The following is a 144,179-nucleotide window of genomic DNA, read 5'->3' on the forward strand; positions in this document are numbered from 1 at the left end:
GACAGGCTTCGAACACGGGACACTGTGCACTATAATCACAGTACTAAACTACTAAGTCATGAAAGCTTTTCATATGCATGCACTTTCAACACAAACATACATATCAATGGAAGTTTACCCTTTGCTAAGCAGATGTGCTTTCAGCTGAGATTTTTCAAAACCAGCCAATCATAAATATGTGTGGGAAATTAGGCATATTTAAGCTCCATAGGCAGGAATACTTGCCATAACTGATTGTAGCTCCCATCTGCAGTCAGCATAGCTGGTGTTGGAGAGGGCTCTCGATTTCAAGTGCAACGTTGGGGCATTGAGGAGTCAAAAATAATGGTTTGGCTCCTCATCCATAATCATGATGACAGACTCCTGCAGGGCCAGTTCCAGGGCACCAAATACAAAGTGGAAGCTTGGAACCGTCAAGCTCATGATCTCACCAGTGCCACAGGCGTCCCTCGGAATGGTGAGTAGGTCAGACACCACTACTCAGACCTGAAGAGACGCAAGGAGGAGTGACTGAACCAGTGGATACAGGAGGCCCGTGAGATGGAAAATGCCCCACTACTGAGTAGGTAGCCATGGAATGAAGTATGTAAGAACTGCTATCGTAGTCTATATTATGGATAGGTATGTCTCAATATCACTTCACTTACTACACAGCTGCAGGTGTCCGTGCTGCGAATCAGCAAGCCTATGCAGATAGGCTGCTAAGGCTGCGCCACCAGGCAGGTTAGTAATTATTCTGCATGTATTGTTATATAAAATAAGTGAGAGAGCCTGAAAAAAAAAGTGCTGTAGCCCAATAATAAAGGTATAATAAGTCTTGAATAACTTCTCTGCATGTACTGTTATATAAAATAAGTGAGAGAGCCTGAAAAAGAGTGTTGTAACCCATTAATAAAGGTATAATAAGTCTTGAATAATTTCTCTGCATGTATTGTTATATAAAATAAGTGAGAGAGCCTGAATAAGAGTGTTGTAACCCATTAATAAAGGCATAATATGTGTTGAATAAGTCTTCTGCATGCACTGATATATCAAATAAATGAGAGAGCCTCTAGAAAAGTGTGTAATGTAATTAATAAAGGTATAATTCCAGGAGTGTGTCTGTGTCACTTTCTTCTATATGTTGTAATACTCTTGCATTATAGAAATAGTACTGTTGTATTAAGCGCTGTCAACCCACATTTGGTAGGCCCATATAAAGTGGATGAAGGGAGTGCCAGTAGCTGTTAAGCATATATACAGTCCTCAACTGTTGGTTCATGGCCGGCATGTACAGTTTAATTTGACACATGAATTGCTTGTTATTGTGTTCCCCAGAAATGTCAGTGTGCTGCCAGAAATGTAGGGGGCTGTTAAAATATAACTGATAATGTCACCTGAACACATCCAGATATGTAGATATATAAATATAAATAAAATATATAAATACATAGCAGTAACATCTGCATCCTGGACAGTTTGTATGTCAGATACAGGTCAGGTATATAAAGAACTAGCAAAACCCATTTCACAATTTAACGGACATTGCCTAGTGTAATAATACATGTAGGGGATATATACCCACAGTCAATAGGAATATAGTGTAAACTATAAGTATATATAAGTTGTTAATGGAGGTATCTTTTTACACCCTACTGTATGTGCATAAACAATGCAATTCCATACCTCAATGGGTATGTCTAATCTCAAAACATTTGTTGGGACATATGTCCTTCTTCTTCTTTCTTTCAGCTTTTCCCGGTTAGGGGACGCCACAGCAGAACTCCGGTCTGCTAATGATTGGCAGTAGATTTTGACGTGCTGACTTGCCGGGCCTAACGCACAACCTTCAACGAAGGAATGCCCATTCATGCATGTCGCCACACAGAAGATGCTCTAACTGAGAATCGAACGGGCAATGTCTAACTGTGAGGCGACAACGTTGGTTTATAAATATCTGCATTTACTTTGATGCATGTGCCCTGTTCAGATACCACAATCTTGGTGGCCTGTTGCCACCAATCAATCCTGCATGCTGTTGGAATATCCACTGTTGTTCTATATATGCATGTGTTATGCTTGCTGTTCAACTGTTGGAAATCTGGTGTGTTGGGTTAATGGGAATACTACTGCATGCTGTTACAACTAATCTGGAATGCTGTTGGCTGTTACCAACCCATATTGTCATTAAATCCTCTTAAACATAGAACGTATGGGAAGGCCAGTCCCAGTGGCCCACCTGTCCCACCTCAGCTGGCGATGGCACCTGGCACCAGCAAGTCCGGTGACCAGCCCGGGACCTCCTCCTCCATTGGCCCTGTACCACCTTCTGGTGGAAGTGCTACAAGGGATGGGGCTCATCCCCCCCATGCAAGCATGGCCGGAGGAGGGCCACCTATCACCCTCCGAATGGTCCTGGCTGTGGTGCGTAGGAAGATCGAGTGTTCAGTCGCTGATCCTCTATGCCAGCTTGAGGCATGAGTGGCATGACTCACGGGTGAGCCTGTCCCTCCTACGCAGCCCCCAGCACATCCACCCTCTGGCCTCTGGGCTGTGAAGGTGCAGTGGTGACTGCCCATGTGTGGGGATCTCAGTTCCACTGTTGCCATCTGTGGGCTCATGGGCTTGCGATTTCCAAACATCCTTCCCCGTCAATGGTGTTCACTCACCACATGTGTCATATTCCACCCCTGTATGCGTCTTTTTTGTCTTGTCTGTTTACCTTCCCAACCTACCTCCCCAAATATACCTACTTCCCCTACTGCACATTCCACTCTCACTTGAAAAAAAAAAAAAAGGCAATCTGCTCCCAAAAAAAAATCACGCCCCATACATAGCTGCCCATTTTGCACACATTTCCGCTGGACACATAAACTGATATTTAATTGGCAGTACAACATACTTTGTTGTCCTCACCCCTCTCTCAGGGGTGAAAGGTTTCATATTTTCCTCCAAATTTATTGCATATGCACAGCTGTTGCTGTTAAAGAAATGGGCAGCTATGGACCTTCCCTACACCCGTCCTGCACATCCCAAGCTGTTTTCCCTACTGTTTTTCCCTCTTTGTGCACCTTTTTCACCACTTTCCTATCTCCCCATTTTTCTTTTCTTTCAAAGATATGAGTGCAGGGGTTAGCGGAGTAAGCACTTTTAAGCAGTAGTTAGGGAGTCTATGCAAGTGGGCACTTGTGTGCGCTTAGCTAAGTATTGCTAAGCTTTGCACAAACCTGCACAAACCCGCTTACGACTGCTTAAAATTGCCTTAGTCACCCTGCATGTTCTGCTCAGCAACAAAATAAAACACCTCTGTCAGTCTCGAACCTTGGACACACTAGTCTGCATGAAGTACCACTAAGCCACAGTAGATATACAGCAGGTTCTTGCTGAAATAGATATATCATACATCTGAATGAGTGAATGTGAAGGAAAGATAGGAATGCCATAACACTAAACCTGTTCTGTGGAACTTTTTCAGAAGTTGTGGAATTGCATTACATGACTGTGATAAGAGAACACTCCATTCTAGCAGTAAATAATGTTACAACAGCACTTTACAATCCCCACACAGTATCATAGCAGGACAATCCCCACCCAAATGTACAATATACCTGCGTGTTCAGGGTCCACCAAGGATGTAGGTAGGCATACTCAGTACTGGAACTGGCCATTTTTCTTGTGCATCCTGTGCTAATGTCAACAATAAAAAAGCACAAACTGTATAGAAGTGAGTACATTAATATTCACAGTATAGCAGTTCACAAACAGTTCATGTGCAAAATGAATATATCTCAATAACTACTTGGGTCTACTTTAAAACGTCGAACGTACGAATGAGCGAAACCCAGTATGTCGAGACTGAATGTCCGACATTGCAGTTACACGAAATGTGTACTGATCGACAATCAAATCACCGACAATTAAATATGTCCAGAGTTATATGTGCTGCACTGTCATAAACAAACACCCAAACAAGTATAAAGTCTGCCTATTGATGTACTACATGACGTCAAGATGGCGGAGACGTCGGAATATGCACCAGGAATCCTGGGAGATGTGTATTCTTGTATTCAATCGCAAAGAGGTAAACAAATGCTATTAATCGAAGGATACCTCTATTATTTGGAAAAGAATCGCCTAAATAGGCGTTATTTGGGATGTAAGGAGAAGATAGTACAGAAATGCAAGGGTAGAGTGGTCACTGTGTCTGTTACTGAAGGTGAGGAACTGTTATGATCTGTAGGACATCACCACTCTGCCGATCCTACTGAAGTGCAACGGTACAAATTGAATTCTGATATTAAGGTCCGGGCAAAGTACAGTAGGGATAATCCTTGTGGTATAGTTGATTTAGCTATGGCATCTACATCACTAGAGTCTGTGCATGCCGTACCAAGTAGAAAAGCTCTCCTTCAAACAGTTGGCAGAGTTCGCAGAAAAGAAAATGTAATGGAAAATTGTGATGCTGTAACACTTATGAACATTAATTGTAGTGACTATCCATTGAAGTCAGGGCATTTTATTTCCAAACGTTTATGTGATGTGAGCGGTGACAATGTAGTGTATACATTTACTACACTTACTAATTTACAGGATTTGAGTTCCGCTACTATTTGGATGATGGATGGTACGTACTTAAGTAGAGCAGTTACTTGTCGACAATTATATAGCATTCATGGGCTCGTCAAATGTGGTTCACATACCAAAGCTGTTCCGTTACTGTACTGCTTTATGAGCAGGAAGTCGCTGAAATGCTATAATTTCCTCTGGCATTCTCTATTTTATTTGTTTAGTGCAAATCATTTGGAAGTTAACGTGCGGTTTATACTGTGCGATTTCGAAATTGCAGCATTGAAGAGTATAAGGTTAAATGTAGCTGGCTGTAAAAGCAAAGGATGTTTATTTCATTTTAGTCAAAATATTTGGCGTAAGGTGCAGAATCTTGGATTAACAACATTGTACAACAGTAATATGTCGTTCCAGTTATCTGTTAAGTGTCTTGTTGCTTTAGCATTCCTCAGTGAGTCTGAAGTTGTTGGAACATTTGAACAGTTAAAGCGAAGTTTCCCAGTGGAAGGAAGAGAGTTGTTAAGATACTTTTCCGATTGGTACATTTATGGCAGACGTCGTAAATTCACTACTAGAATGTCTTCTGCTATTAGATTTCCTCCGTTATTTCCTATTTCATTCTGGAATATAGCTGAGTTAAATGAGTTACACCTGCCTCGTACACAGAATTCAGTGGAGGCATGGCATAGGCGCCTGAAGTGTGTTATTGGGCATCGCAGCGTAGATTTGAATTCCCTGATGATATGCCTTTGCAGAGAACAGGATAGGGTTGATGAACTATGTGTGCGGATGTCAACCGGTGTCCCACCATCACCTAAGAAAAGGAGGTTACTGGCTAGACATGAACGGTTTCTGACAGTGCTACACAACAGGGCAGAATATACTGCATTAGATTTCGTGAAGGCTGTAGCGAGATTGCTGAAAGTTTAATGTGCTATACTGTTGTTGAAACTAGAGACGCATGAAATAGTATGCTAAGTACAACTGTAAAGGATGTGAGAAGAAGTCTTTGTCTATTATAAAGAGAGTACAAATATATCTGTAGTTAAACGTGCGATGTTACGTTACACTGCTGAGGGGTTTGCGTTTACGGCACAAATTTGTCGGGAGTCTACTGAAGAGAACTATTTCACATGGTTAAGTAGAACACGTGTTTCTTTCATTTCATGATGTTACAGTGGGAACTGTTGCTGCTGTTTATGTTTATTTATCAGCGACGTTGTAAAGATCATACAAGTATTTTGTTTCTGTTCAATGTATGATCATAAATCTGCTGTTACAGTGTTGGGAATCACTGTTATAGTCTTTATGTTGTGGAGTATATGAGTGATGTTCGCGTTACTGCAGATGCGTCGTTGAAGTGGAAGACGATGTTTAGACTGTTCGGCGAACTTCACTTTCGTTCATTTGGGGTCGGTAATTTACATGTCGGTGATTCGTACATTCGACGTTTTAAAGTAGACCCAACTACTTATGCATGGCAGTTAATTGTATAAGTAGAAAAGAAACTACATACTCCGATGTATCTTGTGTTAGCATTTGTAGGGGTGAGTACAATTCCACACTGACAACTGTGTACTGGAAGTGGCAACATTCAGGTCTGAGTACAACATTGAAATCACTGGCTACACCCCTAGCTTCAGATATAAGAAGTATACCAACCTTCTGACTTAAACAACGGTGTCCACAGCAAGCAAGCATTTGCCCCACTTTGGAAAGCTGAAAGGGCTACGCCTAGTTGACTTAGCAATTTATAGCATTGGGTTGCTATGACAGTGAGTACTGCAATTTCCACACAGCAGGCTGCATGGAATTACCAAATGGTGGCCACCAATTGGTGCACAGGTCATCACATGCACATGTGCAGATACCTATAAAAGCAGGCTGTACTTGATGTCCACACATGCAATCATTCCATTGCAGCAAGAGAGAGAGAGAGAGAGAGAGAGAGAGAGAGAGAGAGAGAGAGAGAGAGACACACACCCACCCACATTAACATCATCAGAAAAAAAAAAAAAAGACACACAGAACTGAAAACTACAAACACATACAAAGGAAAGGTATGTAACATATATGTATTTACTGGCATGTAGTAGATGTTTTTGAAGAGTATTCTACATACTTTGAAACATCCATATGTGGCAGCAGTACGTATCTATGCACAGATGCCCTGTATAACTACTGCCATGGACAAATCAGTGTGTAGCTGTGTGCAGTGGGACATAACTGTGACATATGTATCTCAGCATTAAATGTCAAACATCTGATCCATGTTATCTGTGTTCTGTACAGTAGTGTGCACAATGGCTGTTTGGGGGAGTAGCGCATACAGCTATATAAACATGGATGTGACAGAGTAACAAATGCATGATAGTCATATTAACGTGTAGCTTAGCATTGGCAACTGCTGTAGCAGGCTAGTATGCTAATCTAGCATTTGCAGCTATATATACACCCTCTAATATTACTGTGTGCTCACATGTTACACCCGTTCATGTTGCAGCAAGGCCCAACATGTCAGCCGTGAGGTCCACGGACTTAAAACAGTGTGGACCTTGTGTGTGTATGGCACACACATATGGAGAGATATTTCTGTGTCAGATATATTAGCATCTGTACATGTGCATAGAGCAAGGGACATAATGCAACTGTTTGTGAAGGGTGGACATATATATGTTGGTGAAGGTTGTTATGTGCATATTTCTATGTAGGTTGTAGTGTGTGGCAAACAAGACAGCATAGAGTGCTGGTATATGACATGGTGGTTAAACACAGTGGGTAAGATTTGTTAGGTTTTCAGTGTTGCAGTCAGCGAGATCTGCTAAAGCTACATGGGCTGAGAACACCTTCAATGCATTCTGCACAAGACTGTGCAATATTATTACATAACTGTATACCTCACAACCTTCACATAATTGATATTCCCACCATGAAAGGTGGACTGTATATGTGCCTACATGTATATCTATATGTACACCAATGGATGTTTATATGTATGTGTATATATGTGTGTGTGTGTATATATATATATATATATATATATATATATATATATATATATATATATATATATATATATATATATATAATTTTATTTATTTTATTTATTTTATTTTACATTTGTTGACCGGGCTAGTCTAGCTGGATATATGTCCATTTTCAGTAGAGGCCCGGGGAGAAAAGCTCCACACATAACATAAGCAAGACAGATAGACAAATTGTTAATAAAGACTTACACATAAAAATATACATTTAAATCAACTAGTAATCAAAAATCAGCATACATTAAAGGAACTCAAAAATTTAGATTCATACACAATGTTCTGTCGATTTCAAAGCAAGTTTACCTAATACATATGGTTATGCAGTAAGGCAACAGCCATGTAGATTACAGTAAAAGCTCGAAGGGAAGAGAAGTAGAAGGAGTATGAAGGAAAGAAAAGAAATGGCACAAGGCCAGAATCATAAGTAAGAGAGGAGAAGAAAAAAGACAGTCAAGACGAGGTGGGAGAGATGGTAGACATATATATATATATATATATATATATATATATATATATATATATATATATATATATATACAGAGAGAGAGAGAGAGAGAGAAAGGGTCATATTTACTGTGACAGATGCCTGGTGACAAAGCCATGGCCTCAAGCTCAATGTCGAAAATGCATTGGCATCCCTTTTGGTAAAAACTCTGTACCCATGAACTACCACATAGGTGGTAGTCTACTTAACACCGAAAGTGTGATAAGAGACCATGGGACACAGGTGGACAGTAGTCTCCCCTTTGATAATCACAGTGCCAAACTAGTCATGTAATCTATCTACATGGCACACCCCACCACAAAAGGTGTGTCATCCAGGGGAAAAAGAGGTCAGTGTTCCCCTCTACTCATCAATCATAAAACCCATTATAGAGTACAATGCCACTTTTGGTATGTACCTCACAAGATATCTACAGCAACTGGAAAGGCCACAGACATACAACTGTGTTACAGGAATATTAACTGAACTGGAAGTTTTGACTCTGCTCATCAGTTAGTCCCACTCACCCTCCCTGTTTTTGTTTTGGTGTTAATCTTAGTGGCCTTGAAACTGCCCACCCCTCTTGTAAATATGTGTTTGGATACTCCTTCTGTGCTCATCTCATTTGCTCACACAACTGAGTGAAGTGAGATCATATTCTGATTTCAGGCACTCCTACTGTGTACAAAGAGAGCATCTGAGAAGCAGAAAAAAAAAAAGAAAATTTAAGCTTGTTTCCTGCCTTTCCTGTTAAGTGGTATAGACTGTTTGTAGGATTCTGAGCCCCCAAGCCCTTCTGTGTTGGAGGGAAGCCTTCTAGCTTAGTTTTTTTTCCTTATAACTAGCCAGTTGTCTAGTTTCAACACTCAAATCTGTTTCTTTGAACTCAGCACTTGTTCAGAATTCATTGTAAGCACTACATAAGCTGCAAATTACTACAGCACTCAACTTTTCTCACTTGTCTAGTGGAAAGCAGTTTTTAATACTTAATAAATAAGCACTTATCCAGGCATGTCTAAGGGTCAGCTCCCAGTGATTTCTCCTGTCTACCTGATGAATATGGGCATCTTGGGGCAATGCAGCAATTGCCTCATGTACACAGACAACCCTCTCCTCCTACAACCCAACACTACAACCTGTGAGAGATGCACTTATATAGCCAAACTGGAAGCAAAGCTCTCTTCACCCAAGACTGGACTAGACAGTCAAGAGGAGAAGGTAAACACTTGCACCACACCACACTCATCACATAGTTCCTCAAAACCTACACCACCAAAACACACACATAGAAACACAAAACACACACCTACATAAGCGAAGGCTCTCAATAAAAACCTGCCCAAGCATCAGGGACATCCAAAGCATAAACGCAAGCAAACTCCACCCCCCCAACACAACCCAAATGACACATAGCCCACAAACTCAGTGTGCCACTCAACCACAGCCCATAAGGCATAACAACGTACCCAACACTCTAGTCATAGTTGACTCTATAGTCAGGCACACTGATGTTCCACTCACTAGACTAAACAAGGAGAAAGTTACTGTCAGCTGCCTGTCAGGTGCCAGGATCTACCACATAACGCATGCACTCAGGTCACTCCACAATAAGTACAAATATGACACTGTCATTGTCCATGTTGGTGTGAATGATCTGAGACATACCTCCCTGGACTACATGAAAAGAGACATGGAGGAGCTCTCTGATCTTGTATCCCAGGCAGGTATGACCCTAACCCTGAGTAGCATCCTGCCATCACCCAGAATGATACCACAGTACAAGGACAAAATGATTGACTTCAATAATTGGCTAAGCTTCTGGCGTCATTCTAAGGGGATCCAGTATTAGTCTGCCTGGGATGATCGACAGTCCACGATGATTTGCCAGAGATGGCCTGCACCTGTTGCCCTTAGGATTCCAGATACTGGCTAAGAATCTTACCACCCCTATAGTGCCTTTTTTAGGCAAGGTTCAAATGACAAATTCACCACCGTAACAGGTACAAGCAAGCAAAATCTGAGGGTAATGCTACTCAATGCTAGAAGTCTAAAGCTCAAAATGAACTCACTCGAGGCACTCCTTAAAATGGAGACCATTGACATCTGTGCAGTGACAGAGACCTGGTTCAAAGCTCCAGAGAGCACCCCTGCATTACCAGGCTTCAATTCATACCACACCTTTTTGCCACCTAACCCAGAAAGAAGCACTAAAGGCGGAGGCATGTCCATATTCATTAAGGATATCCACACCTCCAGGCTAGTTGCACAGCATAATGCATCCAAGATTATCTAAGTGCAACTAACTCTGGGCAAGACCGCAATCCAAACTGTAGCTTGCTACAGACCCCCCACCATGCCCCAGGATTCACACTCCTCATTTCTTGATACACTGGAAAGTATTAGGGTACAACCCAACACCCTAATAATGGGCGATTTCAACTACCACACCATTAACTGGGAAAACTACTCATGTACCAACTCTTTTGCTCAACATTTTCTAGAATTCATAAATTCCAATGCCTTGGATCAACTTATTCACACCCCCACCAGGGGCAGCAATATCCTAGACCTGGTCATTACCAACATGGGAAACCGGTGTTCAACACCAGAGGTCAAGTCCTCGTTGGTCAGATCTGACCACAAGCTAATCAGCCTAGACATCCACATCCCACCCCCAGCCCCAATTAGGGAAACCATCATAAAAAACTTCTCAAAAGCCAACTTCACACTTCTTAAGACAGAAGTGGCAAACTTCATGACACCCATGCAGACGGACGATAGAAGTATGACTGCCGAATCCTACACAAATGCACTTTATAAGCACTTACACGAGTGCATGGATCATGCTATCCCTAATAAAACCAAGATGTTATCCTCCAAAAAAAGGAAGACAATCTGGTGGTCCTCTGCCATAAACAAACTCTACAACAGAAGAAAGAAACTGTTGCAAAAAAAGAGTAAAATCCCATGACTGGAGGAACTCCCTGGTCAACCTCAGTAAGAAGCTGAGATCCCTCATAAAATCGTCCAAAGCTAGTTATGAAAACAAAATTGCCACTGACTCTAAAGACAACCACAAAGCATTCTATAGCTATGTCAAAAATCTAAATGGGAACACTCAGATATGCTCTGAGTTACAGCATAATGGCACTAAACATACAGAACCAACTGATATTGCCAACATCCTAGCAGATAGGTTCAGTGCTAACTTTACCCCCCTCTTACTCCCTAGAGGGCCCATCTCTATACCGGAAGAATGCAAAGTTCCTATAATCATGGCTGCACAGGTAAAAAACACACTCTCCAAAGCCAAGAACACAGCATCCATGGGACCTGACAATATCCCAGGCTGTGTTCTACACAAACTGCAGAATGAACTGGCACCCTACCTAAGTACCACGTTCAATCATAGCCTCACCTCAGGCTTTGTACCCACTGAATGGCGCACCGCGACAGTTATCCCACTCCACAAAGGGAGAGCCACGACGGACCCCGGGAACTACCGCCCCATTAGCCTGACGAGCCTGGTCTGCAAGGCCATGGAACGTGTCATCGTGGAACTCATAAACAAAGACATTGGTATTCTCCAAACTCTGGACCCTACTCAGTTTAGATTTGTAAAAGGCAGATCATGTCTCCTAAACCAGAATGACTTCTTTGAAGCAGTCACCAAAGCCATAGATGAGGGTAAAATGGTTCACACAGCTTATCTAGAGCTCGCCAAGGCTTTCAACACCATCCCCCACTCTGGAATTATAGATAAGCTCACTAAACTAGGCATAAATCCCTATGTCACAAGATGGGTTGCCAACTGGCTCACGGACAGAACCCACACTGTGAAAGTAGCGGATACCAAATCCGACATCAGACGAGTGACAAGTGGAGTACCACAGGGTTCAGTCCTGAGTCCACTCCTGTTTGGTATCTACTTCTCTGAAGTGCAGGCCAACACAGAAGGTCTTTGGCTAACAAAGTTTGCAGATGACTGCAAACTAGGAGCCATAATTGAAACTCCTAATGATGTGGACAAACTACAAAAGGGCCTCACTGAGACAGATACCTGGTGTCAAAGCCATGTCCTGAGCTCAATGCCAAAAAGTGTATTGTCATCCCCTTTGGTAAAAATTCTGTACCCATGAACTACCACATAGCTGGTAGTCTACTTAATGCCAAAAATGTGGTAAGAGACCTTGGGACACAGGTGGACAGTAGTCTCTCCTTTGATAATCACATTGCCACAGTGGTCAGGAAATCCTTCTACATGGCTCATCTCATCACAAAAGGATTCTCATCCAGAAAAAAAGAAGTCATTGTTCCCCTCTACTCATCACTCATTAGACCCATTATAGAGTACAATGCCCCTTTTGGTATGTACCTCACAAGACATCTACAACAACTGGAAAGACCACAGAAATACCTCACAAAGAGGATTACTGGCCTCAAACAGATGCCCTATGCAGACCGTCTCAAAAAACTACAGCTTTACTCCATCGCATATCGCCTACTCAGGGGTGATCTCTGCCTAACATACAAAGCTATGTCAAACCCAGAGTTGTTGGACATGCTCCACTTAAAGAAATCCCAATCCCTCTGAGCTACACGCTCTAGGGACCTTAACCTTGTCACCACAATAAACAGAACATGTTGGAAAGATAGATTCCTGTCCCAGAGACTTCCCATACTCTGGAACAGACTACCTATCTATGTCAAACAGAGCTCCTGATTAGCACTCTTCAAGAAAAATCTTGATGATTGGATGGGAAATGGGAAATTCACCCTGAGGATCACTTCTGTGGCTCTTCTCGACATGGGCACAGGAAAATAATTTTCTTGGGTGGCAAAAGCCAGGGTACATTTTTCGGCTAGGCTTGTATGGGCCCTAGGGCCGATAGCCTAGTACCTACCTATGAACCTATGAACCTATGAACATACCTCACAATGAGTAGTACCAGCCTCAAACAGATGCCCTATGCAGACCGTGTCACAAAACCACAGCTAGACTATGTCGTATACCGCCTACCCAGAGGTGACCTCTGCCTAACATACAAAGCTATGTCAACCCCAGAGCTGTTGGACATGCTCCACGTAAACAGATCACAATCCCTACAAGCTACACGCTCTAGGGACCTAAACCTTGTCACCTCAATAAACAGAACATGCTGGAGGGATTGATCCCTATCTCAGAGCAAACTGTCATAAGAACTCATTGGGTTTGAAAACAATTTAAAGGCTAAAAAACTGCATACGTTTTCCAGGGATAAGGAAGATTACGATCGGGGTAGACAGTTTGAGTCGCATAGGGGGGGTAAGATTTGCCAATGGTACCAAAAATGCCACTACCATTCGCAAAAAGAGACCAAGATCAATACTTAAAAAAGGTGTTTCTTTAAACACCACCTCCGGTGAGGAGTCCTCCACCACGGACACAGAATCCATATACATTGGGGACTCGCCAGATTCTAAAAGGGGACGTGTTTCTGATCACCCATAAGGAGTAGGAAACACAGGGGAGGACGCAAACATAAGGGTAAAAAGTTTGGAGGACCTATTCCAATCCATAGTGAAATAGCTGTTCAATGCACCAATGTACACAATATTTCACAACATGTTTTAACATCTGATGAACAAGTATTGCTTAATAAAGGTCTTGGATTCATCCCTGGCTTTTTTATTGATGAGAGTATTTTTGTTTCTGATATTACAGCTTTTTGTAGAAAAATTAATCTGAAATTGTTTTTTGGGGAACAGGATCAACCAGATCAAGCTCAAAGATCTTCTGAATTTAGATTTCATCGGTCCAATTTCAATCCACCTATGGACAAATATGTGTCCATTTTTCAGCAAGTTGTCATCAAAGATCTACATTTTCATTTGGACTCAGATACGATTATCAAACATAATCTATAAAAAGCTGAACAGCAGGCTTTCAGAGATCTTAGGAGCAATACTAACATTGTCATTCTTCCTGCTGACAAGGGCGGTGCGGTGGTAGTCATGGATTCCGATTATTATTGGGATGAGGGGAAATAGACAGTTGTCTAACCCCCATCATTACATGAAAATGCCCACTGACCCTACTCCTAACTATAAAAAGGAAATTGATGATTTTTTACAGGATGCAGTTGAGGAAGGCATTATTAGTGCCAATACCAAATCACATCTAACAGTTGTTGACCCTGCAAAACAATATTTATACTTATTACCCAAGATTCACAAATCTTCTCATCAACCACCGGGTAGACCTATAGTTTCAGGGACTGGATAACTTACTGAACCTTTGTCAGTATTCCTTACAGACAAACTTAAACCATTACTTCCCTTCATCAGAGCTAGACTTAAAGATACCACTGAATTTTTGCAAATTGTTTCGGACTCCCAACTTGAACCTCATTGGCTTATGTGCACCCTTGATGTAAAATCATTATACACTAGTATTCCACACTGGGCGGGATTAGCTGCTATGGAGTTTTGGTTGAATAAAGCTAATATATATTGTCCTGGCTTTGATACCCTTCTTATTTGCATGGCTGAACACATTCTTACTAAAAATGTTTTTTACTTCCAGCAGGATTGCTATTGGCAAATACAAGGGACAGCAATGGGTGCTTCTTTTGCCCCAGTTTATGCTGACCTTTACTATCCCTCTGAGCTACATGCTCTAGGGACCTTAACCTTGTCACCACAATAAACAGAACATGCTGGAGGGATAGATTCCTGTCCCAGAGACTTCCCATACTCTGGAACAGACTACCTATCTATGTCAAACAGAGATCCTCATTAGCACTCTTCAAGAAAAATCTTGATGATTGGATGGGAAATGGGAAATTCACCCCGGGGATCACTTCTATGGCTCAGCTCGACAGAGGCACAGGAAAATAATTTTCTTGGGTGGCAAAAGCCAGGGTACATTTTTTGGCTAGGCTTGTATGGGCCCTAGGGCCGATAGCCTAGTACCTACCTATGAACCTATGAACATACCTCACAATGAGTATTACTGGCCTCAAACAGATGCCCTATGCAGACCGTCTCACAAAACCACAGCTAGACTGTGTCGTATACCGCCTACCCAGAGGTTACCTCTGCCTAACATACAAAGCTATGTCAACCCCAGAGCTGTTGGACATGCTCCACGTAAACAGATCACAATCCCTACAAGCTACATGCTCTAGGGACCTCAATAAACAGAACATGCTGGAGGGATAGATCCCTATCTCAGAGACATCCCATACTCTGGATCAAACTACCTATCAATAGCAAACAAAGCTCCTCATTAGCAGGCATCATGAATAATCCTGATGATTGGATGGAAGATAGGAAATACACCCTGGGAATCACCTCTGTGGCTCTGCTTGACAGAGGCACATGAAATTAAATTACATGGGTGTCAAAGGCCAGGGTACCGTATGGCTAGGCTTCTATAGGCCCTAGGGCCAATAGCCTATTACCTACCTATGAACCGATACACACCCACATGTACTTGTTGCAATAACTGCTATGTGAGCTTGACTGAGTGTGATGGTGAATATGTTAGTGAATGTGTCAAAGTTGTGTATATGTGTGATAGCTTACTGGGAAGCTGTTTCTGTCATGGTATTTTGTGTCCTAGCTCTGATCCCAGCAAAATATGTTTATGTTATTGCTAGGCAGAAAAAGCAGTATGGCATATGGTCTGACATAGTCCCTTGGTGTTGACTGGGGTGTACCATTGAAGGCTAAAGCAGTACATGTATGCTTATTGATTGGTACTGCTGGTGAATCCAAATCCCATATGAACTGTAGTACTACCTGAAGCTGTAGGCCTAAACAGCACAGTATGGTGTATGTCCACATTGCTTGGAACCACTGTTTTGTGTGTTCTCTGTAGTCCTCACAGATTACATACCTCATGCATAATGTTTTGTAAGTACTGACACACCGTACTGTATGGTCCACAGGTAAAGCTCATCTGGATTTCCATACCTTTGTGTCTTGTATGTATGTCTGATGTGTGTGTGGGTATGCCTGTAACATGCCCTTGGTCATATGTGTGTTACAGGATATAAGTGCATATCTAGCAACATGTATAGTCTAGTACAGCAGTATGCCACCTATATTCACGAATGTGCACATATGTTAGTAAGGGGTTTGCCATCAACAACTAGTGTGGTATACTGGTAATACTGTAACTGGACTTTACAATCATTGCAATGGATGACATATTTCTTTATGCATTAGCTTGATATATACTTCCTGTGGCTAGGTGATTCATTGTGTTGCATACAGTGTGCCATGTACTGTTGTATTGTCTTACATACTGGTTTCTCTTTGTTGCTGTGCAGAACATGGTTTAATATATAGATCATGCCAGGCACTGTCGGACAGTTGTGGGTTGAGCACTGATATGTGGTATTGAAAGTGTGTATCCCCTGACAGCCAATAGGTTGCTATATATGGCAGTTCAGTGATATTGGTACTTTAGAATGTTAAGTGTGCCACATGACTTGCTTACACATATTGTTTCATTGCCTTCCAGAATCATGGCCCACCATCGCAACCCTACCTATAGTCCAGCTGAGGATGAAATAATAACAACCAGTCTAGTTCAGCACTACACCCTGCTTTTCTCCAGAACCAGTCAGGACCAACATGAGTGGATTGCACTGTGGCAAGATGTTGTCCATAGGGTAAATGACATAGGCATGCATAACTGGACATATGAGCAGGTACGCCATCACTGCAGTGATTTACTTAGACATGTCCGGCAGTGTGCGTCTAATGTCCGTAGACAACAGCTTGCCACAGGCGGTAGGGTAACCATCCACCCCCCCCCCACCAGAGTGGAGGAGCTGCTCCTGAGCCTAGTGGCTCCTGGCCAACAACAATAGCACACATGTATCATCATGGAGGCTGGAGCCACCCAGCAAGTTCACACGGAGTGTGCAGGTAACATGGCATATCTGTAGACTACTGTTACCTTGATTGGTAGATCATGCATATGTGAAATGTGTACTGTGTAGTTAGAAGATGTGGAGCCTGGTGTTGTGCAATACTGATAATTTGGAACATGATCTGTAGGCCTGTGACTGTCAACCATTGTACTACTGTAAGATTGCAAACCCACAGTAGCAATGCCACAATTGTTGCCACTGACAAACTGTCTCATATCCTTGAAGGTCCCTCTGGTGTGACAGCAAGGCAGCAGGCCCATGCTGGTGAGTGTGTTCTACATTTAATGTTGCAAATAGCATGTGCATGTCATAGGTGAGGTGTAGGCCATGTACACATGTAACACACCTACACATAATGCATGCTGTGCATGTTTGCTGTGGGACTATGCACATCTCAGTAATGTGAGTAGCTGTCTCAAACACATGCAATACATAGAGCATCCCAAATGATTGTGGCTACACTATAGTGGACATTGGATAGGCAGAGTCGATACACATGCACACAACATACACAGCTTTGTCATACGCAGTACATGTTAATATGCTACACATGGCTTATTCAGACACCCGCTGTAAGGTCACACTCCAGTATCCCAAATGTCATCCACACAGCACACATAATATACCTGATGGGTAGAGGCCTATCATGTGGCGGTGCGACACTCTTCAACACACAACACATTCATGTTAGGCAATGTTTCCTATTGGGCACCTTACAAACCCATGTAACAACTGTCTGTGAAATGCTGAATGTAGCCACGGTACTGCAGTTCAGGTACAGCATCATAGTTTCCGGTCTGGCACACATTAGTCGCCTTGAGTGATCACATGATGCTGCATGATGATGACTCATGGTACTACACCCCATCCAGTTACAGTAGCCACAGTACTAGACATAGCATTCATTGCTATACACCTCAATGTTGTGTGTGTGCAAACATATGCACCTAAACACAATATGCATAGCAATCACCATTTGCACAAAGTGACACATATATGTCTTGTAATGCTATTGAGTTTATAGGTCACATGACACACATTGGGTATGTGTGATGTTTAATGTTGCAGTTGTGATGTAGCATGCCATGTCATGGCTGGCACTGGCATGTCCACAATATGTTCTGCACTCACCATAACCACTGTACAATGGCTATGGTGAGCAATGGTATTCCATCAGGTATACATGCACCACTCATCCTTTGTGTATACATAGCATGCATGTGCTAAACCTTTGTCCAGAATTATCTGCTAAAGACACAGATGCTCTAATCAGAAATGGATATCTATTTGACACACAGATACACATCCAGCCATGGTATATATACCTGTGAGTGATGGTGCACAGGACATTGAAGAGCTTTTAAGACTTGCACAGCAATGTTATGTGTATGTACACATTGCATTTCAGGGTGAGACCAATCACTGAACAACAACACACATGCATCAAAGCCATGTATACTATTATTAGCAAGGACTGTCAACACTGGCACTGCATGCTGTTGAGCAACACACGTCCTGCATGCTGACACATGTGATATGACTGTTTGGCTTGTGATACTGTAACCCACCATCAACCGCTATTGAGCATGTTCTGGATTGCTGGTGATGGTGTGTGTGTGTGTGTGTGTGTGTGTGTGTGTGTGTGTGTGTGTGTGTGTGTGTCTGCTTTAGTGAGGAGTGTATTTGTGTGCATGTGTGCATGTGTGCATGTGTGCATTTGTGCATGTGTGCATGTGTGCATGTCTGTATGTGTTTATGTGTTCATGTGTGCATGTGTGCATATGTGCATGTGTGCATGTGTTCATGTGTGCATGTGTTCATGTGTGTATGTGTGCATGTGTTCATGTCTTCATGTGTGCATGTGTTCCAACATCATGTACAGGTCGTAAAGAATGTTTCCTGTCTTCCTCTCACAGGTGCTGAGGTTGGGCTGGTTCACTGCAGCAGGGAACCTGATGTCACTGACACAAATAGTGATAATGAGGATAGGTGTGTTGAGGCACAGGCATGTTTGCCAGGGTCTGTCGGGCCACCAATCGACAGTACACAAGTGTCCACCCCATCCATGCACACAGCCATACTGCCAATACATCCATCACCAATGCCCTTAGCTGAGGGGCAGTGTACAGTCGACATTGGCCAGGACAGTGTGGTATCTATGGCACATGCATCCTGACACAGCAGCCATACACAGATGTCTGGAATGGTACCACGTAGGCAGATGTCCAGGGGTTCTCGTCGGAGCACTGCTGGTCATCATGTCCCTGGCAGACATGCCACAGGTCTTACAACCTCACGCATCTTCCAGGCTGTCATGGAGGCACAGGCACGTATAGAACGGTACACCAGACAGTGACTAAAGGCACAGAGGGCACATAACACCACTTTAAATGACAGTATCTGTGACCTAGTAGGTGCCATCCATAATTACACTGAGGTAACTGATAGACGTTGGGGTGAGACATTAGATGTCCTCCGCAATGTCATGTCTATGTGTCAGGACAGTGCGGGACAGTTGAGACGTCGATGTGGACGTATGCCAGCAACATCAGCAGCTGGCAGTCGCCGCGGACGTCCCTCAAGTCACAGCCACTCCCATAGTGCAAGTACCAGCCCCAGCAATGTTGGGAATGGGCTGTCCATAGACCATCCAAGAAGACCACGTGCACATGGCTCTGGCCAGTCCCAGCAGAGACCTGGGTCCAGTGTACATCCATCTACCTCTGAGGATAGTACCCAGTCTGGGTTAGTACCTGATACTGTCAGTAGCACCCCAGCCAGGCACAGGTACCGTATCTGTGGCCAGAGATGGTGATCTGTAAAGCCTGGCAGGTACAGTCTGTGGCTGTTGACACATCCCTGTATATGGCAGCCACATGGTGGAACTGTGTGCATGCAGACACACACACACATAAACCAGACACCTAGGGCTAACACATACCCGCACACATTACATCAACATTGGCCCATAGCAGTACTCTTGGCCCTCACACACACACACACACACACACACACACACACACACACACACACACACACACACACACACACACACACACACACATACATGTTGATTGTATGGCTCAATGTAGGCCTCTGGCAAACCAACAACACACCCTGTGCATATGATGAAACCTGTGTCACCTCCTGTCATCTGTAACATTGATTCAGGAACAGGCTAACATGGTGCTGATGCACAGGGTGATTTTATAGCAGTATAGCAATGTTAGCATGTTGTCAGCAGTAAAGTGTAATGATATCCTTGAAGGTGTAGCTGAGCAGGCATGATGCATTAAAGCTATGAGTGTCAATGTAGTATTGTTTACACCAGTGTTAATTCCAATAGTGTATTTTCTGCCCACGTGCCATTTGGCTGATGTGTGTAGTATTGGCAGCATGTGTTAGAGAGTGGACAGTACATGTGGGATGTGTGCAGCACAGATTTGCAGGTGTACATTTGTGAACATGGTGGAGGCACACTGTCTGTATGTATGTGCATAGTGGACACATGGGCAGGGTGACATGCCCTGTATTACACAGTGTTAACACTCCATAGTTTCTATTGGTGGCCAGTATGCATTGTACTACACACATCTTGGAACTTGGGTACACATGTGTGTATGACATGGTTTGACACTGTGCTGTGGGTGATACTGTTACTATCTGTCATTGGTTTGCATTCTGGTAGTATACATAACCTCAACAGCCTGACCATAAACAATCATTAGATGATGTATTGACAACTGACACACAGATGTAGGACACACAGTAACATTTGGATCCTTCAGGTACTATATTATGTCAGTAACCAGTGGTATTCACCTGCAACCATTCCTGGGACCACTCCTGTTTGGCATATAACTCTCTTAGGTACAAGCAAACACAGTAGGGATATGTCCGTCCACGTCTGGAAATGCATACTGTGGCCTATAATGCATTCTCCAGATGACACACACATCCTCCACAAGGGTATCATACAGACAGATACCTGTTGTCAAACCCATGCTGTAAAGCTATAAGCCAACTAAAGCATAGTCATACACTTTTACAAAACATAGTATCCCCACAGTACCACATAGGTAGTAGTGCCCAACATGTTGAACAGGTACCAATGTGTACATACAGCCAAGTGATATGTCATCTCTCCTTTGGTAATCACATTTCCAAAGGTATTTTGAAATCCCTCGGTGGATCACATAAGCAATAAGGGGTCTGCATGCATATCCACAAAGGTTGTTGTACACCTATAATGAATAGCCATCATTGACAAACTTTCATTGTTTGAACAGGTCTGAAATATAGCTCAGGCATAAACCCTCACTCATACTATTCAATAGAGACCGTAATGAGTGTGTGTAACATGGATGACCTAGGCCAGAGATCACTGCAGTGGCTGGGCTTGTCACAAGCATACAGATGTGACCTAAGGTCTGGAAAGTGGCAGCACACTCTGGCAAAGATAACAGATGTGTTCATGGAGAAAGCAGGGTTCCCACCTATGAAATAATTGAAGTCACATGTACATATATGTATTTGCCACACAGCTACCTGACATGTGCAGTGCACATACTGTTGTCATAGTGATAGGTCATAGAGTAGTAAAAGCAAAATCCATAACACATTGACCAACAGTGTCACACACATAGAGCACACACACTCACCAAGTACAGGCTTCAAATGCCTAACTAACTAGTTTATGATAACAGAGCAACACACATTAACACAATGTGCTATACACATTATTAGGCAATCTTCTTTCCACAGGTATATTTGTAGGATGGTGACATCATCAGACTTGACAAAGATAAGTATACCACTTTTAAGGTGTATTAGTAGTCTCCAAAAAGGCTGATCTTCTCCAAAGAGATCACACATATAGTCATCAAGTGCAGGTTTCAAACCCTACCTAAATACTTTATGATACTAGAGAAGTACACATTAACACAACACGCTATACACATTACTGGAAGATCTTTTTTCCACAGATATATTTGTAGGATGGTGACATCATCAGACTTGACAAAGATAAGTATACCACTTTTAAGGTGTATTAGTAGTCTCCAAAAAGGTTGCGCCTCTTCAAGGGGATCACAAACAAACACACACTTGTCAAGTGGAAGATTCAAACCCCTACTTAACGATACTAGAGGAGTACGCATTAACACAGCACGCTATACACATTAGTGGGAGCTTTCTTTTCCACAGGTATATTTGTAACATGGTGACATCATCAGACTTGACACAGATGAGTATACCACTTTTAAGGTGTTTTAGTAGTCTCCAAAAAGGTTGCTCCTCTCCAAGAAGATCATACACAAACACAGTTGTCAAGTGCAGGATGCAAACTCCTACCTAACTACTTTAAGACACTAGAAGAGTACACATTAACACTACACGCTATACACGTTACTAGGAGCTTCCTTTTCCATAGGTATATTTGTAGCATGGTGACATCATCAGACTTGACAAAGATGAGTATACCACTTTTAAGATGTTTTAGTAGTCTCCAAAAAGGTTACTCCTCTTCAAGAAAATCACCACAGATGTCAAGTGCAGGATTCAAACCCCAACCTAACTATGTTGATACTAGAGGTGTAAGCATTAACATGATGCACTATACATATTACTAGGTGCTCACTTTTCCACAGGTATATTTGTAGGATGGTGACATCATCAGACTAGACAAAGTGGGTTACAATAGGTGAAATTAGCTGGGCTACATAGAAGGAATTTCTAAACACTTTGGCCATGTGATCATCAAAGTAGAGTTTACTATCTACCTGTGTCCACAGGGCCATCATTACTTTGTCCGTACATACTGGATTACCACCTATGTGGTAATTTGTGTGCACTTTGTTTTATCCAAAGGGGATGACTATACATTCTTTGGCATTCTGCTTGAGGGCATTGTTTTGACACCAGGTATCTGTCTCTGTAAGACCCTTCTGGAGGATGTCTGTGTCAGCCGTAGAGTTGATTATGGACCACAGTTAGCAGTCATCTGCAAACTTGTTCAGCCATACTCCTCCCATGCTTGCCTGTACCTCTGAGCAGTATCTACTGAACAGGTGTGGTCCCAGGACCAAGACCTGTGGGATGCCATTTGTGACTGGTTTAGAGTTGGACATGGAACCCGCAACTCTGAAAATGTGTGTTTGATCTGTAAGCCAATTGGCCACCCCACCCTGAGACATAGCTGTCAATGTTCAAGCTGGTAAGCTTGTCCATGATGACAGAGTGGGGAATAGTGTTGAAAGTCCTTAGTGAGGTCCAGGTGGGCTGTGTGGACTACTTTCACCTCCATCTATGTCCTTGGTAACTGTTTCAAATAAATCAACTAGGTTTAGGAGGCAGGATCTGCCTTTAACAAGACCACATTGGGGAGATTCCAGTGTCTGAAGCTCCCCAATGTCTCTGTTTATGGGTTCCATGATAATTTGCTCCATAGATTTGCAGACCAGGCTGAGTAGACCTATAGGGCAATGATTTCCAGGTTCTGTTGTGGCAACCCCTTTGTGGAGTTTGATGACTGTTGGTGTATGCCATTCTTTGGGTACATAGCCTGTGGTAAGGTTGAGTCTGGACAGTGAATGTAGGTGAGGGTGTAGTTCCTTTTGGGGCTGGTGTAAGACGCAGCCTGGGACACCATCCAGTCCCAATGATGCTGTGTTCTTAGCTTTGGAGAGGGCTGTCTTTACCTGCATGTCCATGAAATCTGGGGCTCTGCATTCTTCTGGGATGGACACAGGCCTTTTTGGGAGTGATGGGGGGAGCTTACACTGAACTTGTCCCCCAGGATGTGGGCAATGTCAGTTGGTTCAGTGTATTTATTGCCATTTTTCAGTAGATGACAGCATATTTGGAAGTTGCCACCTAAATGTTTGGTATAGCTAATGAAGGCTTTGTGGTTGTTATTCTTACATTCCTTGTCGATTTGTCTTTAGAAACTGGTCTTGGATTATTTTATGAGTGATCATTGTGTCTTCCTAATAATGATCAGTGATGCCTTTCCTTTTGTGAAGTTTGCTCTATCATGTGTTTGCTTCCTCCTTCTGTTGTATAGCTTATTTATGGGCAACGACCCCCAGATTGGTTTCTTATTTTTGGAGGAGTGCATCTTGGTTTTATTTGGGCTGTCTCAATCCATGCATCCTTGTAGATGCTCATAGAATGCACTTGTAAATGATTTGGCAGATTGTATAGCATTATCCTATAGCAAGGGGGCTTTGGAACTTTCCACTTTGGTCTTGGGAAGTGTGCAGTTTACTTTTGAAAATGTCTTCACAGTGGTTTCCTTGAGTGGGGGGGGGTGGATGTCCAGTGTGATTACTTTATGATCTGATATTACCAGTGAGGGGTTTATCTCTGTTGTGGAACACTGGTACCCCATGTTGGTGATGATCAGGTCCAGTATGTTGTCACCTCTAGTGGACGTGGTGACCAGCTGTTCCAGGGCGTTTGAGTTTTTAAACTCTAGGAAACATTGGGCAAAGGACGTTGTACACAAGTAATTCTCCCACTCAATGTTTGGGTAGTTGTAATCTCCTCATATAATGGTGTTTGATATGACCTTTATATTTTCCACTGTTCTCAGGTATACTGAGTGAGGTTCCTGAGACAAGGTAGGTGATCTGTAGCAGGCTACAATCTGATAAGCAACTTTGCCCAATGTTAGTTGCATTTGCATGGTCTCCAAGGCCTCATGCTGTGCCACTAACCTGAAGGTGTGGGTATCCATAAGGTAAATGGATACACCCCTTCCTTTTGTATTTCACTCATGGTTTTTGGGATGAAGATCAGAGGGATTGTGAGTGTTTTACGTGGAGCATGTCCAACAGCTCTGTGTTTGACATAGCTTTGTATGTTAGGAAGAGATCACTCCTGGGTAGGCTATATGTGAGAGAGTACAGCTGGAGCATTTTGAGATGGTCTGTGTATGGCATGTATTTCAGGCTGCTAATGCTCTTTGTGATGTATTGCTGCAGGCTTTCCAGTTGTTGTAGATGTCTTGTGAGGTACATAGCAAAAGGGGCGTTGTACTCTATTATGGATCTAGTGAGTGATGAGTAGAGGGGAACAATGTCCTCTTCTATTCTGCATGAGACACCTTTTGTGATGGGGTGTGCCACATAGAAGGATTTTCTGACTACTGTGGGGATGTGATTATCACAGATGTGTCCACTGTCCACCTGTGACCCAAGGTCTCTTATCACACTTTCAGTGTTAAGTATACTACCGCCTATGTTGTAGTTCATGGCTACAGAGTTTTTACCAAAGGGGATGACAATGCACTTTTTGGCATTGAGCTTGAGGCCATGGCTTTGACACCAGCCATCTGTCTCAGTGAGGCCCTTTTGTAGGATGCCCATATCTTTAGTATTTACAATTATGGCTCCTAGTTTTCAGTCATCTGGAAACTTCATTAGCCACAGACCTTCCATGTTAAAGTTTACTTCAGGGAAGTAGATACAAAACAGGGCAGGAACCAGGACTGGACCCTGTGGTACTGCACTCATCACTGCTCCAAAGTCATACTTGGAGTCTGCTACTTTCACAGTGTGTGTGTTCTGTCAGGAAGCCAGTTGGCAACCCATCTTGTGACATAGCAATTTATACCTAGTTTAGTGGGTTTATCTATAATTCCATAGTGTGGGATGGTGTTGAAAGCCGTGGCAAGAGCTACATAGGCTGTGCGAACCACCTTACCCTTGTCTATGGTTCTGGTGACTGCTTCAATGTCATCTATCAGGTTTAGGAGACATGATCTGCATTTTACAAACCCAACATGGTTGTGGTCCAGAGTTTGGAGATTACCAATGTCTTTTTTATAAGTTGTATGATGATACATTCCATGGCCTTGAACAGCAGGATCATCAGGCTAACGGGGCACTAGTTCCTGGGGTCCGTGGTGTCTCCACCCTTTAGTAGTGGGATAACTGTAGCTGTGCACCATTCAGCAGGCACAAAGCCTAAGGTGAGGCTATGACTGAACATGGTATGTCGGTGTGGTGCCTGTTCGTTCTGTAGTTTGTGTAGAACACAGCTTGGGAAGTTATCTGGTCCCACGGATGCTCATATGCTGGCTTTGGAGAGTGTTTTTTACCTGTGCATCCGTGATGACAGCAACTTTGCAGTCTTCCATTATAGAGATGTGCTCTTTCATGGGTGAGAGGGGGGTAAAGTTAACACTGATTTGACTGCCAGGATTTTGGCAATATCAGTTGGGTCTGTATATTTAGTGCCATTGAGCTGTAACTCAGAGCAGATCTGAGTGTTGCCATGACATGGACCTGTCTGTTGGGCAGAGATCTCCTGAGTAGACAGTATGCAACAGAGTACAGATTGAGTTAAATTCAGTCTTGTTGCATGGGGCAACTGTTTGAGGCCAGTAATCCTCTTGTTGAGGTAAATCAGTGGCCTCTCCAGCTGTTGAAGGTGCCTAGTCAGATTCATCGCAAGTGTGTTGTGGTACTCTCTGAAGGGTCTGATGACTGATGAGTAGAGGGAACCTCCTTTGACCTACATGCAAAGACCTTGGCAGTTTGTGGGAACACATAGCATGATTTTCTGATCACTTTGTGAATGTGTTTCTGGAAGTAGAGATGACTACCCATATTTGTCCATAGATCCCTTATTATCACCTCCATATTTAGGGTGTTGGCACCTATGTGGTATTTGTATGACTGTAGCTCGAGGCCATAATTTTGACTCCGCATCTGTCTGACTGAGGCCCTTTTTTAAGGATGTCTCTGTTGTCCCAAACATCGATTATGACAACTTTTTGGCAGTCATCCACAAACTTTGCTAAACATAGCCCTCGTGTATTTGACTGTATTTCTGAAAAGTATACACCAGACAGGAGGGGTCCCAGGACTGAGCCATGGGGGACAGCAGTTGTTACCAGCTTGTACAGGAGACCACACTTCTTACCTTGTGTGATCTATCTGTGCCCCAGTTGGCAATCCATCAGATGACGGACATATTTATGCACAAGTTGTTGATTTTGTGGATACAACATGTGTCTGGGATGTTGGCAAAGGGCTTTTCAAGGTCTATGTGGAATGTGTGCAGCTCATTTCATTGATGTATGTCCTGGGTGACTGCCTTGAAAAAAGTCTAGTAGGTTTGGGAACCATGATCTGGCCATGACCAAACCGAAATTGGTAGGGTTGTGTGTTTGTAGGCTCCCAATAGCTCTGTTTATGAGTTCCATCATGATGGACTCCATGGCCTTGCAGATCAGGCTTAATAGGCTTATAAGACAATAGTTCCCATGGTCTGTTGTGCACCAACACTTGTGGAGTGTGACAAACGTTGCTGTAGCACATTCAACAGTTTCCTATCCTGTACAGAGGGTGAGGCTCAACAGACTGTTCAGGTGCAGGGTCTGTTTATTCTGGAGTTCTCTTATGACACAGCTAGGGAAACAAAGTAATTCCATAGACGCCGTGTTTTCAGGTTTGGAAGGAGCTGTTTACCCATTCTATATGTGATATCTGTGCTTTCACAATCTCCAGATATGATGATAGGGCCTTTTGTCAATGAGAGGGGGGTATGTATGTATGAGCCTGTCTGACAGGATGTTGGCAATGTCAGTCATTTACAGTTTGCACTGACTCAGGACATATATGAGTGTACATTGCTATTTATGACATAGCAGAAGGAAGCATCATGGTTCTCTATGGACTCCTTCACAGATTATTTTGCCAGAACATGGATTGGATAATATTTGGAGTGAACATTGTTTATTGATGATACTGATTGCAGGTTTATTGATCTTCTTTGCTTTTTTTCACTTTCTGTTAACAACGTATGTACTTGTGGTGCATAGTGTGATTATGACAGGGTTCCAAGTTATTATTTGTGTCTGTTTTCATATAACTGTGTGCACAAGGCAGGATTGGTGAATAGTGACAGGTTCCTGGGATAAAGCATGCAACTACCAGATATGTGTGGCCCACTGCTGTACTCAGACATGGCCTAAGTATGTGAGCATGCCCAGTATGACCTTTCAGTATGTTGTTGCCTGCCATTTGCTTCATTTATTTGCGTGTGTGAGCATGTCCAGTATGACCTTTCAGTCTGATGCTGAATGAAATCCACTACATTTGTTGAAGTGTGTGAGCATGCCAGGTATAGACATTTATACTATATGTGTGTGGAAAATCAAGTTGTATTTTTACAGCAGGGCTCACCTTTGTGTCAAAAATCAACAGGGGATTATGCTGTGCCTGCAGGGCTTCCATGAGACACTTTGCATAGACTTATCAACATTTCTACATACAGGGGGGGCAGCTATTCTTTGTACATTTCTACCCGGGGACACACCTGATTGTTACTGTGGGTGTACATAGGATGAGGGGTTCACCTGACACTTATACACATTTGCTAGGCCTGCACTGCTATGTAAGGTACACCATTGCAGTCTATACTGTTGCCTATCGAACTGGCTTGAGGCATACTACTGTACTACAGATCTTAGCATCTAATGTCACGTATATTAGATTGTGACTTCATTGCCTACCCAACCCACATCACACTGCCTGGCCTGCTGTTCTCTGTCTGCATAGGCCTGTGGGGGAGGTTACCCATATGCCTCTTTAGGGTCTTGATACAGCATTTCTTTGTGTTTGCATTAGTGTACAATTGTCCTGCTGTGTCTGTGCCAGTGAAATGCTGTCATGGCTTAGTGGTTCAGTACTGTGACTATAGTGCTCAGTATCCTGGGTTTGAGCCCTGTCACTGCTTTTTATTTTGATGCTGGGCAGACCAGACTGCTTAAGGAGCAGTAAAGCAAATATAAGCATGTCTACCTGACTTTGCACAACTTTGCCCGACTTTGCCCGACCTTGCCCAACATTGCTCAACGTTGCCCGCCATTGTGCTAGTTAGCATGACCAATTTTGTTTACATATACTAAATAGTGGTAAAAGCTGCTTAGCACTGCTTTATATTGCTTAATCATGCCTCAGATGGTGCTACAGGGCTGCCTATATTGGATGCACATAGTACACTCCCTATACATGTTTGAAAACAGATAGTGTCAAGTTAGGCATCCCTTTTATTTTATGTGCGAGTCAGAGAGAGGTATCATTTCCAGGGTTCCTACTAAGCCAGTGTATGTGCTATGCGTTGCCTCTTTGCCAAGGCCAAGGCATACTGGGCATGCCTCCTTCTGCCTACTGGGGCAGGCTCAGGTTGTTCCTCCTCCGAGTCACGCTTTACCTGTGATGGCCTTGGCAATGGTGGCGGGCTGTTTGGCCCTTCCCCATGCTGTTCCTGCTGCAGCTGTTTTTGCAGGATCATATTGTGTAGCATGGCACATACCATGACAATTTGGGTACACGTAGTTGGTGAGTACTGCAAAGCTCCACCAGATGTGTCCAGGCACGGGAACCATGACTTGAGCATCCCAAACACACGCTCGATTATATTTTGTGTTTGTGTGTGTGCCTCATTATGGAGTTCTTGTTCAGGTGTGTGTGCATTTCTGATGGGTGTCATCAGCCACGGCTCAAGTGCGTATCGAGCATCCCCCACTAGGTGACCATCAGGGATGTCCCCATTGGCAAATGTCTGGTACAGCTGCATCAGATGCCAGATATGGGAATTGTGGTAGCTTCCAGGGCAGCCAGCACACACATTCAGTATTATGCCCTGGGCATCACACACGACCTGGCAGTTGATGGAGGGGAAGCCCTTCTGGTTGACGCAGACCCTACCTCACTCTCTGGCTGGTGCTTTGATGTGTATGTGCGTGCAGTCAATTGCACCCACTATCTCAGGGTATTCCGCTATTTGCTGGAAGAGACGCATATTGCTGGCCAATGCCACACGGGAATTGGGGAAATATACTTGATCACCGACGTGCTGACATGGCATTCAGGAACTGGTGCAGTACCCTGGATGCTGATGCCTGTGAAATCCCCATCATATCACCAGTTGGTCTCTGGAACGTACCTGTTGCTAGTATTCTTAGGCCAACATGTACCTTGGTTTCCACTGGGATGAGTTCCCCTCTGTTTGTTCTGTGTGTGAGGCATGGCCTACACAGCTCAAAAGTTTGCTGCAGGAGGTCTCTGTCCACTCTATAGCGCTCCACTATCTCCAGCTCATGTAGCCCCTGCTAGGTTACCCTGGGTCTGTACACTCTTCTCTGTCTCCTCACTGTGGGTTGCTCAGCAGCATTTGCAATGGCACCACCCTCAGCATCTTGCACATGTTGGCTTATAATAGCAATGGCAGCCCCTAACATTTTTTGTCTGAGTTAAGCTTTTTAAGTTTTCACTCTCTTTGTATACTGCAGTGTTGCAGTGTTTTTGAGAAAAACATGGGGGAATGTTGTTTGCAGAGTTTTAAGTGCTGGGCTGGGCTAGTGTACTGCCTGTGTAATTGGCTGATTCTGATTTATTTCATCTGGCAGCTCTGCTAGTTCTCCTTGGTTAATTTCCTACTACTTTTCCTTCCTTTTCCCTTTCTGTTTCCACAAATGGCAGCACAGCGCAAACAAGCACAAACACGCGCACACAAGTGCACACGCATGCACACAGGCTAAGACAGGTTTAGGCGGGTGCATATCCATGCACACAGGCTTAGACAGGTTTACAGGCTCGCACACCTGCGCACACGGTGTAAGCACGTTTGCAAGAAATTTCAGTGATATCCACGGAGTACACCTTCGGTTTCTGGGTTTCAGCTAGGACAACTGTAGACACGCCTCTTCCAATCCTGAGTAACTCACAGCAAACACAAGCCACTCTGCTCCAATAAGCTTACAGTCTTTCATACATACCCCCTCATGATGTCACCTATCTTCTACTCTACTACTCCCCTACTCCTACACTTACACTCTAGAGACATGGCTCACATGCCAAGGAAAATTGGGATTCACTATCCTTAACCTCATTTGCATAGGATTACCTACGAATGCTTGGTTACATCTCTCAAACTGAGCTTTCCCCCTTAGCAACCACTACTCAGTAGTCATCTTGTCTTCAGCCTGCCATTCACCTGCATGGCAGAATAATATTTTTAATAAGAATGTCTATTTTTGCCTATTTTTTATTTATTTTCTGGTTTTTAAAGTGCCGCACGTTTGCGCGGCGCTGCGCTATACTTAAACATCGGAGATGGGGGAAAAAAATTTTGATTTTTATTAATTTTCAAACGATAAAAATGCCAATGGCCTTATATTTGGCCATTGGCATGCTTCTTCAACTAGATGCATCCTTTATTTGGAGCTGTCATAGCTCCGTTTTGCTATTTGCAGAACGGTACTCCGTTACCAATGGAGTACATTTCTGCAAATAACTCTACTCTTCCACGGACTGGTTAGTGTTTCCTGGATCACAAATTTACCTCATTTGCATAGCTTTCAGCAGCAAATGAGGTAATTTGCATAACATAACACTGTCCATGCAAGAGTAGTTTTAGGAGCTCTCATGCACGCCCCTGCTGGCTGTTGCTGGATCGCTCGGCAGACATATTGGCTCTCTGCCATCTTACACTACTCTTAGACTCCATGCAAGCCTTCATGAATCCAGCCCGTAGTCTGTTTATTGTGCTATTACTTTTGGTGTGAACAGTTTTGACAACAATCTCCTGAGCAAAAGTCAGAATAAGGATATAATACAATAATGAAAAAAATCCCTCTTTTTGACATATGTTAACAGTTATGAAAAGCCGTCACATCTTTTTGATTATTTCACCTGTCATATTGTTTTTGTATCTTATGTTTTACCTACCTGTAAAATGCCTAGCTCCACAGACACAGAAATAAAGACTGTGACTGAGTGAAAAATCATAGTAATGCTTTTCTTTGTACTATTTAGTTCTATTCATTGTGCCCTCTACCCATGCCTTGTACTTTTCTGTCTTGTCAGGCTCACAGTGTTGATCATATTGACACAAGTGCCTTGAATGCTTTTCCTAGCAGAATGCCCATCCCTTCTGCTATACTTCCATAGTTAAAATAAACATGTACAAAAGCACCTCCTACACAGTTTAATTGTAAAGTCTGATTTTTTTTTATCATTTGTTTGTTTTGTATCTATACTGCAGCAGTATTGTCATGTCTGGCATAGTGATCACTTCATTGTTCAACTCAGTGGCATCTAGAGCAGTTTTATTGCAAATTGTTTAGACATTAATGTGCTTTTTGCTGAGATAAGTGTAAATCACAACCATTTTATCAGTAACATTTTAGTGAAATTGTATGTTATAGCATTACATCTTAACATTAGTATGTCAATTACAGCTTTCATTCCATGTTCAACATTTAAAACAAAACTGATGGAAGACAGCAATAGCATACAACCTTTGTTTCTCATCATGTTTGCCATGCTGACTACATCACAGGTTACAAACATCACTTCAGACTTAATTCATCGTCCTGAATTATTTCACCCTACCTCCTTCTAAAATACCACTTAGCAAGTATGACAGCAGCTTTTAATATGCCCCCTAGCTTGTTGACTATCTACCATGTTCATGGAAATCCCAAGGGCAAATGTTGATCCATTACTTCTTGATTTCTTTTTTTTTTTAAAACAGTTTTATTGATTTTGATTATAATGAAAACAATCACATAGACATATATAAGATAATTTACAACTTTTTGGTTTCTCGATTACTGATATATTCATGTACTGAACTACCACTGTGTTTTTTGGGGCAGCATACTTCAAATACCTGATTACCTCTTCTGTCTTTCTCTCTGCTTCTGCTCCTATCACCAGCGTTGACTGTTTTCATAATCATTTGTTGTTGTCATCCAGTCCTAAACCCCTCACTATCATAACACCCCCTCATTACTTCCACTTTTGAATATGCCCCTTCCTCTTCTTTCCCCCACAGTATTGCTGCCTTTTTATACACCATATCACCAACTGATTCTTAACCCTGTTTTTCTCTTTGTCCATTTCTTACCTCCTAATTCCACCTCAAGTAAACATAAAGATAAAAAATAATAGATCAACAATACAGGAAATACCTATTTCCTAATTCTTAATGGCACTCCGTGCAACTTGTGTATCTTAAACAGGCACCACCCTACTTTAAGCCTTAGCCATCTCTCACACTTTTTCTCTAAAAATAAAAGTCCCCCCCTACATACTCAAGTCCCCAGAATTTGAGTCTTCTCATAACTCTCCATAGAGGCTTATATATAATTCCAGGACTTGTACTCTCAATCTGAACTCATTTATCCTCATATGCAGTCATTCTCTTATCACAAGCCTGTTCTCTTTCCTTCCATATTGAAGAATTTGTGGTGTCACTACTATTATTTCATAATATAATAATAAGTTCCCTTTTTGCAGCCCAGACATATCTCTAGTTATTCTAAAATCTTCTCCTCCCTCCAGCTACCTTAAAAAATCCATAGTGTATTCCCATAAAGATGCCCTGCCTTCCCATTATTCATATATCTTATAATTTTTTACCCCTTTTTCCACTGCTGTACGTTGGTCAATTTCCAATCAGTCCTTCACTCAACTGCCTTTCCTTCCCACTCCACAAACCTTTTACCAATTCTAGGTACCCCCTCATATAATTGCTCAGGAATAATTAGAATCCCCCTCCCAATTTTCTTGCTTGTGTGCATTACTATTCTTTTCCATGTTTAATTCTCTTATTCCAAGCTTCTCTGGCTTAATCCTTTTGCTTCTACATAATTAATCTATTTTCATACTCTCCCTTAACCCATTACTTAGCAATCTTATGCTTTTTGCCATCTCTGCCACACTACTATATTACTGTCTAATTTGTTCCATTAAACCTATCAAATTCAACTCAGCTATACTTTCCATCCCCTTAGTTATCTTCTCTTGCTTGACAGATATTTGGTTGTATAATATTGCTATAATCAACCATTTTCCTTCCTCATTCCTCCTCCAACATGGTTCACATTTTTTCTACTTCATGTAGCTTTTATACCATCCAGTTTCACAAATTCCTTCAGCTACCTTCTTCAAGTTTCCTTCACTATATTCTGTATCATATTCTGCAATCACCTTATTTCATCCTTCTCTTTCCATATCCCGGGGTCTTATCACCATCCCTTTAATGGCAATGTGATGTATATTCCACCTCATTTTAAGACTGCATGCTCATAAAACACCCTATCATGTGCTTCTACCTCCTGGACTTTGGTTGCTGTCTGTCTAACCACTAAAATTTTGTCCAATAAACAATGGAGGGATATATGTATATCTCTCAGATATGCAACAAATTCTAGACGATTCAGGATATTTGCTTGGAAGTGTTTACATAGGTATTTTTATACCCCAAGTAGACTCCAAAGAATTTCCCCCAGGTAGATAGCAAATATTGGAGATATGATGGGGACGAAATAGGTAACTGGGAACATATTTTTATGGATGGAGTGTAATGTGTTGGCAGACTTTAAATATTCCCTGCAAACTACTCCATCAGAAATACTGGGTGAGCAAATTGGTATAACCAAGGAAATTATTTTTTGAGCTATGAAACTGAATTGGAATTACCTAGGGGGAAAGAAGAGGAAGGGGTATATTCAAAAGTGGAAGTAATGAGGGGGTGTTATGATAGTGTGGGGTTTAGGACTGGATGACAACAACAAATGATTATGAAAACAGTCAACGCTGGTGATAGGAGCAGAAGCAGAGAGAAAGACAGAAGAGGTAATCAGGTATTTGAAGTATACTAGACATAGTAAGGCCTTGCTGAGCCTAATTATGGCGGATGCCAAAAAAGCATTTACTAGTAAATGGAAATCAAAGTGTAAACTAACTGTACTAGAAGTAGTGAATATAGTAACAGAGATAAAAGAACTGAAAATGGAATCTTTAGAAAAGGGTAGGAACAACTGGCATAGAAAAAAATGGGAACTGTAGGAAGAATACATGCAGAGGAGGAATGAGGATTAAAACAAGGCAGGATTTGAATAAGCTATATAATGTTTGACTGACAGTGACTGGATAGATTATAAGTGATGGAATGATTGCAACTAAAATTATGTCAGCATGGTTTGTTTTCATTTAAATAAATATATGAAGCCTATGTCACAAGTCATAATTTAATAAAGATGTTTCTTCTTTTAAAAAATACATTTGTCCAATGAACTCACCTCCTTCTTGTCTTCTCTAGGAAATGTGCACCATTAAATCCCGCTTCTCCATAATATGCCCTTATGCCCATTGACACTTCCTACAGCACTCAAAAGCTCTATGCATTTGACCTTCCCCTGTATTCCAAGTCCATTCCATTCTATTACTTTCTTCACCATACTCACCATACTCATCACTGCTATGCACTCCCTTCCCACACTGCCTCAGTTTTATCATTTTGCATATGAGGAACTACTATTATGCACCTTTCATTTTCTCCTATTTACTGCTATCCATTAATCCTCCCACCATTGCCTGGCTACCCTACAATCCTCTCACCCTCACTAGAACCAGACCCCACTCTTATCCACACATATCCCCGCTTCATTAATCTCTGCACCTTCACAGCTCTCAGTTCCAACTCCTACTACAAAGAATATCTGACTCACTCCCTCACCAGTGACAGCAACAGTCTTTCTCTATTAACTGGTTTACTAGTTCCTACCGTGTTCTGAGCCCTTGTCCTGATTACTTCCATGAAGTCATTATTTCCATCTCTAGTTTTCTGGAGTTAGACTATAATGACCATTTAGTAAAAATCTATGGAACACCAATGCTATCCATTAGCAGTGAAGCACATTGGCCTCTATCAGCCATCATGCAGGGATAGCCGGCCTCTTAACCTACACAGCTTTATAAACCCTCTCCAAATTGTTCTGCACTCTTCCATCTACTTTTTCTCAGAGGATGTCCAGATTTCATCTCCTTTTCCTCCTTTCCTTACACCCCACTTCCCATTTTCTTCCCTTCCTCTCTTGCCTCTTACCCCACATTATTTCCCCTCAGCCACTCTTAAAACTGATGTTCAATCAAGCACCTGTCACATCTAAATCTTCTGCATTTTTCTAAAGTTCCTATTAGATCTATCACAATAGAAGACCAAATGTCAGTTTTCTGCAGTTTACCCCTTTTCATTAGACCAAATGTCATTGTTTTCTGCAGTTTACCACTTTTCATTACAAATACCAACTTAATCAATCAGTTCCTCACTCCCCTCACATATTACATTTCTTATACATAAATGCATCAATGATCCCACTAAACACTCCACACTTCCCCATTTGAATTGCCCATAAATTGTTCTAAAATCTTGTTATCATCTCCTACATCCTATACAACCTGGGAATATTTGTTATGTCATTCAGTCTTTTCCTAATCTGGTTCAGAATTGTAAACTGTACTGGATATGTAAAGTCATTAATAATCACATAGATGCATGTGCATGTACTCAATACCCCCTTTCCTCATAATACAATAATACAAATGCAATTACATAATTAGTGTTACCTACAAATTTTCATTTTCTTCTCTCCAATATTGCCCCCATCCCCAAGCTCAGGAAAACAAAAACCTCTCCCGATCCATGCTCATACTTGAGATTAAGATCCCTTCCCTATGCTGTGTTATCACCTAGTTACCTTCAACTCCAAAGCTGTAGAACATCAGTCATGCTATTGTACAGTAAACATCCCTTCCAAGCTGTAAAATCACCTTTTCCCCAAATTCTCACTTTAGCATATTTATAGCATTAATAAAAAAATCCATTTAATGCATTTCTAACCACCAATACACAATACAATGTGTTTAATAACAGGAGCAGTAATTTAACATAAGAAATAGCCCACATTTGAACAATTTTTTTGTCAGTGTAATCAAGCTAGAAGGAAACACTATGAAACAGACATTATTTTACAGTCTTACATGCTCTGTACAAGGAATTCATGAATGTCCAATCTGTTTCACATAAACTCCTCTACTGATTATGTACTTGTAGAATCAGTTTTCAGCTTCCACTTCTGAATTATCAACAAACGCTGCCTCCTCCTCCCCAAATCCTTCTGCTCTGTTGCTTTTGCTCACTTTCATTGCTTCATTAGCACACAACAGAGCAAACAGCCTTACAAAGAAAGAGAGAAAGATGTTATAAATTAATAATACACTGGACTCAGCTCTGAGCACCATTCATGGTTTCGCCTACTGGAAGGTTGTATCTTCTCTGTGCCTTTGGTCATTGAAGTTAGGTCCTAGTCAATTCCATTGGGGACCAGAAGCCTTGTCTGTCGCCTGTTCATCATCACTTGTTTCATTTCTTCAGCCATATCCAATTTCATTCAGGGCATCTCATAGGCACCACTCCTTTCTCTGGTGCTCAAAATCTTCTAACCAGGAGTGATCAAGGATATAACCCTTTGCTGACTGTACCAGAGTCACTGCCATCCTTATCTAAAGCATACCGGTACCTATTCAACATTACGTATAGACCTCTCTCTGCTGCATCTGCCTGCATTCTTCCTGTCATACATCACTCTAAATAATGTTCAACTTCCTTCAGGGTCATATCTCTCAGCTTCTTCGTGCAAAAAATCTGGACAACATCTGAGAATGGAGAGACAAAGGGACAAAAATAAGGACAGATTCTAAATATTGCTCTTATAAACTTAGAAAGCTGCTAGACTAACAGGATTTGACTTAGCATGCATTTTTTGAAGGATATGAAATCGGAAACTCATATGAATATCATTATTTAGTGACTTCAACCCTCAGATCATCCCAGTGATTTGCCAGAAAAATCACAAATTTTATGAGGAACAAACAAAAACTATGATGCAGAAATCTGGATATTCTGCAAAAATCTGGACAGTTGAGAGATATGTTCTGTGTCTCCTTTACCTGGATCCTCCTTGTGTATGTTGAATTTGTTGCAATAAATACTTTACCATGGCATTTTATCCTTTATGATGCCTTTTATACTGCAAAATTAACTTCCACTTTCAGATTCCTGTCCATGAAATGGCCTCTTACCATACAATATATATTTTTTAATTTCTCCAAGTCTTTTGGGTTTCTAATACCATGACAGGAATGCAACCAATTCCTAAATCAAAGTACAATTAAAGTTCATGAAATTTGTATTGTTTTAGACTTTGATGTTAGCTGGTAGTGTTCTTTGCAGCACTCGCAATATGCCCAGTAATGACTCCTTCTGCAATACGTATGGAGTTACATGTATTAGTAACATATCAAAGTAAGATTGTATATTATTTTTTATAAGAACCATAGTTCCTACTACTATAGTAACTGTCTGGGTATCCTTTTTCCACATTGCCCTCATTTCTGCTTGCAAATCCTGATATATTTTATGACTTTGTGTCTCTCTGCACGTAAGACACTGCAGTCACTGGGTGTAGCAATTTCAATGATCAATGCTACTTTTCTCTTATTTTCTTGGATTACTATATCTGGTTTTCTTGCATCTATTTTTTGAACTGTTGGTAATGGATGATCCCATGTAATATAAACTTCATCATTTTCTATGATGCTCTGTGGCTCATTTTTTGAGTGTTTTTCAGCTACCTCAATATTATAATGTTTAAACAATTTCCAATACAACAGTCTTGCCACATTATTATGCCATTCAGTATACAGTTCTTCTGCCATTAATATATCACAACCACAACAATGTGTGCAACTGTTTCCAATTCTGTTTTACAAAACCTACATTTGTCTGTTTCTCCCATATGTTAAATCGACTTTTAAACCAACATGTGCATAGTCCACTATCTTGAGTCGCCAATATTAACCTTTCATCTTTTGGTTAAAATTCAACTCTCCTTAACCATTTCTGTGTTTGATCCTGATCAACATGAGGTTATTCCAAGTGTTTTCTTTATTTGCAACTATATTATGCATTTTCCACATTTCTTGCTTTCTCATCTGGTCTTTCATCTTATATTCTTTATTTTCTTTGGCACATACAGTTGTTGCCTGATTTTTATCTACTTCTGGTTTGATTTCCATTCCTGCTTGAAGCCAATATGCTTCTGCTAAACTAAGCAGGGTAGTTATCTTAGACTTATTCTCCTCAGGTTTCAAAACATTCACTATGTGCTGAATGGAGGAGGGGTCCTGACCACAACTCTGATCTGTGATATATAACTATAAGTATTCTGTTTTCTTGCTTATTTTTACTAGTTATTGCTCATTCTAACCATTTATTGCACTTTTTATTGTCTGCTGTGTACTTTGTATTGTATTTTATTGCTATAAACTAACCTGCACTGTTGTACTGCAATTGTATGACTTAGTGGGCCTGTTAAATCACTTTTGTTACTGTCACACTGTTTGTAAAGCTTTTTTAGCTAGTTTCACTGTGAGAAAGATATTAACTGGAAATGTTCTCCATTTGTTAATCATTTGTTTGTTTGTTCTTATTTCTTGCTAAGGAGTGTATCATATAACTGATTTGTTTGCAGCTAAAAGCATTCTCTAGAGTCTCCATGCTCCTTCTTCTGTTTAAAATGTTCATTTAGTGTCTCACTGCTGTTTTTTCTGTTGTGATAAACATTTCTGTAGTGTTTTCCTGCCTAGAATATTGTAGCTAGTAGCTGTAGCATAGCCCAGTTCAAGTGTGTTGTCTCTGGGTCTGGTTGTTTGCTAGTTTGCAGTGGCTATTTGTTCTGAGCACATTTTAAGGCCATCTTGGGTTAGCAAAAGCCATTCTTCACTTTTGTGAGAGGATCATGTAGATTGGCCACTGGCTAGTAAAGGTTGGCTGGCCTAGGGCTTGAAGCAAGCACTCATTTGTTCTTTTGAACTTTTTAAAAGTTATTTCAGGTTTGTAGCTTGTGGTATTTAAGCCCAACCTTTGAGGGAATTTCTGCTTATTCACACTGAGCTCAATGGAGGAGGAACACTGACCACAACTCTGATCTGTGATATATAACAATAAGTATCCTGTATTCTTTCTTATTTTTTACTAGTTATTGCTTATTCTAACCATTTATTGCACTTGTTATTGTCTGCTACCTAGTTTTACTGTATTTTATTGCTATAAACTAATCTGCACTGCTGCACTGCAATTGTCTGCCTTACTGAACATGTTAAATCACTTTTGTCACTGTCACACTGTTTGTAAAGCTTTTTTAGCTAGTATCCCTGTGTGAAAGATATTAACTGGAGCTGTTCTCTATTTACGCATCTGTTTGTTTGTTCTGATTTCCTGCCAAGGAGTTTATCTTATAACTGATTTGTTTGCAGTGAAAAGCATTCTCTAGAGTCTCCTTGCTCCTTTTTCTGTTTAAAACTTTCATTTAGTGTCTCACGGCTTTTTTCTGTTGTGGCAAAAATGTATTTCTTCCTAAAATAATGCAGCTAGTAGCTGTAGCATAGTCTCTCACCCTCTCTCTTTATTGTTATTTTGTTCTTAAACTTGGTGGCTTTGCAGTTGCCCAGCCCTACTGTAAATTTGATCTGGGACACTCCTGCTAATCCAGTCTCATTAGCTCATTCTACCTAATACAGAGATCATTTGGGAAGGCCAATCCCTTAGTTTCTTAACCTTGAACTATCTTCTGCTCCTCCTTTCTCCCTTTCCACTTTACTAAAACAAAACAAAACAAAAAAAAAACACTTTATTCAGCTGTTTTTACAGTATTTGTGCTTCCTCCTCCTACTCTACTACGTTATCTTGATTTTTCTGCTACTTACTCTCTAAAGTGTTCAACTGCATCTTTTTTGCTGCATTTATTACTGCTTGCCTTGTCTAATCTCTTATAGGTAGTTCTAATCTACTAACACTTTCCTATCGCTCAACTCTTATTTCTCTCTAAGGCACCTCTTCCTTTCTCTTCTACTCTAGTCACACTTCCTTGTCTCACAACACTCTGCTTTTCCCACTAAGGGTCCTCTTCTTTTCTCTATCCTAACTGATTTGCCTATGCATCCCACCTTCCTATACTAACATTTATTACACCCATAGCCTAAAATCCATCGTCTGCATACTAGCACTTTTTTCCTGAATACTCTGTTTTATGCTTGTACCACCTACTGCTCACTATCAACATATTATTTGTCCTTGATATACCTTTTCCTTCTCTCATTTACTCACAGCTGCCCCTCATCCATGTGTTCATTAACTCATATTTCATCCTTACCTTAGAAATTAAAAAAATGTATATATAATCCAATTAGTCTACAATTAAATTCTGTTTATGAATGTAATCTATTTATCAATGTTATAATCAATAGATGTAGGAATGTATGTATACTATGTATGATACCATGTATACCAACTGTCATATGTAAAATGTAATTTCTGTATTTGGAGGTTTTCTTCCCGGGCCTGTGCTGAAAAAGGACCTGTGTCCAGTTAGACTTTCCTGGTAAACAAATGTAAAATAAATAAAAATAAATGAATAGTTTTTAGCCTATTTAAATTTTAAGTGTTATTCTAAGCCTCTTACTTTTGGTTTAAGCCATTGGGCTTTAAGCCTACCCCATAGCTCTCCCTAGCCTCTCTCCCTCAGATTCTGACAAATATGGATGGACAATTTCCTACGGTTTCTCCTGCCGGCCTGGTTGACATGGGCATCCTGAGACAGTGTAGCAACTGCGTCATATACATGGACAACCATCTACTACTACCACCTAGGAACATAATTTGTGAGAGATGCAATTACATACAGAAGTTAGAGTCTATTCTCTCTGCCTTTCAAGCCAGCATATCTGGAACTAAGAAGGTTGTCAACACAATCACTGCATCTCAAACATCACCCACAAATTCACAACACACACCCACATATGTGAAGGTTTTCAACAAAAACAAACACAAACAAAGGAGACCTCAGAGGCAAAGACACATGTAAACATCACAAACCACCACACCACATACCATGCATAGTCCACACCCCAGTGTCTCGCAACCATTAAGGCCTAACCATAAACCCAACATATTAGTCATGGGATAGTCCATTGTGAGACACACAGATGTGTCTCTCATCAGGCTGGATAAGGAGAAAGTCACGTTTAGTTATTTGTCAGATGCCAGAATCTGCCATATCATAGATGTCATGTCTCTCAATAACAGGTACTGTTATGACTCTCTCATAGTCCATGTTAGTGTGAACAACTTGCAACGTACTTCCCTGCGCTATATGAAGAGACATGATTAAACTTACTGAGTATGTGCCCCAGATAGTATGTCCCTAGCCTTAAGCAGCATTCTACTGTCATCCAGAATGATGCCGCAATGCAAACAGAAAATGATTAACTTTAACAATTGGTTTAGTTTCTGGTGTCATTTAAGGCGGATCCAGTAACTGACAACCTGGGAAGATATGATTGACAGACCACAATGCTTTGCTAGAGATGGCCTGCTTCTGTCTTACTTGGGCTTCAGGCTTCAGGCAAAGGGTCTTGCCAACCCCATAGTGCCTTTTTTAGGAAAAGTCATGATGTTGATACTACCAACATAAAAATTTCAACAAAATGCAAATTAAAGGTCATACTGCTAAACACTAAGAGTCTAAACATGAGACTGCACTCATTGCAGGCATTCTTAACCCTGGAAGATGCTGACATTTGTGCAGTCACATAAACCCGGTTCAAAACTGCAGAAAGCATCCCAGCCTTACCGTGTTACTCATCCTATCATACCTTCAGACCCCAAACTGTGGGCAACAAAGCCAAAGAAGGTAGAGTTTCAATATATATATTAAAGACACACACACCTCCAGGTTGGTCAACCAATATGACACAGAGGAGACACTCCAGGTGCAGTTAACCATTGACAAGACTCCTATTCAAATCATAAGTAGCTACAGGCCCCCAAATTTCACTCAAGATGCCCACTACACCTATCTGGACCTCTTTGAATCTATCAAGGACTCACCCCTTTACCCTGACCCTGTGCGACCTTAATTACCCAACCATAGATTGGAAAAAAACGACTCATCCCAGAACACAAATGCCTAGAGATTCCTCAGTTTTATCAATGCAAATGCCTTGGAACAGCTAGTCAATACCCCCACAAGAGGTGATAATATCTTGGATTTGGTATTAACCAACATGAGAAACCACTGCAGCACCCCTGCAGTATCATCCTCCCTGGTAAGATAAGACCATAAAGTAGTCACTTTCAAAGTCGCCATCTCCCCTGACCCCCCTCAAGCTAGATTCAAACAGAAAAAAACTTTTCCAAAGCTGATTACAGCCCCCTGAGGAATGGTATAAACAGCTTCAAATCCTCCTTTCCCTCTGTAGGAACTGGCACCAATGTCCAAATGTACACCAAAGTATTATATGAGCATTTATATAGATGCATTGAATCAGGAATAACTGACAGGACAAAATCATCCGCCACAAGGAAGAGAAAGCTTATCTGGTGGACATCTGCAATAAATAAACTATATAATAAAAAGGAAAAAAAAATTGCTGTCCAGGACAAAGAAGGAGCAGGTGCCCAATTGGAAGTAATTTCTCCTTTGCCTGAACAAGCAAATAAGAGCACTAGTGAAATCCTCTAAAGCCAACTTTGAGTCCAAATTGGCCACATCTACTAGAGATAATCATAAGGCCATCTTCACATATGTCGGTAATCTCAAAGGAAGCACCCACATCTGTTAAGAACTGGTGGTCAAGGACACCACATACACAAATGTGGTAGATATAGCCAATCTACTGGCTGACAGATTCAGTGAAAATGTCACCCCTCTGTCCCCCCATCAGTAAATCAGGACATCCCCAGTACCTGTTCCCCACCCCTTATCTCTAGGAAAATGGTCATCACTGCCCTCATAAATGCAAAATTTACAGCCTCCATGGGATCCGATAAGATCCCTGGCTGCATCCTACATGAACTCAGGCATGAACTTGTAGCACCATTAGGCACCCTATTCAACCAAAGCCTGAGTAACAGCTTTGTCCCAGCCAAGTGGAGGACAGCCACTGTCATCCCTTTACACAAAGGTGGAGCATCCACTGATCCATGAAATTATAGACCCATCAGCCTAACTAACCTGATCTGCAAGGCCATGGAATGGATTCTCATGGACCTCATTAACAGGGACATTGACAACCTCTAAACACACAACACCACACAGTTTGGCTTTGTCAGGGGAAGGTCATGTCTGTTAAATCTGGTTGACGTCTTTGAGACTGTCACCAAAGCCATGGATGAGGGGAAGATGGTGCACACCACCTAACTTGACCTGGCCAAAGCCTTTGACACTATTCCCCACTGGAGCATAATGGAAAAACTCTCTCAACTTAGCATCAATCCATATGTTATCAGATGGGTAGCAAACTGGCTCACTGACAGTACCACCTATTCAAAATAGGAGAAGCCGTCTCAAGCAGTAGACCCATAACAAGTGGTGTACCCCAGGGATCGGTCTTGGGGCCTCTGTTATTTGGGATATACTTCTCTGAGGTGCAGGTCAAAACCAGTGGGCTATGGCTGACCAAGCTTGCAAATGACTGCAAGCTGGACATGGTCATCAATTCCCTAGGTGATGTGGACGTCCTCCAAGGGGGTCTCACCCAAACAAATGACTGGTGCCAGAAACATGGCCTCAAGGTGCATGCCAAAAAATGCATCATCATCATCATCATCATCATCATCATCATCATCACCATCATCATTATCATCCCCTTTGGGGAGAGTGACATCCCCATATATCACATTAAAAACAACATCCTAAGCATGAAATCAGTAGTGAGGGATTTAGGCACCCCAGGTTGATAGCAACCTGACTTTTGATCTCCGTATTGTTTCCATTGTATGGAAAGCTTTCTACATGGCCCACATCATAAGTAAGGGTATCTCGTCCAGGGACAAAGAGGTCATAACATCCCTGTATTCTTCCCTTATAAGGCCAATTATTGAGTATGATGCCTCCTTCAGCATGTACTTCACAAAGCACATGCAGCAGCTGGAGAGACCACAGAGGTTCTTCACCAGGAGAATCTAAGGTCTCAAACATCTACCCTACACAGATAGGCTTAAAGCCCTATCCCTCTACTCAGTTTCATGCAGACTCCTCAGAGGTGACCTCTGTCTGGCATACAAAGCAATTTCAGACCTCTGCCTTGATGGGACAGCTGCATATCCGCAAGTCAAGCTCCACTCGAGTAACCTGTATGCATGACCTCAGCCTGGTCTATGATATCAATAGGACTTGGCGGGACAGACTTTTGTCCCAGAGACTCCCCCATCTTTGGAATAGACTCGCTCTCCACATTAAGCAGAGTACTTCATTATCCCTTTTTAAGCGCAACCTGGATAACTGGATGGGAAACAGAAAATACACCCCTGGGATTCGACCTGTGTCCCTGCTGGACAGGGGCTTTTGGTGCTGACTTGTCTAAACATGGGCTAAGCTCTTGGCTAGGCTTATAAGGGCCTCATGGCCAGTAGCCTAGTAACTTCCTATGATCCTATGATTCTATGTTTGGGTCTTATGTGGTCAGCAGTTATGTATACAGTCCCACGGCTGCAGATCTATACATGTAATCAATTTGAGGAGGCCCATACGTCCTTTAGAACGGAGAATATATGATCTTGGCATGCAATGATTTTTATAAATCATTTAAAGAGCATGAAGCATCCTTCTTCTTTTCCTGTTTAACCTATCCAACACCTTTTGGGGCCAGTCAATCACTCCAAAACTGTACGTTAGGACAGAAAGACCAAATAGGTTTATACCTTGGACTTTGTTCCTAGATGTCAACCCTGCTTTCAGTATTAATTTAAGACTTCTAAAATATTCCTTACTGAGTTTTATTCACATCTGTTTGTATTTTATTGCTGATCCTTCATCAATTCCCAAATATTTATATACTCCCTCTTGCTCAAGTTCTTTTATAAAATGTTCCTGGCCCAAACTGATGTTTCCTTGGTGCTGCAGCTTTCCTGCTTTAAAGATTGCTTTTCCACAATTATCAAGGCCAAACGACATTCTTATACATGTGAAAAAGTTTTGACCACTAGCAGTTGTGCTTTTAATTCCTCATCTGATGAACTACACAATTTTAAATCATCTATAAAAAGAAGATGAGATGTCTTTACACTTTTTTGTTTTCTGGGAGCCAGATTGTAGCCATGACCTAATCCGTTAAGTAGGAAACTTAGTCGGTTAAGGTCAAGACAAAAGAGTAGCAGTGACCTAGAGTCAATCTGTCATATCTCGCTTTGAATTTTTATCCCTGGAATAATAATTTGTCCTTTATCATGGCGTAACTGCAAAGTGGTTTGCCAATGTTTCATGGTCGCTGTAATGTAATTGAATGTGGGATACTGTCAAATGCTTTTTTTTGTCATTTATCCATACCATACTTAGATTATTCCCCTTTTTAAAGTCCTCCATTATGATTTTATTTAACAACAAATGATGCTTTATTCCATATGACTTTCTTTTATTACCCTTTTGTTATACTGCTATTATCAAGTTTTCTTCAGAATGACTATAAACTCTGTCGGCATCAATTCCAGTGTATAGTTTATACATCATTGGAAGGCAAGTTATTGGTCTATAGTTTTCACAATAGCTTGCAGGTTCATTCTTAAGTAGATGTATTGTTTTTCCTGTTGTTAACCAGGCTAGTGTCTGTTCGGGGTGCTCATATAAATTGTTCTTACTCATGGCTAAATCTTCATGTAAAGAGATTAATACTTTTAGCCAAAAGTTAGTTATTGCATCTGGATCTGGGTTTTTTCCAATTAGGAGCTTTTCTTAACTTTCTTTCAAACTCTCTAGCCATTACTTCATCCTCTTCCATATCCTGTACATTTGAACTTCTTGTTCTTTCTTTTACTTCATCTATTCATTTAGCATCTTTGTTTTGTACGACAGTATCTTCATGGATATTTATCCAAAATGTATCTATTTCTTTTTTTTTAGTAGTGTTTTAATTTTGTTTGCTTTTTTTCCCAATTCTCTATAAAACTGTTTTAGGCCATTAATAAATTGCTTATTTTGTACTTTTCCCATATTCCAAAGACATGCATCTGGAGCATTTCTCCACTAGCCTCTCCTAAAAATGGGCTCTGTCCCAATCAGATGTTCCTGGTAAACAGATGTTAAATAAATAAAATAAATAAATTTACTTTCTAAGTTTTTCTGCCTGTGCTGATATTTTTAGTTTACTATTTGCAATAGTGCAGAATAGATCCTGATCTGTTCTGATACTGCGCATTGCTTTTATCATGTCTATCTTCCTGGGTATTTTTGTTGATTTGTTCTCCTCTTTTATTCTCTTCTAAAAGTGATGCTTACTGTCTTAATTGCTTTATAGTTTTCTTTATTTGATACTTCCCTGATGGCATTCGATTTCTCCCTTTCCTTTCCCTTACTACCCTGTATTTTTGTGGCAAGACTTTATCTGTTATTAATTCAACTGCACAGTAGTATATCCTATTTACGTCTGTCGTGTCGCATGAATCTCTATAGACAGTCCAAATTACTGTGTTCATTTGTTTTAGCAAACTTCTAACTTCTGGGGTTTTATTGACTTTCTGTAATCTATTTCTTTCATTGATCTTAATATGTCTGCCCAATCTATTAAATCAAGCAACTCTTCTCTTAGATCTTTCTCTTCTAAACTGAGGGCACATTCTCTGTTCTCAATTTCCTGTGGGCATTCTATAGAAAGTTCCAGAGCATCTTCCTGTGCACACATTCTCTTCAGTTTCATCCTGTGTCATCCACTGTTCTTTCATATGGGAACTCACTGCCGTGTCACTCCACAACATTGACTGTCAGAGTTGCCACAGGTTCCTGTTGCTCTCCTTGCTGTGCAACTCCAACTGAATGTTTGTACTGGTTTTCTGTGGAAAGCTCCAAAGTATCTTCATATGACAACTGATCAGATGATTTTACTCCACTTGTTTCTTCTTAGTTTGTGAATCCATTGCTCTATTGTGAGAGTTAGATATTCTACACTAAATCCTCCAGTCCACAGGTAATACATAACCTCAATTTCTATTTCTTGAGCTTCGCCTTTACCAATCCTCTTTTCTACTTTTCCTCTTTGTTTTCTTATTTTTTTTTTTTTTTTGTATTGTAAAATTTTCCATGTCCAGATGCCTTTGCCTGTATTTCTCTGAATATATCATTGGTACTGTTCTTTTTGTATTGATCAGTTTTGCTTTCTCCTTTGCATAAACATTGCACCATATTAAATGTCTTTTTCTTTTCCATGTCCATATTTCTTCTTCAGATGTCTCCTGATCCTCCTGTTTATTGTTACTTTTGGGACTCTTTCCATCATGGGGTCTATATTATGAATGCGAAAAACTGTACGAGCAAATACGAAGACGTCGACCCATATTGCATGAAGTACAGAAATCCTGTACGTACAAAACCACGAATTCCAAAATGTGTATTTGTTTTGGTTGTCCCATCTGCGGTATAGCTCCGTAAGGTAAGTGTGCGATAGATTGGACTTTAGTGTTAGGATCTGGGTTAAGGTAAGTGATAGATAGGTAGGTAATATATGTAAGGTTTAGTGTAGTGTTCGAACTAGGGTTCTTTTAAGTGTATGTATGTGTATTGTTTATTTTGTTTAGGTGTATGTCTGTAGGGGAAGTGTGCGGTAGTTACGGACCTTAGGGTTATGGAGGGGTTAAGGATAGTGCATAGAGAGTTGTGTATGTTGGGTTTAGTGCAGTGTTAGAAGTAGGGTTTTGTTAAATGTATGCATGTGCATTATTTATTTTGTTTGGGTGTATGTGTGTAGGGGACGTGCGTGGTAGTTACGGACCTTAGGGTTAGGGAAGGGTTAAGGATAGTGCATAGTTAGTTGTGTATGTGGGGTTTAGTATAGTGTAGGGTTAGAGGTAGGGTTTTGGTGCTTTACCTTAGGTTAGAAGTAGGGTTTGGTTAGTGTATGTGTGTGGTTTATTTATTTTCTTTGGGTAGGTAGTATGTAGCCGGTGGTGGGGCTTGGCCGACTATGACAGTTCGATATTTGTTTTTTCACGGTTTAGTGAGTTCGGGATTTTCACAGTTCGCGGTATAGGTGTCAACGTTTAGGTATTCGGTAATAGGGTTTTTCGCTTTGGTAATATAGACTCCCATCATGCTATGATGTAATCTGTGTTAGACTTTCTACACTAAATCCTTCACTTCACAAGTATTCTATAAGTTCAACTTCTATTTTTTTTACCTTCTACTTTACTAATCTTCTATTCTGCATTCCCTCTTCATGATCTTATGTTTTCTTATTGTGAAATTCCCTTATCTGGATACCTTTGCCTGTACTTCTCTTTGAATATCTTTGGAGTTGCCTATTTTTGTGTTGATTAAATTGGCTTTCTCCTTTGCATAAATATTGCACCATATCAGATCTCTATTTCTTTCCCATGTACATATTTCTTTTTTTTATAACTTTCAAAAGTCTTTACATTTTGTTATTTATATTTTTGTGCTTCCTGAGATGCTTCTTTTCCCAATTGGATCAAGGTTTCTTGGTCTCTATAATGTGTTTTTTTTTCATAAATTTGTTGTATTAATAAACACAATTTTTTATTTGAAATTTCTGATAGTTTTTCTTGTGGAAGTATTTTTCTTTCCTCTAATTTCTCTCTTAATCTTTTTGTATATCTTCTGTCTGGAAATAATTCTGGGTTTCTTGCATAATAGTAACAATACATAATTTATTTCTTATCCTCAATAGCCCACTCTATCGTCTTTAGGGGTCTTTTTGGCCTATCAGTTTTTGTGATTTTTGTGGACTGCTAATTCCTTCTACAACAGAAGAGCCATTCTCCTCCTCGGCCTGGCCTTGCCCCATAGTAGGAATATTTCCATATCTTGAGTATTCTACCCTGTCATCTCTTCTAGTCCTGGCACCAATGCACCTACCAGGATTGGGCACTTTTTTTAACCTGGAACTTGTACACCAAGATATCTTTTTTCATTTTTTAACCTATTTTTGTCGATGATATATGCTATATAAAATATAGTCTATATATCACTGTGGTCTTGGTGAGATTTTGTGAAAAATAGAGTCCACCTCATGAAGGTACTCACCAAGACTTGAGGTTGAATTCAATTCCAGCAATACTACTGTTCTTTGCTTGCTGACTTATCATTTCACCATTCAGACCACTATAAATCCTTAGTGTACTGTAGCAGTTAAGCCTTAAAATCACTATCTCCTCTCTTAATATTCCAAACTGTGGATTATATCTGTGCTTTTAGGACATAGACAGCAGATGAAAACTCTCACATTCTGAGCAGTTAGCATACATTATTTTTTGTTAGTGCTGTTTGGAGTTGGAGGACCGCCCATTCTTTAAGCTGATAGCGATAGCATTTGCCAGTCAGGTATTAGCTCTTGATTCCATATATTGCCATATTTCTGACATGGTGTGGCCTGTAAATTTATCCATTTAGGTATGGCACATCTTGAATAACCCTGGCTATCAGGTCCTTAGTAAATTTTACAATTTCTGGTTCTGCTAGCCTAGGTTGTAAGCTAAGGCTCTAAAGTTTTCTCTTTCCTCACTCTGCTTTCTTTATCACCCTGTCTTTGCAACAGTGTCTTTTGTCAGATTTTTCAGCATACACATTTTTTGTGTCTCCTATGTCAATGTCACTTCTTTTTTTAACTGCAACCCTCTCTGATCTGTGTCTTTCTCCAGCAAGGTCTCACTCTCTGGCTCCACTGTTTCTAGTTCATACTGTTTGTTACTCATGTGCATGGTCATTTTATTCAGCTTACTCAATATCCACTTTATTTTTCATCTCCTACACTCCTCCCATTTTTATTTCAGAACTGAAACTGCCCACAGTAATAACACATTTTTCTTATTATATTTTGCACACATCTCACCTTCTTTTACAATAAATACAATTATTTATACTGGTATGGAGCTTTAAAAAACAGTCATCATTATACTCAATCCTCAGTGGTCTAATTCTTATGCATTTCTGAATCATAGTCTTTTGAGTCTATACTTGACTGAGGTGCACACTGTTCACCATGTATATGAAGTAATGTAATTCTGAGTCTAGGAATTTACATCTGTCTATAAATGATCACATAACCTAAAATTCTTTGAGGTTTTATTACTCCCCCATGATATCCTGGCATAAAATACTTCAGAGGTTTAATTATGGGTCTCCTGAATCCTTGAAAGTCAGCAAAGTGTGGAGTAAATTGAAAACATAAGCTCAATGACCAGTTTTCAATTATTCTGTGAACCCCCACCCACCCCTCTACACACACACAAAATCAGCTTAACATGACATAGCCTTGTAGCAATGTATCATCATCATTCCTCATTTCTTAGGCAGTGAAAATTATGTGTAGGACATTCTATGATTGTTCAAAGCCTTCTTCTCAAGAGCCACAGATCCCCGCGGCTTTGCATTTGTAATTATAAGGTGTGATGTGTTCCAAGCAGGAAAACAAAAGGGAATGAACTATATAGCTCCTATTTGCATTGTTTTTCAAACAAGGGATTACTTACAAGTGGAGGAAAACTTGTCAAGATGAAACTTGCAAGGTCAACCAAGAATAAGTCCATTCAGAACAATCAAGTCCAGCTGTGCGGAAAGGAATTTCCAGTCCCTGACTTCAAGCCTCTAGACTGCCTAGATTTGTTTGTACATCCCCAAGCCTCACAATAAAATGAAAATAACATTTCTTGCAGTCAGTTTTTCCTCTAATACTTGTCATATAATATATACAGAAAGATAAAGCACTGGTATCTCCCTCCCATTTTAGCATTATTCAAAGAAGATTAGAGTAATCTAGTTTTTAAACAGTGGAGATGCCTTAGCATAATACTTAAAAATGGTGGGGAGATGAAAGAGTCAGTGAGTACCAAAATGTCTGAAAACATGAAATACTTTCCAGTTAACCCTTGCTTATAAAGGTCTGTTTGTCATATATTATAGCAATAACTGGTGATTGGGTGTGGTATACTGAAGATTTAATTATTGCATTTCTTATAAAATGATCTCACTGCTTTCTGAAATATGACATTTTCCAGCAACCCTGAGCTGTTATGTACTTCCTGCTTCAATGAACACATAAACTGAAACTTAAAACTGGCAGAGAATAATTTCCTGATAAAACAAAAAACATGCTTTCCGCTAACGTATCTGTAGTTCCTGGGATCTGCTATTAGTTTATATGAATTATATCACTGACAAATAAAACATCCACATAATGAGTGTTTTGTTTCTCATTTCCTTATAATGTGATCCATGTACAGGAAGTTTACAAATAAAAATGGTTCTATGACTATTCACTCTTTATCTTTCAAAATGCATGCTCTACAAAAGGAATTTGCTGTAATACATGCTCCCTGAAATCTTAACTAGTGACTGTCTTAGGACTCCATGTCTCTATATCTCTATATAGCAATACCTTTTGGACCTCCCGATCAGCCAGCTATAATAGTTATTTATTGCCAGGGTGACCACCTGAAAGAAGTCCATCAGGTTTAATAGGCATGATCTGCCTTTAAAAAAAACTAAAATGGGTCGGGTCCAGTGTCTGAAGGTTTCTTATATCATTATTAATCATTTCCATGATAACTATATCCATGGCTTTGCATTTAAGACTAGTCAGACTAATGGATCTGTAGTTCCTGGTATCTGTTGATGGTAAACACTTGTGCAGATAGATGACCAATGCTGTCATCCATTCATGTAGCACAAAGCCTGTTTGGAGGTAATCGTAGAACAGTGTCTCTAATGGCCCTTATAGATTATATTTCAGGCTATTTATGAGGCATCCCAAGACATTATCAGAGCCCATCAAAGCTGTGTCATTGGTCTTAGAGAGGGCAGCTAGGACCTGTTTCCTAATGATATTGGGATTATGTTACATGGTACTTCCTGAAATGTGTCTGGGGGTAAGAGGGGGGTGAAAGTTGGAGCTGAAATTTTCAGTGGATTTACTATATCTCCCACTTCTGTGGACATGGTTCCATTTATAACCAGGTCTGCACACTGTTGTGTGCTGCTATTGGGGTTTCCAAAATAACTAATTAAGGCCTTATGGTTGTCCTTGACCTGCAAGCTATCTTTACCTCAAAACTGGTGTTGTTGGACATAATTAGCCCTCTTAGTTGTCTAGTTTGATAAGAGAGTTTTTATCTTTTTGGGTGTTACTATTCCTAATTTTATCTATGTCTTTTTGTTGTTGTTGTTGTACAACCTGTTTAATTTTGGGTTCTATCAGGGTGATTTGTTTTTTGAGTTTGTTCTGGGCCTACTTCTGGTTGGTGCAGCAGCCTCTACACTACCACTGACATGGTTATACAGAGTTTTTGTGAACAATTCTGCATAGGCTGCTGTGTTTCTTGGGTTTGTAGAGACTTGGAATTTTGAGAAGCTATTGGCTTTACTGAGGTTGCAGAATTGATTTTTATTTCAAAGGAGATCACTTTGTGATCTGACCCTACTAGAGAGAACATGACAGTGGGTAGGGTGTAGCATTCTCCCACAGCTGTGAATACCAGGTCCAATATATTTGTAAAACAAGTGGGCATAAACTCTATCTGATCTAGAGTGTTTGGTTTACAAAGTCCAAGAATCTTTGTGCCTGCAAATTTGGGGTCTTATAGAATTCCTAGTATTTAAAGCCCCCCCCCCGTGTGTGTAAGGTATTTGGTTGAATGATGAGTGTCTGTGGTAGGTTTAAGTTTGAGCTATGGGTTTCCTGGGACATACAGGATGACCTGTAGCTTGCTAGGAATTGGTATGGGACTTTGTGGCAATCTGTACATGGAGAAACCTTTGCACATCATTCTGTTTAACTAACCTAGAGGTCTGTTTGTTATTGATGTAGTTCAAGACATCTCTGCCTTTAGTCCCTGTCTGTGCAATTGCTGGTCTAAATGTGTGGAAAGCAGTGAAGCCTTTTACTGCTGCTGTACTCTTTGTGGCTTTAAACCATGTCTCAGTAATTGCTCAGATCAGATGTTCCATTCTCCAGAGTGAGAGCTTGAAGGAAGTGGAGTTTTTTGTTTAAACTTCTTGCTAGTTTATCTTGTGATGTTGGAAAGTTTTGTCAATTTGGCTTTGCCTACAAAAAGGCTCTGTAGGGTAGGACAATGTTATAGCCAATATTCAAAAGCCTATAGGGGACAGATCCAGACCATCCTTGGCAAGGTAATATGATCAGTTGACCATATACTTCCATGTAGAAAAATATTGTATCCCCTTATAATGACACCAGAACCTAAGCTAATTACTAAAGTCAATCATCTTTAGTTCATATTGCAGCATCATTCTTGGTAAAAGTAGAATGTTACTCAATACAAGGCATATACCCTTATGTCTGTCTTCATATAGTCAATGGAAGTAAGTCTCAGGTCTCAGGTCATTCACACCTATATGGACAATGAATGCGTCTTACTTGTACCTGTGGTGCAATGATTTGAGTGTGTGCTTAACTTGGTGGATCCTGGCTCCTGGCACCTGACTTTTATTTTCTCTTTGCCCAGCCTGGTGAGTGAAGAATTGGTATGCTGCACAATAGAGTCCCCTATGACTAGAGTCCTGGCTGGGTAGTGTGTTGACTTGCATTTTGGGATTTTTAGTTGGATGTGGCTGTATTTATTGTGTCAAATGTTGCTTTTGTTCAGTGTTTTTTGGTTTGCTGAGGATAATTTTTGCAGGTGGAGTATGCGGGAGGTCTTTGGGGATTTATAAGATTGCATTTAAGTGACTTAGCATAAACTGGTCTATGTGCGAGTTGCATACTATGTGTAGCATGTGTGTTTCTGACAACCTGATTTTTATTCTGTAGCGTTGTCGCCTCACAGTTAGACGTTGCACGTTCGATTCTCAGTTAGAGTGTCTTCTATGTGTCGACATGCATGAATGGGCGTTCCTTCGTTGAAGGTTGTGCATTAGGCCCGGCAAGCCAGCATGTAAAAATCTACTGCCAATCATTAGCGGGCCGGAGTTCCGCTGTGGCGACCCCTAACCGGGAAAAGCCAAAAGACAGACAGTTATACTTGTATATGACAGCTTTGCCTCCTATGACATTGTGTAGATAGGTACCTCACATACTGTATCTGATTATTTTATAGGATGAACTGGTCATCAGTGAACATGGGACAATTGCTACATTGTCTCAAGATACCCATATCCAACAAACTGTCTGTGGAGAAATCGGGAAAGTGCATACCCATGATGCCAAGCCCTTTATTAGGTGAGCTAATAGGATGTGGCACACAAAGGGGTTAAAAGAGGGCAATAAAGGGTGCTTTTGGACTGTGGGTTATGCCAGATAATATAATGCTAAATTTAAGGGGCAAAGCTCCTCAACTAGCAAATTAGTTGTTCTACTTCTCTAAATGCGCAAAGTAGTTTCTCTACAATAACTGAGGTAGTTTTATAGGAAAACTTTACATTCTAGGTGTCTGTTACTATACAGGGCACTACTAATGCACCAGTTTTATACAGGCACTGACAACACTTAAAGACTTATTGTGTGATTCCAGCTCAGGTAGACTAAAGCCACTTTCTTCTCCCATTAGAAAAACATTCCCAAGCCTTCCTAATGTAAATCCACATTGCAGTTAGCCCAAAGTAAATTCAAACAGGACAATCAAACAAATCAGCTAGAAACACATACTTTTATAATGACTACAATGCAGAGAAAGCAGTGGTAAGGTCAGTGAAAAGCAAGGCCTTTACACTGATAAAGGACAGAAAAATACAATAAATAATTCAAAAATAAATTGCAAGTACTTTTAAATATTGTATAAAAGTGCAAAAAATCAACGGAAGTACTAATTTTTGCTAGGATTGCACTAGATGCAAGCTAAGTGTTTGTGAGCTCTGTAGAAATGAGCCAAGAGCTGTGCAAATACACAGATTTTATAGAGGCAGAGAAAACTGCCTAAACAAGGCAAAGTGCTCTCTGGCCAATCAAGCAGTTTCACTTAAATCCTTCCTGTGTGATCCCTAGCTAAGGCAAACCGGGCCACCTTCTGCTTCCATTATACAACCAGTCCCAGGCCTTCTTAATGTAAAGCCACATCACTGTTAGCACAAAGTGAATTCAAGTAGAACAACTAAACAAATTAGCTAGACGCATACACTTTCAAAATTACTACAATTCAGAATAAACAGCAGCAAGGTCAGTGAAAAGCAAGATCCTTTACAGTGATAATAATACAATAAATAATTGGGAAATATAGCAGCAGTAATCTTAAATATCTTATAAAAATGCAAACAATCAACTTAAAAGTACTTACCCTTGATAGGACTGCACTAGATATAAGACAGGTATGTGTGAGCTCTGTGGAAATGATCAGAAAGAGAAATAGAAAGGTGAAACAGGTGTAATATGAGAAAAGAGACATTTGTAGAATATTTATTTATTTTATTTATAGCATTTGTTTACCACGAAAGTTCACTGGGCCTAAAAGAGCCCATTTTCAGTGGAGGCCCAGGGAGAAAAGCTCCGATAAGAACATAGATGCAGAAAAAGATGAAACATTAATTGGTACAGAAGTAGAAACAGTGTTACACATAGTGTTTACAGTAATATATATACAGAATATATACATAAGTCAGGAATTTAGTTGGTTTGATTGCAGTAACATATACAGAATATATACATAAAAGAAGAATTTAGTTAGTTGCCAGATGAATTCAGAGTGGTAAAAACAGAGATAAATTAATCAGCATTATTGTGCCAGTATCAACAAGTGATGAAAGAAAAAAAAATAATAAATATGGAGAAAGTATCATCAGTCACTACTAGTAAAAAGCATACAAATTTAGTAATAAGGAGAAGGAAGAGGTTAGGTTATAGAGCAGGTACATAGCCAGGAAGAGTTGAGGTGATTTTTCAGTGTTTGTTTGAAGGTGGTGGTGCTGCCCGTGTTTCTAATAGAAGGAGGAAGTGAGTTTCATAGTCTGGCGACGGTGAAGGAGTAGAGCAGTTGCCCAGCCGGTAAGGTGGGCTTTTCTACTTTTAGAAATAGATGATTTCTACATCTTAGTTGCCTGCTGGGTTGGTATTTGGCAAGTAGAGTTGAGAGAGCAGCACAGTATGTGTGTTTGTAGATTATTTTGTGTGCTGTAGTTAGCTGGGTAAATGAGAGATGGTGGGGGAGTTCCAACCAGCCTAATTGTTTCAGTGAGTTACAGTGGTGGGATGAAAATTTGGCCTTTGTGGCAAATTTGGTTATTCTGTTGTAACACATATCAAGTTTGGATTTTGTAGAATTTTGGATATTAGTGAGGAAAGGGGCACCATAAAGGAGAGAGGGTAATAAAAATGTAGTTGCAAGGGTTTGTCCAGTAGAGAGGCTAAGAAAGTGTTGGTGCCTGTGCAGCATACCGAGCCTTTGGTCTGTTTTTTGATGTTACTGTTTATGTGTAGGTCAAAGATATATAAGAGAACAGTATTACATAGAAGAGGGTAAGAAGTATTTGTACAATAAGTTGTATTAGAGTTTTTTTTTACCTTGGACTGGTGCAATTGCAGAGGCAATATATGAGTAAGTGAGATTTTAGATGTTGTTATGCTTTTAAGGTGGGCTGTTGCTTAATTGAGTGGGAAATTGAGTTACATATTTTAGATACATGATGAGAAAACAAGGGGTGTCCTGCAGTATTGTTTGGTTTTGATACACTTAGTGACAGTTTATCAGCTGGTTGCAATGATCTTGAAGGCTTGCATAGTTTTATAAAGTTTCTTAGGGAAGGACAGACATCTGGATTATAGATAAAAGTGTGTATGAAGGGAAATTGGAAATAAGTTCAGTAGTGGGGTAATTTGAGCCACTGAAGTTCTCTAAGGGCTATGCAGTGATGGGTTCTATGAGGCAGGTTTGCATTAAATTTTACTACTTTGTTGTAGCACTGTTCTAATTTATTTTGCTGAGTTGTTTGTACGTTGACAAGAACAAACACCAAGTATAGGAGAAAGAGAAGAAGGATGGTGACAATATGTTTTCTTGCATTGTCAGACATATATGCCTTGGCTCTGTGAAGAGAGACAAGTTTTGGTGTGTTTTCTTTACTAAGTGTTGGATATGATAGTCAAATGTATGTCTTTGTTATTATAGCATGAACTTATTTTGGTTCAGGAATAACTGAGAGGTAGATAGTTAATTTTTGCTGTATGTCTAGGTTGTTTGCTGAGCAGATGATAGAATAATTATCAGCTTATTGGATTAAGGAGGCATTTTACATGCTTTGTTGAGGTTGTCAATAAAGATGTTGAACAGGATGACTCCTAGAATGAAACCTTGTGGAACACATACTGTAACAGGGAGCAAAGGCAATATGTCATCAAGCCATTTCACTGCTTGGGATCTGAGATGTCATTTTAAAACCACTGTAGAGATCTAGCACAAGACCTACATTGCTGAGTTTATGCAGGAGGATGGAGTGTAAAACTGTGTTGAAAGCTTTTGAGAGGTCAAGAAAAGAGAGCTGATATTAATTCATTTTTATTTCTAATAGTGACACTGTTGTTGATACAAAAGGACAATGGTGGAGGTACTGTGATGGGGGTAGAAACCATGCTGTAACGGGGTGAATAGTGTGTTTTGTATGATAAAATGTAGGAGATGTGGCTATATGCATTCATAGAGAGGGGAGAGGATGACAATAGGCCAATAATTTGTGATTTCTAGAGAGTGCCCACTTTTATTTAGGGGAAAGATATACCAGGATTCACTAATGAAACTGTGAGGATTAGTATTGGATAGGCAATAACTTAAGTAGCTATTTTAAAGTATTAACTTGGTAGGCTACTGGGGCCAGAAAGGTAGTTTTTAGTTTTAATAATATTTTTTACAGTAGCAGTAGGGACGGATTTAAATGTTAGTTTATTGGAAGAATTACTGGGTTTGTCTGTAGAATGAGTTTTATTTTGATGCGAGTTTTGAAATAAATTAGAGACTATCTTAATAAAATGGGAGTTGAAGGCATTGACGATTTTGGTATGGCTATTGGATGTAACTGTGGGGGAAGATTAGCAGGTGCACCCAGGATTAAGGGAGCTGATTTATGGAGGATCAGAATGATGTGGGATTACTATGAGTTTTGTTTTGTAGGTTAATAAAAATATTTTTTAATCTATTTTGATTTGGGCCTTAGTATTAGTTTCTAAGTTGCTTGAAAGCATATACATTTAAATATTTTTTTGTTTTTCTGTCAGGTTTCCTAACCTCTGTTTTTGTCTCATGAGTTGCTTAGTTTCTTATGATAGCCAAGGGAGAAGGTTTGCTTTAACATGTTTTTTCTAAATAGGGTAGTTCATTCAGGATGTTTAGAAAAGTATTAGTAAAATGTGCTTCAGCATTGCCTAAGGGTAGACATTTTAAGTTATTCCAATTAAAAAGTTTAAGGTAAGAGATGAAGGTGTCTTTGTTAGATCCTGAGAGGTTGCATAGTATGTTATCATAATTTATTTTTTGGTATCAGTGTGCTTTCTTTTGAGAAAAATTAGAACATGGTCAGTTAAAGAATCAGAAAGGGTGCCTGCTTAGGGGATCTTGTTTAGGTTGGAAGTAAGGATCCAGTCCAATAGCGACAAGATGATAGCCGATTGATATTAAAATCACCTAATAGCATTTTTTAATGGGGGTTGCTGGTTGATAAGCAACAGAAGAAATCTGCTTTATGGATTTTTTTTTCTGACGGTATGTGCATTCCTACCCTACATGGGCTACTAAAATCATATGCATGTTGTGGTGCATCATGCATACGATAGTGCACTGTTTTATATTCATTAAGTGGCTGTACACTCCATGTACAGCTGCGAAAACATGGTAAACATAGTGGCATGCTAATTACAACATAAACAGCTAAATTGTATGCTAATCAACCAATCCAAGGTGGAAGAGTTCTTCAACAAGCTATAAAGCAATTCTGTAGACTCATTGCTAGGTTTCACTGCAAATTCCAAAACCTACTGGAATACAGCCATGAAAACTATGCTACACGGAAATAATGTTAGGGGCTGCTGTTGCTCTTATTCGCATGCATGTGCAGCAGGCCCATGTCTATGCTGTTGCTACTGCTAATAGACCACGACCAAGATGAAGAAGGCTTTTTGGACCACATTTAATCTTTCACAATCTGCATGAGGTGGAAATTATAGAGCTCTACAGGGTGGATAGAGACACATTACAAGAATTTTGCAACCTTTGTCACCCTCAGCTGAGAGCAAGGGCAAAACAAGGTGAACCAATACCAGTGGAGACAAAGGTACTTGTAGCACTTAGAATTGTAGCTTCCAGAGACCAACATGGGACATGTTGGGGCTGTCACAGGCATCATCATCCAGGATCCTCCATCAGTTCCTGAATGCTATGCTGCAACATGCCAGTGAGTACATATATTTTCCACATACAGCTGAGGACAGAGACAGGACTATGACACTACCCTGAAGTCTTGGATACCATAGACTGTACACATGTAGAAATCAAAGCACCACCCAGGGAACAGAGAAGGGAGTGCATAAATAGATAGGGCTACCACTCTATTAACTGCCAGGTCATGTATAATGCTAAGGGCATCATCCTGGATGTGTGTGCTGGCAACCAGGCAGTTAGCAAGACTCACGTATCTGGCGCAACTCTCAACTGTATGAGATGTGTACTAGGGGGGATATCCCACAGAGTCACTTACTATGGGATGCAGTTTATGCATTGGAACTGTAGCTGATGACACCCATCAGAAATGTACATGCACCAGCTGAAGAATGGTATAATGAGGCACATGCTCAAACAAGAAATATCATAGACTGTGTGGTTAGCCTGCTGAAGTTGTGGTTCTGGTTCCTAGATACATCTGGGGGAGCTCTGCAGTAGAATCCATGCACATGTGCTGAAATATGGATTGTGCAGAGGTGTAGCAGTAGCGGTGTTTCCTCACAACAAGAGGTTCTCCAGTTCAATTCTCGGTTTGAGTGCCTTCTGTGCAGAGTCTGCATGTTCTCCTTGCATTTGTGTGGGTTTCCTCCAGGTGCTTCAGTTTCCTCCCATGTCACAATGACATGCATCTGGAGTGTTTCTCCCCGGGCCTCTGATGAAAATTGGCTTTGTTCTAAGTTGGACTTTCCCAGTAAACAAATGTTAAATTAAATAAAATAAATATTCATCATCTCTGCCATGTTACCCAACATTATCCTGAGAAATCAGCTTCAGCAGGAACTGCAAGGGGAAGGACCACACATCCCTCCACCACTGACAAGGTCACCACAGCCACACACAGGTGAAGAGTCAGAGGGCATCCAGCAGCTGTTGTGGATGTATGCAGACACAAACATGCACAATATGGCCCTAGACTGTCCAAGAGGCAATGGACAGCACAAAGACACTTGCCACCTAATAGGCTAAAACCTTCATCCTATGTATATGCCTACAGTAACATTGATGCCAGGCAATGCTCACAACCTTTACTTACCCATGTAATAACTGTGTACTGCTAACATCAGACAGAGTCAGCCATGAACTAAAATTCTTGCAACTGCTGGATTTACAAGGTGAGTACTGGACCTGGAATAGAAAAGTAAATGTCTAAGAATACAAATGAATGGCATATCCTTGCATACCATTACTTGTAATGTAAGCAAGTATAAGGTGGGTGATTTTTACAGCAATTATATCAAGATATGACAGCAATGACTTATGTGAATACGTGTCATCTGTCAACTAATAGGTCTTACATCTAAAATGTACAGATTTTCATAGAATGTCCAGATTTTGGCCACATATGTTTGTAATGGCAAATCATTAAAGAGTGAAGTTAGAAAATAATGACATATTTCAGTTTTAGACTTCATACCCCTCTGTACAACATAAAACTTGTAATACAAAACCTGCTATTCCATCAACTGTCTAAGTTTGTAAGACCACACTGTTTAAAAACTATTCCCATTGTTAGGCCTTTATCACACTTTTATTTATGGTTTAGTCGAACTTTTGTTGGTCTAAACATTTGGCAGGGATGTACACAATACAAAAACCTGTAAGAAAACAGTACAATTTGCCAAACAGCATCACAAAAACAGATATACTAAGCATTAAGTTATTTATTCACCCTGAGCATTAGACTAAAGACTTATATATCCCTGTATCCAACATTTAGAAAACAAGGATATGGCACAGTTACCAGCATTTGCACAGGGTTTTTTGAGTGTATGTGTGTGTGTGTGTTGGGGGGGGGTATAAGAGGCCTAGTCTGACACAAACGCTAGTGAGTGCATGTGTGTAAGTAAGAGAATCAGGTGGACATATAGATAAAGTATCAAATAACCACTGAGACAGAATGAGGTTTAAGTCTCACAAATGACCCATGTAACTGTTATGTGTGTGTGTGTGTGTGTGTGTGTGTGTGTGTGTGTGTGTGTGTGTGTGTGTGTGTGTGTGTGTGTGTGTGTGTGTGTGTGTTTGTGTGTATGGTTGGGAAACTGTGTGTAAGTGTCTGCAAAAACACAGCCAAGCACAGTGCTTGCTCTATGCCCTGGTATGTCAGACAGATGTGAGCCATGCATGGTAATGGTTACAGTTCATCACCATCCTTCCTGTCCCTGAGAAATGGCTCTGCCAGGAGTTGCACTTGTGCATCCATGCCCATAGTCAGATGCACTGCTGCTGCCTGAATTTGTCTGTTGTCTGCTGGATGAGCTCTCCTCATGCATACACATAAAACTACAACCCCATAGCCTGCCATACTTGGGTGTTATCACCTCAACAACTTTCAGAGCAATGGAAGTAGTGCCACTATGAGAGCAATGATGATGTGGTAGACTGACATCCATGTGGATGCCATCCCCCTCCCAGCAGATGTTCCATCACAGACTCTGGCCATTCCAATATGTCATACATCTGATTCATTGAATCAGCAACACAGTGGAGGCAGTCATGAATGTCAGCCTGAGTCTCATCTGCAGCCCTAAGCATTTTCTTGGAGACTCTATTGGAATGTGCCTGCACCTTCATGGTGACCCTGAACACACTGAGTGGCACAGAAGACACACATGGATCAGATAGAGGATGGACAGCAGGCCTCCTATAAGCAATGCTAGCAACTCTCTTGCATGGCACCTCACCCACACTTTGGCTACAGCCAGTGTCAACAGGCATGGAAGCTGCAGTAACCACTCTACCTTGATCAAGTGTCTCACCCTCCACCTGTCCAATATCTGAGGACTCAGTGGAATGGATTTTGTAGGCCTACTGGCTGTATCCTATGGAATTAAAGGGGATAGCTATATGTCAACCTCAGTGTCAGATTCAACCTCTGCCCCCACCCCCCCTGACTGTGCCTATGTTTTGCCACCATCATCATCAGAGGCTGCTGATACTCTTGACATCAGGTGGTAAGAGTGCTACACTTCCACTGTCAGGATCACCTGTGATAACAAGCAACAAACACAGGAAAAAAAATAACAACTACACTACTACAGTTCAATATACACTAACAACTAACACTGGTCCAACTATCACAGATGGTACAGCAATACACATATACACACAGTCTTGACACCCACATCACACATACAGATAAATGAATATTTCTGTGAAATGCTCATCAGTACTGAAATAAAAATGTTTGGCTTGCCATGTGCAGATGACTACACTTGTTAGGGAGGATGGTCCTGGTAGAAGTTAAGCAAAATGTAAGGACATCATCATCATCACAATAACAAAGTGGGAAAAATGTCCTTTAAATGTCTATTAACAAAACATTTAACTGAAACTTGGATAACACATCCACCCAAGCCCATATGTAATGAACCAGAATGTGTTGCTAACTGTATCAATCTATAACTAGTCCCCCTACCAAAAAAAAAAAAAATCCTATAACCAAATATTGCTTTCAATCACATACTGTTGTGCACTTTCCATTGAACTTTCTGGATCCCTGACAGTGGACAAAAACTCTTCATTTGGTGTCAGTGATGGCTCTGTAGCAAGCCCCCCACCCCGAGTAGCCAGCTGTCCACAGGCCACTGTTGCTGCTGCTGTCCTCCGGACCAATAATGTCATGTCAGTGGCCCTATGATGCACCTGCTCCTGCTTCATTCCCCACAATGGCATTCACATTGTTCACTATCTGTTTCCAAATTTTCATTCTTCAAGACATACCTTCATGTCCCCTTTCTCAAGCAGAAAGTCACTATGCTGCTGAAATGCTTGGATGATCACATCATGTTTGGAATCATGGATGGGGGGCTTGTGTGGATTGGTACACTTGGGTGCTATAGTCCTAGGTGATATAAAATATAAAAGAAGGATATCACACATAAATATCACATAAATAAAAGTCCTGCTTAGATATAACACATATTATTAGTTTTTCAATATTAGCGAGTGGATAAATAAAAAAAACTTTAAATTTATTCAAAATATAAAAAAGGGTTATGTGGTTGTAACATATCATAGTCACACTCAAACTAAGGTTTGATCCAAAACAAGGAGTAGCAATAGCAAAGCAACCCTCTGTAAAAACATTTTTGTTGTGCCAACACAGAAATCGAACTTGGCTCTCCCACCCCCTCAACAAGAGGCAAATTACATTTTTGTACCATATGATGGAGTAAAACATCACTGAATTGTTATAAGTGCTATCAAACAAACTGTCCCAAAGACATTTGAACACATTTACAACAGAACATTAATTTTATGCAATTGCCATTCATCTCTGTGTTATTGACAATATATAACATTTACATTTCACTGAAATAACAAATAGAAGAGCTTAAAGAGAAATAGTTGTAATGCTAAATAGTTGTAACGTTAATACTTGTGATGAAAGTTATTAAGGCTGTGTATCTGAGAAAGTAAAATTCATTAGTGAACTTCTAAGAAGTGCATACACGCAAAAGTAGCATTTGCTAATGTATGTATATATATATATATATATATATATATATATATATATATATATATATATATGTATATATATATATATATATATATATATATATGCGTGTGTGTGTGTATGTGTGTGTGTGTGTGTGTGTGTGTGTGTGTGTGTGTGTGTGTGTGTGCAAAGAATTTTTTTCCTAGAGATGTGACCAAATCCAGTATATAACTGAAAAATGCAATTGTACCTTATCAAGATCAATAGTCATCTGTGCAGATAAATTCCAAGTAATAGGAATCTTCTGTGTCCTCCATATAAACAAGTCTCCTCACCTTCATGTTCCTTAGATACACAGTCCCCTTTTTATAGTGTAGATTCAGGCCTTTGAGCACTGTGAAGATGTAAATGAGGTGTGAACTCATTAGAGGAAAACACAACAGCGATTTAGACTCCCTTGCCTCCAGTGGGTGTGTCTGCAACGTTATACTTGCAAAGTGTCGAAGTAATTGTATCAGGGGTACAACTGTTAGTCAGCATTTCACAGTTTTTATTCAGTAATATCCAACCTCCCCTGCATTTGTTGAAAACTGTACATTATTTCCATTTAGTATTATCACACATTTTAAGGACAGTGATACAAAATGCCTTACAGACTGCATGTCTCTGATTACTGCTCAGATAAGAGAAGAATGAACACCATACAAAAAATAAGACAGAGCTGCATTTCTGCAAACAATAGTGATAAATGGTTGTGTGATCACTCGTTGCACTATATCTGAAATTAACATATGTTCAAGCAACTTGGAGGAGTACACATGGCATATGTCTTGTTAATTACTGTGGAAGAATTTGGACATGCTTGTCCACACAATGATTTTCATTCCTGCTGCAAAACTGTTTCTGTGCCAAAGATGGATAATATCCCCTTACTATGTTTTATAGGCTCAATGGTGTGAGAGTTCAAATCCAAATTTGTGTAAAAATGTTTCATGTGTACTAACATTTATTTTGTACTGTTTATTTTAATGTTTTTAATATACCAGTATTTGCACAGTGTAACTAAACACGGTAAATGGATAAATACAATAAATGTCATGTAATATACTTCTCTGATAATCAGTACATAAACTATACCTGTAAATCGCGCGTGTGTGTGTGTGTGTGTGTGTGTGTGTGTGTGTGTGTGTGTGTGTGTGTGTAGCACATCTGCTAAACATTGTGATACATACAGTATATACTATCTGTAGATGATGGTTCAAGTCCCTGACTTGTCCTTTAAGGATGAAACTTATGAAACACTGCTCACACAGTTAAAAGAAATCTAGCTTTGCTTCTTGCATTTGCACATTACTTCCCATCATGCAAACCTGTACAAATGGCCCACACATGAAGCAGACAGGATGCAGACATTCTTGATTTCATAAAGGACACATTGTTGCATTTTTTGCTTTCCATTTTACAAACCTGCTAAGAGGCATTACTTGGCAGTTAACATAGAAATTAATAAAGAATATGGAAATAACTGACTGTTTTAGCTATTCCTGTGGCAGCACATGTAATTGTCGATCTACAATACAGATTATCCTAGGTTCTAATACAGGAAATTCTATATATGTTTACTGTTGTTCTATTTTGCCTTATATTAAAATTCACATGAAAAAAATAATTACATACTCCCAATTGTATTAAGGGCTGTACACTCAATTTTAATAATTATTTGTGTTAGTGAGGGTATACTGACTAATATGTTTCTGTAATTATAATTGTGTTCTCTGGCCTTGGATGGTCTTCAGACTTTAATAACAGTCATATATGGGTCTATATTAGAACATCAAAGTTTCACATCTTTGAATGTTCTAATATCGACCCCTATTCAGCAAATGTTGAAAATAGTAAAACTGCGGAACACCAAATTTCTTCCTAGGGAAAGAATTTGGTTGGCCATTTCTGTGGCTTTGCTATGTTCAGCACTGTGGTGGAAAGTTACGGGTCGGGATCAGGTAAGTGTGCGATTGTGTGGACGTGAGGGTTAGGGCATGGGGTAGGTGAGTTAGGGTTAAAGTATGGGTCAGGTAAGTGTGCGATCATGTGGACATGAGTGTTAGGGCGGGGTAGGTGAGTTAGGGTTAGGGCGCGGGTGAGGTGAGTGTGCGATAGTGATGGACCATAGGGTTAGGGTTTAGGTTAAGGTAAGTGGATAGTTAGTGGTGTGTGTACAGTTTAGTGTAGGGTTAGATGCAGGATTTTAGGTGTATGTGTGTGGATTGCTGTTTGTTTGGTGTGTTTGTGTTGTGTGCATGTGTGTCGGAACAGCAAATTTTTCCCTGGGAAAACATTCACTGTTCTGCATGTTCAATATTGTCAGCATTCGCTGAATAGGGGTCGATATTAGAACATTTGATGTTTTAAAAAATCGATGTTCTAATATAGACCCGTCATATACACAGGGATGCATAAACCCAGACCTTATCAGGTCTCACACATACAAGATAACTTTCAGTACGTAATGTGTATCTATATGTAAATATATGTCTGATGAAGCGTTGATGTGCAACGCGAAAGCGCTCATTTTACTGCAGTTCTTCTGTTTGTTTGTTTTTACAATAAATGTGAACTATTGGATTTTCCACGAAGTTTTGGTGATATTTTACTGGAAGTTATGTTGCAGCCCATGGTGCACTCATCGTTTTCTTCTTAAATAATAAGTATGTCACAGAAGCACTTCTTCTGTGACAAGGATGAAAAATCACTACTGTAGAAGAAAATACTTTGTCTCTTTTTCATTGGTTTGAATCCCACATTGTAAAAATTAATTTTATCAGTTTGTAAAGCTAAACAAAAAATGTGTCGTCAGAAAATGTATGCCCCCAGTACATGTCTGCAAAGTTAAAATATCTAACAGTTAGATCAGCGAACAACCCTCAAACGAATCCCAAGTGTCAGATTAACCTTACAATTAAAATGAAAAAAAAACAGCTTTCATCTCTGTTTGGCACTGTTGCTCTTCACATAACATCTCGCAAGCATAGTTGACACCATTGCTCGTAAACGTGATAATAAGCATTGGCAGGAAATCATTCTTAACTATTGCTGTTTTCCCTGGTTGGACATGTCTGGTGGTGGAAGGGAAGGTGCTTAATTTAGGGTGCAGAGGTAGGGTGTTAAAGTGTCCAGAATCTACACTGAATTCCTTGTAAAGTGCCACAGCCAAAGGGTCTTGCAGGGAACTATATTAGCTCCCAGTACAAGTCTGAACATGGAATATTCTGGTCAAGGCTGTCTGCAGTGTAATTGGCATTCCATGCACTGGAGAACAGTGTAGGCATCATTTGAATGACCTAAAAAGGTGCAAGAGGGATACACTCAGCAATGGCTGGATGAGTTCAGGACTGTTGATATCCCACAGTTGTGTAAGTATACTGATAAAGAGAACTTATATTAGCTAGAAAACTGCATATAGGCAAGACTGGTATGCATAATGCTCTTTTCTTTTTCTCTCCTCTCTTCTTTATTCTGTAGCCAATACAGAGAGAATGATGACTAGAGATGTACATGCTGAACATCTAGAGAGACTAAGGGAAGGAAGGGGTATGTATGCAGCAAACAGATCTATTATTTTAGCTAAAGGAGGAGCAATTACAGACTCTGGGAAGTATTGCCTCATTAGCCTGACGAGTCTGATATGAAAAAGCTATGGAATGCATCATCATTGACCTAATAAACATGGATATAGGGAATCTCCAAACTTTGGATCCCACACAGTTTGGTTTTGTGAAGGGTAGATCATGCCTGCTCAACCTGGTCGACTTCTTTGAGTCAGTCACCAGAGCTGTGGATGAAGGCAAGGCGGTTCATACTGCCTACCTTGATCTGGCAAAGGGCTTTGATACCATTCTGCACTCAGGAATCATAGAAAAACTCACTAAGCTAGGCATCAACCCGTATATCATTAGATGGTTTGCAAACTGGCTCACAGAACCCACAGTGTGAAAGTAGCTGACTTCAAGTCAGACTGTCAACCAATCAGCAGGCTCCTGCCTGGTGCCCTGCAGAGTTCTACAGCAGCAGAGATACAAAAGAGAGACTTTGGAGTGATTAAGTATCATTTTCTGCATTTTCTTGCTGCCTTTAGCTAATTCCACCTAAAACGCCGATGTTTCAGAGTTTTTTTATTTAAAAAGCTTGTTTCAGCTACATATTGTACTTATTTTAGTGCCTGCACTTCAACAAAGTAATGTTTGTATTTAAATTATCTGTTTAACTGTTGTAGGCTACACACTCAAGTGTGATAGCCATTTCTGTGCATTTAAAGTGTTTTTTTGATTTTATCTGCTTTATTTTCTGAAAGAAAAAAACAAAAAAAAAATGTTTTCCCGTCTTTCTAAGCTAGTTTAGTCCAGTTTTCAGGTTAGTGCTGAATTCAAGGCTGTGTTACAAGTTTCCATGTTTGCCCATACCTTACTTGAATAGAAGGACGTTTCTCTGGTCACTGTGAGAGAGGGAGCTTTGAGCAGCCTGTGTGTCCCTGGAGGAGTGGTTTCAGCCCAGAAATTAGTAGTTTATTGGCCATTTTGGGCTAATTTCTATCTCTTTCATTCCCATGCTATAAAACCCACATTTGCAAGGTTTTTGGGCTAGTATACAGTTCAGCAAGCTCCTGCCTGGTGTCCTGCAGAGTTCTACAGCAGCAGAAAGGCAAAAGAGAGACTTTGGAGTGATTAAGTATCATTTTTTCTGCATTTTCTTGCTGCCTTTAGCTAATTCCACCTAAAACGCCAATTTTCTAGAGTTTCTGTGATTTAAAAAGCTTGTTTCAGCTACATACTGTATTTATTTTACTGCCTGCACTTTAACAAATTTGTTTTTGTGTTTAAATTACCTGTTTAACTGTTGTAGGCTACACACTCAAGTCTGATAGCCATTTCTGTGCATTTAAAGTGGTTTTTTTATAGTATCTGCTTCATTTTTTGAAAAAAAAAACAGAAAAATACACTTGTTTTCCCACCTTTCTAAACTAGTTTAGTCCAGTTTTCAAGTTAGTGCTGAATTCAGGGCTGTGTTACAAGTTTCTGTGTTTGCCCATACCTTACTTGGATAGAAGAAAGTTTCTCTGTTCACTGTGAGAGAGGGAGCTTTGAGCAGCCTGTGTCCCTGGAGGAGTGGTTTCAGCCCAGTAATTATTAGTTTATTTGCAATTATGGGCTATTTTTTCTCTCTTTCATTTCCCTGCTATAAAACCCACATTTGCATGGTTTTGCATGCTGGGCAGTGCCGGTTAGCTAGGGTATGACTATTCCCGGCTCCACAAAGTCTACTCTTCATTTTTACCCTTGGAACTAGACAAACTTTCAACTTAAACACTCAAATTATTCACTTCTCATCCCTGCACTTGCCCAAAACTCATAGAAAACACTAATAAACCTTAGCACTAGACCCTCCTATACTGTAGAGAAGGACAAGGCTCTATATTCGACCTCACAAGCCAGTCAGTAAAACAGTTCACTGTACCTATCCAGGCATGTCCAAAGGGCAGTTTCAGGTCTATTCTCCAGTCTAACTGGTGAACTTGGGCATTTTGTGGCAATGTTACAATTGCCTCATGTACACAGACAACACTCTCCTCCTTCCACCAAACACTAATGCATGCGAGAGATGCAGTTATATAGCCAAGCTGGAGGCTAAGCTCTCTCAACCCAAGACTGGACCAGGCAGTCAAGAGGAGAAGGGAATTACATGCATCACACCACCAATCTCACATAGACCTATGAAACCAGCACTGGCAAAAAACACACATAAATACACAAAAACATACGCAGAGGCTCTATATAAAAATCTGCAAAAGCAACAGAGACCTTCAAAGCAGACATCCAAGCAACCTCCATGCCCAACACAAACCATGAAACACGTACTTCACAAAACCAGTGTGCAACACAATCACAGCCCTTCAGGCAAAATAACATACCCAACACACTAGTAATAGGTGACTCTATAGTCAGGCATACTGATGTCCCACTCACTAGGCTGAACACGGAGAAGGTTACTGTTAGTTGCCTGTCAGGTGCCAGGATCCGCCACATAACACAAGCACTCAGGTCACTCCAGAACAAGTACAAATATGACTCTGTCATTGTCCATGTTGGTGTGAATGACCTGAGCCGTACCTCTCCTGGACTACGTGAAAAGAGACATGGAGGAGCTCTCTGATCATGTAGACCAGGCTTGTATGACCCTGACCCTGAGTAGCATCCTGCCCTCACCAAGAATGATACCACGGTATAGAGAATAAATTATAAATTTCAACAATTGGCTAAGCTTCTGGTGTCATTCAAAGGGGATCCAGTGTCTGTCAGCCTGGGATGACATGCTCGACAAGCCACGCTGCTTTGCTAGAGATGGCTTGCACCTGTCACCCTTAGGCTTTCGAATACTGGCCAAGGCTCTTGCCACCCCCATAGTGTCTTTTTTTAGGCAAGGCTCAAAAGACAAACCCACCGCCATAAATATCACAAGTAACAAAAAACTGAGGGAAGTGCTGCTCAATGCCAGAAGTCTAAACCTCAAAATGCACGCAATTGAGGCACTCCTCAGTATGGAGAAAATTGATATATATGCAGTAACAGAAACCTGGTTTAAGGCTCCAGAGAGCACCCCAACACTACCTGGCTACAACTCATACCATACATTTCAGCCACAAAACCCGGACCGAAATACAAAAGGCGGAGGAGTATCCATATTCATCAAGGAAACCCACACCTCCAGGTTAGTTGCACAGCACGATGCTTCAGAGATCATCCACATGCAACTAACAATGGGCAAAACTGCTATTCAAATTATAGCTTGCTACAGATCACCCACTATGTCCCAGGACCCCCACTCCGCATTCCTGGAAACACTGGGAAACATAAAGGTCCTACCAAACACCCTGATATTGGGTGATTTCAATTATCCAAACATTAACTGGGATAACTACTCAAGTACGAACTCCCTGGCCCAACATTTCCTAAAATTTATAAACTCAAATGCCCTGGATCAACTGGTTAACACCTACACCAGAGGTTACAACATATTGGACCTGGTCATCACCAACATGGGCGACCAGTGTTTCACATTGGAGATCAACCTCTCACTGGTTAGATCTGACCATAAACTAATCATTATGGATATCAACATTCCGCCATCACCCCCGGTCAAAGAAACCACCATGAAAATCTTTTCAAAAGCAAACTTCACATTACTTAAGACCGAGGTGGGAAGTTTCAAAGCTCCCATGCTAAAGGATAACGCTGTCCAAGCTGCAAAATCCTTTACTAATGCACTCTACAGGCACCTACAAGAATGCATAGATCAAGCTATCCCAAACAAAACCAAGATTCACTCCTCCAAGAAAAGAAACCAGTCTGGTGGACCCCTGCCATAGACAAGCTATACAATAGAAGGAGGAAACTAGTACAGAAAAGAGTCAAATCCCAAGAAGGGAAGACATCCCTGATCAGTATCAGCAAGAAACTACATTCCCTCATAAAAATCATCCATTACTAGCTTCAAAAGAAAAATTGCCATGGACTCCAAAGATAACCACAAGGCATTCTTTATCTATGTCAAGAATCTAAGTGGCAATCCTCAAATCTGCTCATAGTTAGTGCAGAATGGCACAAAATACACTGAACCGACCAATATAGCCAACATCCTGGCAGACAGGTTCAGTGCAAACATCACCCCCTTCTCACCCCCAAAAGGGCCCATAACTGTACCAGAAGAATGTAGTGCCCCTGAAATCACAGACACTCAGGTTAAAACAGCCCTTTCCAAAGCCAAAAACACAGCATCAATGGGACCAGACAGTGTCCCAGGCTGCATCCTACATGAGCTCAAAGATGAACTAACCCCTCACCTAAACACACTGTTTTAACTCAACCTCTCCACAGGCTATGTGCCCACAGAGTGGCGCACAGCAATGATTATGCCACTCCACAAAGGTAAAGCCACAACGGACCCCGGGAACTATTGAAATCTAAGCCTGACTAGCTTGGTCTGCAAATATACGGAGTGTATCATCATGGATCTCATTAACAGAGACATTGGAAACCTCCACACACTGGACCCAGCCCTGTTTGGCTTTGTTAAGGGCAGATCGTGCCTCCTAAACCTGGTGGACTTTTTTGAGATGGTTACCAAGGCTATAGATGAGGGAAAGGTGGTACACACAGCCTACCTAAACCTTGCAAAGGCCTAAGACACTATTCCCCACTCTTATATTATAGACAAGCTCACCAGCCTGAACATAAACCCCTACATCACAAGATGGGTTGCCAACTGGCTCCCGGACAGAACCCACATGGTAAGAGTTGCAGGAGCTAGGTCTGACTCTAAACATGTCACAAGTGGCGTTCCCCAGGGCTCAGTCCTAGGACCCCTCCTGTTCGGCATATACTTCACAGAGGTACAGGCAAGCACAAGAGGACTATGGCTGACCATGTTTGGGGCTATAATTGACTCTACAGCTGACACAGACATCCTCCAAAAGGTTCTCACTGAGACAGATACCTGGTTTCAAAACCATGGTCTCAAGCTAAATGCCAAAAAGTGCATAGTCATCCCCTTTGGAAAAAACAAAAGTACCCACAAACTGCCACATAGGTGGTAGCCCCCTAAATATGGAAGACATAATAAGGGATCTGGGGACCCAAGTAGATAGTAACCTCTTTTTTGATAATCACATTGCCAAAGTGGTTAGAAAATCCTTCTATGTGGCCCACCTAATCACAAAAGGATTTGCATCCAGATCGAAAGGTCACTGGGCCCCTCTATGCATCACTCATCAGACCCATCATAGAGTACAATGTCCCATTTGGGATGTACCTTACAAGACACCTGCAACATCTGGAAAGACCACAGAAGTTCCTCACCAAGAGGATCACTGACCTCATGCAGATGCCCTATGCAGCTTGACTGAAGAAACTCCAGCTGTACTTGGTTGCATACTGCCTACTCAGAGGTGATCTCTGCTGACATACAAGGCCATGTCCAACCCAGAATTGATGGACATGCACCACCTAAACAAAACCATAACCCCTAGAGCCACACGCTCCAGGGATCTAAACCTCACCACAACAATAAATATGATGTGCTGGAGGGATAGATTCCTGTCCCAGAGACTTCCCATGCTCTGGAACAAGATTCCAATCTACATTAGGCAGAGATCCTCGCTAACCCTCTTCAAGAGAAACCTTGACGAGTGGATGGGAAACAGAAAGTTTACCACAGGGATCACTTCAATGGCTCTGCTGGACAGAGGCACAGGGATCTAATGTAAGGGGTGGTGAAAGCCAACACATTCCAGCTAGGCTTATAAATGCCTTTGGGCAGATAGCCTAGTACCTACCTATGAACCTATGAACCTATGAGTCCCACAGGGTTTCGTCCTGGGTCATCTCCTGTTTACTATCTACTTCTCTGAAGTCCAGGCCAACATGAAGGGACTCTGGCTGACAAAGTTTGCAGACAATTGAAAGTTGGGAACTATTATTAACTCCCCAAGTGATGTTGATATCCTACAGAAAGGCCTCACTGAGACCGATGACTGGTGTCAGAACCATGACTTTAAGCTCAATACCAAAAAAAATGTGTCGGCATCCTCTTTGGAAAAAACCTGGTTCCCATGAATTACCACATCAATGGTAGTCCACTGAACACAGAAGGAGTTATAAGAGATCTGGGAACACAGGTTGACAGCAACCTCTCTTTTGTCCACCACAGAAAGTCCTTCTATGTGACACATTTCATTACTAAGGGTTTTGCATCCAGAAATAAATAGGTCATTGTGTCCCTCTAGTCTTCACTCATTAGGACAATCATCGAATACAATGCCTCATTTGGCATGTAAATCACTAGATGCACACCTGCAATAACTGGAGAGGCTGCAAAAGTACCTCACAAAGAGGATCCTAGGCCTTAAACACTTGTCCTATATGGACAGACTCAAAATACTCCAACTATTCTCTGTCTCATATCACCTACTTAGAGGCGATCTATGCTTGACTTACAAAGACATGTCTGACCTAGCTCTGTTAGAAATGCTACATCTAAAGAAATCCAAATCCCTCTGCACCACATGGTCCAGAGACCTCTGCCTCATTACCACAACCAACAGGACATGCTGGAGGGACAGGTTCATAACCCAGAGACTGCCCATGCTATGGAATAGACTTCCCATACATGTAAAACAGAACACCTCACTGGATCTCTTCAAGAGAAATCTTGATGAGTGGATGGAAATAGAAAATTCCTCCCATGGATCACTCTAGTGGCTCTACTCAACAGAGGCACTGGGAACTAAGGTCAGGTGGCATGATGCCAGGGTAATCCTGTGGGCTAGGCTTGTAAAGGCTCCAGGGCCATTAGCCTAGTACACACCTATGAACCCATGAACCTAAGTAATTTCTTTTCTATACAGTTGCAGCAAAGTAAGCATGCACATCCTAACTGTAAAAGCAAGCATGCATGCTTCAGTCTGTAGCACAAGCCAGCTGTAGGAGTCAAGTATAATACTGTAACCAGATATTATGGGTTCAAATGCCACAGGTAACAAATATATAGTAAAAACCTTTAACATATATTTTACATAAAAATTTGATTTCAACACAAGTGGCATAAATTCCCTGCTGTTAACTTACTCTGTATAATTGGACCAAGCATATGTGTAATATATGCACATTTACTTTGAGCAATCTTTACTTAAAGTTTGTAGTTGTTAAATAGTATACTTAAAAGTAAAAGATGAAATAAAATACTTTATTACTGGGATAACGCACTGTATTTCACACATGATGGTACTAATTTTATCTTCTTTTTTTCTCTCACCCAACCCTTATCTCTCTTTCTTTTTTCTATCTTTTTTATCAAAACATTTCAATATCCATCTCTGACAAATCCATCTCTGACAAATCACAAAATGGCTTACAGCCTTGGCTTAGCCTGTCCACACTCTACCAGCTCCTGCACCGATGCCCAGCATGCCTGGGATCCAACCTGGCAGTACTGCCTGTGCTACCCCTGCACTTCCTGAGACCTCCACATCAGGTAGCACTACCCTGGAAGCTGATGCTGTAGTACCATCCAGGAGTAGTGGCATAGATGGGGATTTTATCATCAACCAGAAGATGCCAGGGTTGATGCATAGGGTCATGCAAAGCAAGACTGGTACACGCCTACTCTGGATAGAGAAACTGCTCTCACATATGGTCCATAGGAAAATATATCAAGCACTCCAACAGCCAGTGAAGTAAGGGGACAGTGATGACAGTTCTGTGGGCGAGGAATAGAGTCTCAGTATCCCCATGTTTGACTGGCATGGGCTTCTGTTGTCCCTTCCCTAACCCCAAGCATGGTGTCCCCCAACCTGTTGTATCCCTCACCATCCCTGTGTTTTGCTTTGCTTGGCCTGTTTGTTTGCATCTGCTTCTTCATCTACCCTACTTACTTGACCCAGAAATACCTACATCCCTTACACAACATTCTTCTCTTACTGAAGTAAAAAAAAAAAAAAAATGGGCATCTGTCCCACAAAAAAATATCATCCCATACATAGCTCTTCTCTTTACATGTGTCTTCTTGACACACTTGATTCAGTCCATTTGGCTATACAACATAATTGTGTTTTTGTCACCCATTTTTGTTGAGGTGACTGTCCAAATTAAACTAATATTCTGTACATATTTTCATGTTAAACTGTTGAACAAGGGAATTTCTATGATTCTTTCCTTCTTCCCTCCTACACATTCCTATATTGCGCTCCCTTTGTTAATCCCCATGCTTGTCTCGCATTTCACTACTTTCCTATCTACCCCATTTTAACACCTTTTAAATCTTGTCAGAAAACAGAATCACAAACATCACACAGAATATATAAAAAAAGCAATGGAGCCCTTCACTTTTTATCTCTGTGTTTGTTTGGAGTTTGGCATTTTTCCTCACTGACTAGTGATGATGAACAGCTCTTCAGTTTTGCAATGCTACCTAAACATGCTGCACTATGGTCACATGTAGTGAATGTAGAATAAAGAATTATTTAATTGCATTGTCAATACATATTTAAAACTATTACATACACTTGGATTCTAACCCTATTTCATTTGGGCTCCAAAAGAAATGTGTCAGTACATTTACACCTGCTGCTATTGAGTGAACTAAGCAACAGGTGTGTTTCATACACTCAGTACTCAGAACTTTCACAATGTTAGCAATGCGTCTCATATTTGCTTACTGCTTAACTACATGCAAACAGGAAAAGCAGTAGAAATGGGTATCTAGCATGCGCAAGCACTTTGCCATTGATTTCACAAACCAGCTGCTTGGCAGTGCACTATGGAAAGTACACAATAGTATGCATTATTTATGTTTACTGTCCATTTAGTCTTCATCCCATGAAAGTAGATGTAAAAACACAAAAGAGGGAAAGTTTTAATAAAAGAACACACATTTATACTGCAGCAACCTGTTACCTCCACTCATGCACTTCAAACTTGGTATTTCAGTAGTTGTTCACAAGTATATCAACTATACTACAGAAATAAATCTCAAATGCTTTCTTATATACCATGTACATCTTTATAATGACAATACACTTTCAGATTTTCCAATACTTGTAGCAATGTGGACAGATGTTTGCAAACAGTTTGCAAACTTGTCTTTTTAAGGTATAACACAACAGCAGATGCCACACTTTGCACACTACTCAGTCTGGTAACATGGAGATCTTTATTATCTTGACAGTTGTTCATAGCTAGCTATCCATTTCAGACAGGCATCCCAAGATCTTCTATCAAACATGCAATGATGATATCATCCAGTTTAAATTGTTCTGCAGCCTTGTAAAGTAAGACTTGGGCTGTGACACTTGTGTTAAGTACTGATTTCTCTAGTCTGTGTACTTAGATAGGCATTCCAATCTCACTGCAGTCAACTGTTACATGTGTTTGTCTAATCTAAAGTGTGTAATTGTGTATCCTGCAGTCATCAGTACAATCCCATGTAGTAACAATATTTTGACAGTTGGACATGCTTACACATTCATTGCATTTAGCACTCCCATCATCTTCTCTCAAACATCCTATGATAATGTCATCCACTACAAATTGTCCTGCAGCCTTACAAAAGTCAGACTTGTGCTGTGGCACTTGCATAAAATATTGATTTCTCTCATCTGTCTACTAATCAGCTGGTGTGTGTGTGTATGTGTGTGTGTGTGTGTGTGTGTGTGTGTGTGTGTGTGTGTGTGTGTGTGTGTGTGTGTGTGTTTAGTCTGAAGAGCATAGTCTGTGTACTTGGGTAAGTTTCCAAATCTCACTGCAGTCAACTGGTATATTTGTGTGTGTATGATTGTTCTTTTGGTTGACATTAGAGAGATCATTTCACACCAGCATACTGGACAATGTTATTACCATCTTCTCCTCAACAGACACTGCTGATGTAATCACTGATAATGTGTTGCCTGACACTCTCCAACTCAAACTTGTGCTGTAGTGCTTGCTTTAATTACAGAGGTCTCACTGCTATTACCATCTTCCTCTCAACAGATTCTGCTGATGTCTCTCAAGCATGTTCTGTTAATATCACAAGCTAGGTTAATATCCTTAGAGTGAGTGACTGTTGTGTCTTTAGATTTGTGAATGTTCACCTCTCAACAGTCTATACGATACAGAGCACATTGATAGTGCTTTCATTGTATCCATACACATCACGGCATGGTTTGCAAGCCTTGTTTTTTCTTGCTGAGAAACACCCGTGGTCTTTCCAGCTGTTCCAGGTGTCTGGTGAGGTACATGCAAAATGGAGCATTGTACTCTATTGGTGATTTCAAGAATATTGAGTACAGTGGTGTTATAACATCCACAGACTTGGATGTGATGCCCTGACTTATGAGGTGCACAGTGTAGAAGGCTTTCCTTACCACTGCGGAAACATGTTGGTCAAAATTCAGATTGCTATCTACCGGTGTTCCACTGGGTTTGAGCTTGGGGGGATGTTGTCAATACTCTATTTAGCAGGGAATTCCACTATGCAAAAGGCATTAATAGTGGCACTTTTTTGCATTTAGTTTTAGGCTGCGTGGCTTGGGCACCAATTATTTGTCTGTGTTAGTCCCTCCTGTAATATTTTAACATCACTTGCAGACTTAGTGATTGCACCAAAGTTGCAATTATCAGCAAACTTGTTAAGTCAAAGGCCATGTAATTTAGCCTGGACTTCCAAGAAATGGATTCAGAATAATAAAGGGCTCAGTGCAGATCCTTGTGGTATGCCATGGGTGACAACTCTACTGGTAAAGGTTGATTCACCAACTTTGACAGTATGTCTTCTGTCAGTGAGCCAAATGGCTGACCATATAGTGACATAAGGGTTAATCCCCAGCTGGAATAGTTTAGCAATGATAGCCGGGTGGAGGATTGTGTCAAAATCCTTGGCCAGATCAAGACAGGTGGTATAAACTGTCATACTCTCATCCAGTGCTTTGATGACTTTCGCAAAGAAATCTGCTAGGTTTAATAGGCATGCTGTACCCTTAGCAAAGCCAAATTGGGTTGGGTTTAGAGTTTGTAGGTCACCTATGTTCTTGTTGATAATGTCCATGATGATTCTTTCCATGGCCTTGTAGATGTGTCTGATTAGACTTATAGGTCTATAGTTCCCAGGGTCAGTTGATGCCTCCCTTTGTGCAAGGGGATTACTGCTGCTTTTGTCCACTCTGCTGGAACATAGCCAGTTCTCAAGCTACAGTTAAAGAACATGCTAATTAGGTCCACTAGGTCCTGTTTTAGATTGATTATTAATCAACCTGGGATGTTATCTGGTACCACTGAGGTTACCCTTTTAGCCTTGGGCAGTGCAGCTATGACCTGATGTCTAGAGACACTATGCAAATAACCAGTGTCAGATATGCTTTGGGGTATGGCCAGTGAGGCCAAGGGGTTAAAATTTGCACCAAGTCTGTCAGCTAGCAGGTTGCAAATATCATCCAGTGCAGCTTCATGTTTACATTCCTAGCATTAAGCAACAGAACTTTGTGTTTGCTAACAGTGGATGCTGTCATGTCAGAACTTTTGTTACTTTGACAAAAGGCACTATAGTGGAGGCAAGCACCTTTGCCAGTATCCAACCTCCTAGAGGACACAGGTGCAGACCATCTCTGACTAAGCAGAGTGGCTTGTTGATCATGTCATCCCATGCTGAGAGATACTGGATACCCTTTGATTGACACCAGAAGCTAAGCCAATTGTTGAAGTTCATCATCCATTGTTTATACTGTGGCATCATTCTGGGTGAAGGTAGAATGCTGCTTAGTGCTAGGGTCATACCTGCCTGGGACACATAATGTGAGACTTCAGTCATGTGTTTCTTCATATAGTCCGAAGAGTTACTTCTTAAGTAATTCACCCCATCAAGAACTGTGACAGAGTCATAACAGTACTTGCTGTTCAGTGACATGAGTGACATGGTATGATACACTTGTCTGTATATTGTCGGTGTATTAGGACGTGTGTTGGTGTAGTGGAGCAGATCAACCATTGACACAGTTTACATTCCACCATCTTAGTGACAATTGCAATATGGCAGAGGTGTGCAAGTGTCTACATACTATCATTAAATGCTTTGTTACACATAATATAAATTCATATTAATTACATGATTACACAATCTTGTCTCATATACATGTTTTAAGCAGTGATATACACAGTGATGTATCACATGTTTTGATACAACTACAATCCTGGAGAATTCATTGTATGTGTAGCTGTGTTGCTAGAATCAAGGATTATTGAGTGGGTCAGCAGCACCATCTAGTGACTATTCACATTGCTGTCAGTAAATATTCTGCATGAGCCACAAACAAGTGATCTGTAATATGTCCTGATATAGCATTATGCTGCTCCAGCACAGCTTTCCCATGAAACACATATAGGCATATTTTGTGCAATTGATGTAACTACATGACTTTGTTGCAGTTGTATGACTGTGTGCATGGTACCAGTGTGTAGAATGTGATTAATGACCATGGTTGCATGTGTAAGTCTTTTAACAAATCATGTATTTCAGTACAATCAAAATGTTAAGTGGAATACACAATAAGTACAGATGTGCATGTCGATGCCACCAGGCATACCCAACCAGAGCGAATAGACAATCCACTAGCTGACCATTTGTCTCACATGTCACCTTCCTGTCACCACTGCCATCAGCCAAAGTATACATGCAAACCTTACTCAGTGTCTATGCTAGGGAGGGCAGCACAGCTGTATGATCTGTGCAGCTATTAACACAGAATCAATGGGCGCTGACAACATCACAGACTGCCTACAGTGAAACTCAAAACATGGGCCTACCAGTCATGGTTAGATCCATAATTCATCACAGCCTCCAGACAGAATATGTTCCCATAGAAGGGTATACATCAAATTACATCCATCTGACTGGGGGGGGGGGTGCAGCACCTAATGCATGCATGCATGTATGTACAGTTCTTGACTCTCCTCATCTGTGAGGTAGACTAGCATGTCATCATGGACCTTTTCCAAATGAACACTGGTAATATCCCAGCTGTGTGTGAAAGACGTGTTATTTGTGTATGCTACATCCATGTCTGCTACATCTGTTAGATGTCCTTAAGAAGGTGTACAAGGGCATGCATGATGACAACACTATCATCCTGCAGAACTTGACCAGGCCTAGGGATTTGATACAAATCCACACTGACATATTATTGCAACACTGTCACAAGTGGCCATAAACACCTATATCACCAAGTGGTTAGAACACTGGATTACATACATTACATCTAAATATGTTAAAAAGTGTGAATTGACCTATATCTAGAGTCCGGTGATCAGGTCTGTGTCTCAGGATTGTGTGCTAGGCCCTTTCCTGTCCATTATTTAAGTCACAGGTGTCAAGAATGACATAAACATCCTGTGCCTAAACAGCTGTCTGGAAGAATGCAGATTGTGTGCAATCATTGAACCCAACTGTGATAGTAGTATAATAAAGACAGCATCAACACACACAAAATTTTGCTACCACAGCCATAAAAACACAAGATGAAACAAAATCATGGGGGGGGGGGTTGTTACATTATAAAAACAAATGCAAATCCCAATGATAATATAGACAGCACACCCCTATGAGCAGACCAAGGGTATGTGACCTGTGTACTGAGGTAGATGGTTATATGGAACATCCACCAGTATGAGCCCACAGCAGTGACTACTCTCTTGTATATAACACAACTCCTGAGTATATGCAAGGCCTTCACATCAAAATCCATTATACTTCTATAGTTCTCAGCTTTCATCACACCAATAACCGTGTACAATGCACTTTTTTCATATACCTCCCCACACATCTTAGAGGGATGTGTAACTCAAGTGTACTACATTTGCCACAATGAGCTCCCACACATCTTATTGGCCATACCTAAGTTTTCTTTTTGTGGCATAAACAATACTGTCTGCAGGGGCAGAACCCCCATCAAGGTGTTATACCAGATGCATGTATGATACCTGCTCCTGCGATGCCCTCAGTACATACTTAGCTTATTTACAACTTTGATGGCATGAGTTACATTCGTGACAGTGTGAATTGTGCCATACATATGTCATGCATATCTATCAACTAGCCTGAATTGATCATAATCTCATGTGCAGGTATAGCAGTGTTCCTCCTAACACTTCCAGCAGATGGTACAGTGTCAGGAAGGTGTGCTTGATTTCCCTCATAGACTGCTGACGTAATAGTTGTACAACTGCATTCATGTAGTAGCATCTATGATCACTCACAATCACATATGTTATGTCAGAGACATAGGATTACTTTTGGTATTATTATGATATTGTCCATGATTGTATAGGTTTTTGTTTATTGCTGTCCATGATCCTGTAACTATGTATCCCACTTGGGTGAGACCTCTGCTGACATTACAGTCATATTCAGGTAACTCATTTTACACAGCTTTACAGTACACACCTAATGTACACAACGTCCCTGATAGATGTCCTCTCCATTGCTCATGTCAAGATGCTTATTTCACATAAGAAATCTTCTCCATTGCTATGTCACCTTGTGTGACAGTCACATAATATACATCCCCTGTGCAGTCTGTACTGTATCATGTCAATATGCGATTAGTGTTCCTGCTACAAGTGTCTTCATTGACATGCCCTCATCTGCTGTACATTGACAAGTTTCACCTGTCCTCTTTCCCTGTGTTTATTCCTACAATTCATCTGTGTGGCCCTATTCAATACACACACACTTTCCCTGACTGTTTATTTTTAATGGCAGTCTACATACCATTACAGATCATTTATACAACTTTTGTTCAGTATGCCTGACACAGGTACCCACAATAGTGTGCACTGTACATAATTTCATATAATGCATAGGAACTATATACATTGCTTTATTAATAACCCTAGTAATCTTTGTGACATTCCGCGCAAACATGTAGACCTAGTTTGTCCATAGGTAAAAAGGTTTACATGTCTGTTGCTATCTGTGTTGCTTTACATGGTTTCCTGGTCATCAACACTGTTGCTAGCCATGAAACCATGCTTATTTACATTTAAATGTGGTGTGTAGCATGAACATGTAATTAGCACTGCTGCTCACTGTACAAACATGTTAACTCTATGTAGGCTTCACTCCAAGCCTACACAGAGTTTATTGAATCCCCTGGACAGGGATTTGTGAAGCTTTAAGTATAGCTATGATTTTTTCTGCATTGTTAAACTGAGGAGAGCTTTAAGTAGATTGATTCATTTGTCGATCATTTTTGTACGGAATAGCTATGCTCCCAGCTCATTTATGCTATCTCCAGCTCATTTATGCTATCTGTCTGCTCTGAGTATGTTATAATTTGGGCATAGAATTTTGTTATCTCTGATTCTGTTTTTAAGACACATTTCTGTTATCACCATGATATCAATGATGAAAAATAATATTGATATTTTCTTTGTGACCGTTTCTTACATTTTCTTTCAGAGTCTATCCAGAATATTATAATCTACCTTTCCTTGCCAGCATGCTTCCACATTTGGCAGTTCACATAGCCCTACAGAATTTCAATTTATCTATAACCTAACCATTGTGGAGAAGGCTGATTTTACATCTGACAGCAGTTGTAAATGGTTGATCTGCTTCATTATCATTCATCATCTTTTCTGATCTACAACTTTCTGCATCAAGCCTTTCAATAGCTTTGTTTTATCTTTGCTTTACTGAAATTGTTTTTAAACTTGACAATTATCAGTTATCATGTAATACTTATTAGATATTTTTTCTTGTAGTAATCAGCGATGTTTTCCTGAATACACTGTAAAAATGTTTACTACAAAGGCCCAAAGAATGACACTCATTCGACCACCAAGTTTCCGCGGTGGTAATGAAAGCCTTCTATGTTGCACATCTCATAAGTAAAGCATCACATCCAGGTCTAAGGATGTTATAACTACACTATACTTGACCCTCATCAGACCATTAACAGAGTACAATGCTCCCTTCTGCATGTACCTCACCAGACACCTGCAGCAGATGGACAGACCACAGAGGTTTCTCATCAAGAAAATACAGGACCTCCAAACCATGACTTATATGGATAAAATGAAATTCCTGTCACTGTACTCTGTATTGTATGGGCTGCTGAGAAGTGCTTGTGCCTGGCCTACAGGGCAGACTCTGAACCTGACCTGACGGATATGCTGCACATACACAAGTCAAGTGGCACAAGAGTCAATCACTTTAGGTATCTTAACCTAGCCTGTGACATTAACAGAGACAGATATATCACCCAAAACTGGATGGGAGATTGAAAATTCACCCCAGAGGTGGCACCCATGTCCCCTTTAGACAGGATAGTCAGGGTCTATCATAGATGTGTTCTGAAAATTACATCCATCTGAACAAAGACAACTGAGGCAATTCATGATTAACATGGCTAAGCTTATAAGGGCTCTAGGGCCACTAGTCTAGTAACCTCCTATGAACCTATGAACCTATCCATACCAACTAGTTAAAATTTTCTTACAATATCAAAATAGTATGTCCTCTATTTCTAGATTTCATTTTCTTTATAAAAATGTACTTTTGCATTCTGATGGTAACTTCAGATGCCCGAAATGTTTTTCATGAGAACCATAGCCACATTCCAATACGTTATGTGTATTAACTCATTCCAGGATGCCATTTTATAGCATCTGGTACAGGCACACCATGTGTTCTTCTTTCACTTGTATAACTCTAGAGCACCTTTGCAAGGATGGCACACCATGAGTTCATCTTTCACTTGTATAACTCTATTGCACCAAATAACGAAACCCCTCAGTTGACTGCACTGATGCCAATAAAGGAGGATCACCAAACAATAGGGTAATAACTCACTAGGAAATGAGAATAATAAATCACTAAATTCATAAAAACACCTATTTATTCATTCAAAATAGCACCAGATTAAGCACTTTCATTTCCTTATCTGGAAACTTTGTCAGAATCATGTGTTCTTCTTTCACTTGTATAACTGTGTTGCACCTTTGCAAGGATGGCACAAAATGCGTTCCTCTTTCACTTGTATAACTCTGTTGCACCTAAGGATGGTACACCATGTGTTCTTTTTTCCACTTGTATAACTCTGTTGCACCTTAGCAAGGATGTGGTTTTCCATGTTCTAAGATCAGAACCACTATACGGAAGTGGTACTTTTTTCTGATTTTGTGTGCTTATCTTCAGTTAATGTACAAGGACCAAATGTTTGTTTACACATTGTATGTTGTTGAGTCTTACCCTCCTTTATTGCATTTTTCCTGTTATTTATTTATTTTTTCAGTTGAATTACTAGTTTATATTTACATGTATGGAAATTAATGTATCATGTCTCTGGCAGTTGTTTTCATACTTAGACCATTTTCATTATGTTGCCCACCTTTTTCATGAAATTATCAGTTATTAGTTTGTAAAATGGTATGATTTTTTGATACCTTCTGTAATATCACATTATGAATACATAAAAGGATATATTCCAGTAATATGAATCCTTTAGCTCGCCTTTAAGACGCATCATTTCTTTAACAAGTATGCCATTAAAAATTAAAACTATATGACTTTTCAATCAGACAAGTGAAGTCCGCTTGCAGACACATTTATCTCTAGCCTGTGAGCATCAAAAAGGGAAACTAGTGAGACCTATGCAAGGGTATTTGACCCTTTGCCAGCAGTGTATCAGCTGTCAAACCTAAAAGAATGGTGGTGGTATTTTATTCCATACCGCTCCTCCCCTAGCACCCATGGTTATGACTTGAGTACCACTTGTTTTACTGTTAATTAAGTCCATACATAGAGGTTTTACTGTTTTAGACTGGATTTGGTGGAAGTTGTGGTTGCTCTCATAGACTTAGCCCTTGTCTTGTTGTTTGGAAGTCAGACATGGAAAATTAATTTTGTTCATCTATAGCTGCTAGTACAGGAATACAAAAAAATAATTAAGTATATTGCCAGTCAACAGATATTTTGCCATTAATTACAAAGCATCAGGTGAATTCTAGCTGGACTTGTTCATTCCCTAGGTGGCTCTGTTTGTGATGTAGTGGATTAATTTGTCACTGTTCATCAGATGTGTTGTTGTGGGATAGGAGATCAGTACTCTCTGCTTTTTTGTTTGCCAGTCACTGTATTATTAAAGTTAAAATAATAAATAAACAAATATAAAAGGGGTCTGTAAAATCATGCTGCATTTAATATATTTTAGGGAACTTTCAGCTATGACTAGACTAGGTTAGTATAGGGTTAAGCCAGTGAAAGTTTCATTTAAATTCCAGTGCCGCCCATATTCATTGTGAGGTTTCCAGGCATTTTATTAGAATCAGCCAACAACTAGTTGTTTGTGTGAAGAATTATGCTACAGATGTGGCATGTCCTTGTGTCATTTTTAGGTTAGTCCTTTTAAATGAGGCCAATAGGCTGAATGAATACATTTAAGGGATGGTTTTATATGGGGAATCTCTCAGGTAGAGGATCTTTTCTGTTCACAGGCTTGCTTTTAGATTAGGTTAGGTGGGCTACATGGCCTGCTGGCTCTTGCTCATTACGTTTTCTTCACCGGTGATGTTCATTTTTGCTGTGGGCCTGTGCCTTCATTAAGAAGGTTACTCTTTTACCTTAAGACATTTGGAGCCAAGACTGTGACAGTTTGTTGATCAGACTGAGTTGAAAGAACAACACTTATTTACAACCTAATAACAATTTTTACTGGGAAACGGACATGATGGTTAAAATGAGATTTGTTATATGTATACGATGTTCCCTTGAAGGAATAATATTATTCAGTATTTTTTACCAAGGTTATCATAAAAATATCTTACCTCTGATTATATGGCAGTCTTTTCATTTTAGAATAGTGAGGAACACCCACTTTTTAAAATTCAAAATGACTAATGTTCTGTGAAATAATGTACACTTGAAAGGTATATAAAAAGAAACAAAGTGTAGTAGAAGTCATGGGGAAGTCAATATAGCACCTGGGGAAGAACAGCACAGTTCTCACCCTCTTTTATATCCAGAATTTGGGTCAGGTCTGTAAATGTTAGCATGTTTAATTTGGATGTGCCAATATAGCATACTTCTCAACCGCTCAGATTGTGGCAGAATTTCCAGATTCCATCTCATATTTTGGTTTGGTTTTCATAAAAAATAATTTCTGGGCAAATTGTTTAGTATTAAGTCACTAAATACTGACAGACAGTTGAATGCTCACTTCATATCTTTCAGAAAATGCATGACAACTGAATTTGTTAACAGTATTATAAGTTTATATATCAGTATTTCAAATCTGTTCCTGTTTTGGCCTTTGTCCCCTCACTGTTGTATTTAGGAAGGGAATATATAAGTTTTGGTCTAATTAGTCACTACCCATGTAATCTAGGGACATTTGAGTTTTGGTCAGGACTGGTTGCTAGTTGCCAGTTTCTGCTTTGCAGCTGAACAGCCAGGTGGTTAAGACTTTCATGAATTAAAATACATAAGTAAATAATAATTATAGAAGTTTATATAAGTATGCATTTTATATATATATATATATATATATATATATATATATATATATATATATATATATATATAGGTTTAGCTTTGAATTGTCGTACGCCATGTGTCCGACATGCATAATGCCGAAAGTACAGCTGCAAAAAACGACAATGCCGATTCACCATGTATTTGAATGTCAAATAAGCAAATTTTTTTTGTCATTTAAACACATGGATCAAATGTCAGAAATGGCTTTCCAGCAAACCATTTTCGACATTTGATCCTTCGAAGTTCTCCATATTTCGGTAATACAGGTCACACAACAGTACGATTGCACATATGATGTGCGACAAAACGAAGGTAAACCATATATATATATATATATATATATATATATATATATATATGATTATATATGATTATATATAATTATATGAGTATAGATAAGTATGTATATGTATAAATAGGTATATAAAAGTAAAAATAAAGCACAATAACATAAAATCTAGCAGCTATAATAATAGATGACCAGATTTGCCAAATATACCTTTCATTTTGTAAGCAAATGTGTAATAGCAGGATCATTTATTTTCATCTCACTTTGGACATTTAACCTGTTAAACCTGTTATTTTATATTGACACGTATTTCCTTCCTCACCAGGATACAAAACAAAAATAAATAACTAATTTATCACATCATAATTTAAAGGACATCTGAAGTGATCATCATAATGAATTTGGTTAAGAGGTATTTGATGGCTTTGCTGGAGGCATACTATTCTAGGGGTGTTGCAGCCCTCAATAGCTATAAACATTGGGGGTTCAGTTGCTTTAACCTTCAGTATATGCATACAAAAAAAAAAAAAAAAAAAAAACAATAATAACCTCCTAACTTAAAGGGACAGCATGTATATTCAGTTGTTGCTTGTTTTCATACTTTTGTTTCAGTTGTAACTGTGCAACAGGCTGATGGAAGGAACTAAAGTAATTAACATTTGGGAGTAGTTGTTGTAGTGACTTATGTCCATATGATGTGAATATTATTGATTCCCTTAATTTTCCTTTAGGGTAAAATACTTGGGTAAACAGGGTTAAACACTACTTTTGGCAAGAGCTGTGGGTCTGCCTCAGTTGCTGAATTAAAGCATATAGCAGCTTTGTCTGCATATCCATCTACGTCTATCATTTTTTTCTTCCTGTCTAGACAAGGTTAGGAGATTTATGAGCTCATTTGACTGGAATGGCAATAACAGTCAGAGGCTTCAGAGTCGTTGAAATGTGATGGATAAATCATAGAAGACAAGCCATTAGCAAAGAGCCTGAAACATTATTTCCAGGGAGGCGTCCTAGTAAGCCACATTTTAGGCCAGCATGGAATGATCCATTCAGGTACTTGTTATTTAAAGCATTTTTACAGAGGCAGTGCCTAAGGCAGTCAGTTAGGAGCAATTAGACAGCTAGTATTATATCTTTTGCAGGAATTAAGCTAATCCACTAGATTGCTATGGGTCTATATCACATCCGCAAATGCTAAAAATAGCACTGCTATATCGAACTTCAAAGTCCGAAAGCTGAAAACAGCGAAGGAAAAAATTTGCTGGGCTGTTCTCCAGGCTTTGCTGTTTTCTCCACTGTGGCATGATCTCGGAGTTGGTATATCTAAGTTGAGGGTGTGTGGAGTGCACAGCCCCTTTTGACTGTATACTCTTTTTTTTTTTTTTTTTTTTGGATCAGCAAATTTTTTCCCCTGGGAATAAATTCGCTGATCCGTTCCTTTGTATTTTTCAGCTTTCTGAGTTTGAAGTTCGATATATCAGCATTCACTATTTTTAGTGTTTGTTGATGTGATATAGACCCATTTGCTACAGGTCACTTTGGTGCTATAGAATCTAGCTTACTAAGACTATTTCATTAACTCTCCCAAACTGCTATCCCAGCTTTTCCACAGTCAACTACTGGATGGGTCAGGGGCACTGAGATTTATCAGGAGAACACAAGGTGTGTACACTTGTACAGGTAATTCATCCTACCCATTATTGATCATATTACATCTGTATAATGAAGTTTGACCAACATGCCCCTGTCCTGAATTATATCTCCATTTAGAGGTGCTTCACTGACAAAGTCGCTTCTGTTTCTTTTGGTTTTATAAGTCATAGGCTGCTCACAGAACTGATAGATGTGACAGAAAAAACTTTTGCAGCAGTGAGGTAGCAACAAGGAGATCAACTGGCTTACAGATTTTCGAAGAGTTTACCATGGTCTAGCTTAACATGTGGGGGATACAGACTCATTCTCCTTTTTTTCTAGTTTGCTTGGTATCAGTTTTTCTCAAACTGTGGCTTTTAAGATCTACTTCAGCAGTTGTCATTGGTTAAGTTATAAAGTTCAGTCATTCCTGAACACACACATTCAGACTCAGTTGATTGTGTTTCTGGCCATAAATCTGGTGACAAATCAGTACACCCCTTATTGTTTATGTTACCTTGACCTGTTCTACAAGTGACTGACACTGTTTCCTTTAGCTCCCAGCTATGCATTGTCAGTAATATACCCTAGTATTTGAATGACCATGAGGGTCTTTATAAGCCTAACCATGCAATTCAGCGCAGTTGTGTCCCTATGTATCATGGGCATTTATTAGGAGGGGGTATGTTAGGAAATTTTTAGAGGTAATATGTGTGTGCACGGCGGTCTGCTTCTGTCTATCTACATAATCTGTCTCTACATGGTGGCCAGACCAGGGGTTAATTTCTCATTTCCCATTGGTCAAAGTTATACATAAAAAGAGTTATGGATGGAATCTGCTTTACATGGATGGGAAACCTGTTCCAGAGCATGGGGATCTTCTGAGATACAGATCTCTCACAGCTCTTCTTCTTTTTCTTTCAGCTGCTCCCATTAGGGATTGCCACAGTGGATCATCTATTTCCATTTCTTCCTGTCCTATGCATCTTGCTCTTCACATCAACCACCTGCATGTCCTCTCTCACCACATCCATAGACCTTTTCTTAATCCTTCCTCTTTTCCTCTTACCTGGCAGCTCAATCCCTAGCATCCTTCTTCCAATATACGCAGCATCCCTCCTCAGCACATGTCCAAACCAACACAATCTCACCTCTCTGGTTTTGTCTCCAAACTGTCCAAACTGAACTGACCCAATAATATACTAATTTCTAATCCTGTCCATCCTTATCACACCCAACACAAATCTTAACATCTTTAACTCTGCTACCTCCAGCTCTGACTCCTGTCTTTTCATCAGTGCAACAGTCCCCAACTCATATAACATAGCTTGTCTCGCTACCAGATCTGTCACATCAATGTCTCATTTTTATGTCATAAGCAAACTTTAAATCTCTGGATCTAGTGTTTCTGATCCTGTTCATTTTATGGATGTACAAAAGGTCCATCAGAGCTGGGTCTGAGGAAGCCTTGCATGCCAGGCATAGATCACAACTCAGTAACCTGTAGAAGACTACTATAGAGACAGGGGTTTATGGCAATTTGTACAGAACAATGTGTTTATACGCTATATTCTTTTGGTAAAGAACCTTTGTGGGTTTTCCAGCTCTTGCATTCATTTGGTCAGGTACATACAAAAGGGGTCATTACACTTCTCAAAAGCCGACTTCACACTTCTAAAGACTAGTGTGGTCTCCTTTAAGGCCCCTGAGCCGGCGGAAAACAGTACTCAAGCCGCTGAATCACTTACAAATGCCTTCTACCAGCACCTGCAGGACTGCATGGATAAGGCAATCCCAAGCAAAACAAAGACTTTTTGTACCAAAGGCAAGCGTCCAGTCTGGTGGACCCCAGCCATAAACAAACTCTACATCAAAAGGAGGAAGCTACTACAAGCTAGAGCAAAATCCTTAAAAGGTAAGACACCCTTGATCACTATAAGTAAAAAACTAAGAGCTCTCATAAAATCATCCAAAGCAAATTTCGAGAGAAAAATAGCTAAAGACTCAAAAGACAATCATAAGGCCTTCTTTAGCTATGTTACAAACCTGGGAGGAAACTCCCAGATATGCTCAGAACTAGTTCAAAATGATGTGAAGATTACTGATCCTACAGACATTGCCAACATACTGGCTGACAGGTTCAGTGCAAACTTCTCCCCCCCTCCCCCCCAAAATGAGAGTTATCTATACCAAACGATTGCAGCCCCCCAAACATCTCCAGCGCCCAAGTGAGAACTGCTCTCTCCAAAGCAAAAAACACAGCATCCATGGGACCTGATGGTGTCCCCGGCTGTGTGCTCCATGAACTCAATGAGGAATTAAACCCACAGCTAGGACAGCTGTTTAATCAAAGTCTTACCTCTGGATACGCACTCCAGGAGTGGCGCACTGCAACTGTGGTCCCACTTCACAAAGGCGGTGCCTCCACCGACCCTGGAAATTACCGCCCATTAGCTTGACAAGCCTTATCTGCAAAGCCATGGAGAGGATCATAATGGACCTCATAAATAAAGACATAGGGAATTTGCAGACTTTGGATCCAACCCAGTTTGGCTTTGTCAAAGGCAGATCATGCCTTTTAAACTTGGTTGACTTTTTCGAAACAGTCACCAAAGCCATTGATGAGGGAAAGGCAGTCCATACAGCCTACCTCGATCTGGCTAAGGCCTTCGATACAATACCCCACTCGGGTATCACTGAAAAACTCATCAGCTTAAATGTTAACCCATACATCACAAGATGGGTTGCAAACTGGCTGAGTGACAGAACCCACAGGGTCAGAGTTGCTGGCGCCATGTCAGACTCAAAGCCTGTCACAAGTGGTGTCCCACAGGGCTCAGTCCTGGGCCCACTCTTGTTTGGCATCTACTTTTCCGAAGTACAAGCAAACACAGGAGGGTTATGGCTGACAAAGTTTGCAGATGACTGCAAACTGGGTGCCATAGTAGAAAACACATCTGACACAGATATCCTTCAGAAGGGTCTCACAGAAATGGATAACTGGTGCCAGAGCCACGGCCTAAAGTTAAATGCCAAAAAATGCATAGTCATACCCTTCGGGAAAAACAAGGTTACCCCTAGCTACCAAATAGGTGGCAATCCACTGAGCACAGAAGAAGTTATCAGAGACCTGGGGACCCAGGTTGATAGTAGTCTGTCATTCGACACCCATGTAGCTAAAGTAGTTAGGAAGACCTTCTACATTGCCCACCTTATCATGAAGGGATTCTCATCTAGATCAAGGGAGGTCATAGTCTCCCTTTACTCATCACTCATCAGACCAATGATTGAGTACAATGCCCCATTCGGAATGTATCTGACCCGACACTTGCAGCAGCTGGAGAGGCCACAAAAGTTCCTCACCAAAAGGATAAAGGGTCTCAAAAATCTGTCCTATGCTGCCCGACTGAAAGAACTCCAGCTCTATTCAGTTGCTTACCGCTTGCTCAGAGGTGACCTTTGCCTAACATACAAGGCCATGTCAAACCCAGATTTGATGAATATGCTTCACCTCAAAAAATCTAGATCCATCAGAGCCACAAGGGCGGGAGACTTAAACCTCGACACGGCTATTAATAGGACGTGCTGGAGGGATAGATTCATCACCCAAAGACTCCCTATGCTGTGGAACAAAATCCCGGTACATGTGAGGCAGAGCACCTCGCTGGCCTTGTTCAAGAGAAATCTTGACCAATGGATGGGAGATCGCAGATATACCCCAGGGATTACCTCAGTGTCACTGCTCGACAGAGGCACAGCAAAATAATGGGTATAGTTCCCCATACTAAAGGGGTGGCGTAAGCCACAAAACAATGGGCTAGGCTTGTAAATGCCCTTGGGCAGATAGCCTAGTATGAACCTATGAACCTATGAACTTAATGATGGTTCTGATAAGGGCTGAATAAAATGGCATTATGACTTCCTTGGTCCTGGATGACATATACTTACTTTATAAGCTGGGTGACATAGAATGGTTTTCTCACTACCTTGGCTACATGTTGGTCAAAGGACAGATTGCTGTCTGCATATGTTTATAGATCCCAGACTACTGGGTAAACTCATAGGGGTGTACTATCAATGGAGTAATTAGCCCCAGTGGTAGTTTTCCCAAAAGACACTACAATACATTTCTTGGCATGGAGTTTTGGTCTGGGACTTTGGGACTATTTTTATTCTTGATCTAATATGCCCCTGCTGTGGCTACAAGCTAGTATTGATATGGTAGTATTCAACTCACAAAGCCACGATAGACAAGTTTTCATACCTTGTGGGGCTTATTAATCGATTTGTGCTCTTTGTTAGTCTAGCTCCATACCTTGTCTCCAAAGTGGAGCTTTTCAAACATTACCTCTTAAGACAATCTAAGCAACCATATTTCCAATAGCCATAATGTTTTAACTGTCAACATTTACCACCTGCGTGTCTCTGTTTGCAATGTCTCTGTAGACATCAAAAAATTACTCAAGCCCCCCCCAAAAAAAAAGATTATTGTTTTAGCCTGCTCAGGTTTCTGAATTTCTATTGACAACCCATAGTTTTGCTCCAGATTATATTTATTTATCATTCATCAATTATCTTGTCCACCCACACCCCTGAGTATTGTTTTAACCCTGTTCGTCCAGGTTGATTAGGGCACAGCACACATTTAGCAGATTTGTTATCACCTAAGTCAGTAATAAAAACAGCAAGGTTAGTGCACCCTCCCTTTTTTCATGGATTTTTTAGCTGGTAGAATTATGAACTTCATTTAGTACCACTCAGTGGATTTCTTCATATGGATTTCATCCATGCTGTATTAGGTTTCAAGTTCTAAGCTCTATTGGAAGATTGTAGGAATGTGGTTTCTAGCAAAGAATTTGAGTGTACCAACATCGGTATGATTAGGCACTATGGATACCAGAAAAATACACATTTATGGGTCAGAAGAACTTTCCAGGACCTGATTTTAATTCCATGTAATATAGCTTTGCACTAAGTTTTGTTAATAGGTTTCATATTCATTGGAGTTTGGCCAGGAAAGGGTAGCAGGTAGGCTGTGCAAATATAGTCTTATGAGTGGTTACAGGGCTACATTCCCACCTTGCCTTTTCTGCGCTAGTCTAGCAGTGAGCATGACAGGATTAGAAAGTAGTATGTCATACTGCATTGATGGAATTGTCATGCTTGGAAAAGTGGGCACTATGTGATACCTCTCACCTTGGTAACTAGGCAAACCGACAAGTGGGTCTGGTGGTTAGGCTACCTGGTCAGGGGCTGTCCAGTTCATTGAGGTGCCATATGTTATTAACAATCCTGGATGGAATTATCTGTGGTATGGTGTATTACACTGAGCTGCTGGAATTGTCATACCTTGGAAAAGGGGATTGTCTTGGATGCCATCTGGTTTGCAGTTTGTGCAAAGCAAACGATGGGACTGGTTGTTATGCTAACCACTCAGGGGCTATCCAAGTGATTAAAGATTTGCATCTTAGTAACACACTGTATTTAGTTCTCACTGGTATTGCCTGGATATTACACATGTGGACAATGTATTGGGCCATGCAAATAAACTGGTTGCACTGGCTTTCCTGTTTGTTGTTTTGTTTTCAGAGGGCTCAAGGGACAATACAATTATGCTGCAACCATAGAATTAAGTCTAACACTAATTGCCCATAAATATTTCTAAACTGAGTAAACACCATGTCAGTTCAATGTAGATCATGTACATGGCACCTTCTTGTCTAGCTGTCCAAGATACACTGTTTGAAAACAGAAAAAAAATATATATTCATCTGTTAGCAAATCGTGGTTTAACATTCTCCCAATTACTTGCCTTTGTGAATAAAGAATAATAAGTATTCAGTTAATATGACTACGTTTTTATTCCCATTTTTTCTCCATCTCATCTAGTTTAGTAAACCTATCTGGCTCATCACTTGTTCATTTTGCTGTTACAGCTTTAAAATATTTCACATCTTTTTTTTTTTTTTTTTTGAAAGCTGTGGCTGTCTGACCTCTGTCTGTACCTTTATACTGCAAATTGCCCTCCCAGTTTCCTTTTCTGTCAGTGCTTATTGATTTTTTCAGTATATAGTTTTGAGCACAGTACATTTCTTTAACTATTAAGGTATTTTTTTTAATAATAGGAAGATTTTCTTCTTTCATGGCTGCATAATTATTTCTTAAGCATGGTTGTTGATCCTGTATTGTGATTTTTTTTGTATTTATTTACACACACACACACACACACACACACACACATATATATATATATATAGATATATAGATATATATATATATAGATATATAGATATATATATAGATATATAGATATATATATATATATATATATATATATATATATATATATATATATATATATATATATATATACATATATATATTGTCCTGGATGCAGCATAAGTAATGTGGCCATGTGATAAGATACTTCAGTCTTATTCTATCTATGCCTGTTTTAAAGATGCCCGTATGTAAAGAGAACACTACTAGCTATTTAGGAATCTTCTTATATATTGACGTCACCTTGGTCTCTGTCATGAGAAATTCATTTTTTTTCCTGCTGTGCTTCACTGAGAGACTTTTCCTTGCATTGTCTTCCTATCATCTAGTTTTCCCATGTACATTTCACTAAGCTCTACATACGTTCTAAATTTTTACAGAGTACCCTTTGCACTAAAATGTATGAAATATCATCAATATTAGGGGAAGGGGAACTGATTATCATATTTTGGTAAGAGTGGTGGACTGTGTGTTTCTGTGTGTGTGTGTCAGCAAAGCTAATCAGCCAAACTTTGCAGTTTACATTTCTGTAAAAGTATAAGCTTTAGGATGTATGATGAAACAGCAGGTACTCATGGAAGGGCATGACAAAAGGATTTTATATTGTCTGTAAATATCTCAGATAAATGAGGTGGGGTTCAGGTACCAGTAGGGATTAAACAATGGAGTAATCAAAGATTATTATATATACTCAGAGATTTTATGTACTTTATTGTAAAATGTCACACATTTGTTGTGGAGGGCATAGTCAAACACAAGAACAAGAACAACGACAACATTTAAGAGAGTGTACTTTGGGTTTTCCAGGAGCCTTGTGCGATATGGAAAACATGGCAGTACCTCAAACTGCAGAAGATGCTGGGAAAAAAGAAATGGATGGTGTGAAAGGGGAATGAAGTGGCTATTTTTATACCAGACTTTGTTAGAACCAATTAAATTATATACTTGTTTACATCAAGCCATATTACTAAATCGCCCTGAGCATTCCTCACCCACTGATAGTGGGTGAACACATTATAACAATAATTTTCAGTTAACTTGATTTTTCAGGTGAACAGAATAAGAAAGGTCTCAAAGAAATATTAAAATCTGAGGCAGAAATGCTAGTCTACCATATCAAATGATAACATGCTGTATTCTAATAATTTAAAAACTTAAACTAATTAGTATTCAAACTGATGTTAATGTGGGTCCCATAAGGTCTGGGATGAATAACAAACATCAAGGCAAACAATACACTTCAGAGGCACTCAACATTATTATAGTATAATGAAATGCAAACAAATTCAGCACTCAAGCTGTCTAAGGCACTGAGGAGTAAACAACAGCATTTTGGAGGTGTGAGCTATACAACAGCAACTTTCAATACTGCTGGCACATAACAAGGTAGAATTCGTTAGCATTATATGCCATGACTCACTGATGTTCTTTAAACACAAGATAGCAAAACATTTGAAATTCTACCAATCCACTTGGCAAACCTTAAATTAACAGAGCAGAATGTTAATAATACCGGCCCTCATTAAAATTAACCATTCTAAATGTACTTTCATAAATGCACCAAATAAACAATAAATAAATTATATCAGCTCAATTAAATATGACAGCTGCTACACTTACTAAGTACTTACTGAAATAGTCACACTATAAGATAAAGCCTAAAATGTCTATTGGGGGTTATATTTGTAATCTGTCTATGGATAAATCTTAAGAGACTTACTTTTAAAATTATTCTTTGAAGTATACAGAAGATGAGGTGGAAAGAAACTTGACCCTGTAGCAGGAGGTTGCATCACTTCTATTACATTTTCTAAACTACTGGGTATGCATGAAAACTGTACCTGATCTGATGCATGCAGGGATAGTTATACTAGTGGCGGGCTTAAACAAATCTAAATAATAATAAATAGTAAAGGTAAGTGAGAAAAATAATGAAATAAAGGACTAGTATGTGTTCCTTCTTGTTGCAGCAAGCTCATAATGGAAGCATGTTCCTCCTTCCTGCTCCAGTTTATGCTACTCAAAAGTGGATAAAAGAGACTTTCTCTAATTCATTAATTGGTTTTGTCTAGCTGCCAAACTTGTAACAAGTATAGCTATCATCATTTCAATCAAACAATTTAGTCATATAATATCAAATAGCTGTGGAAACAATATAAACTTGGAGTTAGCTGAAGCATGGCTGCAACATCTAGCCAAGATCTAAGCAGTTGTTGTTTAACAAAATATGACATTGTGGTGATAAAACAGCACAGCCTGAAACAATATACTTGTTTGATTGGTCTTAAATCTGCAGTTTATACTTGCTTGTTTTTTAATCATAAATCCTCCACAGCACTGGTTTATGAATGAGGTGTACTCCTTAGACACTCACACACACACACACACACACACACACACACACACACACACACACAAACACACACACACACACACACACACACACACACACACACACACACGCACGCACTGGTACTGAGGATCTGAAATGCTACTAATCAGCCTTCAAGAACACATCTCCTTTCCATCCATCACAGAATGACCACATACACTTTTTATGTAATATACTTGAGACTGACCATAAAGAGAAGGTAGAGGCATGAGATGCATTTGTGTTTACAGATTCACTAGACAGATATCTCCTTATGATGACAGCCTGCTAAATATGATACTCTGGTCTCCTTATGTCTATGTCTCTTTTCCTTTAGAAATATTTTTTTTATAAATATTGTAGGGTGTATCATCGAGTAAGAATAATATTAAAATCGTACACTACAACTTCATATAATCTCATATGCATTTTTATAAAGAATCAGAGTTTTGCAAGAATCCTTTTTCAAATCAAATACATAATATTCAATTTCTTGCATGATCAATAGCTACTTTACATTATGCACTGTCTGAATAATGACTTTTTAATGTGTTACATATAAAATACTAAAAAAGGCAATCTAAAATACTTGTAATTGACCAAAATGTTATTAAAAGTGCATACTTCAGAGATAAGTTCATCCAGTTTCCATTTTTATCTTCATCAGATCGTAGGTGAATGCAAAGCAATCAGTCTGCAGACTATCACACAAGTCTAGCCAGTAAGTCCATATTCAGAAGTTCCCTTAATCTTCAAGGAGGGCAGAAAAGATAGAGTAAGAGAGACTTTCCCATCAAATTATTGAGGTTTACTTTGATGGCTGCAGTGCTGCTGCCCTTCTGGATGCATATCAGAAGTGTGTATGAGACAAGGGAAATATAATGAGATATGAATCTAACAAAATTGCCTTATTGGTCTACCTGTGAAGATTTGTCATTTAAGCAGACATTTGAAGAACATGTTGTTTTGTGAAGAAATAGGAGTTTTGGTTGATTCATGTCTCAAAAGGCTACACACAGCTTACCACTGAAGAGTCTATTAAAGACTGAATACAGGGAAAGGGCTACCAGTTTGTCCAGATAAGCAGGGTCTTGAGGTTAATGATCTTTTTTTTTTTATTTAGGAATCTCTAAGGTCTCTGAAGTTGAGTGGTACATTTTGACATGTTTTGGGCTAACCATCCAGCAGACTAAACATTGGCTGAAGATGATTGCCATTTTTAATCTGACACCCTTAAAAAGGGCATTGTGGATGGATGGATGGATGGATGGATGGATGGATGGATGAGACATTATATTGAATATCAGGTCTGATGAGAAATGGCTAAAGGGATTATGATTTTTTTGGATCAAGAGGAAATGTTTTCTTGAATATTAGTTGGTCCAAACAAAAGGCTTTAAAAAATTCTACAGAGACATGATTATCAAAACATAAAGAATTGTCAATAAATATGCCAAAATCTTTTCTAACCATTTCTAACAAGAAGAGTGTGTTCCCTATATAGCAGGATGTAGATTTTTTTTATCAGATTGAACTATACCACTTTTTAGTATGACTTGCCAAAAGTCTTGCTTTGTATTTAGTATTAAGCAAACTATAAACAACCTCTTCATCAGTTTGCTGCAGACAGTGTTCCATTTTAATCCATTTATTCAGATCTTTATGGTCAAAGACATATTTTTACTTGTCTTTCTTAATAACTATTACTGCACAATCCATCCAGCCTCTCTACTTCTTTTGCTTATCAATCACAAAATGCTCACCTTTCTTTTTAAATTCTGTTGTCTTCCTTCTCCAAACAGTGATCCTTCTTCTTCAAAATCCATAATGTAATACAAATGCAGCAAACAGCATAATTCCATATATAAATCAATTTATTTCTGCTAAATATTATCAGTATCAGATCTGCCCCGACTTGGTTGTTTTTTGTATAGTTTCATATACATATATGCAACAATAATATTGTTCAGTTTTGTAGCCCCTTCCCTGCTACAAATGAACGACTGTACAGTCTTAATAACAGCACACAGATTTTATTTTCCTGTGCATATTCTGGGGCTGAATTGAATATAAACATATTCACCAGAAAGAATCAAAAGACTCAAGTCATAAAAGAAAAAAAAGTTCTTACTTCAGCTAATGGTACTTTGAAGTCCCTATTATTTCATTGAGAATTCAGTTCAGTGAATGGGATTTTTGGTGCACTTACATCAAACAGTTCATTGAACTGCTCATAATGAGATTGTGATACAGTGACGATCAGAAAATTTGCCCTTTCCCCACTGTAGTGCGATCTTGGAGATGGTATATATAATTAGTGGGGGTTGTGGAGGTTTAGCGATTTAAGTCCATTAATAGACTTAAAAAGAAAAAAAGTCATGGATATTCAGAACTGCCACACAGCTGAAACACCTGATGTCCTTAAGAGTCATTTGCATATATCCAGTGTTACCTCCAATACAAGAGGTTTATGGAATCAAACAGTGGAAAGTCTAGCCTTGTTAGATTTTTATTTTATTTTTTTACTGATCTTTAGGGAAGGGAAGAAAGATTTCTTATACAAATGCATATAACTTGTAGGGAAATGCATGCAGAGTAATATTCAGATGGACCAAGGTTAAAGGGAAGACAGGAAATGAACATTTTATTTAATTTTAGAATTAATGAAAGGTATTATAAGAACAACATATATGTATATTGCAAGACAATAACAATGAAAACTGTTATTATAGACTGTTTTATTTTTGGATAATGTATATAATGGAATGTTACCATTTAAAATATGCTTACTTAAAGGTGTTAAAAATGTTCTTCAGTCCACTCAAAACTTAGAAAATCTTACCCTTCTCTGGAAGCTTTTAAATCTCAAAATAGAAGAGCCAGGAACTAAAAGTCCAAATATTTAATAATGAAGTAAAAGTGGCAGAGTTAAACAGCAATACAAATAGCAAAGCTTTCAAGTTAAAAACTCTTTCTCAATCCTTCATACCAAAGACAATTGCTCAATTACATTTAAAGTACCAGCCAATCAAAATACATTTGCAAATTACGTCAGCATAAAAACTCCACAAATAAATAAACAAATAAATAAGCAAATATAACAGCCCAGTGAAGAAAGAATGTAATAAAACAGCTCATAGATATTCATGTTTAGCCTTTAGTACAGGTTTGATATTGTTTGTGCTATTCAGACCTGGTGGCATATCTGGTCTGAAATAATTAATTCATCTATATTTAGCCAGTTCTGTTTTAATGGCCAAGTCCCCTCTTCATGTGTCAGGTAAAATTCTTTGGAGAACCCTAAATTAAAGCTTATGTTCTTTTCCCATAAACAGAATGTGTTTACTCACTGCATTGGTTTCAACCTTTCTATAAATGTCTGAAAGGTGTACCCAAATTCTCTCCTTTAGTTTTGGATAGTCTACTCTATATAAAAATGTTCACAAAAAACACAGCAAGATAGATAACATTATCTGCATAGCAGGTCACAGAAGTATAAAATCTGAAATCCTCCTTGGTAATGGGGTGTTTAAAAGACAAACCAGTAATAATCTCATTACAGTAAACACAATTATGATAAGTAATGACACCTTTCTTCTTGAAAGTGCTGTTACATGACTGAGCTAGACATAAATCTTTATAGCACAGATACTTTTGAGATTTTTCTCTTTCTTATATACAAATCTTGGTTTGTCACTAATGATATGTTTAACTTCAATATTTGACTGTAATATTTCCCACTTCTTCTGTATTATGTGCCTTGCCATATTTGTAAATCTATTGTACTTACTTGATGTAATCTATACTATAGTCCCTAGTGTCCCCAGTATTTCTATGTTCATTACTATCAGCATAGAAATATGGCATACCTAAATTTCCTCATCCATTTATTACAGTTTCTTTAGTAATTTCAATTAATTCTTACTGCATCCTGTAATGTGGAAATCTTCACCCATATTGTCTACTTCTTATAGAAAGTTCTCATCTCTTGTATTAAGTCTGCTGGCTCTCAGGAAATGGCTTTTCCCTACTCCTCTATAGGTATGCCTAATGTTCATACTGTCAGAGTGTACATGCCTAACAGTCTGAATATCTTTCCTGTGGATCATGGTATCAAACCTCTTATCACTATAAGTCACAATTATATCCAAAAAGTAGAATAATTTTCATCAAACATAAAAAAATCCATTGTTGTTTGTAAAGGGTTTACCAATGGGGTCTATATTATATGTTTGAAGTTTGAAAACTTCGAAAGTTAAATAATCAAATTTAAATGTTCAAAGTTTCAAACACTGAACATATAAAAAAAACAAAAAAAAAAAACAAATGAAACTTACCTGACTAGTGTAGGCAGGGGGCAAGCCCCCCCTGCACCCCACCCCACCCCGCTCTTTAAATATACCAACTCCGAGACCACAATATAGTGCAGTAAAGGAAATATTTCCCTTACTGCACTGTAGTGTGGTCTCGTAGTTGGTATATTTAAAGAATGTGGGGTGTGGGGGGGATGCAGCCCCCTGCCTACAACTGCTAGTTGTGTTTTTTTTTACATATGTTTGAAGTTTTATAACTTTGAACATTTAAATTCGATTTTTTAATGTTCAAAGTTATAAAACTTCGAACATATGATACAGACCTAACAAATGAAGTAATGGTCTCAATAACACCAGTCCATCTCAGGAAGATATCATCTACAAAATGTTTAAAAAAGGTTAAACGCTCATTTGTATATCAAGGACAAAGTGGATAAGGTGGAGGAAGCAGTCACCCTTCAAAAGAAGGGTAAGCTACAAAGAGACATAAATGATTACAGAAACAACTTAATATTTGCTTGGCAATGGAAGGAGATGAGAGGTCACCAGAAGGATCGTAGAATGGGCAATAGGAACCAGGATTTTCGTGACTCCTCAGTGTCATCAGGGGAGTTGGCATTGGTCAGCAGTAAGAAAAGCGTGTCATTCGAGGAACTCTGTGGAGAATCGATGGAGTCAGGGCCAAGGAAGGAGAATCCAGAAGGCAGTAGAGGAGAAGGTCAAAAATGGCAGGGGATTTCCAACACCAGTGATGGCAATCAGAACAGGGGAGATCACTCCGGTCGCAGCAACAGGAGTAGGAGAAAGAGAAATTAACATTCATTGGAGAGAAAGACATGTTGTAAATGAAAACAGGACAAACATTCCAGACTTTAATGGTAATGTGAATGACTATAATGTGGACAATTTGAAAATGATAAATTTATCTGATTTACAGTTGGGCCGAGGTGTATTGTCAGTGCTGGATAAAGGGGTAAAATTTAACCCCAAATATTGTCCCAGTCTTGGTGATGTGATACTGGAAATCATCTGGTTTTGTCGTAAGTTGCATTTAAAAATATTTTTTGATAACAAATGAAAGGGGGTTGAACAAATTGGTGGACATGATGCTGATAACAGTGTAAATGTAAATGTTAATGAGGAACAAGCTAATGGTGATAATGATGATGATGGATTACTGATGTGTCCGTATATGATTATGAAGGGCAGTTTGAATTTGATGAAGACGGGGGGGGAAGAATCCACTGTTAATGATGCGGCCAGCCTTTTTACTGGTTATGGTAAAATGTTAATGCCACAAGTTCCATATAAAAGTTCTTTCATGCCACCTAAGTTGTCCGCTAATGTTTGTGTGTTTGAGAGTGTTTTATGCAAACATGTTGAAATGAAATATGAACATTTCAAGAAGAATTTTAGGACATTTAATTTAACAAAGAACCAGTAGGATGCTTTATAAAATGTAAGGCTTAATAATGAGAGTTGCATCTTTACACAGGCAGATAAGGGAGGCAAGTGGGTGGTCATGAATAAGATACAATACAATAGGATGGCTTTGAATCTGTTGGAAGACAACAAAGTGTACCAAAAGCTGACTCACAATCCAGTTACAGAATTTAATGCGTCACTTCTTGAAATTTTAGAGAGGGGTGAGAGGCTTGTTTTTTTTTTTGAGTTCAGCAGATGCTAACAAGCTACATATAAGCAACCCCAAAGATGCTATTTTTAAGATGATACCCAAAATCCACAGATTCAACTAACACTAGGTAAGACTGCAATCCAAATTGTAGCTTGCTACAGATCCCCCACCATGCCCCAAGATTCTCACTACACCTTTCTAAACATACTGGAAAATATTAAGATGCAACCAAACACCCTAATACTGGGTGATTTCAAGCACCCTGCCATTAATTGGGAAAACTACTCGGGTACCAACTCCTTTTCCCAACGGTTCTTGTCATTCATAAATTCCAGCGCCCTGAGTCAACTAATCCATTGTCCCACCAGGGGAGCCAATATCTTAGACCTGGTCATTACCAACATGGGCGATAGATGCTCCACTCCAGTGGTCACCCCCTCTTTGGTCAGGTCTGACCATAAGCAAATCACCTTTGACATCCACATCCCACCCCCACCTCCCTGTAAGGAAACCTCCTTAAAAAACTTCTCCAAAGCCAACTTCATGCTACTGAAGTCAGAAGTGCCAAACTTCACAACACCCATGCAGATGGCATCTGGAAGTTCGACTGCAGAATCCTACACTAAGGCACTGTACGAGCACATCCACTTGTGCATAAATCGTGCCACCCCAAATAGAACCAAGATGCTCTTCTCCCAAAAAAGGAAGCCAATCTGGTGGTCCCCTGCTATAAACAAACTATACAACAGAAGGAAGAAACTGTTGCAGAAAAGAGGAAAATCCCAGGATGTAAAACACTCCCTCACCAGCCTCAGTAAGAAGCTGAGATCCCTCATAAAATCCTCAAAAGCTAGTTATGAAAATAAAACTGCCAAAGATTCCAAAGACAACCACAAGGCATTCTATAGTTATGTCAAGAATCTAAATGGCAATGCTCAGATCTGTTCTGAGCTACAACAGAATGGCATTAAATATACTGATCCCAAGGATATTGCCAATATCCTGGCAGATCGATTTAGTGCCAACTTCACCCACCTCTCACTCCCTAAAGGGCCCATCTCAATACCAAAAGATTGCCAAATTCTGATAATCACAGCCACACAAGTAGAAACTGCACTCTCCAAAGCTAGGAATACAGCATCCATGGGACCAGATGACATCACAGGCTGTGTACTACATGAACTACAAAATGAACTGGCACCTCACCTAAGTGTCATGTTTAATCATAGCCTCACCTCAGGCTTCATACCCACTGAGTGGCGCACAACTACAGTTATCCTGCTCCACAAGGTAGGATCCACCTTGGATCCCGGGAACTACCATCCCATCAGTCTGACAAGCCTGATCTGCAAGGGCATGGGATGTATTATCATGGAACTTATAAACAAAGACATTGGCAACCTTCAAACACTGGACCCCACCCAGTTTGGGTTTGTGAAGGGCCGATCTTGTCTCCTGAATCTGATTGACTTCTTCAAATTAGTCTCCAAAGCTGTGGACAAGGGTAAGGTAGTCCACACAGCCTATCTGGACCTCACCAAGGCCTTCAACACCACCCCCACTCTGGAATCATAGATAAACTTACTAAGCTGGGCATAAATCCCTATGTCACTCGATGGGTTGCCAGCTGGCTTACTGACAGAACCCAGACTGTAAAAGTAGTTGACTCCAAATCCAGCTCCAGACAAGTGACAAGTAGAGTCCCTCAGGGTTCAGTCTTGGGACCACTGTTGTTTGGCATCTACTTCTCTGAAGTACAGGCCAACACTAAGGGACTCTGGCTAAGAAAGTTTGCAGATGACTGCAAACTGAGAGACATTATTGAATCTTCTAATGATGTGGATATTCTACAAAAAGGTCTTACATAAACAGATGCCTGGTGCCAGAGCCATGGGCTCAAGCTTAATGCCAAGAAATGTAGAGTTATCTGCTTTGGAAAAAAACATGTACCCATGAATTACTGTATAGGGGGCAGGACACTAAACATCGAAAGTGTGATGAGAGACTTAGGGACACAGGTGGACAGTGCTCTCACTTTCGATAACCACATCGCCACAACAGTCAGGAAATCCTTCTATGTGGCACACCTCATCACTAAGGGCTTTACATCCAGAAAAAAGGAGGTCATTGTCCCACTGTATTCATCCTTCATTAGACCCATTATAGAGTATAATGCTCCGTTTGGTATGTACCTCACAAGACATCTGCAACAGCTGGAAAGGCCACAGAAATACCTCACTAAAAGAATCACAGGCCTAAAGCAGATGCCATATGCTGACCATCTAAAAAAAATCCAGCTATGGTCTGTGGCATATCGTCTACTCAGAGGCGATCTCTGCTTAACATACAAGGCCATGTCAAACCCTGAGCAGTTGGACATGCTCCACTTAAAGAAATCCCAATCCCTCAGAGTCACATGCACCATGGATCTAAACCTTGTCATCACAATGAACGAAACATGCTAGAGGGATAGGTTCCTGACCCAGAGACTCCCCATACTCTGGAATAGACTGCCCATACATGTTAAGCAGAGCACCTCATTGACTCTCTTCAAAAGAAACCTTGATGATTGGATGGGAGATAGGAAATTCACCCTGATCATGTCAGTCGCCCTGCTAGACAGTGGCCCAGAGAAGTAAATATTGTGGGATGAAATATCCAGGGAATTGAGAATTGTTATGGCTAGGCTTGCATAGGACCTAGGGCTGATAGCCTAGTACCAACTTATGAACCTATGAACCTATGTATTAACAATCCGCTTGGCAGACCCATAGTATTGGGGAAAAGGGCCTTCTTGCAGAATGTAGGAATAGTTTTGGATTTCCATCTCAAAAGTTATTTGAGTAGAAGTACATCACATATCAAGAATGGCAAGGAAGTAGCAGATTTGTTAGGAAGCATGAACTGGTCCCAAGAATACTATTGGGCCTGCATAGATGTTAATTCATTATATACGAACATCAAGCATATGTGGGGCTTGGAGGCATTGAAAAGCATGATAGGGGAAGGCCCACGCACCGATGTCCTTGTTCGTTTGTTAGAGCTCACTTTATCTCATAATTGTTTTGTATTTGATAGCACATATTTCCTGCAGAAGGAAGGAACAGCGATGGGGGTATCATATGCCCCAGTGTATGCAATGTTGTTTAAGGATTACTTTGAAAAAAATCATATGTATAACACAGAATTCTACAAAAACAAGGTCTTGGTGTTTAAAAGGTACACTGATGATCTTATCTTTATTTGTAGGGGAAAGATAGAGGAATTCAATGATTTCATGCAGACACTGCAGGAAAATTATTTTGTTCTTGGGTTCACTTACAATACCAGCAGGGATGCAGTGCAGTATTTGTATTTGGAATGTTTCGTGGAGGAAAAATGTACAGTGGCATTTAAACCTTATGTTAAAAGTACAGCAGTCAATATTTTTTTATGGCCAATAGTATGCATGCTCCTCATTTGTTGGCATCATTGCCATATGGAAAATACTTATGGACAGTCAATAATACTTCCGAGAAGGACAAGTTAAAATTTTAATTCAGCAAGGTCATGGATAAACTTTTGGAGAGGGGATATAAAGAGGCAGCCTTAATGATGGTGGAAAACGAAGTTAAAATAGGTTAGGGCTCACACACGACAATATGTTGGAAAGAAATGTAAGGTATAGTAATACAGCTCATTCTGGGAAAGAGAATGAGGGACAGGAACCCATGTTTTTTGTGAATAAATACTCGCTGTTTTCGGAGACACTAAGAGGTCTGGTGAAAAGGTTTTAGCCCATCATTCTTAGCAATTAGAGATTTGGAAGAAATTGTCCTCACAGGGTAAGATTTTTATATAGAAGATCAAAACATTTCAAAGAATTATTAACAATGGGAAAGTTAGATGTCAGAAGGGGTAGTTTTCTCTGTGGGAAATGCATTGTATGTAAGAAAATTAAAAACATAGATGGGACCAATATCAATGGAAATACATACAAGGCCAGAGATTACTATAACTGTGAATTGAGGGAGTTATTTATATTATTTGGTGTGACTGCAACAGGGTCAAATGGTATATAGGCCAAACGAAAAGAACAGCGAAGAAAAGAATTATGGAACATTTGGGTGACATCAGGAGAGGTAGGATTGAAAGTTCTGTTGCGGATCACTTCATTAAAGCACATGAAGGCTTGAATACATCCTTCTTTTTTAGTGTGTTGGCTATGCCCAAACAGTCAAAAGGGGTTGAGTTATCCAGCAATTTATCTCTGTTGGGAACTAAATGCACCATTAATTTTAAAAATCTTCATCCTAGGGGGTTAAATACAGACCTAGATTTGAATATTAGGACCTAAAGGAATGAATTAATATTTTTTCACGATTGACATTAAATAATTTTGGGGAGTTTTTATTAATGGTCATATAGTTCTGCTGTGCGCACTATGAGTTGGAAATATGTAGATATATATACATGACATATATTGGTGTTATTTATCTGATGAAATCTGGTTAATGTTGAATCTGACTGTGAATATTTCATATATAATTATATTGTGTGTATATATATATATATATATATATATATATATATATATATATATATATATGTCAAAGGAAAAAACGTCAAAGACAAATTCATGTAAGGTTCAGTTAAGGCACATTTAATAACTTGCAGCAAGGAGACAAACACATGCAAATACAAGATTTTGCCTAACTACTAACAGGAAGTATGCTATTCTTATACTGTTTTACAAGACATGGCCTTCTATAGCTGACATAATCAAATACAACTTTCAGTATTGTTCTACAGCAGATGCTACTCAGATTTTCTGCTGACATGACTAGATTTGTGAGAGACTTTTTTAAGAAAAACAACCTGGCCTTGGTGGGCACTAATCCGTTACAAGCTTCTATTTTATAGTTCTAATGCATGTGTTACATTTCAAGGTACTTTTCAAGCTCAGACACAAGCAAATGCTGACTGCAGTTCATATTTTGAAGCAGTCTTTGTTCTAATTATCTATAGCTTCTGCAACTGTGTATTTTCTCACAGCACAAGCGGAACTCCTTGTCTAAGTTTCATAACATTTATACAAGTGGTATTGTTCTATTCATTATTTTCCTGACACAAGCAGAAATCATCTGCTTCTCAGTAAATTTCCAAGGCATAAGCAAAGATTTTAGCTGCGCATATTTCATGACAATACAAGGTCAGAAAGCTTCTGCAATTTGTACAGATTTATGCAGAGTAAAATAGAATAAATATGTTAACCCTTTTCAAGCTCTAAATGCACTAAGCATATTACTAATACATATATTAATACATATTTTTTCTGACATTTCCCCCCTTTTAATACTTTTATTCTACTTTCAAAATAAGTATAAACATTTTTTCTTCTCCTAACCTCTTCCACTTAGGATTTGCAGTTAAGAAAGTCATTCAGTTTAAACTTATGAAAGCATTTTCAATCTTTTAACAGTTCTTCAAACTCAGTACTTTGATATAAGGTTTCAGAAACTGACATGTCTATAAATTCTTTAATCAGTCTTTTCATGCAGGGGATGCCACAACAAACACATACTCCCAGTAGGAGCATTCCTACACAAATGGCAATCAGGGTGTTCATTAGGATGGTACCCCACCCCCCAAACCATTTCTTGGAAAAAGTCTGTCAGTAGGTTTGGGCCTGGTTTGGTCATGGACAACAGTTGCTGAATTACCTCAAGATGATTGTCTATCTTGTGTTTATGGTCAGGAATATACAAACAGCACTCTTCCTGGATTAAAGCGCAAGTACCACCTCTCGCCGCTAGGGTGAAGTCGAGAGCCATGTGGTTTTGAAGCACTACAGTTCTCATGGCATTCAGTTCATCAGTCACCAATTCAAGAGTGGAAAAAATTGCGTTGCCCATTACTTCGAGAAGTTTAGACAGTTTTCTCAGCTCCCAGATTGATTTCACTGCTCGATATGCTGGTAATATGCCTGCCCACAATATAACACTATCACTCAAGTCCATATGTGTCAGTCCATTGCCTATAGAAAGATGTTTTTTCCAACGTGCATTGATTTGTCCCACGGGATTTACAGGTTTCTTGACGACCTCTCGGACATTTCGAATTGTTCCTTGAGGCAAAACTGCAGTGTTTCGTATGGCCGGAAACAAGTAACACAAAAAACAACTGCCAGACCAATTCTCAGGTAACCATTTGTATGTCTTTCTGCCACACACAAAAGAACAGTCCTCTACTTTAGTAGTAACCTTAATGTGAATATACACTTGCCCTGCATGAAACATTTTTCTATTAATTATAGACAGTTGTTTATAAAGAACAGAATTATGTTTTACTTCATCAAGTGTTTTGTGCATCAATCCAAGAAATGAATCATAGTTTGTATTACAATAAAAATCTGCATTGCTACCTTTAGTGTAACATTTATAAGGAACAGTCACATTGCAATTGCTCCAACCCACCTGAACAGTATCATTTTTATAAAAACACACAGTTCCCTTTTGTGGAACAGACAAGTGCAATGCTATTTTATCTTGTGATGTAATGGTTGAGGTATAATAAATCAAGTTTTCCCAGGTCTCATTGACCCCTAGGGGGACCATAGTCATTAATAACCCGCCGTATGCTGTTGGCAAAGCTGTGCAAATCCAGCAATTTGAAACATTGAAAGTCTCAGCATACACATATTTTATTGCCTGGTAAGTGTTAAAGTTTGGATGCCAGTCTATGAGTAACGCTTCACGTTTATTCAGTTCAGTCTGTGTGGCTGGGAAAAGGAAAGGCCACAGCAAAAAGATTATTGACACTAGTACAGTTAACAGGATGATTATGCAATACTTCTGAGTAAAGGGTTGTTCTGCATTCCTGTTTCTTCTGGACTCTATCATTTTTACTCTTGGCATGTGACAAGATTTTTGTCCAGTTCAAAGTTTTTAACTAATTTGCAGTGCGTCAGGTGGATCCAGGAGGCACGCTCTGCTATCTTGATTGCAGTGGGTGTCAATAGAAGCACTTGATATGGACCTTCCCAATTTGGTGACGCCCAATTCTTTTTCTTTATTGTCTTCACCCAGATCCAGGTACCTGGGACCACTGCCACTTCTGATGGTCTGGTTTGTTCTTTATCTGAAACAGAATTTGACTGCAACAGATGTTTAGAATTTAATAGATTTCTCATGTACTCTGCGAGTGTACAGTCAGCTTCCTGGTCTGTGGGCATGAGAGGTTTCCACTGAGGTATATAATAAGCCCTTCCAAATAGTTTTTCAAAAGGAGTCAATCCTTTTGCATTTGGAACAGTTCTCATGCTCAACAGTGCCAGGGGCAGACAGTACACCCAATTCCTCTGTGTTTCTACTATTAACTTCCTTAGCTTACTCTTTAAAATCCTATTATGCCTCTCTACTAGCCCCGCAGATTGTGGGTGATATGCACTATGATTTTTTAAAGAAATACCAAAATATTTACTTAACTGTTGTATGGTCTGGTTTACGAAGTGTGTGCTGTTGTCACTGTAGATCCTTTCCGGAATGCCGAATCTAGGAATGATTTCTTTAACGAGAATTTTCACCACGGTTGCCGCATCTGGATTTTTGGTCGGAAAGGCTTCCACCCATCTGGAAAACATATCTACAATTACAAGACAATACCTATTATTTTCACATTTGTTCAATTCTATAAAATCCATACAGATAGTATGAAACGGATAAGGTGGTGCAGGGAAACTCCTTTTCTTGGGCTTTAATGCTCCTTGTGCATGATGTTTATTACAAACGTGACACATCGAACAACATTTTTAGAGTAGTTTAAGAATCCTTATGTCGTGAACACTTGGTTCACCAGCTGTACCATCCCCTCTGTTGAGACATGGCACTGCCCATGGCTCAACAAAGCTGCATATCTAAACAAATTAGATGGCAATATCAGTTTCCCTTCTTTAGAGATGTACAGCCCCTTTTCGAGAATTGCTCCTCGTTTTACCCATCTTTGTTTTTCAGCTTGCATAGTAAGTGTCTGCAGTCTTTAACATTTCTACATCTAAAATCTCAGAGGGTTGTAATTCCTCATTCAAAAGAAATACTTCTGAAGCTGCCTGCTTTGCAGCTGTATCAGCTCTCACATTACCTTTTGAAATCCTATCCTGTTGCTTGGTATGAGCTGTGCATTTACAAATAGCTACTTTCTGAGGTAACTGAATAGATTCTAAAAGATCTAAAATAAACTGTGCATGATTGATTGGTTTGCCAATAGATGTTATTATTCCTCGATTTTTCCACTGTTGCACAAAAACATGTACAGTAGAAAAAGCGTACTGACTGTCAGTAAAAACGTTCACACATTTACCCTTTGCTAAGGTACATGCCCGTGTCAAGGCAATCAATTCTGCTGCCTGTGCAGATAAATTGTACGGTAAAGATTTTGCTTCTATAATGTCAGTATCAGAAACTACTGCATATCCTACTAGGTTCTGTCCTGCAGGACCCCTTTTGCACGAGCCATCCACATAGTATGTCACCTCAGCATCATCCAAGGGGACATCCACGAGATCTTTACTAGGCAGTGTCTTTTGCTCAATCACCTGCAGGCAGCTGTGTGGTGTGCCATCTGCAGGGGTTGGGAGCAAGGTAGAAGGGTTCAAAGTCATACATCATTCAACTGTCATATGAGGTTGGCTCAACAATATAGTCATACAGGAAAGATGCCTAGCAAGGGAAAGATATGCTACCTTCTCTTGCAGTAAAATAATTGCGAATGCATGAGACACTCTCAATGTGAGAGGGTGAAACAAAACTACTGAGGCTGAAGCCTGTACTGCCATTGCAGCTGCAACTACTGCTTGTACACAGTGAGGTAAAGACCGTGCCACTGGGTCTAGTTGTGATGAATAGTAAGCAATAGGGCATTGCTTGTCCCCATGCTGCTGTGTTAACACTGATGTCATATAACCTTGCTTACAATCTACAGTTTGGAAAAAACTTTTATGATAGTTTGGTAATGCTAAAACTAATGAGGATGCTATTAACTGTTTCAGTTTGCAAAAAGCAGATTCTGCTTCTGGTGTCCATTGTAACAAATCCTGTGCTGCCATAGGCTTTTTATAAATCAGGTTAGTCAGCGGTGCAGATTCCATGGCATAGTTTGGAATCCAGCTCCGACAAAAATTAGTCGTACCCAGGAACGACATAATTTCCTTCTTGGTAGTGGGTTTTGGTGCTTGTAAAATCGCTATTTTTCTGTCCTCATCTAATGTCCTACCCTCCTTGGATATTACATATCCTAGGTATTAACTTGTTTTTTCCAAAGCTGCAGTTTATTTTTGTTTACTTTATGTCCTTCAGTGGCTAAAAATTGTAACAGCGCTATGGTATCTTCTTTACAATCTTGCTGGGTGGGGGCCGCCAGCAGGATATCATCAACATAAAGTAAAATCTGACTACCTCTCGGTGGGGTAAATCTCACCAAGTTGCTTGCCATTTCTTGTGAGAATATTGTCAGACTTTCACAATATCCCTGTGGTAGTCGCTTATATGTATACCTTTTCCCCTGAAATGTGAATGCAAACCAATACTGGCTGTCAGGGTGTATCGGTATCGAGAAGAACGCATTGCTGATATCTACCACAGAAAAATATTTCTGATGGGGTTTTAAATCATTCAACAGGGTGTGTGGGTTTGGCACCGTAGGTGCCCTTGGTATTACTATGTCATTTACAGCTCGTAAATCTTGGACCATACGCCATTCTCCATTTGCTTTCTTAACAGGAAATAAGGGTGTGTTACATGGCGAATCAGGAGATTCCACCAGCACCCCTTCCTTAAGTAAAGCTGCTATAATAGATTTGATTCCTACCTCTGCATCTTTTCTTAAGGGATACTGTCCTTTCTGTGGTCTAAATGCTGACTTTGGCGTAATAGTAACTGGTCCCGTTGTACGAATAAGTCCTACATCTGACTTTCCTGTTGACCAAAGAGTTTCTGGTATATTCTGTAAGGCATTCTCTTCCTCCTTTAATAGGAGTGCTAATCAGCTGTCCTTGCTAGACTGCAAGTGTACAGCTGGGTGGGTCTGAGTTATCCAATTTAACTTCTGCATTTGTATTCCCTGTTCTGACAGTTCTATCTCTGTCTGTTTTTGCTATCTCGTGACTTTTTCTCCTAAGTCTACCCATTTTACATTCTTGTCCTTAGTTAAGCTAACATGTGGTAGTCGATTAGATTTATAAAGTGCAAAGAATTCCTGGGGCAATGAACAGCTGGCTACACTGTTCCCTTCTGTGTCCCAGTACAGATTACGTAATATCAATCTGTTTGCCCGATTTCTAAACAATTCTTGCTCATACTCCTCTTCGGTTACTGCCCCTGGACCAGTTGTAACCAAGTCCTAGCTGTACCAATAAAACATTTCACCCTCCGATTGCACTGCAAAGGTATCAATTTGTTGCTGTGCTTCCATACCCTGCATAGTCAGAACTACTGCTATGCTAAATAGCTGCATAAGGTATCTGCCCAAGAGATTTACTGGGCATTTCGCAGAAAGAACAATTTTGCTTTTCTTGGCCAATCCTGAAAAAGGATCAGTTATTGCAATATTATGGGAGAGGGGCTCCCGATACAGCTGTCCATTAGCTGCATTCACTAATATGTAATCAGATGACTCTGAAATCTCTGGTAGTTTGGAGGGATGTATCAGGGTCCGTGATGCTCCTGAGTCACACAAGAATCTGACTTCCCTCCCTTCTACCAGGAGTGTAACTTCCAGTTTCATGTTTGCTAAATAGAGCTCTAAGTTTAATAAAGCTAAATCCAATATTTCATTTTCTTCACTATCCGTAACTTCCTGCACTTCCTCTATTTCTTCTGTCACATCCTCTACTTCCTCTTTCACATTTTCATTTGTCATATCTCTGCTATCCCCTTCTAGTGATTCCTGACTATCATATAGTCAGTCCTCACCCTCCTTGTCTTCCGTGGTTGCCTTCTTGTTTTTCTTGCAATCCCTTGCCAAGTGTCCCTTTTTACCGCATTTAAAAACATTCACCCCTTTTCTTTCGCCCTTCAAAGTCCTCTGATCGCTGATCAGATTGTTTGTTTCCCTGGTAATTTCTTTTGCCCTTTTTCCCGGACTGTACTACATAAACTTCTGCTCCATCTTCTACAGAAAATACTTGGGATTTCTTTTTCTTTTTGCTATTAAAATGCCTTTCGGCATGCCTAGCATATTCAAGTAATGACTGTAATCTGCTTGTACGATGATCTATCATGTGCTTTGTAATAAAACTGCTTATGGGTGCAATACTGCCTTTCAAAAATACATTCCTTAACTGCTGCTCATATGGGGAATCTTGTGTCTGATCTTCAGGAACCTGCATTCCACAGTGGTTATTAAAATATTCTAACAGTCTGGCATAATATCTGTCAACAGTTTCTTCTTCTTGTTGGATGCATTGATTAATGCAAGTCCAGTCTGCCCTAGGCTTCCATTTCTCAGAGATACGGTCTGTATGATCTTTCATTCTGTTGTCTAGCTCTGAGCTGCTATGTGGGAGGGGCCTGTGTGCAGCATCATGGGGATTCCAGTAGCCACTAATCATGTGCCAATCTGGTCCCACAATTTGTCTGACTACTTTTTCTATCTCTTCTCTGTTTAAATTATAACTTAGCCTCATTCCTTGCAAATCTTCTAAGAACTTTCTGAAATTAACTTTTGGATGGGGAATTCCCTCAGTGGCTTTCCGGATGTCTTCCGGAGTCCAGGGTCTATACACTAGAATAGTTGGGTCCTGACCTTCTTGCCCTGCCTGAGGATTAGGCACTTCTATAAGCGGGCATATTTCTTCTTCACTCATAGATCGTGAATTCCTACCCATTTGATATAGCTCAATGTCCCCTTTTGAATTACCTGCCCGTGTTCGAGACCTGGTCTAGACGGGATCTCTAATAAACGGTTTCGCTTTTGTAGTATCTCTATTTACAGTGACAGCAGGATATCATGGGGGTGGACTAACTTGTTCACTTGCTTCATATTCTGGTAAGGGAGGCGGAGGGGCTGATGCTATTACTAAGTTATTGTCCTCCTTATCTAAAAACATTGCTTTTGAATTATTATTATTTTGTTCCCTACGGTTTACTTCCTCAATCCACCTGTGTGCATGAGGAATTCCTAATTGACATTGCTTTTTTACCCGACCTTTAGAATCAGTTTTAAGCTGTTTGACAAGTTTGATAAGTGAGGATTTTTCTAATTTACCATCAAATTCATACTTATTAACCCATTTTGAATAGTATTTAATATTATCAGCACGCTGTGACTGCATGTATTTCGCGTTTTCGGTTAATGGTGGATTTTGGGATCTTTTTGTGCAATTATTACCCATTTTGTTCTACCCTTTTAATCGTTACGTAACTCCTTATTTTTAAAGTGGTACCACGGATTTTGTTATAGTCTCTTCAGTATGACAGCCTACCTGATCTGTTTCCCTGATCTATGACAAGACAGTAATCTTTTTTTCCCTGACTTGTAAAAACAAAGTCTCAACAAAACAATACAAATCTAGTCCCTGATTTAAAACAGAAAAAAAGGTAGATTAACCTTACCTGAGCCTTCATGATTGATCACCTGGTTCATGTAAACCCGTCCTTCAGTTGCAGATCAGAAAGTGGCTGGCCTCTTTTGTACGACAATTCAGTCAGAGGGCTTTTCAAATAAGAAGAACCGATGTGGTTTCTTCCCCGTACGGTTTTAAGCCACCTGGCCTGTCTGATCTGAGGCGAAGTGAGGGTTTCTGGTCTGAAGGACCAATCTGTCAAAGGAAAAAACTTCAAAGATCAATACATGTAAGGTTCAGTTAAGGCACATTTAATAACTTGCATCAAGGAGACAAAAACATGCAAATACAAGATTTTGCCTAACTACTAACAGGAATTATGCTATTCTTATACTGTTTTACAAGACATGGACTTCTATAGCTGACGTAATCAAATACAACTTTCAGTATTGTTCTACAGCAGATGTTACTCAGATTTTCTGCTGACATGACTAGATTTGTGAGAAACCTTTTTAGAAAAACAACCTGGCCTTGGTGGGTGTCAAAGGAAAAATAACTTCAAAATGTTCAACACACAGCAGGTTCAGGTTAAGGCACTTTAATCTTGCAGCATGGAGACAAAAATGTGCTAATACAGAGTTTGTCTATCTAGAATTAGGAAGTGAAACTACTTTTATACATTTTTTACAAGGTAATGCCTACTAAGCTGACGTAATAAATCACAAGTTCTTTCAATATTATTTCTCAGCAGCTGTTTGTCCATGATTTTCTGCTGGGATATCAAGTTTACAAAAAAACTTCCTAAGAAAAACAACATGGCCTTGACGACCACCGGTCAGATACAACTTTTACTATGCAATGTTACCATTCAAGGTACTATGGCTAATTCAAGCACAAAGAAAGTACAGATTACAGTTCATTTATTCAAGCAGTCTTTTGTCTGATGTATCCCTTCTTTTCCGCAGCTGTGCATGTTCTCATAACACAAACAGGGCTGATTGTTCATATTCAATCACATTATAGAAAACAGTATTGTTCTATTCATTCACTATTCATTCATTTTCCTGACCTAGCAGATAATCACCTGCTTCCCAGTACATTTCCAAAAGGCATAAACATGAATTTTGCTGTGCTAGCAAATACTAGGTCAGAGAGCAACTTGCAATTTCAGAAAGCATACTGCAGTTTGAAAAGCGTCTTATAATTTCATACAGAATTGAGCTGTACATAAAATATAATGAAATGTGTTAACCCTTTTAGCTTCTAATAAGCACTAAACATATACATTAATATATATTCTTCTAACATTTCCCCCTGTTAATACTTTTTATTCTATTTTCAAAAGCATAAACAATTGCTTCTTCTCCTAACCTCTTTCCACTCAGAATTTGCTGTTAAGAGAGTCATTCAGTTTAAAACTTATGAAAGTGTTTCATTTTTCAGCAGTTCTTCAATTTCAGTACTTTGATATAAAGTCTCATAAACTGACATATCTATAAAATCTTTGATCAATCTTTTCATGCAGGGAATACCACAACAAACACACACTCCTAATAGGAGTAATCACAAACAAATGGCAATCAGGATGTTCATTAGGATGCTACCCCACCCCTCCAAACAAATTCTGGAAAACGTCCATCAGTCAGTTTGGGCCTGGTTTGGTCATGGTCGACACTTGCTGAATCACCTCAAGATGGTTGTTTATCTCATGCTGGTTGTCAGGAATATACGAACAGCACTCATCTTTTATTAAAGTGCACGTACCACCTTTCACCGCTAGGGTGAAGTCAAAAGTCATGTGGTTTTGAAGCACCACAGTTCTCATAGCATTCGGTTCATCAGTCATTAACTCGAGAGCAGAAAAAGTTGCATTACTCATTACTTCAAGAAGTTTGGAAAGTTTTCTCAGCTCCCAAATCAATTTCACTGCGCCATATGCAGGGGCTATACCTGCCCACGATATAATAGTATCACTCAAGTCCATGTGTGTCAATTTGTCTTTGTTTTTTACAGAATTATGGTTTCTTCAGCCTGCTTCGATTCGTTCCACTGGATTTTCAGGCCTTCTGATTGGATTTCCAGTTTTTTTGGTGACCACTCTGACATTTCGAATTTTTCCCTGAGGCAAAACTGCAGTGTGTCGTATGGCCAGAACCAGGAAACCCAAAAAACAACTGCCGGACTGGTTCTCAGGTAACTATTTGTATGCCTTTTTCCCACAAACAAAATAACAATTCTCTACTTTAGTATTAATATACCCTTGCCCTGCATGAAACATTTTCTTATCAATAATAGATAGTTGTTTTTAAAGAACAGGATTACGCTGTATTTCATCAATAGTCTTATGAATTGACTTGAGATATGAGTCATAGTTTGTATCACAGATATAACCTGCATTATTGGCTTTGGTATAACATTTGTAAGGAATAGTCACATTACAGTTACTCCAACCTACCTGAACAGTATAATTTTTGTAAAAACATACAATTCCCTTTTGTGTAACAGGCAGGTACAATGCTATTTTGTCTTGTGATTTTACAGTTGTAGTATCAAAAAGCAAATTTTCCCAGGTCTCATTAACCCCTAGGGGGACAGCAGTCATTAATAATCTCCCGTATGCTGTCAGTATAGCTATGCAGATCCAGCAATTTGAAACATTAAAAGTTTCAGCATACACATATTTAATTGCTTGGTAAGTGTTAAAGTTCAGATGCCAGTCTATGAATGATTCACGTTTATTCAGTTCAGCTCGTGTGGCTGGGAAAAGGAAAGGCCACAACAAAAAGATTAATGTTATCAGTATGGCCAACAGAATGATCATGCAATACTTCTGAGGTTGTTCAGCATTTCTACTTGCTCTGTATCTGGTCATTTTGTTCTTGGTTAACAGTAACAAGTTTTTTGTCCAGTTCAAAGTTTTTAACCAATTTACAGTGTGTCAGATGAATCCAGGATGCTCGCTCTGTGATCTTGACTGCAGTGGGTGTTGACAGTAGCACCTGGTACGGCCCTTCCCACTTCGGTGCGGTCCAGTTTCTTTTCTTGATAACTTTCACCCAGACCCACGTGCCTGGGACTGCTGCTACTTCCGATGGTCTGGTTTGTTCTTTATCTGAAACAGAATTCAACTGCAAAAGTTGTTTATTACTTAGAAGACGTCTCATGTATTCTGCAAGTGAACTGTCAGCCTCCTGGTCTGCAGGCATGAGAGGTTTCCACTGAGGTATATAATATGCCCTTCCAAACAGTATTTCAAAAGGAGTTAACCCCTTTGCATTTGGAACAGTTCTCATGCTCAACAGTGCCAGAGGCAGGCAGTGCACCCAGTTCTTCTGTGTCTCACTAATCAATTTTCTAAGTTTGTTTTTCAAAATCTCATTATGCCTCTCTACTAATCCTGCGGATTGGGGGTGGTATGCACAATGGTTCTTTAAGGAAATTCTGAAATATTGACTCAACTGTTGTATGGTTTGATTTCCAAAGTGTGTGCCATTGTCACTGTAGATCTTTTCCGGTATGCCAAATCTAGGAATAATTTCTTTAACAAGGACTTTTGCAACAGTAGCTGCATCTAGATTTTTGGTCGGAAAAGCTTCCACCCATTTGGAAAACATATCTATAATGACAAGACAATATTTCTTATTTTCACATTTGTTTAATTCTATGAAATCCATACAGATAGTATGGAACGGGTATGGTGGTGTTGGGAAACTCCCTTGCTTAGGCTTTAATGCCCCTTGTGCATGATGCCTGTTACAAACATGGCATGCTGCACAAAAAGTTTTTGTGTAGTTTGTAAATCCATATGCAGTGAACACATGGTTCACTAACTGTACCATCCCCCCTGTTGAGACATGGCACTGCCCATGGCTCAACAAAGCTGCATATCTAAACAAGTTAGACGGCAAAATTGTTTTTCTTTCTTTGGAGATGTACAGCCCTTTCTCAAGGATTGCTCCTCGTTTTATCCATTTCTGTTTTTCTACATTTGTAGTAAGTGTCTGCATTGTTTTTAACATTTCTAAATCTAAAATCTCAGAAGGTTGTAATTCCTCACTCAAAAGAAATACTTCTGAAGCTGAAGCTGCCTGTTTTGCAGCTATATCAGCTCTCGCATTACCTTTTGAAATCCTATCCTGTTGCTTGGTATGAGCCACGCATTTACAAATAGCTACTTTCTGAGGAAACTGAATAGATTCTAACAAATCTAAAATAAATTACGCATGATTAATCGGTTTACCAGTAGATTTTATCATTCCTCTATTTTTCCACTGTTGTGCAAAAACATGTACAGTACAAAAAGCATACTGGCTGTCAATAAAAATGTTCACACATTTATCCTTTGTCAAGGTACATGCCCTTGTCAAAGCAATCAATTCTGCTGCTCGTGCAGATAAGTTGTGTAGTAAGGATTTTGCTTCTAAAATCTCAGTATCAGAAACTACTGCATACGCTACTAGAGTCTGTCCTGTAGGACCCTTTCTGCAGGAGCCATCCACGTAATATGTCACCTTGGCATCATCCAAGGGAACATCCGTTAGATCTTTTCTAGGCAATGTCTTTTGCTCAATTTCCTGCAGGCAGCTGTGTGGTGTGCCATCCGCAGGGGTCGGGAGCAAGGTAGACGGGTTTAAAGTTGTACATCGTTCAATTGTCATATGAGGTTGGCTCAGGAGTATAGTCATACAGGAAAGATATCTAGCAGGAGAAAGATATGCTACTTTTTCTTGCAGTAAAATAATTGCGACTGCATGAGGCACTCTCAATGTGAGAGGGTGGAACAACACTACTGAGGCCGAAGCCTGTACTGCCATTGCAGCTGCAACTACTGCTTGTACACAGTGGGGCAGGGATTGCGCCACTGGGTCCAGCTGTGATAAATAATAAGCTATGGGGCGTTGTTTATCCCCATGCTGCTGTATTAACACTGATGTCATGTAACCTTGTTTACAATCTACAGTTTGGAAAAAACGTTTCTGATAGTTTGGCAATCCTAAAACTAATGAGGATGCTATCAGTTGTTTCAGTTTGCAGAAAGCTGATTCTGCTTCTGGTGTCCATTGTAATAAATCTTGTGCTGCCATAGGCTTCTTGTATATCAAGTTGGTCAACGGAGCAGACTCCCAAGGCATAGTTTGGAATCCAACTCCGACAGAAATTAGTCGTGCCCAGGAAGGACATCATTTCCTTCTTGGTAGTCGGTGTGGGTGCTTGCAAAATTGCTATTTTTCTATCTTCATCTAATGTTCTGCCTATGATGTCCTTGCAAAATTGCTATTTTTCTATCTTCATCTAATGTTCTGCCTTCTTTGGATATTACATATCCCAGGTATTTAACCTGCTTTCTCCAAAGCTGCAATTTGTTTTTGTTTACTTTATGTCCTTGTGTGGCTAAAAATTGCAATAATGCTATGGTATCTTCTTTACATTCTTGTTGGGTGGGGGTTGCTAGCAGGATGTCGTCTACATAAAGTAAAATGTGGCTGCCTCTTGGTGGGCTAAATCCTGCCAAGTTGCTTGCCATCTCCTGTGCAAATATTGTTGGGCTTTCACAATAACCCAGTGGTAGTCGCGTGTATGTATACCTTTTTCCCTGAAATGTGAATGCAAACCAATGTTGGCTGTCAGGGTGTATCGGTATCGAAAAGAATGCATTGCTAATATCTACCACAGAAAAATACTTCTGTTGAGGTTTTAAATCATTCAATAGAGTATGTGGATCTGGCACCGTAGGTGCTGTAGGTATCACTGTGTCATTTACAGCTTGTAGGTCTTGGACCATATGCCATTCTCCGTTTGCTTTCCTAGCAGGAAATAATGGTGTGTTACATGGTGAATCAGGAGATTCTATCAGTACTCCTTCCTTAAGTAAAGCTGCTATTATAGATTTGATTCCTAGTTATGCAGCCTTCCTTAAGGGATACTGTCTCTTTTGAGGTCTGAATGCTGATTTTGGCGTAATAGTAACTGGTCCTGCTGTACAAATTAGTCCTACATCTGATTTCCCTGTTGACCAGAGAGTTTCTGCTATGCTCCATAAAGCTTTTTCTTCCTCTTCTAGTAAGAGTGCTAATCAGCTGTCCTCGCTAGACTGCAAGTGTACAGCTGGGTGAGTCTGTGTTATCCAATTTAACTTCTGTTTCTGTACTCCCTGTTCTGACAATTCTAACTCTGTTTGTTTCTCCCACTTTGTGACTTTTTCTCCATGATCTGCCCATTTCACATTCCTGTCTTTGGTTAAAGTAACATGTGGTAATCGATTAGATTTATAGAGTGCAAATAATTCCTGGGGCAATGAACAGCTGACTACACTGTTCCCTTCTGTGTCCCAGTACAGATTACATAATACTAATCTGTTTGCATGGTTTTTAAACAGTTCTTGCTCATATTACTTATCAGGTCCTGGTGTGCTACAATAATACAGAGTACAGTGCAACAAATGCTGTTTATCAGTGTCAAGGCAGGGGGATTTACTGATGGCTATGTTAATCAGTTCTTCGGTTACTGCCCATGGACCAGTCGTGACTAAGTCCTGGCTGTACCAATAAAATGTTTCACCCTCCGGTCGCACCACAAAAGTATCCATTTGTCGCTGTGCTTCCATACCCTGCATAGTCGGTACTACTGCTATGCCAAATATCTGCAAAAGATCTCTGCCCAAAAGGTTCACTGGGCATTTTGCAGAAACAACAATTTTGCTTTTCTGGGTCATCCCTGAAACAGGGTCAGTTATTGCTATGTTGTGGGAGAGTGGTTCCCAATACAGCTGTCCATTAGCTTTCACTAATATGTAATCAAGTGATTCTGAATTTTCTGGTAGTTTGGAAGGATGTATCAGGGTTCGTGAAGCCCCTGAGTCACACAGGAATTTAACTTATCTCCCGTCTACCAAAAGTGTAACTTCTGGTTTTGTGTCTGCTAAATAGAGCTCTAGGCTCAATAATGCTAAGTCTAGAATTTCACTTTCATCACCATCGGTGATTTCTTGTACTTCCTCTATTTCTTCTATCACATTCTCTACTCCCTCTATCACATTTGCATTTGTCTTTTGGTTATTCCCTTCTAGTAATTCTTGACTATCATATAGTTAGTCCTCACCCTCCTTATCTTCCATGGCTGCCTTCTTGTTTTGCCTGCAATCCCTTGCTGAATGTCCCTTTTTTCTGCATTTATAACATTCACCCCTTTTCTTTCTCTCTTCAAACTCTTCTGATCGTTTATCAGATTGTTTGTTTCCCTGGGCATTTTTCTTGCCTTTTTTCCCGGACTGAACTACATAAACTACTGCTCCGTCTTCTACAGCAAATACTCGGGCTTTCTTTTCCTTTTTACTGTTAAAATGCCTTTCGGCATGCCTAGCATATTCAAGTAGTGACTGTAATCTACTTGTACGATGGTCTACCATGTGCTTTGTAATAAAGATGCTTATAGGCAAAATACTGCCTTTCAAGAATGCATTCTTTAATTGCTGCTCGTATGGGGAACCATGTGTTTGATCTTCAGGTACCTGCATGCCACAATGGTTATTAAAAAACTCTAATAATCTAGCATAATATCTGTCAACAGTTTCACCTTCCTGTTGGATGCATTGATTAATGCAAGTCCAGTCTGCCCTAGGCTTCCATTTCTCAGAGATTCGGTCTGTTAGACCTTTCACTCTGTTATCCAATTCTGCGTTGCTATGTGGGAGTGGCTTATGCTCTGCGTCACGGGGATTCCAGTTGCCACTGATCATGTGCCAATCTGGACCTACGATCTGTCTGACTACTTTTTCTACTTCTTCTCCATTCAAATGATAACTTAACCTCATGCACTGTAAGTCTTCTAAGAATTTTCTAAAATTAACTTTCGGATGGGGAATTCCCTCTGTGGCTTTCCAGATGTCTTCCGGTGTCCACGGTCTATATACTAGAAGAGTTGGGACCTGTCCTGCCTGTCCTGCCTGCAGATTTGGTACTTCTATGAGTGGACATATCTCTTCTTTACTCATAGCTCGTGAATTTTTATTTATTTCATATAACTCAATACCTCCTCTTATGTTATGTGTTCGAGACCTAGTCTTGATGGGATCTCTAACATACGGTCCTGGCTTTGCGGTAACAGCTGGGTATAGCGGAGGTGGACCAGCTTGTCCACTCGTGTCATATTCTGGTGCAGGAAGCAGAGGGGGTGGAGGGGCTGATGCTATCACCAAATTATTGTCTTCTTTATCTAGAAACATAGCTTTTGAATTATTAATTTTTTGCTCCCTACGGTTTGCTTTCTCAATCCACCTGTGTGCCTGAGGAACCCCCAATTGATGTTGCTTTTTTAACTGACCTTTTGCGTCAGCTTTAAGCTGTTTGACAAGTTTAATAAGCGAGGATTTTTCTAATTTGCCATCAAATTCAAATTTATTAACCCATTTTGTATAGTACCTAATATTGTCGTCACGCTGTGATTGCATATATTTTGCATCTTCGGTTAGTGGTGGGTTCTGGGAACTTTTTGTGCACTTATTACCCATATTGCTCTGATTTGTTAAAGAAAAAATGTTACGTAACCCTTCTTATTTTCACATGGTACCACGATTTTTCTGTTTTACAGTTTATCTAGAATAACTGTCTTACCTATTCTGTTTCCCTGATCTATGACAAGACTGCAGTCTTTCTGTCCCTGACTTGTACAAAACAAATCTCCTGACAGATATTGTCAATCAAGTCCCTGATCTAAGACAGAAAAAAGGTAAATCTCACCTTACCTGAGCCTCCGTGATTGACCGTCTCTGATTCATTATCGACTCGTCCTCCAGTCGCAGATCAGAAAAGTGGCTGGCCTCTTTTGAACGACAATTCAGTCAGAGGTCTTTCAAAGCAGAAGAACTGATGTGGTTTCTTCCCTGTACAGTTTCATGCCACCTGGCCCATCTGACCTGAGGCGAAGTGAGAGTTCCGGTCAGAAGGACCAATCTGTCAAAGGAAAAATAACTTCAAAATGATCAACACATGGCAGTTTCAGGTTAAGGCACTTTAATCTTGCAGCAAGGAGACAAAAATGTGCTAATACAGAGTTTGTCTAACTAGAATCAGGAAGTGAAACTACTTTTATACATTTCTTACAAGGTATTGCCTACTAAGCTGACGTAATAAATCACAAGTTCTTTCAATATTATTTCCCAGCAGCTGTTTGTCCATGATTTTCTGCTGGTATATCAAGTTTACAAGAAAACTTCCTAAGAAAAACAACGTGGCCTTGACGACCACCAGTCAGATACAACTTTTACTATGCAATGTTACCATTCAAGGTACTATGGCTAATTCGAGCACAAAGCAAGTACAGATTACAGTTTATTTCTTCAAGCAGTCTTTTGTCTGATGTATCTCTTCTTTTCTGCAGCTGTGCATGTTCTCATAATACGAACAGGGCTGATTGTTCATATTCAATCACATTATAGAATACAGTATTGTTCTATTCATTCTCTATTCATTCATTTTCCTGACCTAGCAGATAATCACCTGCTTCCCAGTACATTTCCAAAAGGCATAAACATGAATTTTGCTGTGCTAGCAAATACTAGGTCAGAGAGCAACTTGCAATTTCAGAAAGCATACTGCAGTTTGAAAAGCATCTTATAATTTCATACAGAATTGAGCTGTACATAAAATATAATGAAATGTGTTACCCCTTTTAGCTTCTAATAAGCACTAAACATATACATTAATACATATTCTTCTAACAGTGGGCACTAACCCGTTACAAGCTTCTATTGTATAGTTCTAATGCATGTGTTACATTTCAAGGTACTTTTCAAGCTCAGACACAAGCAAATGATGATTGCAGTTTATATTTTCAAGCAGTCTTTGTTCTAATTATCTATAGCTTCTTCAGCTGTGTATTTTCTCACAGCACAAGTGGAACTCCTTGTCTAAGTTTCATAACATTTATACAAGTGGTATTGTTCTATTCATTATTTTCCTGACACAAGCAGAAATCATCTGCTTCTCAGTAAATTTCCGAGGCATAAACAAATATTTTAGCTGCGCATATTTCATGACAATACAAGGTCAGAAAGCTTCTGCAATTTGTACAGATTTATGCAGTGTAAAATAGAATAAATATGTTAACCCTTTTCAAGCTCTAAATGCACTAAGCATATTACTAATACATATATTAATACATATTTTTCTGACAATATATATATAGTTTCTCTCTAAAATAAATTGCTAATATTTTTTATAACAAGTTTTGCACATAAAATTAGTACCATTCATAATAGAAAATGTATTTATAACAAAAAATGCATTTTTAGTATGTTTAATTGAACAATTTATGTTAATTAAATGTAAATGGATGTAATTAATTGAATGATGTTATAGTATATAAGAAATGGCTAGTTGGTGTAAAGTTTATTCCTTGAAGACGTAAGCCGAAGTGCCGGATACACCAGTAAAGAATTTTTATGCGTTCTGGAGTGGTGTGTGTTTTTTTGTTTCACGAGCGTTTACAGTTTGTTTCACTAAATGCTCATTTCTAAAAGGTGTTACTTGATCATCACTAAAAATATTGTTTTCTTCCCTTTTGATTATACTAAGTAAGCATACTTATTAGCAACTGAGTTGCCCATGGCTACTCCCAGGTGCTAATGAACGAAGTCTTTATCAAACAAAAATACATTATTATTGATTACAAACTCAAGCACTGAACAAAGCATTTCAATTTTAGTTGCTGTGAAGTTTCTATGTAAACAAAGGGGTCTACCTGAAAACACCGACATGCAAAAACACCAACAACGAGATAACCAACACCACAAAACCGAAAGTTCAAAAACACGAAACTTCACATGCCTGATAAACCACAATCCCAACATTCAACAAAACAAAACAAATACCTTTTCCGTAAAACACACAACACAAGCACACCGAAAACCTTACAAACCTACACTAAACCTTACATACACAACTATCTATGCACTAACCTTACGCAAAACCCTAACCCCAAGGTCCGTCACTATCGCACACTCACCTAACCCATGCCCTAACCCTAACTCACTTAACCCACCCCTAACCTTAAAGTCTGTCACTATCACACACTTACCTTACCCGCTCCCTCACCCTAACATCCATCACTATCACTCACTTACCTTAAAGTGTCAGTGTTTTCAACGTCGGGATTTTCAATCATCGGTCATCTCCGTTGTCGATCTTCTGGTGTCGGTTATCTCATTGTCGGCATTGTCAGTGTTCGGTGTTTTCAGGTAGACCCAAACAAAGATATTCCCCAATTGATTGTAGGCCATATTTATTTGGTGTAACGGTAACTAAAGATTTTATGTCCATGGTTACTAAAAGGAGTTCATGACCCTCATTACCCCTTTACCAGCAACTGAGAGCACTTAAGAAGTCATTAGTGTCCTTAATAAAGCTCCTACTAAAATTTAAAAAAGGACCTAAATGCTTTTCTAAATATTTAGATAAAGCTGTAGAAATCCACTGAATGCCAGAGACAATGGGTCTCATAGGTAGTGTTGTTAGATTTTTATGAATCTTCAGCAATCCATAAATAACTGGGATAACTGGATTAACTGTGTACAAATAATTATACAAATCTGGAGTGATGGAATTCACATTCACAACATTCTGTCAGCTTTTCTAAATGTGTCAGTTTTAGACAAAATATATTATACTTTCACTTATTGTAAGTCAGTGTCCATAATTACAACTTTACCTCCTTTGTCTTCTTGTTTGATTATAACATTCCTATTGAGACATAAATTGTGCAGAGCTTCCCTTTCTTTTAAACTTAGATTATAATATTTACTACTACTACTGCCTTTAAAATACATGTCATAGAGCTCCTGTTCACACATATTCTGGAATGGTTTAACAGTTGGTGTATTGATTGGAATAAAGGTACTTTATCTTTTTAAAAAGTGCTTCTCACACACTGTCTCATTCTTATATAATAATTTTAAATCAATGTTGTGAACAAATAATCTAAGTTCAGTTAAACGTTCACTAATATTTCCTTCATTCAAAGGTATAAAAGTGAGCCCCTTGTCTAATAAAGATAATTCAGCATCATTAAATACACATTTAGATAGATTAACAACAGTAGGGCTAATAGTAATTAAATCTTTGATGTTTTGCTTTTTGTCATTGCTCCTACCTTTGTTAAGGTTTGCTGTCCCATCTGTGCTTGTGTGGTTAATTTTTTTATTTATTTCATTGTCACCCAAATTGCCTTATTTACCTTCCTTCTGCTCTGAACTGTTTACCTACAAGCAATTGTGGCACACTCATTCAGCTCAATGGTTTCCAAAAAATACATTTCAAAAACTGATGTGTTAAAAAAACCTAAAAAGCAGAAAAAAATCTCTTTTTTGTGGGGGTTCAAGCCTCCCTACATGATGCATGTGGAGGATCTCTCCCTATACCCATGTAGCATACACACACACACACACACATATATATATATATATATATATATATATATATATATATATATAAATATATATATATACATATATATATATATATATATATATATATATATATATATATATATATATATATATATATATATATATATATATATATATATATATACACACATAGGTCCACTTCTTTAACTCAAAATACTGAAATCTTGAATTTCAGTATTTCAAGTCCAGAATGTCAAACCCTCAAAATAATGAAACACCACAATCACGAACACTCACAACATAGAACCTAACACACAAATATACACAATCCACCCCCCCCAAAACAACAAAAAAACTACAAAAACAAAACCAATAACAACACCATAGGTTTCTGCAGGGGGGAAAGCCCACCTGCACCTCCCATGTGGGGGGCTGTACCCCCAACACACCCCCTACTTAAATATAACAGCTCCGAGGACACAATAACCTGAACAAAAAGGAACACACACCTTCCCTGACTAATGATATGCTCCCACTACAGACAGTCATATGTAAACTCACTAATAACACACACAAGCACACAGTACACATGTACAAAAATCATCACATTCACACTCACACACTTAAACTCTCACACACCTACCCCAAACTACTTGTATAACTCCCCAAAACAACTAAATATTATCACATTAATTTTAAAACCCTTAAAATATAAACACCTTCCTGAATCTCCATAAAGACATGAAAATTGCCTGCCACACCACACAACCCTTAAAGTGACAGCAGACACTAAATAAAGCAGAAAAGTAAATCCAACACAGATTCGATAAACCAAGATTCAAAATAGTGCAATTTTGAAAAATTGCACTTTCGACATTCTTCTTGTTCTTATTCCAGCTGCTCCCATTAGTGGTCGCCACAGCAGATCAACTGTTTCCATTTCTTTCTGTCCTCTGCATCTTGCTCTGTCACACCAACCACATGCATGTTCTCTCTCACCACATCCATAAACCTTATCTTAGGACTTCCACTTTTCCTGTTACCTGGCAGCTTCATCCTTAGCATCTTTTTCCCAATATACTCTGCATCTCTCCTCAGCACATATCCAAACCAAAGTAATCTTGCCTCTCTGGCTTTGTCTCCAAACCGTCCAACCTGGGATGACCCTCTAATATACTTATTCCTAATCCTGTCCATCCTCATCACACCCAGTGCAAATCTTAACATCTTCAACTCTGCCACGTCAAGCTCTGACTCCTGCCTTTTTGTCAATGCCACTGTCTCCAACCCATATAACATAGCTGGTCTCACTACCCTCTTGTAGACCTTCTCTTTCACTCTTACTGGTAGTCATCTGTCACAAATCACTCCTGACACTCTTCTCCACCCACTCCATCCTGACTGTACTTTCTTTTTCACCTCACCATTACTCTGAACTGTTGATCCCAAGTACTTAAACTCATCCACCTTCGCCAGTGAATTTCTTTGTGCCGGTCCCAAGCCCGGATAAATGGGAGGGTTGCATCAGGAAGGGCATCCAGCTTAAAATTTTGCCAAATCATACATGCAGACAACTGCACTTTTGACATTCTGGACTTGAAATACTGAAATTCGAGATTTGGTCATAAGAAACATTGGGGTTGGGGATGCAAAGCAACACTTTAAGATAGTGGAAAGGTAGACTTGGCCATGAGATTGTTGTTAGCATTTGTTCCAAAAATGGTAACTGAAAGGAACTTTTTAAATAACAGCTCTTCATATATTAAAGACATGGGCCAGATTCAGGAAGCCTCCGTGTAAGAGTTATAACTCTTACACGGAGGCTGCAGTGAAACTGTGTGATGTCAGCATGTCATGCATATGCATGAGGTGCATGAGGCATGCTGAATCACACTAGTAACTCTTACACGGTCCGTGTAAGAGAGTAGGGGGCGTGTCAGTAGGCTAAGCCCTGCAAGCGGACACGCCCCCGGAAGACTAGAATGGCTGAAAGTAAACAGCCACGAGAGAGGCCAAGGAAATGTGCATAAACACACTACACAACACATGCCCCGATAGACCATCACTGTATAAAGTGAAGAGATGTAATAAAATTAAATTAAAACCTTTTTTTTTTTTAAAACCCCGTAAATGTTTGCTACTGTGTGCGCCCGTGTGCGCGGGTGTGCTACTAGCGCAATCACAGTTAGCAATCAGTGGAAAAGAATATAAGAACTAAATATGCAAAGTAAGCCAAGAAGTAATAGCTTAGCGGTAGAGTTGCCGGCCTAAGAGTAGGCAGACAGGGTTCGAGCCCCCCCAACAACCTTTTTTTTTTTTGTAAATAAGCACTAAAAAGCCCCCTGACACTATTGTACACATGTAAATGTATTCCCTTTTGTAAAATGGAAAGAAACGGAGAATATATTCTGAAGTAACACAATAACAAAAATAGTCAGAAATGTACTGATAGCTAAGCTGCTGTGAGACGGAGTGCCCGTAGCTGAGTAGTGTTTAAAAAGCTGCAAACTGCGTGCCTGTTGCTAGGCATCGGTTTAACAGAGTGAAACTGTTTGCAACTAGCTGTGCTTAGCTGAACATGTGTGTCACTAGCCAATTAAGGTTTATCCCAGCGCACACCGTTTATGCAGGCTCCCACAAGCTAACTGCCAGTGCGATGCGTTAGCTCCGCAAACAGCGCAGACCTGGTTTTAAGTGCTTAAAAGTGCTTTTGGCATGTTTGATTGACAGGTCTCAACTCATTTCTGTCAGGAAAATCAAAAATCAGTTGCCAGATTCGAACCCAGGATACCATGCACTAGAGTCAAGGTACTAAACCACTAAGCCATGACAGCAATACCTAGAAATGCAGGAATAGCATATATATGGGATAAAATCCAGAATGGAGCATGCTAAAGCATTTTCAGTGAAGTAGATACAATTCCAAAACGGCCAATCAGAGAAATGTGCGGGAAAATCGGCATATATAAGCCCCATAGGCGGGAATACACAGCAGAAACGATTGTAGATCAGAGCTGCAGTCAGAATGAGTGGAGTAGGTGAGGGACGTTGCGTTCGAGCACAGCGTTGGGGCGTTGATGAGTCCAGATACATGGTCTGGCTCCTTGTCCATCATCACGAGGCCCAACTCATGCAGGGCCAGGTCTCATGGGGAGCATATAGGGCAGAGGCATGGGACCAGTTGGCTCGTGATCTGACCAGTGCTACTGGCATTCCACGCACTGGTGAGCAGGTCCGTCACCACCATGCGGACTTGAAACGACACAAGCAAGACCAGTTGTCCGAATGGATCCAGGAGGCCCGGGATATGCCCAACGCCCCACTACTGAGTAAGTTACATTTTACTTATGTATGTAAGGATTTCAACTAGCTGATACCATGGAGATGTGTAGTCCAATATTACTTCTTTTGTATTACAGCTGCAGGTGTCCGCTCTATGAATCGCGAGATGCATGCCCGTAGGCTGGTGCGGATGCACCACCGTGCAGGTTAGTAACCCCACCCAGTACTTGTAAATAAATATTATACTGTAGCATGTATCAGAACACTGCAGTGTATTGATTAAAAGTAATATAATGTGCAAGCAAGATTTGAAAGTCTGCAGGTATGGCTGCAACAAGTTCATCAGTATGCAAGTGTAACTGGAAATATAATTGATAGAATTAAACAGTGCTGTAATACAGATGTCCCACCATTAATTAAATATAGTGTAACCTGCAGTAGTCTCAAGAGTACAGCTTCAGAATCTGAGGTAGTCACATGTGAGATATATCCCCTGTTGAAATGCTGAATCATGACAGAAGTGAGGCTGTTGGAAAGTGTTTGAATCACCACTAGTCTAACATGTGAACAAAGCCTAGAAGTAGCAACCTGAACTGTGAATTTGCAGGAAGTGTGAGACTGACAGAAAGGGTCATGTATGAATAAATAAAGTAGTAATAACCCCGAATATATTAGCCCCAGTGTGTTTCTACAGAACTAAATGCATGTGGGAAGTACAACTTAATATACCAAACTGATTTCAGTGTGTCAGAATCTGGAATGTCTAGCCAAATGCTGTATATGGTGATCACAGTAAACAATTTGCAGATAGAATGAATGATTATCTGACAGACTAAACAGCCATAGTTGTCCCCTGTCCTGTCATCAAAGTGTAGCAGGATGATGTATCTGATCAAATTCAAAATAAGTAGGATAGTGATGTATTTGTAACAGGTGTAGCTTGACAGTCAAATAAAATTTATTTTGAAACATCAGCCTCAACTTAATTGTGTACCTATTATAAATGTAAATCAATGTGTAACATATGAATGTGTCATCACTTTCTATCTCTGCCCAACCCTATAATTCCATATAACAACACCCACTAAATAATGGTATGTGAACATTTCATTAATCATGGACATTTGTCCATTTCAAAAATATATGCATGTCTGTTCGTGCATGTGCCCTGTTCATACCTGCAAATCTGATGGCCTGTTGCCATTAATCAACCCTGCATGTTGTTTGACTGTGTATTTCTGTTCAAATAATGCATGTGATATTGATATGCCCCTTGATCAATGGTGTTAATATCTGGGTGTTTGTTTGATGGGAATACCAATGCATGCTGTTACAACTAATCTGAATGGAATACAATGCCACTAACCCAAACTAACATAACTACTCACAAACCTAGAACGGTTGGGAAGGCAGGTCCCAGCGAACCCACCTCTCCCACCTCAGCTGGTGACTGCACCTGGCACTAGTGCCCAGGCCGGACCCCCCTCCGGTGGCCCTGTGCCACCTTCGGGTGGAAGCGCTGCAGGGGATGGGGCCCGTCCCCCCTCTGCAAGTGTGGCCGGAGGGGTTCGTCCACTCACCCTCAGCGGTGTCCGGTCTGTGGTGCGAAGGGAGATCCAAGACACTGTTCTTGGGCCCCTCGCCAGCTCGAGGCTCGTGTGGCACAGCTAACGGCCCGGCCGTTGCCCGCCTACACAGCCCCAGCACAGCCCCGTCCTGGGCTGTGAAGGAACAGTGGCAACTGCCTATGGGTGGGGATATCAGTTCCACTGTTGCCATCTGTGGGCTCATGCATCTTGGAAATCCCAACCTCCGTCCCGTCAATTGTGTAACCCCCACGTGTGTCATACACCGCCCTGTATGCGTCTTGTCTGTCTTGTCTGTTAACCTACCCAACCTACCTCCCCAGCTATACCGACTTCCTTCACCTGACATACCACTCTCACCTGAAAAAAAAAAAAGGGCACTCTGTACCCACAAAAAAATTACGCCCCATACATAGCTGTCCATGTCGCACACATGTCTGCTTGACATTGAAACAGTTAATTACAATTGGCTCTACAACAACTATTAATGTTGTCCTGACACCTCTCTCAGGGCTGACAGGTTCCTAATGTCTCACCAAAATACATGGAAATGCACAGCTGTTGCTGCCAAAGACATGGGCATCTATGGGCCTTACCTACATCCCTCCTGCAAATCCCACGCTTGTTTCCCTACTGTCTTACCCTCTTTGTGACCCCTTTTCATCACTTTCCTGTCACCCCTTTTCTTTTCTTTCAAAGAAATTAGAGCGGTGTGCGCTTGTGTTAGCGGAGCTCACCGCCAGTGCATGCGTGAGCTCAGCAAAGCAGCGCAGACCTGGTTTAGTGCTTAAAAGTGCCTTTATGGCACTTTGATTGACAGGTGCTGTACTCAGTTTGAAAGTTTGCTAAGAAAAATAAATTCCCACTGTCAGTCTCAAACCCAGGACCTTGGTAACATTAGTCTGTATGACCTACCACTAAGCCATGCCTGCTTTACAATAACACACTGCTAAAATAAATATAACATGTAATAGTAGGAATCAGTATAAAGGCAATATAGGAGATGTACTATCTAAAGCATGTCAGGTAGAGTTTTAATGGCCAAATTACTGGATTCCCATACTAGTTCAGTGTGAACAGAAACAGCCCTGCTACCTGTTAGCTTGTACATAATAATGTAAGGTAATGTACATATGTGAAGGTATGTATATCTACACATACATATATATAAATATATATTAATACATATGAAATATAGTCGTAGGTCTCAGTAGCCATACACACTCACTACAGGAAACAGTGAACATAATTGCAGCAACCTGAATCTGCAACACAGCCTGACCCCTGTGTGACCTACTTACCCTTCTAACTGCTTAAAGGTGGCCTCAGCACTTTGATTGACAAGTCCTGTACTCAGTTTGAAAGTTTGCAAAGTAAAAAAAATTCCCACTGTCAGTCTCGAACCCAGGTAACATTAGTCTGTATGACCTACCACTAAGCCATGCCTGCTTCGCAAGAACACAGTGCTAAAATAAATATAACATGTAATAGTAGGAATCAGTATAAAGGCAATATAGGAGATGTACTATCCAAAGCATGTCAGGTAGAGTTTTAATGGCCAAATTACTGGATTCCCATACTAGTTCAGTGTGAACAGAAACAGCCCTGCTACCTGTTAGCTTGTACATAATAATGTAAGGTAATGTACATATGTGAAGGTATGTATATCTACACATACATATATATAAATATATATTAATACATATGAAATATAGTTGTAGGTCTCAGTAGCCATACACACTCACTACAGGAAACAGTGAAGATATATGCAGCAACCAGAATCTGCAACACAGCCTGGCTCCTGTGAGACCTACTAAGCCCTTTAACTGCTTAAAGGTGCCTCCAGCACTTTGATTGATAGGCCCTATACTCAACTCAAAAGCAGAATATGAGCATACTAGTAGGCCCTACCACAAGACCATTGTAACACTAGTCTGTATGACCTACCACTAAGCCATGACTCTCATACAGGAATATAGTGCTAAATAAGAGGAACACGTAATAGTAGGAATGAAGATAAAGGCAATATAGTATGTCTACTACCCAAAGCATGTCATGCAGACTTTTATAGTCCCAATTACTGGGTTCCCATACTAGTGTAGTGTTAACAGAAACAGCCCTGCTAATTGTTAGCTTGTACCCAATAATGTCAACTAATGTACATATATGAAAGTATGTATATGTACACAGATATATATATATATATATTTATATAGCAATACATATGACATATAGTTGTAGGTGTCAGTATGCATACACACTCACTATAGGGAACAGGCAAGATAAATGCAGCAACCTGAATCTACAACACAGCATGAAGCATGGTAGATGTACTAACCTTCACACTCACAAAACACTGTCAACAGCATACCAGCATGGTCCACGCCCTACAATCTGAAAGGGCAACGCCTATCTCACATACCCTTTTATAGCAGTGTCCTGAAATCACAGTGAGACATGCAATCAGTACACACCCAGCTGCATGCAATTAGCAAATGCTGCCTTACAATTGGTGCAGAGGCCATCACATGGACCTATGCAGATACCTACAAAAGCAATGAGTACCCACACTACACTCATGCAATACATTCATTGCACAAAACCGAAAGAGAGAGAGAGAGACAGAGAGAGAACAAAACAGAAATAAAGACAGCCAGCAGCAAAACCAGCAGCAGCAGCAGCAGCAAACTTCAAGCAGCACCAGTGACACACCAACAGCTGCCACAAACACAGGTAATGCAAAGTAGCAGGTTAATCCTGTGTATACTGTGACACCTCCAATTGTATCATAGTTCACTATCTATAGGTATGTCCATGAGATAGGTTGTGTGTACATAGTCATAAAATATAAACATATGTAATATTGTTGTACATGTGGGTCATAACTAACACTTCCATAGCTTAGAACACAAGGCCAGTTGTGCATATGATGCAGTAGTTCCCAGGGTCAGTAGAGGTTCCTCCTCATTGGTGTGGGACCACTGTGTATGTATGGCACTGTTCAGGTACATATCCTGTAGTATGGCCAGGGATTAATATCAGTCTGTCATGTGGTGCTATGTCCTCCAGGGGTGAATGTAGCACACATCCAGGGATACCATTTCATAACAGTGATGATATGTGTTCTGCAATGATGAGGGTGGCTCTCACCTGGACATGTGAGAGGATAAGGAGGTTACAGTCATCTGGGATAACTAATAACACGTGTGTAGCCTGTATCTGTAGTCCACTGGACAGGATTAATAAGTGGTGTGCAGTTGTTCTGGGTTAGATAACTGTGTGCACAGTACATGCAGTATGTGGGATGTCTGTGGTAAGCATATGCAAAGGTGCTGGCGGTGTGTGTTGTGGCTTCCACTGGCCCAGTGGGCTGCATGGATAGCATCACTGTCATAACTACTGAATAACTGTGTAATAACATGCATACATAGCAAGGTAGTGTACTGTGCTTGTGGTGTTGTTCAGATATGTATATCCAGGCTGAGTAATGTGTGTCCACATCACAGGGTTGGATGGCAGCACACATCCAGTATGTATGGATGAACACCCAGAATGTGTCAGACGTGTCACCTGTGCAGAAGTATCTGGCCATTACCTGTGCATCCCCACAACACACACACATGCAACATATGGCAGATGTACTATAGCAGTACACACATGTTCATAGGTTCATACTAGGCTATCTGCCCGAGGGCATTTACAAGCCTAGCCCATCGTTTTGTGGCTTACGCCACCCCTTTAGTATGGGGAACCATACCCATTATTTTGCTGTGCCTCTGTCGAGCAGTGACACGGAGGTAATCCCTGGGGTATATCTGCGATCTCCCATCCATTGGTCAAGATTTCTCTTGAACAAGGCCAGCGAGGTGCTCTGCCTCACATATACCGTGATTTTGTTCCACAGCATAGGGAGTCTTTGGGTGATGAATCTATCCCTCCAGCATGTCCTATTAATAGCCGGGTCGAGGTGTAAGGCTCCCGGCCTTGTGGCTCTGATGGATCTAGGTTTTGTAGGTGAAGCATATTCATCAAATTTGGGTTTGACATGGCCTTGTATGTTGGGCAAAGGTCACCTCTGAGCAAGCGGTGCGACTGAATAGAACATACATGGACATGCTGGAGGGGCAAATTCCTAACTGAGAGGCTCCCTTCACTCTGTAATGAGCTCGAACAGTTGAGAATGAACAGTTCATAGGTTCATACTAGGCTATTTGCCCTAGGGCATTGGTAAGCCTAGTAGAATGTGTTTGTCTTTTGCCAACCAATCACAAGTTATGCTGCTATGCCCTTGTCCGACTTTAGTATACTTTGCCTCTGTCTAACAGCGACATAGAAGTGATACCTGGGGTACAACTATGATCTCCATCCACTCATCCAGATTCCTATGGAAGAGAGTCAATGAGGGACTCTGCCTAACCAGTAGTGTGAGCTCATTACAGAGTGAAGGGAGCCTCTCGGTTAGGAATATGCCCCTCCAGCATGTCCATGTATGTCAGTGCTGAGGTCCAGCTCTCCTGAGCATGTGGCTGTATGGGACTCTGATTGCCTGAGGTGCATCACGTTCATTACTGCTAGGTAGGACATGGCTGTATATGGCATGCACAGATTGCCTTTGAACAGGCAGTATGCCACTGAGTCCAGCTGGATTCACTTTACCTGGGCAGCATATGACATCTGTGTGAGCCATTGCATCCCCTTGATGATGTACTGTTGTCCTGTACCAGTTGCTGTAGGTGTCTGGTTAGGTACATCCCAAAAGGTGCATTGTACGCAATTATAGGCCTGATGATGGATGAGTACAGAGGCACAATGACCTCCCCTGCCATACATGTGAATCAGTCATGATTAGCTGGGCTATATAACATGTCTGTCAATCCACGTTGGCCATGTGGTAGACAAATGACAGACCGCTACCATGTTTCTTCCCCAGGTCCCCAACAACGTCTTCTGTACTCAATGGCCTAACACCTATGTTGTACTGTGCCACCAATGTGGAGGTGTGGGAATCTGCATTGAATACTGATACTCCCCTCCCTTGTTCAAGTGTTGTGGCCGACAAGAATGGTAACAGCTATAACGTGGTAGTACTGGTGTGCTCCTGTGAAACCTGAAACAGGTTCATGTTACTGCACAGATATCGATGTCCAGAATGCTAGGTAGGGTTTTGGGTGCGTGCATCCTTGGGTCTAGACGTCCAGTGTTGAGTAGCATCACTCTTACTTCCTCATCCTTTGTGATACAAATGGATGTGGGTTTGCCTTATGAGCCTTGCCTAATACAGGCACTATGGGTGTAGCAGGAGGCTCCACCAAATGTCAATAGGACTGTGGTGACAGGTGCAAGCTGTCCCTAGCAAAGCATACCACCCCAAGATGGCAGGCATTGGCACACCTGTGAATGACACCAGTATGTCAGTCAATTGTTGGAAGGGATCATCGTGCCTTGATATTGTGGCATTGTTCTAGGTGAGGGTAGGATGCTACTCAAGGTCAGGGTCAAACTGTCTTGGGCTACGTGCTCAGAGAGCTCTGTAATGTCTCATGTCATGTAGTCCAGGGAGGAATGTGTCAGGCCATTAACAGCAGCATGGACATTGACTGAGTCATACCTGTACCAGCCTTGGGGTTACCTGACTGTTTGTGTTATGTGGCAGTTCATAGTGCCTGACAGGCTGCACACCGTGACCCTCACCTCATTAAGCCTGGTGAACGTGATGTGAGTGTGCCTGATGATAGAGGCACCTAGTACAGGTGTATGAGGTGTGTTGTTAACTGTTAATGGCTGTGAGTGTTCAGCACATTGGCTTTGTGTGATATGTGTTGCACATGTTCGTTTATGTGGTAGTGGTTGCCTGGATGTCTGCTTAGGAGGTCTCTGCTGCATAGGCAGAGCTGTGGTCTGAGCCTACAAGTATGATCATGTGTGATCATGTGTTAGGTCCGCTGTTGTGGTAGGTCTACGTGAGACTGGAAGTGTAGTGAGTGATCCCCTTTGCCACGTGACTGGTTATGGCGGTATTGAGTAGACAGAGCCTAGCCTCCAGTCTGGTATATGGTTGCATCACTCACATGAGTTTGAATTTGTTGTTAGGAGGAGGGGGTTGTCTGTGTACATGCATCTGTTCTAACATTATCTCTGGAGTACCACACTCACCAGCTGGACTGAGGAGGGAACTGACAACTGACTTCTGGACATGCTAGAATACTATTGTGAACTCTGTAATCACTAATGATTGAAAACAAGGTCCAGTGGGGAGTGAGGGTGTACTGACATTACCTACAACTGCTGACTGATATAAAAGCGTCAGTGAGCAAATGCCAGGTAACCTAAGTGCAATGTGTCACAATGAAGTAAATGCAACAATGACAAGCAGTCACTTGCTGTCATGTGTAACATGGAAGTACGTACAGTAAGCAATGCAGATAACAGTAGTGAGTCACGGATGTGTTGCAAAGATGTGTACTATGTGGAAGTAGCATACCAGTGAAATAACAAGCTAACAGATAACAAGCATATAAACAAAAGTAGATGCAGGAGGCCTGGATGTAGTGTTTGCTACAACAAACAAGGTGTAGCAATGTCAGTAAGATACAGCTCAGATATGCAGGCACTATAAACCTGAAACCAGATGTCCCCAGCTATGAAAGGCAGAGTACACCCTATTGTCACACATGAGTGCAGACCACAAACCTCGTTAATGTTAAATAACTGGCCTGAAGGCCAACTGCCCATACCAGAAGTAATACACTTGTACACTGGGCCCACAATCAGCAGTTCCCAACTTCAATGGATGAAAGATATGTATCCTGCCACCACAGTGCTTGCCACCAACCTCCCTAATGTAAAACAACTGGTCTGAAGGCCAAGTACTTAGTACAAATGACATAGAATGATAGCTACACTGTAATCAGGTTTTAACCAATCAGTAATAAGTAGAAGTTAACACTACCTGTATAGAATGTGTACCATGTATTGTTGAGATACTATGCTGATAACCTGTTTGTGTACCTTTCCAGATAGACATGGCACCTAAACGGAATCCTGCCTACTCTGCTGCAGAGGATGACGTGATCCACCAGAGCCTGGTGCGTGACTATGCCATCCTGTTCTCACGCACCACCCAGAATCAGCAGGAGAGGTCTGCACTGTGGCAAAACCTTGTTAGCAGGATAAATGATGTTGGCATGCATGATAGGACATATGAGCAGGTGAGACATCACTGCAGTGATTTGATAAGAAATGTCCACCAGCGTGCTGCAGATATCCGCAGGCAACAGGCTGCCACAGGTGGGGGGGTGGCCACATCCCCCTCACCAGACAGGAGGGGCTACTGCTAAGTGTTGTGGATCCAGCCCCAGAACAACAGCAACCATCATGCATCCTGATGGAGGTTGGATCCACACAGCAGCAAGACAGCGGCGTGCAGGTAAGATGCCATATTAATTTATTGTTATTACTTTTACATTTGTTGACCCAGATAGTCTAGCTGGATATAAGTTCATTTTCAGTAGAGGCCTGTGGAGAAAAGCTCCACACATAACGTAATAAAGGCAGACAGACAAGTTGTCATTACAGACAGCCAACATAATAGAATTGTACACCAGCCTGTTAATTAAATCAACATACATGTAAGGAAGTCAAACAGTTTAGAGTCATACACAATGTACCGTTGGTTTCAAAGCAATCCTACCTAAAGCATAATGGTTATGCAATAAGGCAAAAGCCATATACATAATAGTTAGGGCTCAGAAGGGTAGAGAAGTAGAAGGAGTATGACAGATACAATGATATGGAAGAGGCAGGAGTCAAGAAGGGAAGTGAGGAAAAGAAGGAAGACAGTCAAGAGGAGGTGGGAGGGATGGGAGAAGTAGGTCAGAGCATAGAAGGACATCAAGGTGAAAGAAACAGGGTAGAAGCTAGTTTCTATGCACAATGAGGGGTTAAGGGTGAAGAGAGGGTAGGGAGAGGGACGTTAGCCTGGACTCCAAGAAGAACAAAGCCAGTGGTTTTGGAAGTACAGTTTGAGTTGACGTTTGAAGAGAGGTAAGGGTGAGATTAGAGTTAACTCCTGGTATGTACATATGACTGTTCTGTACGCTGTTACTTCATGCACACATAAGGTGTGCATGTGGTATGTATCTGTCATCATGATATATATACAGACATGATGTGCAGCTGATGTGTATAAGGGAACTAGTGTACTACTGTACTGTATCATGTGCAAAATGAATGGCACACATGTGCCCACTGACATTACTCTCTTCACACTTCCAGGTCCCTCCCATGTAGCAATGAGGCAGGCCATACATGCTGGTGAGTCTTTTTAAAATTATCTGTAAAACAATTTATAAAACTAGGAAGAGTAGTGTAACTCTGTAGTAGACATGCTGGTGACTGTGTTCACAATAACTGTAATTGACAGGTAGTAAATTGAGTAGTGTAACACGGTACTGATGTGTGTGTTTACTGTGGGTGTGCATGTGTGCAAGTGTGCCTGTGCCCAAGTGTGCATGTGTGTTAGTGTCCATGAGTGCATGTGTCCATTTCTGAATGTGTGCATTAGTATTGAAGTGCATCTCTTTCAAATATGTATTGAGACTGTAATCTGTGTTCCATGTTTTCCTCCCGTAGGTTCTGGTGCTGCTCTGGTGACCTGCAGCAGGGAACCTGAATCTTGTGCCCCAGGTACTGATGATGATGAAATGTCTGTAATGGTGCAGGAAGGTGTGTCTGGGTCTGCCATTGGTCAGCCAATTGACAGTACACAGCTTTCAACCCCGTCAATGCGCACAGTCATCCTGCCGTTACATCCCTTGTCACCATTGTCCCTAGGTGATGGACAGTCAGCAGTGGGCATAGATCAGGGTAATGTGGTACCTGTGGTACATGCATCCTCACAAGGCAGCCATGTGCAGAGGCCTCCAATGGTACCACGCAGACAGTCGCCCATGGGTTCTCGTGGGGGCATCCGTGGACGTACTGCCTCTGGCCGACGTGCCCAAGGAGGTATGTCAACCTCCACTATGTTTAGAACTGTCATGCAGGCACAGGCACGTATGGAAAGGTACACCAGACAGGGTCTGAGGGAGCTGAGAGCATGTCGCATAGCCATGACAGACGGCATGCATGATGTTGCGAATGCTATCCGTAACTTCACAGATGTCGTTGACAGACGTTGTGGGGGCATAGAACAGCTGCTCCACAACCAGATGTCCATGGGCCAGGGCGATGGTGTGCGTTTGCGACATCGACGTGGCCGTATGCCAGCAAGAGCACCAGCTGGCAGTGGCCGCGGACGACAACGGGCCCACTCGCGCGCCTCAAGTGCCAGCACCAGCCCCAGCAATGCTGGGTCTGTGCTGTCATCCAGACGCCCCAGAAGACCACGTGCACGTGGCTCTGGACAGTCCCAACAGGGAACTGTGTCCAGTCAACACACCCCTGCTTCCGATGACAGTACCCAGTCTGGGTTAGTACCGGATATGGCCCGTAGCACCCCTGCCAGGCACAGGTACTGTGTCTGTGCCCACAGACACTGATCTGGATGACCTGACAGGTGCAGTCTGTGGCTGTCCACAAAACCCTGTAGATGGCAGCCATTATGTGGGACTGTGTGCGTGCTTACACACATGCAGAAACCTGGAAACCTAACACCTAGGGCAAACACATACAAACACACACTGCACCAACAACGGTCCACCCTGTACTGCTGCCTTTCACAAACACACATACACACACATGTCAATTGGTGTTACCAGTGGCCGGCTTGGGCATACCTAACCCACACCCTGTGCATATGATGACACTTTGCCACCTCCTGCATACTACAACATCGGTGCAGGTAAAGGTAAACACGTTGCTGATGCACAGGGTGACTACATAGATGTGTATAAGTAGTAACATGTTGGTAACTGTTGACTGTTGCAGTATAAATGTGTGTATATCCCAGCAGTCCTGCTGCAGTAACTGTATGAATGTCCTCAATTGTTATCTGCACCCATACT

Source organism: Protopterus annectens, chromosome 3.part1, assembly GCF_019279795.1.
Source record: "Protopterus annectens isolate FY-2018-M chromosome 3.part1, PAN1.0, whole genome shotgun sequence".
Lineage (NCBI taxonomy): Eukaryota > Metazoa > Chordata > Ceratodontiformes > Protopteridae > Protopterus > Protopterus annectens.